Here is a 144179-nt window from a genome sequence, read left to right on the forward strand (position 1 = left end):
CCTCTGGGGACTTCCCACCCTATTTAGAAGCCTCTGCAAAATCCCCACCCCACTTCCATAGCCTCCTGGTATAATATGGTCTCTAACTACTCCTGGCCTCATTTCCTGCCAGGCTTTCATCTGCAACACTGAAAGGAGGTTACAGATACGGACTCCAGAGCAATCCTGCCGCTCATGGGCTGTGTGGTATTAGGCAAGTTGCTTAAAGTCTCTGTACTTTAGTTTTCTCTGAGCTCTTGTGGGATGAAAAGAGCCCTAAGAACAGCCTCCAACCCATGACCAATCTACGCACAGGTCAATGGTTTAAAATAACTTGGTGTCTTGAACAATTAAATTTTTAAAAGGGAGTGCCAAAATTATTAAGGAGAGAAAATGTTCTTGTGGGTTTTTACAATCAAGTGTTAAAAACAAATTTTTATGAGGTCTTTCATTGTGTGCACAGTGGAATCTCCCTTTGCTCTTTCATTCCAGAAAAAAAAAAAAACCAAACATTAAAATCTCATTAATGTTGATAGTGTTGTATTGATTTATAGCTTGTTTCATTTTTAAATAAATAATATCCTCTTAAAAACTCACTTTTTATTTATCAGTCCCTGACTTCAAATCCATTTCACAGGGGAAAAGAGTCTTAGACATGCAAAGGCAGTGAGCTGACTCACTCATAGCCCTGAAGGGAACAGAGAACAGCCAAGAGCTTCTGGAAGTGCATGTGGGCAGGCAGGTGAGAGCCCTGGTTGGTGCATCTGGACTGCCAGCGAGACTATAAATCGCCCTGTGTCAGTCTGCGCTGCCCACTTGAGCTTCCCCAAGGCCTATAGGTATCTGGGATCTTGCTCTAACATATCTGCTTAAAAAAAAAAGGAATAAAAAAGAAAAAAAAGACGTTCTTTATTCTGGTAGAAGCAATTTTTTATTTTTTGGCATAATGCCTTCCCCTTACAATTCTGATGAGCTGATATTTTTTGTGAATGGAAGAAAGGTAAGTTCATGACATGATTAACATGAATTTTCATATACCAGGGATAAAATCAAGGCTTTTCCCCCCCCTGTGTGATGCCATTCATTTAATATTTCCTTAACTTCTGTCTTCTTCTGTTTGAAGTCATATAGTGGTATAAACTTGGGTCAGTAGTTGAAATGGTGCCCAATTATTAAAACATGGGGCTTCTATTTGCTTTTTGTTTTTCCTCTGCCTTTCCTCACAGCTTAGCCTCTCTGTTTCACTGGGAGACACAGAGAACTAGTGGCAGAAGTAGGGAAATAATAGCCCTGGTTTTAGGAAATCTTCTCTGCCTAACCAATTTAATGACTTTCTGTGGCCATGAGTTATTTGAGTCAATTTTGGAATCTGTGTATTCGTTCCCTATCTGAGTCCTTTTCAGGTAAGTTGGGGTCAAAATATCTTCAGGTATATCGGAAAATTCAGGCATCAGAAAATGCACTATATCTTCAAAATGTTGGCTCCAAGTAGTAAAGGATTTCTTTATTATGTTTCTCTTCTAAAGCCACCCACATCAAAAATGTGCCCTCAGAGCAATGGCTAGAATTGCCATAACATGTCGATATTATCTTCCTAATCTCCCTTCTCCAATTTCACAATGTAGGTAATAGAGAAGAACGCTGATCCTGAAGTCAATCTGCTGTTTTACGTGAGGAAAGTTCATATCCTTGTGTTTCCCTGTAATCCATCTGAATTGGGTAGTAAGATGTGAACATGGTAAGAACTATCAAGAAAGTCACCTGAATTTGTTCTAGATAATGACCTTATGTTCCATTGGCAGAGTTTAGTCGGAGTTCAGAGAATGAATCTATCAATTTGTGCTTTGTTTGATGCATTTTTTTTTTACCTGAGCAAAACCAAAAGAAGCATCCAAAGAACCATGACTGTGCTCACTTGGGAAATAACTTATGACTTTGGAGCCCAGTGGTCATTCTGATGCTTGTTTCATATTCAGGAATATTATTGATGTAAATGTGTCTAGCCAAATTTCTGGCCAGCTAAATATTCATAGGTGCATGTCACAGGCAAGAGTGTTCCACAAGACATATTACTGACTGCTCCTATGCCCTTGGGTCATCCCTATCAGAGAAAACAAGTATTATTAATGTATTTCAAAATCCCAAAGTATAGTTAATGCCCTTCAAGCTTTCCATCTCTGCTCTTAACTCCACATTCCTCTGAGACCTTCAGTAGACCTTCAGTATTCAAGGAGAATTCCTTGGATTTGGGTGCAACTATAAAGGGCTGGTACTTAGGACCAGTTGTGGCCATGGTTATACAAATTTATATATGAGCCCAAATTGCATTGAACTATGCACGCATGTACCTGAGTGTGTGTATAAGAGGTGAGCTCAGGATAAGTTCTGCACTCTAGTTACCAACACTGTGCCAATGTCAAATTGCTGGTACTGATTTGTACTATAACTATGTGAGTATCATCAGTTGGGTCAATTGGGGGAAGCTGGGTGATGAATATACAGGGCTGTCAGTACTACTTTGCAAACTTCCTGTGCAACTATAATTATTTAAAATAATAACTTAAAAATATATACTCATTGAGCACATACGAAGCTCCAGGAACGGTGTTAGGCTCTAGCCAATGATGAACAAGTCGATATTATCCTCTTTCTCTGTCTTTTTTGCCCCCAACATACATATCTGAAGACTATTTCAATACTCCCTGTTCTCACCATGACACTTAGCTAAAAAATAGACTGTATCTCACCCTTGTTTTCTCTCAGACTCCATATCTCTCTACTTAATACCTTGTCGTCTGGTTTCCTACCCATCATTTACCACTCTGCCCACTACTGCCTCCTAAGGTCATTATTCCACTTACATTCCAGGTGGGCAAATCCTCCCTCTCCACTCCTGCCATTTCCCATCTAACTCCTTCAAAATCATACTAGAAATCAGGACCTATCACTCCCTTTTTATATTATTTCTAAGTACCAATCACACTCCCCCCTGCTTTTTCTGGCATTTTTTTTTAGAGAGAGGTAAGAGAGAGAGCGAGAGAGAATTTTTATTTTTTAATAGTATTTTTTTATTGGTTATTCAAAACATTACAAAGATTGCAGAATCACATCGGTTAAACATCCACATTTTTACATAATGCCATATTAGTAACTGTTGTATTCTGCTACCTTTCCTATCCTCTACTATCCCCCCTCCCCTCCCCTCCCATCTTCTCTCTCTACCCCATCTACTGTAATTCATTTCTCTCCTTATTTTTTGCCATTCCCCTCACAACCTCTTATATGTAATTTTGTATAGCAATGAGGGTCTCCTAACATTTCCATGCAATTTCCCTTTTCTCTCCCTTTCCCTCCCACCTCATGACTCTGTTTAGTGTTAATCTTTTCCTCCTGCTCTTCCTTCCTGCTCTGTTCTTAGTTGCTCTCATTATATCAAAGAAGACATTTGGCATTTGTTTTTTAGGGATTGGCTAGCTTCACTTAGCATAATCTGCTCTAATGCCATCCATTTCCCTGCAAATTCCATGATTTTGTCTTTTTTTATTGCTGTGTAGTACACCATTGTGTATAAATGCCACATTTTTTTATCCATTCATCTATTGAGGGGCATCTGGGTTGGTTCCACAGTCTAGCTATTGTGAATTGTGCTGCTATGAACATCGATGTGGCAGTATCCCTGTAGTGTGCTCTTTTAAGGTCTTCAGGGAATAGTCCGAGAAGGGCAATAGCAGGGTCAAATGGTGGTTCCATTCCCAGCTTTCCCAGGAATCTCCAAACTGCTTTCCAAATTGGCCGCACCAATTTGCAGTCCCACCAGCAATGTACAAGTGTACCCTTTTCTCCACATCCTCGCCAGCACTTGTTGTTGTTTGACTTCATAGTGGCTGCCAATCTTACTGGAGTGAGATGGTATCTTAGGGTGGTTTTGATTTGCATTTCTCTGACTGCTAGAGATGGTGAGCATTTTTTCATGTACTTGTTGATTGATTGTATATCCTCCTCTGAGAAGTGTCTGTTCAGGTCCTTGGCCCATTTGTTGATTGGGTTATTTGTTTTCTTATTGTCTAATTTTTTGAGTTCTTTGTATACTCTGGATATTAGGGCTCTATCTGAAGTGTGAGGAGTAAAGATTTGTTCCCAGGATGTAGGCTCCCTAATTACCTCTCTTATTGTTTCCTTGCTGAGAAAAAACTTTTTAGTTTAAGTAAGTCCCATTTGTTGATTCTTGTTATTAACTCTTGTGCTATGGGTGTCCTATTAAGGAATTTGGAGCCCAACCCCACAATATGTAGATCAGAGCCAACTTTTTCTTCTATCAGATGCAGAGTCTCTGATTTGATATCAAGCTCCTTGATCCATTTTGAGTTAAATTTTGTGCATGGTGAGAGAAAGGGATTCAGTTTCATTTTGTTGCATATGGATTTCCAGTTTTCCCAACACCATTTGTTGAAGATGCTATCCTTCCTCCATTGCATGCTTTTAGCCCCTTTATCAAATATAAGATAGTTGTAACTTTGTGGATTAGTCTCTGTGTCCTCTATTCTATACCATTGGTCCACCCGCCTGTTTTGGTACCAGTACCATGCTGTTTTTGTTACTATTGGTTTGTAGTACAGTTTGACCTCTGGTATCGCTATACCGCCTGATTCACACTTCCTGCTTAGAATTGCTTTTGCTATTCTGGGTCTTTTATTTTTCCATATGAATTTCATGATTGCTTTATCTATTTCTACAAGAAATGCCGTTGGGATTTTGATTGGCATTGCATTAAACCTATAGAGAACTTTTGGTAATATCGCCATTTTGATGATGTTAGTTCTGCCTATCCATGAACAGGGTATATTTTTCCATCTTCTAAGATCTTCTTCTACTTCTCTCTTTAGGGTTCTGTAGTTTTCATTGTATAAATCTTTCATGTCTTTTGTTAGGTTGATTCCCAAGTATTTTATTTTTTTTGAGGATATTGTGAATGGAGTGTTTTTCCTCATTTCCGTTTCAGAAGTTTTGTCGCTGATATACAGAAATGCCTTTGATTTATGCGTGTTGATTTTATATCCTGCCACTTTGCTGAATTCATTTATTAGTTCTAGTAGTTTCTTTGTAGACCCTTTTGGGTCTTCTAGGTATAGAATCATGTTGTCCGCAAATAGTGATAATTTAAGTTCTTCTTTTCCTATTTTTATGCCTTTAATTTCTTTCGTCTGTCTAATTGCTCTGGCCAGTGTTTCAAGAACTATATTGAATAGAAGTGGTGATAGAGGGCATCCCTGTCTTGTTCCAGATTTTAGAGGGAATGCCTTCAATTTTTCTCCATTCAGAATGATGCTATCCTGAGGCTTAGCATAGATAGCTTTTACAATGTTGAGGTAAGTTCCTGTTATCCCTAGTTTTTCTAATGTTTTGAACATAAAGGGATGCTTACTTTGTTGAATGCTTTCTCTGCGTCTATCAAGATGATCATATGGTTCTTATCTTTAAGTCTATTGATGTGGTGAATAACATTTATTGATTTCCGTATATTGAACGATACTTGCATCCCAGGGATGAATCCGACTTGATCATGGTGCACAATTTTTTTGATGTGTTTTTGTATTCGATTCGCCAGAATTTTATTGAGGATTTTTGCATCTAGGTTCATTAGAGATATTGGTCTGTAGTTTTCTTTCTTTGAGGTGTCTTTGCCTGGTTTTGGGATCAGGGTGATGTTGGCCTCATAGAATGAATTTGGAAGAGCTCCCTCTTTTTCTATTTCCTGAAATAACTTGAAAAGTATTGGTATTAATTCTTCTTTAAAGGTTTTGTAAAACTCCGCTGTATACCCATCCAGTCCTGGGCTTTTCTTGGTTGGTAGTCTTTTGATTGCTTCTTCAATTTCATCCATTGATATTGGTCTGTTCAAATTGTGTGTATCCTCCTGACTCAGTCTGGGCAAATCATATGACTTAAGGAATTTATCGATGTCTTCACTATCTTCTATTTTATTGGAATATAGGTTTTCAAAATAATTTCTAATTGTCTTCTCTATTTCTGTATCATCTGTAGTGATATTGCCTTTTCATCCTGTATGTTAGTAATTTGAGTTCTCTCTCTTCTTCTCTTCATTAGCATGGCTAAAGGTCTGTCGATCTTATTTATTTTTTCGAAGAACCAACTTTTAGTTTTGTTAATTTTTTCAATAGTTTCTTTTGTTTCAATTTCATTGATTTCTGCTCTGATTTTAATTATTTCTTGCCTTCTGCTACATTTTCTGTTCTTTTGCTCTTCCTTTTCTAGGGCTTTGAGATGAAGTGTGAGCTCATTTATTTGTTGGTCTTTTCTTTTTTTGAGGAATGACCTCCAGGCAATGAATTTCCCTCTTAAAACTGCTTTCATTGTGTCCCATAGATTCCGATATGTTGTGTCTGTATTTTCATTAATCTCTAAGAATTTTTTGATTTCCTCCTTTATGTCTTCTGTAACTATTGACCATTCAGTAACATATTGTTCATTTTCCATGTGATGTAGGATTTTTCCTTCCTTCTTTTATCATTGATTTCCAGTTTCATTCCATTATGATCAGATAAAATGCATGGTATTATCTCCACCCCTTTATATTTACTGAGGGTTGCCCTATGGCATAATATGTGGTCTATTTTTGAGAAGGATCCAAGTGCTGCTGAGAAAAAAGTATATCCACTTGATGATGGTTGATATATTCTATATATGTCAGTTAAGTCTAGTTTATTGATTGTGGTATTGATTTCTATAGTTTCTTTATTCAACCTTTGTTTGGAGGATCTGTCCAATGGTGAGAGAGGTGTGTTGAAGTCACCCATAATTATTGTGTTGTGGTCTATTTGATTCTTGAACTTGAGGAGAATTTGTTTTATGAATGTTGCAGCACCATTATTTGGTGCATAAATATTGATAATTGTTATGTCTTGTTGGTGAATGGTTCCTTTTAACAGTATATAATGTCCTTCCTTGTCCTTTTTGATTAACTTGGTCTTGAAGTCGATTTTATTCGATATGAGTATGGCCACCCCTGCTTGCTTACGAGGACCGTGTGCATGGTATATTTTTCCCATCCTTTCACCTTCAGCCTGTGTATATCTTTTCCAATCAGATGTGTCTCCTGGAGGCAGCATATTGTTGGATTTGTTTTTTTAATCCATGATACCAGCCTATGTCGCTTTATTGGAGAGTTTAAGCCATTAACATTTAGAGTTACTATTGATATATGGTTTGTACTTCCAGCCATGTTTGATTATTTATCCTTTTTTAAAAATTTAGTTTGTTTCTCCATGATTATCTTTCACCCCGCCCTCTGACTTTACCGAGGCACTTCCCACTGATGGTTTTGGTTATTGTTTTTCATTTCTTCCTCGTGTAGTGTTTTGCTCAAGATGCTTTGCAATGCTGGTTTTCTGGCTGCAAATTCTTTTAACTTTTGTTTATCATTAAAGATTTTTATTTTGTTGTCATACCTGAAGCTTAATTTTGCTGGATACAGAATTCTTGGTTGGCATCCATTGTCTTTCAGTGTTTGAAATACATTGTTCCAGGACCTTCTTGCTTTCAGTGTCTGTGATGAAAAATCCGTTGTTAACCTTATTGGTTTACCCATGAATGTAATCTGTCTCCTTTCTCTTGTAGCTTTTAATATTTTCTCTTTGTTCTGTATATTGGATATCTTCATAACAATGTGTCTTGCTGTTGGTCTACTGTGATTTTGTATGCATCTACAATTTGTATATCCGTTTCCTTTTTTATTTCTGGAAAGGTTTCTGTAATTATTTCATTCAGCAGGTTACTCATTCCCTTGGTTTGAATCTCTATACCTTCCTCTATCCCGATGACTCTTAGGTTAGGTTTTTTTATGTTATCCCATATCTCTTGGATGTTTTTCTCGTGATTATTTTTACCTGCCTTTCTGAGTTGGCTAGACTCTTTTCAAGATGATATATTATGTCTTCATTTTCTGACGTTCTGGCTTCTACTTGCTCCAATCTGTTAGTGATACTCTCGATTGAGTTTTTAATTTGGTTTATAGTTTCCTTCATTTCTAGAATTATTGTTTCATTTTTTTTATAATGTCTGTCTCCTGATAAAGATGCTTAACTTCTTCTTTTATCTGTTTATGTAATTCATTCTCAATGTGTTCTTTCACTGTTTGAATTTGCTGTCTCATATCCTCTTTAAGGTTCCATTCCATCTGTCTAAGGTGTTCCTTGAGTTCTTTATATGACCATTTTTCTGATGACTCTAGGTCCTCCTGAATATTTAGGCTGTCCTGCATTGTTTGTACTCCTTTTCTTCCTTGCTTTTTCATGGTGCTCATGTTACTCCTTGTTCTGTTTGGCTGCTGAGTTACTGTTTACTCCTATAAATTTAATTGATGCTTGGGAGGAAAGGTGTTAGAAGGGAAGGGAAGAAGTCACTAAAGAGAATGAGAGTAAGCAGGTAGAATTCAAGGAAGGGGGAATAAGAAAATTGAAAAGAAATGAAAAGACAAAAGAAGAAAAAAATAGGAAATAAAAAAAGAAAAAAAGTTTTTTAAAAAAATAATAATAAAAAAATAAAAATTAGAAGTAAAAAATTTTAAAAAATTAAACAAAAAAATAAAAAAAAACAAGAAAGAAAAATGAAAATGAAACCCCCCCCCAAAAAAACCTAATAAATGCAGTCTTAGAGTTTGATTAACTTCTCTTCCAGTAGGTGGCGCTGTGCCCACCAGGCCAAGCTTCTCCTGTCAATAAGCGGGAACCAATCACTGTGCAGCAGCTCCTCCTCCTCCCAGACTGGGCGAGTCTCCAATCCTGAGTGCCTAGGTCCTCCTCTTGTGTCTAGTCACTTCCCCACTTTTCCTCTAGCCAGACCCCTCTCACCGGTGATGCTCACCACAATACTGGCTGCACGCCAGGTCTGCTGCTCCCGGGAGCCCTGTTTTCATGAATGACTGGGCACACTTTCCCTGTTTGCCATTCCCTCAGACCCTAAGTTTGTAGAGCTTGGGGCTGAGAACCCTCAGCGAATCTTGCTTGCCCTCCGGTAGCCACGCCCCCGGTAGCTGGTGCAAGAGACCTCAGTTGTCAGCTCTGGTGGGAGCGGTAGCCGGGAGTTCCACTCTGCGGGTCCCGTGCCACTTCTGATTCCCTTGGTCTGGCTATCATGCTCATGGGAGAGCTGGGAGGGGCCCTTACGGGAGAGCTGGGAGGGGCCCTTAAGGTTTCCCCGATGTGTGGAGAGGGAAGTCTAGGGAATTACACACCTGTAGCCGCAGGTTTCAATGAAGTTATCTCCTCCACCGCAGTCTGATGACGTCAGTTCTCTGCCATGGTGGTATCTCTTGCAAATGGTGACAGTTCGTTTCCTTTTGCCGGGTGACCAATGCAACAGGTGGGTCCTGACTGTCTCTCCCAAGCCCCGTTTAAATCCTGTGGCCACTGCTTATGAAGGCTCGGTTGGCATTTACCTCCATAGGAACAGAAGGGCTGACCAGTTGTTTCAGCGGGATGGATTTGTGCTGAGTCACAGCTGTTTGTCTGCGGGGAGCAGGCGAACGGGAGCTTGAATTCAGCCAATCCAGGCTCAGTGTGTTCTGAGATGCCCAGACTGTTCGTCCCAGATCCACATCAGCTCAGCATTGCCTAGTGATCCTGAGCAAACAGCATTAAGACTGTTTACGACTCCCTATGCCCGCACAGCTGAAGAGATCAGAGACTTGATCTCTCAGCGCCCTCCGCCATGTTGGATCTCCTACAGAGAGAATTTTTAATATTTATTTATTTTTTAGTTTTCGGCAGACACAACATCTTTGTTTGTATGTGGTGCTGAGGATTGAACCCAGGCCGCATGCATGCCAGGAGAGCGCGCTACCGCTTGAGCCACATCCCCAGCCCTCTCTGGCATCTTAAAATAAAGAAATAGATCTATATTAGGAGAAAACTGAAAATTCACAAATTTCCAAGCAAACATTGCCAGAACTAGCCCTAGGAAAAATCACCCCCAGCGCCCCCACCTGCTTTTCCTCAGCACCTGCCTCTGTTCATTCCTTGATGGTGCCTAATATAAATAAGCACTTCTGGGCAAGTAAGAATTGCCTGGTACCACCAGATCCCAACTTTACAATTAGAGTGAACAGTTCTGTACAGTTCTGTAATGGGGTCAGAGGTGTTATAAAACTTACTTGTTCCTCAAGTGGGTTGTTATGATGAATGGCTACTCTAGAAATGAATATTTGTGAATAACCACAGATTCTTCTGCCAGTATCATCCTACTTGTCTTTCACAGGACTCCTGTAGTCCTTCCAAAACTGTACCTACGTCTGGGAGTGAGTGTGTGTGTGTGTGTGTGTGTGTGTGTGTGTGTATAATTTTTTCCTTTAAATCATGTCATCCATATTGCAAAAACTTTAGGATCCCATAAAACCCTAATATACTAGTGACTCAAGCCTTAGCTTAGGAGTCATCCCCAGAGTAGAACACAGTCACACAAAGAGCAAACTTTGGAGGCATCTGCACCTCCCTTCCACTGTCCCATTCCCTCCCTGTCCAAGATCAGAGGATCTTTCAGAGGCCCACAACTTCCCATTGACACACCCTAAAACCCCCACCGCCCCACCCAGACCTGCCAGTGGATCCTGTATCCCTGCTCGTTCAGCACCTTCCAGCCTGGTTTTAAGCAACCTGCAGAACAAGATGATGCACCCCAGGCTGAATGGCCCACAGCTACTTGGGGCAAGAAGGGTGCAGCACATTAGAGTTGTTTAATCTCCCATGAAATCCTGACTCTAGAATCAAACTGATGACTTCGGGGGAGAGGGGTCCTAGACTCACCGCCAAACATGTTTCCTTCACCCACCCCTCACCAGAGCCCTGATATTGCTTGCAGTTCTGAAAACACTTCTTAATTTTATTCAGCTGATTTTATCAAGTGCCGGGTATTCTAAAGTAAGCTAAAAAACTGTGGGCTGCACAGAGGAAGTGGGGTGAGCCCCATGTCATGGCGCACAGGGAGGGGCATGCACCCTGGGCTTGGGGCGGGAAGGAAAGGACCAGGCAGTTTCAAGGCAAATAGAACTTGGAACCAAGGGCATTCCAGTCAGTGGCCAGAGCATAGAGTGCTTGCAAGGAACAGAAGGGAGTCCTGATGGCTGCAAAGACCTGGAGGTGGGGGTGGGAGGCTATGGTGGCAAATGAAGGAGAAATAAGGAATGAGGTCCTTGAAGCAAAGGACCAGGCCTGGCTGATGTCATTGTCACAGAGTGCATGAGAGTTACAGACCACCAAACATACTAAGCCAAATTGAGAGGGAATAAAAGGTTCTTTAATGAACATGCCAGGCAAGCAGCTGGGAGCAGGCTAACGCCCCAAAGAACTCCCAGCACCTGAATTTTGGAAGTACAGAGTTTACAAAGACAAAAACCATAAGAAAAATTGAGGCACATGTAGGTCAGAAAGACCCTGTTGAGACAGATAATTTTGATCATATGAGAGAATTGTTTTGATTATACATTTTAGAGTCATTTTGTTATACATCAGGGCCATAGTCAGGGATGCGGGAAGGCCCTATTGTACTGTCAACATAGATACAGCTGTCAGGAGGCTGCAAAGAAAATATTTTAAGCAAGCATTCAATGGAGTTAGGTCAGAACAAAATGGCATTACTTTGGTTCTTTTGCATTTCAGTCACAATCCCTGTGCACGCCACCTGCCCACTTAGTGTTGGGGTAACTTTGGGATATATTGTTGGGCTATGAATAGGGCACCAAAAAAGCTCTTCAATGTAAAGGAACAAACAATAACTGACCTAAGTCAGTTTGACTGAAGTTGCTGTGTTAGGCATATAAAAAAATATAGCACACCCAGTTAAATTTGAATCTGAGTGCGTAAGACATGCTAAATATTCCTATCATTTATCTAAAAGTTAAACTTAACTGAAGGTCCTGTGCTCTGTCTGGCAACCCTACCTGATGATGAGTGCTAAGATGACTCTACAAGAATATGGAAGGAATTGTCAGGAACTCCTAGTGAGGGTGGAGGGAGGGGCCGTCAAACCAGCTACTGGGCATCCAGAGGACAAAACTGCTGATGGAATCAATTTTTCACTTTCCACTCAGGGCAATTTTAAAATGCATATCACAGACTGTTTTTACGTTCTGAGGAAGTGAAAAGTGACCCTCGTCTCTGAGCCAGATAGCACTTGATTCTTTATTTGGAAATTTCAGGAATTTCCAAAAGCAGAAACAGAGGATTTTCTTGCCTTTCATGCCCCATTCAATGGAGCACTTCAACTAAGGTATGAGCCACTTACTTTCAGCCCTCTGCCTGGAAGTGGAAAGCCTGGCTTGGCAACCCTAAGATGGCTTAGCTGGCTCAGATGGGGACTAAAGAACAAAGCAGAAAGTGTGCAGCCTGTCTGGGCTGCTGCAAAGAACTTCCCCTTACTCCACCACTAGGGTTATCCTGACCCTGCATTACCTCTCCTGGGTAGCAATTTCCAAGATGAAAATGAGCCTTAGCCTCCACCCAAGCCAATTATAAATTTCACCATGAAATCCTTTTTAAACTTCATCCAGAAAATGTCCCAAGCAAATTCCAATAGATTCTTGGATGCAATTCCACTAGAACCTAAAGTAGGGGATTTGCATATATTATTTGTGAAAATATGCAGATGTCTTATAGGAAGAAGATATACAGTGATGGTTGATATTATTGACTCAACTAATCCCATAAGAAAGTAAAAGCATTACATTGCTGTACCTGAGAAAGTTAAACCTCATGGGGTTGGGGGTGGATTTTTCTAAGTTCTGCACACAAACTCCTTCCATCACTCTGTAGCAATAACACTACAATAACACTACATTGTCCAGTTCTGGACTTTTTACTGTGGACTTTTTCACAACTCATTTAGATGCAAACTCTGACCCAACAAATGTGAGGCTCAAGCAATCTTTGGGTATCCTACTTGTGTGAATATCCATATAGGTCACTGTAGAAGTATCCATGTTTGATCACAAGGCGCTTCTCTAGGCCCACTGGGAAAATCTGAAAATTTTTATATCTGGAAATTCATCTGGACCCGAGGTTTTCAGTTAAGGCAGTGTGGGTCTTGGGATTTCTTCTCACCTTTTGTCAACGAGCTCATTTATAAGCAAAAAGATCATACATAAGCAGGAAACTGGCCAATTTGTTACAAGAGTCATGGAAACATGTTGCTTGTTATCAGTCTCCAAAGGAGAGAAATGTGAAAACCAAAGCAGCCAGGGACCCCCTTTTCCTTAACTCCCTTCCCCCAGTCCGTCTCACAGGTACAAAATATGGCTGTGGGGGAGGAGGCTGTGGCGCCTGCACGGTGATGGTGTCCAGATACAACCCCAAGACCAAGAAGATCCAGTATCCTTTGTATTGGCCTGGCTCAGCTCTGGCCTCTGGCAGGGTGTGGAGCCTCTCACTTTCACTGTGGCCATGAGCCCCTCCCATCTTCTTCCAGGAATCTAGCATAGTCATGTTGCCTCCAGATCTTTCCCACAGATGTTCTTTCTGGCAGAATGTATTGGCCCATGTGCCAGTCGCTCAGGGCTCTGCTCTCTATTGCTGCAAAAACACTTGCTTTGTTTTTGAATAGGAAATTTCAGAGTGTGTATCAGGCAAGAATGGTTAATGGAAAGAAGTGATAGTCTTGCTGGAAGATGTAGGTCAACTCAATGAGAAGAGTTGTTTGCTCAGAAGTGCTGAACGACTCCTCAAATAATGCCATGCAATTGAACCAACATTACCTTGACCTAGAAATGAAATCTGTGCTCTGATTGAATGTAGAGGTGAAGAGTTGTCTAGCATGATTGCCAAGTTTTTGCCTTAGGAAACTTTGCAGGGGACATTTACAAATTAGAAAACTTGGAAAGGGGTAAATTTAGCTAAAGACACATTGCATTTAGGGTAATTATGGGACACTTCAGAGGGACTGTCCAGCAGAACTCTAAATTGTTCTGTTATTTAAAGAAGAGTTCTCATTTAGAGCTTATAACTTAATGTTATATCATCAATACTAACAATAACAATGCTAATAAAAATAACAGTTATTGACTGCTTATTGCACACAGGCACTATTCAGAGTAGCTTACATATAGGATCATATTAAATTCCCCAAACAACTTTGAGATAGACATTAAATTCACTCACATTTTGAAAACAGGAAACCGAGGCAAATAACTTTCTCAAGGTTTCATGGGTCAGTGAGTAGCAAAGGCATGTTTTCATCCTACATCATGTAAAAGGCAGGGGAACTACAGGAGAGAGTAGAAGTGTGAGACACTGTAGGACAATAGAAAGGAAACTGGGCAAAGAAAGAAGCCCCCACAAAGGAGACCAAAAGAGTCTCCAAAGTTGAAGGAAGACTATCAAATGGAGAAGGTTCCAAGAAGATAGCGGTGATCACTATTGTGAAACCCTAACCCTAACCTCAAACCCTAACGCTGTCTCTAACTCGGGAACACTAGATTGCTGCCAGGGCAAGGTTGGCAGAAGGATAGAGCCAGAAGGTAAAATCCAGTTGCCACAGGCATGATTGGAAGGCAAGGAATGGTGGAGAGATTTTGAAGAAACTTGAGCAAGAAAGGGAAAAACGATGGGTCAATGCTAGAGAGAGATGTGAGTTTGAGTGTTTTGTTTTTTGTTTTATCACGGCCAACACTTGATTTTATTTCTTAATGCAAAAGAATGTAGGGAAATGAGACCCTAGAAAGAAAGTGGATAGTAAAACAATAGAGGACAGGGAAAGTCCATGAGAGGTCAAGAGTAAATGGGATCCAGAGCACAGGGGAGGAGGAGGATTGGTAGTTTCTCACCTACCAATCCTTGAATGGAGGTGAGAATGATGCAGATCAGAGGAGCAGTCTCAGCCAGCAGGTGAAGAGAGCTCATGCCTCTATTCCCTAGCTGAGGCTCCAGGATAAGACTGAGGAGAGCAGTGAACACTGGAAGTGTCACAGAGAGAAATGGGAGAGGAAGAGAAGGCTAAGAGGAAGCAAATCTTAGGCCCGAAGAAACTGGAGAACATAAAAACCAAAAATGGTTCTGTTGCCCAATGTGCCTGAGGTCTGCCCTAGCCCTGTACATCAAGCTCTCTTCCCGGGTCCCTCACTGGTCAGCTGAGTGACTTCCACACAGCTTTGATGATTCTCAGGGAGGGTGGAACCAAGAGCGGAACTTGGTTTTTGTTCAGAAGAATGGCAGTCATACCCTCAGCCTGGGTAGAAGAATCATCCCCTGAAAAAGGAACACTCCCCACACCTGAAAAGATGATGGGACTTAGCCTGAGTGGGACTCAACAAGCTAAATTTAGCTAATGATGTCTGGATCCCATTCCCAACCAATGAGATGAGACTCCAGTGCTCACCGCACCTACCACGCCATTAAAATAGACACTAGTGTGGGACAGGTGGCCAAGACAAGGGCAGGATACAGTGCCTTTCAAACTCAGCCACACATTAAAGTCATCTGAGGAGTGTTAAACGTCACTAGTTGATCTGATTTAATTTAATACACCAAGAGTATCTGTATTTTGTAAAACTTCTTATGGTGGAGAATCACTTGGCTAAACTTCCCCATGGTAGTTCTCAGAAATCAACATATTAATTTCTGAATTCCTTTCCCTAGAACGAGAAAAAAATAAAATAGAACTGGAGAATGGAAGTCTCTGAGAAGTACTTGAAAGCCTTTACTTTCTTTTCCTTTCCTCTCTAGCATTCTACCAGCTATATGTAGGTCCTTTCTTGACATATCCAGGAGTGCATGTCCCTATAGCTAGTCTGCTCTGTGTTCCCAGGGAAATAAAATACTGTGACTCTTCCTGGACTGAATTGTCATCCCCCAAATGTCACCCACTCCTGCAATTCCAGTGTGTTCTCTTTACATCATTCCATTGCAGCCATTATCCCGTGACAGCATGCCTGGTGCCCATCTGCTCTCTGTACGGGGCCGCTGTCACCACTGTGGAAGGTGTAGGAAGCATCAAAAGCAGGATTCATCCCGTGCAGGTAAGAGCACAATGATTGGGACCAGCTGATGGTATGGGAATCCCCCACCCCAGTCTAGTGACCTCCCATTTGGTCACCAACTTTGACATCCTTTGAGCTTTTAAATTCTTATTTTGTGACATTCAGTGCTTCATTTGCTAGTGCTCTTTTCAGGGATCTTTTAAAAATTCTTTCATTGATTGTAATAGATCTTAACCCCAAGAAACTTTCTCAGCCCCATCTTTGCCCTAAACCAAAAGAAAAGTCCAGTCTGAAAAGAGAAGAAAATGAAAGAAGAAACCAGAGATTTATAAAAGTAATAGTTTTCCCCTCACTTTTTAGATAAACTGAACTCTAATAGGGAGCCCAACCATATATAAGAATACTGCACAAATGCTTTCCAAACATCTGACAAATAACAGTACACCATGCCACAATAAAACAAAACTAAAATAACAAGGTATTGACTAAAATTCAGAGGACTATCTAAAGATATGGCAATGTTAGTTTTATATACTAGAAGAGGAACTTCTGCCCGGGATGAGTTTTAAAAGCACTATGTAGAAAAAAGAAATTATAAAAGCGTATCTTCCCCTGAGATTCCTTCTCTTGGAAGGCTGTGCTTGGAACTCCCAAGCTTGGCCGACAGCTCCTTACCTTTGATGGACACTTGCTAATAATGCATGTCTTTCAGCCATAAACTTAATGGCTTTGTGTTCTGTTTAAGATCTTGTACCATGCTTGGCTCATCACCTTAATTATGCAAACACTTTCTGCTATACTTGTTGGATTTCTTTCTCTGAAGTTCTTGATAGTACAAAGGTGGGATTTGTTCAGCAATGCCCCGGAGCAGGCTTGTACTGACTTGTGAGCATGAATTGTCAGTATGCAGGAATTTCACAAGTCAGTCTTAAAACATACCTATTAATAAATCAAACTATATACACTCACAATTACCTAATTCATAAAATAATATGGATTATGGAGGTGGAAGTAGTTAGACTATGAAAATTGGCAGAAAATATAAATCAGGGCTTGTTTTCCCCCAGAGAGCCAGTTTTTAAACATTTACAAGCACATTTACAACCGGATTTATATGCCACATCTGAAATAAATTGCCTTTAGCAATAAATTTAACACAGCCATATTGTCTTCTAGCATTAGAACAATGTCTGTCCTTTAAGTTGAGCCACAGATGAAGCGTTTGGCTTTCATTTCAAGAGGCGCACTCTTTGAAAAAAATATTTGTTTGAAAACATTTACATCACACTCAAGCCGGCCCATTGAGCAGCCGTTGAGAGGTGCACAGGACAGATGCACGGTCCTGTCTCCCATTTATGTCATCATGGCATAGGGTCTTTGAAAGGAGCAAAGTAAATTGTCATTTCTCTTTTTCTGTTATTCTGTTGTATTTGAGCGTAAATGGTTAAATTGTGTAAATTAAGTACATGAATAGTACAACACTACTAAACAACACTGTACAATTTTCAAAACATTTATATAGATAATGTCCTTAAATTCATCCAAAATTCTGAAATATAGTTGGAGAAGAGGATGCAAATTATTTGCTCATATTCAACTATTTATAATGATCCTGTAAAATAGATATCATTATCTTCATTTTATAGATGAAGAAGTCAAGTAAATCAGCCAAACTCACACAACAAAGGAGGTGCCAGAGGGACCAAAACTCACATGAAAATGACACCAAAGCACGTTAGTTGTTCTTCTAAGCCACACTTCCTGTTTCACAGGCTCCAAATAGCAAAGTGTCTTAATTAACTTGCTACTAGGCTTTTCTTGAGGGCAAAAATAATACGCATCTGATTTTAAGAAATAAAGTGTTTTCCTTTCAGGGGTTATTTTTTACCCTGCAGTTATTTCTGGGAAGTGGAATCTACAACTTCTGTTGCTGATTGGGGCACAAAGGTAGGGAAACAAGAGGTCTAAAGCATAAATGATGGGTGTACCATTGCTTCCCAGGAAAGACTTGCCAAGTGTCATGGTACACAGTGTGGATTCTGCAGCCCAGGAATGGTGATGTCTATCTACACGCTGCTCAGGAACCACCCAGAGCCAACACCTAAGCAGATAATGGAAGCACTTGGAGGTGAGTCATCTTGGTCCTGTGTAGGCAGGAGTCAGAGTAAAAAGTGCTCAGGAAGCTAGACACAGAGATCCTGGCTCATGGGAGAAATAGTGGTGCAGCTTTGTGGTTCCAGGCTCCTGGCTTCCTTAGTACCTGTCCTGACTGAAGTATTTCTAGAAAGGGCTGTCTTTGTTTGGCAGCAATGATGCCAGGAATGGGCATGCTGCTGGATTCCTGACTAATACTTTTCTTTTGGTGGAGCCATTTGTCACTCTGCAAAGGCACACAGATGGGCTCTTTCTAACACTATCTTTTCTAAATGTAGAAATTCAGGTAAGCTGGAAGAACAAGATTGTGCTGTTTCCTTTTTAATTAATCTGTCTGAATAGTTCATTAACATCACTTACTAAAATTAATTTTGCAAAAAGGAAAAACTTTTTAGATACGTTGTATCTTTATGCCCTAGTTGGTTCATTATAATACGATAATCAAGGAGATCATAAAAACAATTAGTTATCAAACAAACTTAGCAATTCGCTCTCCTGAGGCAAAAGAGCCATCAAATTTAAATGAACAAAAACAATTATCTACCTGAAAAAGTTATGTTGACAAATGCAGTGTTCTTTATTTTAAATTTTATTGAGAAGAAATTCACTTGTCATAAAATTCACCTATTAAAGTGTACAATTCAGTGTTTTTAGTCTGTTCAGAGTTGAATAATCATCCCCACAGTTTTAGAAAATATTCATCACCCAGAAAAGAAATGCCACAACTACTTAGTAATCAGTACCCCCCACCCATTCTCTCCCTCCCAACCTCCTACCATGGCAATTACTTATCTACTTTATTTATTTATTTATTTATTTATTTATTTATTTATTTATTCATTCATTCATTCATTCATCCATTTATTCTAATCAGTTATACATGACAGTAAAAAGTTCTTCAATTCATTGTACACAAATGGAGCAGAATTTTTCACTTCTCTGGTTGTATGTGAAGTAGAGTCACACCATTCGTGCAACCATACATGTACCTAGGGTAATGATGTCCATCTCATTCCACTGTCTTTCTTACCCCTCCCTTTCCCCCCTCCCTTTTACCTCATCCAAAGTTCCTCCACTTATCCCATGCACCCCCCCCCCATATGGATTAGCATCCACTTATCAGAGAAAACATTCAGTCCCTGGTTTTGTGAGATGGACTTATTTCATTTAGCATGATATTTTCCAACTCCATCCATTTACTTGAAAATGCCATAATTTTATTCTCTTTTAATGCTGAGTAATTTTCCATTGTATGTATGTACCACAGTTTCTTTATCCATTCATCTATTGAAGGGCATCTATGTTGGCTCCACAATTTAGCTATTGTGATGTGGCAGTGTCCCTGTAATATGCTGTTTTTAAGTCCTTTGGGAATAAACTGAGGAGTGGAATAGCTGGATCAAATGGTAGTTCCATTCCAGGTTTTCTAAGGAGTCTCCATACTGCTTTCCATTTTGGTTGCACCAATTTGCAGTCCCACCAGCAGTGTACGAGTTGTCCTCCCACATCCTCACCAACAGTTATTGTTGCTTATATTCTTGATAACTGCTATTTGGACTGGAGTGAGATGAAATCTTAGAGTAGTTTTGATTTGCTTTTCTCTTTTATTACTAGAGATGTTGAACATTTTTTAATATATTTGTTGATGGAACAAATGCAGTTTTCTATAACAACACTAATTTCATGGTGACTGGTCACTAATTCTTAGAAGAAAGCTATTAAGGTAAATTTCTAGGTATTATAGGAAAGTTCTTTGTTCTTTTCTATAAACAGACCTGGACAGAAACTGAGTTTTATGATGAAAAGATGCAGAATACAACTAAATAGACGTTAAATTTAAATGTTATAGGAAGTGGCATATTAGTATTCCCTAATATTTTCCCTTATCACTTAACAACAACTTTTTCGGTTTATAGTTAAACACTATTAAAACATGGGTCGATAATTTCAATTATAACCTGAATGGATTGAGCAATTGATAATTTTTGCTCAGTGAAATGATGAGCAACTAATGAGGTATCAAGAACTTTGAGAAGCATAGGTCTTGTGATTTGCCCTTTTTGTCAGTTTATTTGATTATGAGGCAATCTTACAGAGACAAATTATATCTTTCATGATTCTGTGCCTGTGATTAACATAGAAACCACCAAGAAAGAGATGGTACTGTCAAGTTTGGCTAAGTGGATGAGGCAGACAACTTTGTTCTAGGTGTAGATAACTTGACGGGTATATTTATGCTCTCTGTAGATAACTTGAAGGGTATATTTTTGCTCTCTGTAGATAACTTGAAGAGTATATTTATTTGCTCTCTTTCTATAATTATAAATATTAGTCATACTGATAACCTTTGTGGGTCTTTTTTTTTTTTTTTAATGTGTGGTGCTGGGGTTCAAACCCAGAGCCTTGTGCATGCAAGGCAAGCACTCTACCAAATGAGTGATATCTCCAGCCCTCATGGTCATATTCTAAGAAAAAAACAATAAAACAGGGGCTGGGGATATAGTGCAGTTGGTAGAAAGCCTGCCTTATATGCAACAAGCCCTAGGTTCAATCCCCAGCACCGCCCCCCACACACACACAAAGAAAGAAAAATATAAAATAATATAAAATAAAGTTCAAATAAATGTAATTAGTATAGGCTTATAACTTCTAAAATGGGCAACCAACTTAAAAATCGCTGCTTAATTTAATCTAGGCTTTTCCTTTCAAGACTAAAGGAATAACATTTTTTTTTAATTTTCATCTTTTTTTTTCTTCTTAGAATTAGAAAAATGTCTGTAATGGGCAGTTATCTTTTCTTCAGCAGTCTTTAATAAAGTCTATGGAGTTAACACTGATTATGTAACCATGAACAAAATGAAACAAAAAGCCCTGATACTGGCTCACCCCAGCCTTTACTGCTAGCTTACAGCTTATCAGAGAGAAGGTGTCCATGGCCTTCCCACTACTTGTGTTTCATACCACATAGTTATGTTCTAGAAATTTCAGCTTCTTCCTTCTACTCTAAGGAATTCTAAATTCACATCCTTCCATGTTTTTTTCTTCTTTAGCAAAAAGAAAGAGACTATGGAATCTGCAGCCATTCAGCTTCTCCTAAAAAGAAAGGAGGGAACCCACAGCCCATCTTCCCTCGTGACTCACTGGAAGCACACTTTTCTTCTAGGAGTTTTAACTTGCCCGATCCACATATACACACTCCCTCTGAAATTGTTAAACTATAATTGAACATAATAATTTGAAACATACTTTTAGTATAAAAATAATACATTCTATTGTGAAAGGGTCCCCAAATTTAAAGAAATAGAAAAACTCACCAATAATTCTGCCACCAATAGCACCACCCAGACCAAGACATTAACACATGAGCCTTTGGGGACACTTATCCAGACTATAGCAGTCCCAATTCCTCTTCTCCTGGGAGACTGCAGGAGAAAGGTATGATGAAGGGACACATAGATGATATGGAGATGCAGATATACAACTTAGGATAGGGGCAGGAAATAAAGCAGAAAGGATTGAGAAAAACTTTGGAGATTTCTGTGGTATTTCAGGAAGAAAATGTAACCACAAAATCTATTTTTTGAAGAACATCTCCAAGGGAAACATTTTTTTTCTAAAAAATCTTGTTGGCTTTAGGGAGCAAAAAAAAAAAAAAGAATCTCAATTCTAATACAACTATTCCACTGAAAACATGAAGTACAGATATGCAATGTATTTCTATATTATTTTCTAAAACTTTACCCCTTGTTAATCAGGTAATTTGTGCCGATGTACTGGATACCGACCAATTATAGAAAGTGGGAAAACTTTCTGTGTGGTGAGTTAAAAAAAAAAAAAAGACTACCCATTCTGTTACATTAATGATCTTTTGCATAAAATAATGTATTGCATTCACTAATCTCTAAAATAACTCTAAGTTGCCTTTTCTAACCACTGAAAGTTGTTAAATACCTACAGCTTGTTTTTTCTTTTTAATAAATGGTTAGCATCTCTCTTGTTTTTATCCTTAAATTGGTCATTTTCCTGAGGAGGACAGAATTTAGTTCATGACTTCAAGAAATGTGTGGTCTACTAAAAAAAATAAAGCATGGAACAATAAAACCATAATTGAAAAGCAAGATATTAAAAACTCAACATATCCAATATATGCATATAAATTTTGAAGGAACATGAACTTAAGAGAATTAATAAATGGGAAGAGGAGAGACAGAGGAGAGAAGGGGAGTTTTGAGCTAGGTCCTAAAGGAAATGCTAGAAATGAAGGCTAGAGAGAGGTCTAGGAAAATTCCAAGTAAGAAAATGGATGGAAGTAGGAAAAAAAGAGATGTCTAAAATTCAGGTAAGAATGACTAAATGATGAGACTAAAGTATTAAAAATTTATAAGATCCTGTTTGGGGCTAAAGAATATAGATGTAAAGCTGATTACCAATGTGTAGTCATTGTTCTCAAGCCAGAAATAACACAATGAGAACAGAATTTTGGAAGAAAAATTCTTGGCACTTGCTTATAGATAAGCCTGGGGAGCCATGTTGGGAGTGAAGGCATGGACTAGTGCCATATCCCACACAGGAGAGAATGACGACCCAGACCAATGTGGCAAATGTGGATACAAGAAAATCACTTTTAAGAGGATTTCCAGAATCAGCCACCAGATGGTAAAGAGCAAGGAACCCAGGTCACCTTCCAAGTCAAGAAACAGGAACCACAGGAGACAAAGGAAGCTGGGGAAAAAAATGATTTAGCGTATGGGGGAGCAGGTAGTTTTGAAATATCTTGTTTTCAGAAAGTTGAATGCCAGGAGAAGATGTATTTTGAAACAATTTCAGTAGGGGTGTTTTTCCAGAACCCATTTTTATAGTAAAAATTAATTTTTATATAATTTTTGGCTAAAAACAATTCAAGGTACATAAGTTCATGCCAAATACTATAAAATATTTAAAAGATATATTTTAATGCCAGTACTGAAAATTTTCAAGTTCTACATACTACTGGCTATTTTATTTTAATTCCTGGGTTGGATATTATTTATGTGGAACCATATGAGTGGGCAATATACTACCATTTTTTACCTTCAAAACCAGCAGTTTCTTTGTCTGATTCAACCTCTTACAGTGTGATTATTTTTCTGGTGACAAAAAAAAAATCTGTACAAAGATAGAGACAAAATTATATATTTAGACTCTCTCTCACACTGGGTCCCCACATTCAGTTACTTATAGTTAGTTCCTTTACTGGGTACAGCATTGACACAAAATCCAAATCCCTTCTTAATTCTGTAGAAATGATCTTGCAAGTAAGATATACCAGCTGCTACTTTGGCTGTAGTTCTATGTCAGGCACTGTATGAAACTTTTCTAATACTTAAATCTATCAAATCTTTTGGGGATGGGTTTTATAATCCGAATTTAACCCTGCTAATATGTGTTAAAGCAGACACTAGACCCAGTTTGCCTTGACTTATTTTTTTTAATATTTTTTAGTTATACATGGACGAAGTATCTTTGTTTTGTTTATTTACTTTTATGTGGTGCTGAGGATTGAACCCAGTGCCTCACACATGGGAGGCAAGCACTCTACCACTGAACCACATCCTAGCTGCCTCCCCTTGACTTATGTATGAAGAACATCTCTAGATTGCCACAAATCCTTTGCCAGTGTTTACACATTGAAAAGGGAAAGCAGGAATGATAAGTCTGATTGTTGTAGTAACTAATAAATGAATTCTGACCCCAAACTCTGCATTTCTGTATGAAATGTCCTAAAAATTAACGGTAAATGCTTTTCATATGCTTGCGTCATCTCAATAATTCAAAATGATCCCAATAAACTAATAATAAGCTCAGGCTTTATTTATATTGATATTTAGAAAGTTTTCATTAAAGATATATGCTGTATCACCATTAAGATGACAAAAAGCAATCTGTTGGGTTGGTTACTACAGTGTAACTACACTTCATATATCTCAGTTCCAATAGAAGCCTCTGCTGGCTGACTCCACCTGCCTCTCACACCTTTGCCATCCCCAGATATTGGAATGACACTGTTTACAGGACTCCATCCTGACTCCGTCCCGTTCACTCCCTATTATTTTATTTAATTGTTCAGTGAAGAGATAGCAGGTTACCCAACCTGCCAGATGCTAAAATAGGTAACTAAAGAACTAACTAATGAATTTGACTTCAACTGCATTACCTCCTAAGGAATCCAGTGTTTGTCAGCTGAAAGGATCCGGAAAATGTTGCATGGATCAAGATGAGCAGGCTCTTGAAAACAGACAAGAAAAAGTAAGTATCTGGCTTTTCCACTTCAGTTGAGATTGGCTGAAAAACATCCATATAAACCCAAAGGAGTTCTCTGTTAGTGTGGGTAAGTAAAATGCAAAATAAGTGAATTGGGGTCATCAAAAGCCTCAAAGAGCTCCAAAAATTAGGAGGTTCATGACTCGCACAAGGCTTGTCGCACAGGCTGCTTCCCTTCCCAAGCATCAAGGCTTTCTGTGCTTAGTCTGAGTTTAGCAACCATCCCCATTCCCGTCACTAAGAGGGACTGAAGAGCAGCGCCCCCTCATGCTCCAGCCAGAAAAAAATACCTGCAAATGATTTCTGGGACCCAGAACAGAAACCTGAAACCCAATTTCTGACACCAGAGGAAGAAAACCAGAGTCGAGTAAGCAAGCTGGGAAATCACCCAGTGCTCTTGAGAGAGTGGGGAGAACTCCACTGAGGGATGCCCTGTGGTTCTGGCACCTCATTCTGTGTCAGGACATGTCAGAGGAAGAGGCCCTGACTCTGAAGTCTCACACTTAAATCTTCCTGCACCTTTCTCAGTAACTCCGTGTTTTGTTTTGTTTCATTGAGATATGTACCAAACTGTATGATGAAGATGAATTCCAGCCATTGGACCCATCCCAGGAACCTATATTCCCTCCTGAACTGATAGTAAGATACTTTACTTCTATTGTTTCATAACATGATATGGTATCTGCCTTTTTGTATTACACTATGAAATTACTAAGCTTTAACATTAAAAGTGGGAAGTGTGCCCAAGATAATGGAGCAAAAACCCATTTTTAGGGACTTTATTCAGATAAGTGGACCAGACAGCTTGGAAGAGTGGTGCTGCCAGGATCAGCTGCCAGGATGCATTGGTTGAATCCCATCAACTGAAGAGCCGCAGGCCAGAGTACAGTGACTCACCCAAGGTCATTGGTACTCTGTGAGATATCTTAAAGGTCATTTGTAAAACCAGTGAAGTAAGAATCCAATGATGGGCTGGGGATATGGCTCAAGCGGTAGCGTGCTCGCCTGGCATGCATGCGACCCCGGTTCGATCCTCAGCACCACATACCAACAAAGATGTTGTGTCCGCCGAAAACTAAAAAATAAATAGTAAAAAATTTAAAAAAAAAAAAAGAATCCAATGACACTTAGAATAGCAGAATCACACTATTCTTACATTTAGTTTCTGTAATTTCAACTCAGGGTGGGAAAGAGAAAGGGAAAATAACGTATATAGTGCAGTGTGTCTGCCACTCTCTTCTGTGCCTGGAGAGAACACAAGAGAGGTGATTCCACTGGCTTCAGAAGGTCTCGGTCCCCACACACCTCTCAGAATGTGAGAACTTGGGCATCCTGAGTACAAATCTAGAAATAAAAATTACATGCATAGTGTAGCTGTCTGTACGCACATATCTAAATATAGACATAGAGACAGTTGTTCAAAAAACCCATTTATGCAATTCCTGCTGAGTGATTTAAGGGATGCTTTTCAAGGATAATTTTGTCTATAAACAATTCTTGTCCAGCAGAAAATCTCATCCCCAAAGATGAGTCTCCTCTGAGTCACTGTTGGGCAGAACTAGAGCAGGAAGCCTGGCATCTTAGTTCCAGGCCAAGGCACCTTCACTACATTGTGCTATTTCCTCTTCGCACACTCACTTCACAAATACAAATAGAGTTTAGGCCACTCTCCATGATGATTCTTTAGCAGTGCCATATGGATCTTATCAACAGATGACTCATTGGCGATCCCTAGAAGCTGGGTCTCTCCAGAAAGCTAAAATGCAGCCCACCTGGACACCCAGAGCTGTGGATACACTCGTGGCTTGTGTTCAAGAGCCCTGCTTGAAAGTGTGTTACATTTGCTTCTCTGCAGAGAATGGCAGAAGATCCAAATAAGAGGAGATTGACATTCCAAGGGGAGAGGACTACCTGGATCACCCCTGTAACCCTGGACGACCTTCTGGAGCTGAAAGCCAATTTCCCGAAAGCCCCACTTGTCATGGGGAACACTACAGTGGGTTAGTGTTTGCTTCCCTGTTCTTTAGAGTGGTTAGCCTAAACTCTGTGTCTCTTCTGAAACTCCTTGTAAGTGCAATTCATTTTTGTTAATGATACTCATGATCCTTTAGAATGATTTGTTGCTTTCTTTTGAATATAAGTTACGAGCGTCACAATTTTCATTCTGGCTTATCAGTAACTGACATGTATTAGCATCCATTTTCTTCTTTTTCTGATTGCTTGAAATGCTATTCCCCCTAAGGACCCGCCATTAAGTTCAAAGATGAATTCCATCCAGTTTTTATATCTCCACTTGGGCTTCCAGAACTACACTTTGTGACCACCACAGATGATGGTAAGTAACTTCTTTCACAAATAAAATATAATTGTTGGCTATTGGGCTGTTGGGAAGCAACCACAAGTGCTGAGTGATTTTGAGATTTCACAGAATAACTCACCTCACTTATTTATTCAGATATTTACTGAGCATCTTCCCTGTGTCTTTTATGAGCATTTTCAAATGGATTTACTCAGCTGCATCACTGAGTTCTACATCATCATAGGAACTATAATAGCAGAAAGATGTCACATACCTCACCAAGTATTTAGGGATTGACCAAACAAGAAACTGAAGACATGTGCTGTCCAGTAGGAAAGGTTCTTGTCACACATTACTCTCTGATTCATAAATTTTCTCAAGGTTCATTCCATATATACATACACAAACATATGCACACACACATACACATATATCTTGACCACAAGAAATGTAACTATGAACAACAAATTTGTTTGAAATGTAACTATGAACAACAATTTTTTTTTATCTTCACATGCTTTACAACAACCCTGAGAGATAGATAGACATAGCAGGCAGCCATGGTATCTCTATTACCCTACAGAAGGTATAGAATCAAAGGGCTTAAGTAACTTCATCAATATCACACAGCTAGCATATCCAGGTCAAGGCTCCAACCCAGGTCTTGTTGCTCCACCTAATGCACTAAAGAAGGCAATCTGAAAAACACATCCCACCATCCACTACCCAGACTAAGCACTGGAATGATAATGACTGTAGAAACTAAAAATCCTATAAAGCAAGGTTCTCCCCAGTGAGGAAACAGAAATCAAATAGACAATTTCTTGATAGCCCCTCTGACCTGCCAGTCTGAAGTCAGTCTGTCTGTTCACTTTTTAACCAACCTGTTGGAAAGTCTATATCAATGGACTCACAGGGAGAGATCGGGCAAGGGAGGCCAGCCATGTAGAGCAGAAGGTTGGGAGAAGGTGTGGGAAGTATTTGGTTAGGGTGTGGTGAGGAGGTGGGGAGGAGGTAGAGCCTGTGGGACCCAAATCAGTGTTTGGGTCTTCACTGTTGTCCCTTTTCTTCACTGTTGTCCCTCCGGGAGCAATAGGCACTGTTTCGCTAACCATCCATCTAGTAAATTTTAATACCGCCCATAAAATGTATATCTTTTTTATGTGCAGTGTGTGTTTTGGTGCTTTATACATAAAAAGAGTTTCGCACTCCTTTGGGAGCAATATTGCCCCCATTGAGGATACATGGACTAGATGACATCACTACTTAAACCATACCCTGTAAGCATACCTGCAAATAAAATTGACCCAAGATATGGCAGTTGTCTATTCTTTTTTATCTTTTTGATCTGAGAACAATAAGAAGAGATAACTGAAGAAGGACAAATGGGCAATTGACATTTTTCAGGTTAATTTTTATTTAGGCTTTGTAAGCTTAAAAACAAAACAAAAAATCCTTATGAGACCTTGACTAAGATTTCCATATTTGAGCAATTTATTTAGGAAAAGTAAATGAAGTACTGAATTTCAGTTATTCGTGCTTGATATGTGCTAAAGTCTATGGCACACATGACTGAGAAAAGGAGTTTGGTGTTCAGTATTTGAGAGTAAAGCAGATTGCCAGAAATATTTTTAATTATTGTATTTGTTGGTTGTTGTTCTGAGTGAATATGGAAAGCGAAGACAGATTGAAGAGACTGGTTTCATGCAGTCCTATCTTGTTAAAGTTCAGTTAAGCTTATATTCCACTATCTTATTTTTAGGGGTGACAATAGGTGCAGGATACAGCCTGGCCCAGTTGAATGATGCCTTACAAATTATTGTTTCGGAGCAACCAAAGGAGAAGACTAAGACATTTCGCGCCCTCCTGAAGCAACTGAGGACACTTGCAGGAGCCCAGATTAGAAACATGGCTGTACGTTCTCTATTAGATAAAATAAGTCACAGTTCTGGACAGACATACAGTTCTGCTCATTTTAACCAGTGTTATCCTGAAGAGGAATCCTAAGTCAATGTTGAACATGTCTCCTCAATATGAGAGTGGGGATGGGTGGAGGTGTTCAAAGTAAGAGAACTGTGATATAACAAGATTATGATACAAGAGTCAGAAGATTCCCAGATTCTAGTCCCAATTACCTGTGATGATGTATGATCCTGGAGAAGCTATTTGATCTCTTTAAACCACTGTCTCTTTATTTTTGAAATTAAGGTCCAACCCAATGGACTGTCTCTAAGGTACTGTTCAGCTCTAACAGTCTATGAAATATGCCTCCAAGATGCTCTTTTATGGCTGGTTCTCCTCTTAGATCTTTGTATTAAGGTCAGTTTCTAAATGTGTCTCCCACATGTGCATTCATGGATTCCCCCAGTTGGCTAGCTTACTGGGGTTTCCTAGTTATTTAATATTTGAGAAAAAAAAATCAAAGGGAGATCAGTAGAGTAGAAGAAGGGGATCCAGGAGAGTGAGGAGGAGAGGAAAAGGGGAAATACTGGGAAATTATATTGACCAAATTATATTGTATCATGCACATGTACAAATATATAACAACAAATTCTACCATTATGTACAACTGTAACGTACCAATAAAAATACAGTGGGGGGGAAAAACTTAAGAAAAATTGGCTCAGACTACTCCCCATTCCACACATGGTGGGTAGATTAGCAGGATTTGGTGGGCTCATGGGTCACTGTATTTCTCCTGTTTGTCTCTGGCTCTTTGGCTGATCCTCCAAATCTGCCCTTCATTTTCACCTTCTGCATCTTATGTCCCTTTTCTAAATGGCATTGCTCCTCTCAATTTCAACTTGATCCCATAAGTCTTCAGAGAGCCCTTGTTTGAGTCAATGTGGAATAGCCTTTACTGAAGGTTCAAGGTGACAGAGAAGCATTCTATTTCACAGCAGCAAGACAGGCTCCATATCTCAGTTTTTCAATTTGCTCAGGCCACAGTCTCTCCACCCTCCTCATGTTGTCTGACACTTTTTCTACCCTTTGGCCAAACCTTCCCTTCCCGCTAACCTGCTTTCACCAGCTCCCAAATTCCCATTCATTTCCCTTTGTTTCTATCTTCATAGGTAAACACGCCTATCAAGGAATGTTTCCAAAGACAAATGCATATTTGAGTCAGTCCTTGAGGAAATCATTCCTCCTTGTTGCACATGGAAGAGGAATATTTTCTCAGGATGGGGTCAAGAGTGGGGATCTTGTATGATATGTTGTCTGAATCTACTTAGCTGCTTCCAAATTCACAGATCTTTCTGTGACACAAAGAAGAGAATTAAAAACTTAACACAAGGCCTCTGTATAGAGAATTCATTATTTGACAAACAACTAAGTACATCTTTTCAAATGCCATCCTTTTTTATTTAGACTTTAGGAGGACATGTGGCAAGCCAGCCTCATTTTTCTGACCTAAATCCCATTTTAGCAGCAGGAAATGCAACCATCAACCTGATATCTAAAGGTAAGAGGCCAAGCTTCAGGTATTCTACTTTAGACTTACCACTGTTTGTTTTGTAGCTTCTGCTGTAATTATTAGCTGGGGACCCAAGAATATTTAATTTCACTTCATAAGGCTATGTTTACATTGCTTCATCACACACCTTCAAAGGGTGAAACTTTGATCAGTTAGTCTGCTCTCCAGAGTTCCTTTATCTTACAAACTGGATACTTTTATTGCACCTGACAATTTTTCTTAAATATTTGACCAATTTGTGAGCAGTTAAAATTACAGTATCAAAGTAGTTGAAGAAAAATACTAATTAGCAGTCTCTCCATGGCATATTTCAATCCAGAGTTTCATAAAAATGGCAGTTTTTCTTATAAGAATTTCATTTTAAACTAAATGAAGTTTGTGGGACATCTTACCCATTACTTCTGTCCTTATTCAGATACTTTGAGCTTTTGGGAGGATTTTAAGTTTCAGGAAATAAAAACAAACTCATATTATTCATAGGGATACTGGTGTATGAGATTCTTCTCTGATTAAAATTATTTTTTTAAAGGTGACTCAAGAGAGTATGATAAACTAAGAGAACTGTGTGTGTGTGTGTGTGTGTGTGTGTGTGTGTGTACACATATATGCAAATAATCAAAGAGAAAGTGATATATCAGGAATCCCACCTCTGCCGGAAGTCCTACCTCTAGTACTATGGAAAGGTCCATTCAATCTTTCCCAACCTCAATTTTACCATTTGTGAAATATAAACATTGCAGATTGTTTCCAAATAACTTTAAAGTTCCTTAAGGCCAAAATTTGTGAGTGGTGTATAAATGTGCTGTAAGAACAGAAAAGACTCCTCAGCTTATCAGGTCCATCCCTGTCATTGTGCAGATGGGACCCCAAAACTGCCATGACTTGCTTCAGCAAGCCAGGTTGGGAGCTGGAACTAGACCCCTGTGTTCTGGCTCCCAGCCTACACGCTGTCTTTCCCACAGATACATCACATCCACCACTTGCCATGGGTTCTGCAGTGAAAAAGTTCAACCTAATCAAGGCCATTTTCTCTAACAGAAGGAGAACGACAGATTCCATTAAATGGCCCTTTCCTGGAGAGAGTACCAGAGGCCAACCTGAAATCTGAAGAGGTTGTGTTGTCCATTTTCATCCCCTACTCTACACAGGTGAGGGTCCTGGAACTGCTGTTCTGCCCCACAGAAGCCCTGCTGGCCCTGTGCAGAAAGCCTGAGCTGCAAACAGGCTTCCAGGGGAAATGGCCCCCTATTCAGAACCAGCTGCTTCAGGGAGACTTTGGGCCTCTCACAGGGGGAGGCCAATTCCCAGATGGTCATTTGATTTTCTTTCATAGAAGGGTCACATTATAACTTTCATGGATCCTCAGCCCTTTATTCTTCATGACTCCCTTCTTCCATAAATATATATATATTTATGTTTGCATAAAAGCAAATATAACCCTGGCTGCATTCAGTACTCTATACACATTATTATTATTATTATTATTATTATTATTATTATTATATTCATTTCTTTCTTTTGATTTAAAAGAAATTAAGAGTGAAACATTTCTGTGGGCTTGATGTATATTACTCTGCCAAAGTTCAAGATAGCCTTTACACGAACTAAATATGTTTTTACTCTTGTTAATTTTATTTTGTAGTTTTCTTATAAATGGTCTAAAGATTTCTTGTTAATGTTTTGCAGAGGTACTGCTTTAAGAACACGTAACCTGGGTTAATTTAAGATAATAAATTATCACCTATAGGATAGAGAGATAGACATTAAAGCCCAGTACTCTGGTGATATTGATTTGCTGGATATTTAAGATTAAGATTTAAAATTAAAGTTAAATTAAAAGGGCCAAAAAACCCAAAAGAGCTCCTGATAGTATCCTGGTCCCTATCTCTGGTTCTAAGGGTACATCGGCCCTGCAAAAGCAAAATCTTTTATGTGAGTAGAATTTTTTATTTCAGATGAATGTGCATCTTAGCCAAGATTGAGTACATAGTCAACATTAGCTAGAGGAAGCTTCTAACAAAGTGAAAGTTATTTCAGGTGTTTCAGAGTCAATCAACATTTATTAACCAAATCATTTGATAAGATTCTTTACCTACCGACTATGTATTACAGCATGGTATACAAACTGGAAGATACGACAAGAGTTAAAAGGCATGGGGTCCTGTCCTCAGAGTCTCTAAATCTAACAGGAAGGGCTTGAAAGGTAGGGTAGGAGAAGGGGGACCAATTGCCTGGGTCAGGAAATGACAGGCAACTAGAGTAGTTTTTTGGGGGGGACAGCTGGTGACAGAGAGACTCTTGCCCTGAAAAGGGAGAGAAGGCAGTCAGGGTCAGAATAAAAGATGATAGCCCTGAATCCATGGGGTGGCCAATCTGGGCAGGAGAACCACGTGGAGCTGGGAGGTAGGGAACAGGGCAGCTGGACAGCCTGCGAGATGAGGCAGGGAAGGAAGCCAAGGTCCATCACTGAGCATCTCAGCTGCTACAAGGACTTATGTGTTTTAGCAGGTGGCCACCTTTGAAGGCCTAAAGCAAGGTAAAATTTGAATAAAAGAAATATTTTAAGAATATTGATCCAGTAGAAGAAATGAGCATAATAGTGGTTGGAGGAGGACTGAGGGCAGAAGGAGTAGTGAGGAGGCCAAGGCAGTGGCACCTTTTCTCCTGACCGTCCCCCCATCCCAACAGCAGCCCCCCGTTACAGCTGATCCAACCCAACTTCTTGTTTTAAAGAAAATTAGGGGGGGTTGTGGCTCAAGTGGTAGAGCGCTTGCCTAGTACCTGCAAGACACTGGGTTCGATCCTCAGCACCAATTAAAAATAAAAAAATAATAAAGATATAAAGAAAATTAGAATGCAAACAGTTTAAGTCACTTACTTACCCAGGCCACAGGTGGCGATCCAGAGTTGAAAGAAATAGAGCCCAGGGGATGAGCAGGGACTCTGGAGCCAGACAGCTAGGGAACCCCAGCTCTGCCACTTACTGTGTCTCTTTGTGCAAGTAGATCAGTGGAAATAAGCACTAACCCTTTCTCTATCTCCAGTGGCACTTTGTGTCGGGGCTCCGGCTGGCCCAACGGCAAGAGAATGCCTTTGCCATTGTCAATGCCGGGATGAGCGTGAAGTTTGAAGACAACACAAACTTAGTCCGGGAGCTCCAGATGTTCTTTGGAAGTGTTGGCCCCACCGTGCTCTCTGCAAGCCAAACCTGCAGACGGCTTGTCGGGAGGTATGTCATGGCGTGTCTAGGACATGGAATGTGGGCCATTCTGTTTGGAATGTTTTAATAAAAAAATGTACTTGGGAAATTTTTTTTTCTGGTTTCAAACATACATATAGTCCCCTAAAAAAAAAATTAAGCACCGCAGAATTGGATGAAGAAAGTACAAGCCACCCCAAAGCCAGGCCTTTGAGATAAAATGATTCTTTTATTGCAAGTTTCTGAAGTAAAGTTTATGCACAAATCACATGGTTTGAGTAGATGGTACCTCTAAGGAATCAACTGTAAAATAAGTAAATAGCTCTAATACTGGGACTTAAGACATCTGAAAATATTCTTACTCCACTTAAAGAACATGAAATATATTTTTAAAAAGTCACATTGTCTTTTTCTTGTAACTCTCATGACCTCTAGCATTTGGAGAGTAAGTTCTAAAAATTCTTCCAACTTGCAGTTTTACCATAAATTTAACCCATCATCAAAATTTAACCTTCCTTGCCGAAAACTAGCAATTAATGCCAGGTTTTTCAGATATGAAAACAAATCCATGCTTCCAAAACAACTCTGTACAAATTTTCGTTCGTGAAATTTTTCCAACTCTCTGCAATCATTAGGTCATTCATATGTTTATGCAGTGTACTGTGTGTATCAGACACTGATCTAGTTCCTACAGACACAGCAGAACACAAGACAGAGCTGCAGGTCTCAGGAAGCTTTGGTTTTAGTAGTGTTTTGGTTGTTTGTTTTGTTTTTGTTTTTCACTTGAGCTATTTGAGGTAAATCAATATTTCCAACTCATTTTATTAAAAAAATAATAAAGGAGAATTCAGTAAGGAAACTTTGGGAGCCCCTGCTTTAGGTGCTAAAAAAAAAGCTAATGAAATATTTTGAGAATCTTTTGTTCAGACTTCATAGATGATTACAGATGCCTGGAGTTATAGCTCCATGGTGGAGCAGTTGCCTAGCACATGTGAGCCCAGATTCAATCCCCTGTACCTCCCCAACTCACTCTCTCTCTCTCTCTCACACACACACATACACACACACACATACATACACACACACACAAAAACCAAAATGGTTACAGGTTGCACATCATCTTTCCTTGCCCTATCAGTTTAGTATCTATTTGTCTTAGTACACTTTCTATTGCTATAACAAAATACCTGAAACTGGTTGATTTATAAAGGAAAGAGGTTTATTTTGGTGCATGGTTCTGGAGGCTGGAAGTCCAAGAGCATGACACCCACAAAGGCTTCTTTCCATTCCAACTTACAGCAAAAAGTTGAAGAGCAAGCAAGTAGGTGTTGGCTGAAGAGACAACACAGTGGCATACTTGCATTTTAGCAGCATGCTGTTATAGTGACTAATCTAGTCTCTCAACTGCATTAATCTCTCTTAAAGATTTAAATCACCTCTTCCAGCACCACCACAATAGCAATCAAATCTCAACATGAGTTTCAGAGATGATAAATCGTAGCACTGTCTTTGCCCCTTCTGTGAAACGTTTGCATTCTTACTGATAGACAGTGGGATGACGAGATGCTGAGTGACGCGTGCCAGTGGGTCCTGGATGAGATCCACATTCCTGCGGCAGCTGAGGGTGGCATGGTGGCATACCGGCGAACACTCATCATCAGCTTACTCTTCAAATTCTACCTCAAAGTGCGGCAAGGGCTGAACAAAATGGTAAATGATTTCTCTGTGTCTCTGGTTCCTTGTCATTCTGAGCATGGGTCTGCACAGGAAGACTTTCCCTGCCTGGTTTGGATAATACACTGAGCATACCTGGCATGGTGCCCTCCATGGTGCTTCCTAGCCTCCAGCCCTGCTTCTGTGCCTGGAGTGGTTTCTCCTCCCCTTTCCTCTCCTGTAACCCCAGGCTCTGAAGGGGGCAGCCTTGTTAGTCTATTTGCCCTATGATCCATGTGACAAGTGCTAAAACGTAATAAGAGGTTAACTAACCATGGTGAAAAGTCTTCAGTAAGTAAATTATACCTTTTCTGCCGCAGTCTGGCTGGGCACAGAATCACGAGCCACTCACAGCCTTGTAGATTCAAACAGCAATTCTTTATTCCCGAACTCACACCGGCCCTCTACAAACACGGTCTGGGGAAATCCATGTTCTGCCGCAAAATTCACGTACTCCACCAGGCTTTGAATCCCAAATACTTTCTGAATTCCACGAGAACTCAACAGGAACTCAGGCAGCAGGATATGCCCTATTCCCAGCAGGAATAACCTTAAACCTGGAACCGCCCTAAACCCAGATTGTTCTAAACCTGGAACGCCCTAAACCCAGATTGTTCTAAACCTGAAACACCCTAAACCCAAGGAGCAGGATACTCCCTAAACCCTGATCCGCCCTAATCCAGTAGGATCCTCCTTAAACCCAGATCCACCCTGGTCCTTGAGCAGGGTCACCTTTCTCAAACATACATGCAATGTCACTTCAAATGTCCATTTCCACAAGTCCTTCCTCTAAGCAACATGGGGTACGCTGGCAAGGAAATTTCGATGCGTCATTCCTACTTGGCAATGGCTCTCAGCACTTTTCCTTGTTTGAAACAAATTTGCATAAAAATAATTCTTTAATACTTAGAAAATATGAGTTAATGTAATCCTAGCTATTTGGGAGGCTGAGGCAGGAGGATCACAAGTTCAAGGCCAGTCTGGGCAACTTAGCAAGACCCATTTACAAAATAAACATGAAAAAATGTCTGAGAATGTAGCTCACTGGTAGAGCAACACTGGCTTTAATCCCCAGTGCTGCAAAGGAAGGAGGTAGGGAAGGAAGGAGGGAAGGAAGGAAGGAAGGAAGGGAGGGAGGGAGGGAGGGAGGAAGGGAGATGTGAGTAAAGCAATAAGGAAGAAAAAAATGATTTGTGACCCCCATCATCCTTATTCAACCACTATTAATATTTTAGTGCACATCCTTCTAAACCCTTCTTCATGGATGTGTGTATGTGTATGCATATTAATAACTGTTCAATAGACGTTGCTTGTTGAGACCCATCTGTGAACTATATATACATGAGGATCTTTTCAGCACGGTAGCCAGTGAATGGGAAAGCCTGGTATTGGGAACTTCCCGTGGCAATCTCACAGGGTAAGATCGCCCACAAACATGTGAACTCCCCCTGAGCTCTGCTCAGGAAGGTCCCATGTAGGACCAGAGATGGGGTGACCTGCTGTAGTCACACAGCCTCTCAGAGATGGGTGTGACCTGCCAATATGCCAGTCAACCTTTGACTGCCAGACATCACGAAGCAAGACACCACCTCTGAAACTTTATCCCTGCCTTTGATGTACCCCCTTAAATAAACCACAGGAGCCATTTTCTAATTGTCCAGCTCCAGCTCCTGTGTGGCTGAACCTATCAGGTGGTCCATCCTTTAAAACCGTGATTGTGATTCTGCCTTTTGTTTTTTACTAATTATTTCATACTTTAAGTTCTTCAGAGGCTTATCCCTCTGAGCAGGCAAAAGGACCCTGGCAAGGTGCTAGCCACTCCTCGATAGTTGCTTACTTATTTTACTTAGTAATATGAATATCTTTCAATGTCATTAAATATTTCTCAGTGGCATTGTGACTGAATGGTTGCATGAATATTTATGGATGACTGTACAGTTATTTGATCCATACCTTATTTTTAAACGTTTAAATTGCTTCAAGTTTTCTGTTAACTAGTTTTTTCTTACTCAACCTCGTTTAAAATAACTTCCACAGCAGTGTTTCTTCTACTAAATATTATTGATATATCTTATTATTATACACAATTATATACAATTATATATTCTATTATGTATTATGTAGCATATTATATATACAAATATATGTATAATTTATTAAATATGTTTTATTTTATCTATATTCATTATTATATATTGTCATATATTGCACACTTTTACATATTCTATCACTATAGAAGAATTCAAAATAGAGAGGGGCAAAATTTTTTTAAATCAACTGTAATCCAATAATCTACTATTACTATTAACATTTTAGAATATACACTTTGATATTTTTCAATTTCTTTTTACTAAATTGGAAGCATATTATACATAAATTCTGTAGCATTTTTTTTACTTAACTATATTCCCTGAAGTATATTTCTTCATCATCATAAAAACACTCCTACAAAACCATTTTTTTATGATTACAGAATATTGCATCCTGCTGTCACAGTGACTAATCCAGTCTTTGTGTTAAGCCGTTTTCCTATTGTTTGATATTTAATTTAATTCCATTTTCTTCACTATCATAAATAATCTAAAATTGAACATTCTTGTAAATTAAGCACTGCTTGTTCCTCAGTTGCTTCTTGGAGATACAAGTTGAGAAGATTGGCCTGGATTTGAAAGCACAGCCTCCATTTAGAAGTGCACATATTTGCACTCATCCATGATGACTTTGTCCAGTCTGACAGGTGGCTTACACCTGTAAGACCAGCATCTTGGGAGCTGAAGCAGGGGGACTGCAAGTTCAAGGCCAGCTTCAGGAAGTTAGTGATAGCCTGTCTCAAAAGTTTTTTAAAAATTAATTAATTTAATTAAATTTTAAAAAGAAAAGAGAGAGACCTTGTCAAGAAGGGAAGTCTTGGCTCTTGGAAACAACCTCAATTTTCTGTGTGCACAAGTGGATGCAGTAGTTATTCTCCAAACCTCGCCCACTAGCTTAGAGAACTCTAGGCTCAGGGCTTTCTGCCAACAGAGCTGCAACCTAAGATCTCAGAGAATCCACTAGATAACCCCATTTTTCCATGTTTTTCAATGTTAATCATTTATATAGCAAAATTAAATGTGAAATAATATTTTCAGGATCCCCAGAAGTTTCCGGATATCCCAGAAAAGTTCTTGAGTGCTTTAGAAGATTTCCCCATAGAAACACCACAAGGAATACAGATGTTCCAGGTGGGTGGGTAAAGTTTTTATTAATCTATGTATGTGTTTGGGATACATATGCCCGTTATATATTTATTACTAGTAGAGTCTACAAAAGCCACCTAATGTCACCCACACACAAATTGCTTGGTTGGCTACTGTGCTTTCATTCAGGGCTACTCAAATAATTCTATTCTGAATTTTTTTTCTCCATTATTTTCAGTTTTGTTGCCTAAATATTTCCCCCTTTATTTGACCAGTGTCCATCCATCCTTTAAAACCTGACTCAACATTTACTGCCGCTAGAAAGCCTTCTTGCTTCATGACAACCACCCTGAATCTCCCAGGAACTTAGATATTTTTGTTACGCTTTATCAATTGTGTAAATTATTCTTTATTGCCATATGAAATAGACCGCCTTATTTTAATGTGTGTTTGTGTGTGTTCTGATGCCTCAATGAGATTGTAAGAATCCTTGAAGACAGGAATGATGTCTTCTTTTGGGGGGGGGCAGGAATGGGGATTTTAATCAGAATATATCCCTTACTATAAAACTCATGGATACTAATTAACCTGATTCACAGATATGAATATCTAATTACCTATAGTTTTCATTTGTTTGTTTGTTCACTTGTGAGTAAGCTAGATAAATCAAATCCAATTTTCAGGATATGAGAGAACTTCCAGTATAAATTTTACTTGCTTTGTTCATTAACAGTGTGTGGATCCCCACCAATCCCCACAAGATCCAGTTGGCCACCCAGTCATGCACCAATCGGCCATTAAACATGCCACAGGGGAAGCCATATTTTGTGATGACATGCCCCGCCTTGACCAGGAACTCTTCCTTGCTGTAGTCACCAGCACCAGAGCTCATGCAAAGATCATGTAAGGAAACAAAAGATGTTCCCATATGTTACTAAAATGCATTCACAGTTTCACATTCAAATTGAGAGGCTATTGCATATTTAAGTCAACTTAGAATACTCATTTCTTCTTCTGGATAGGAAAAAGTCTTTTTTTTTTCTCCAGAGATGCCCACTGGCATTTGTTAACACCAGCCAAAAGTCCCTATTTACAGCTACACTGTTCATGACATTGAAGTGCTTAGGACCAGTTGAGAAAAGTCATTTTTAAGCATAGTTATTAAAGAATCTATGACCAAGAGTTAGAACACCTGCTAGATAGTAATATTTTTCAACATAGACTATTAGTCCATGATTTAGTTATGAAGTCCACACATATTTTTTCTACTTGAGAAATCGTTTATATTGTGCCATGAACTTACTTCTGCATCTTTAATATCTACCATCATGTTTTCCCTGCTAGATCAATTGATACTTCAGAAGCCCTGTCACTTCCAGGTGTGGCTGATGTAATCACAGCAGAGGATGTTCCAGGGGATAATAACCATCACGGAGAGATTTTTTATGCACAGAATGAGGTGTGTGATTTGTGCATGGTTTATGATTTAACACTTTGCTGGAGAGACCAAAATGATTATCAGTTGCCAGTGTAACATCCACAGATTTACATGCACACCACAAAAACTGGAAACCAAGGACTCCTCCACCTCTGTGATTCTCCACTTCTCTCTTAAATCAGGGGTCCCTTTGAGATTCTGATCAGAAGTCATCAGTCTTCTTAAGGAAGGTCTCTGAGTAACTGTGAAAGAGAAGCAATAAGTAACAGAGACATTAGATTAGGTAGAGGGGAGTGAAGGGAGGAGAGAGGGTATGGGGTTAGGAAGGATAGTAGAGTGAAGCAGACATTATTACCCTATGTACATATATAACTATATGACCAGTGGGATTCTACATGATGTACAACCAAAAGAATGAGAAATTATACTCCATCTATGTATGATGTATGAAATGAATTCTAATGTCATGTGCAACTAATTAGAACAAATTTAAGAAAGAAAAGACATTGAAAGAAAGCAGAATTTCAGGTTGACCAGATCACTGTGTGTGCTGCAGGAATGACGAGGAGTGGGAAGACAGCAGAAGGCAGATCATGAAAGTCAAGAGAGTTAAGTTCTGCAACCAATTTTTGTGTCCCCTTAAGTCCCAGTGGAGCCACTGGTTTAAATTTTATTCTCATAGGTAGAAAATAGTTTTCTTTTGGGCCACAAAATCCAGCAGATGAATGTTAAAATGTGGGAATGATCATTCCTTTCTGATGAGTCTTTGCCCTTAGCTAATCAGCAGCATGTGGCTTTCCTGCAGGTCATTTGTGTGGGTCAGATCGTCTGCACCGTGGCTGCCGATACCTATGCTCATGCCAAAGAGGCAGCTAAAAAAGTGAAGATCACTTACGAAGACATAGAACCAAGGATTATCACAATAGAGGTAGTCTGACCACTTTGCATCTTGTAGCATGATTAGGGCAGTATACTTTGGGACAGAATTCAGTTATGGAGTCATAAAATAGTATAAGCTGGGCTCCATCTATATACTTTGTTCAGTGCTATCCTAGAGAAAGGCTCTAGTAATCAGCACCTCAAGAAAGAATCCCAAGAGCTTTCCTGTCCAAACACCTTCTTCCCCACAAGTACTTCTGCAGCCAAGACAGCAGTGAAACTAACTTCCTATGCCCATTTCTCCTGTGGCCTCTCACCAAAGCCTGCCTGAGAATACAGATCAGCAACACCAGAGTATTGCCCTCAAGACCCCCCAAACAAAGCTAGTCAATGGGAAAATCTAGAGCTCTGAGGAACTCATAAACATTGTAACATTTGTTATATTACAACTGCTGGGTCCTCTGTTTCTCTGCCCACTGTTCTTAAGCACAAACTCAGAAGACAAACTACTTGGATCCATAATCTGATTCTGCCATTTAACAGCTTCTCAATAGAATGAAAACTTTGGCAAGTTACTTAAACTCCACAGACTTTGGTTTCTCATCTGTAAAATAGGAATTTTTTATTTTATTTATTTATTTATTTATTTTTATTTTTTGGTACTGGGGATTGAACTCAGGGGCACTCGACCTCTGGGCCACTTCCCAAGCCCTATTTTGTCTCACTGAGTTGCTTAGTGCCTTGCCATTGCTGAGGCTGGTTTTGAACTTGTGATCTTCTTGCCTCAGCCTCCCAAGTCACTGGGATTACAGGCATGTGCCACAAAGCCTGGAAAAATAGGAATATTTATGAGGTTTAAATGAAAGAATCCAAGTAAACTACTTAGACTAGCACCTGGGGATGCAGTCAATAAATGTTGGCTATCATTTTTGGTTTTATTGTTATTAATGAGAGCAAAGATGTGCTGTTTTGTTTTGTATCTCTAGTGCCTACCAGTGTTAAACCCACAGTTGGTGCTCAATAAATGTGTGTTGAGTGATAGTGGGATGGAAGGATAGATGAGCAGGTAGATGCCTAATCAGGTTGAACATCTTCATTGATTTTCCCATTCTTCCCAACAGTTATCAAATTCAAATTTTTCCAATGATCCTATAACTACCACTTATTTCTGCTCCTTTCTTCTCATTCTCACTTTCACTCCATCCTCCAGCACCATCCTCACCACCTTATTGTCTGAATAACCACTTAGAGAGGCTCTTGTCTACAGTTCAGCCCCTCTCCCAACACATTAACATTTCCGAGCCCCCAAGTTCAGCAGTTTACCTTTCCTATTCAGCACAGTTCCCTTACATAAGATCTAACTCCTCAATGTAGAGTCAAGGTCTTTCCTACACCATCCTCAATCACCTTTCCACACTCATCTTCCACTGTTTATTGATAGAAAACCTGCAGCCTAACCAGTCTGTCCTTGTCCTCATTTTGGTCCCTCACCTGATCTCAACCTTAAACTGTTATTTTATGATGAGCCTTTAACTTCAAATGATTGTGGATCTGATTCAGGTAGCCAATACAAGGCCGTTCCTGAGCATTCCACCCACCCCAGCCTCCTCCTCCTTAAACTCTTTTTACTCTATCATGAGCCCCTCTTACCCCAGAGTTGGCACCTTAAAACCAAATGCCTCAGATAATCACTCAGCAATCTAAAGGTGGGGTCATGGCTAATAGAGCTTTGTATCCTTAGCTCTTCTCCAAGTCCTTGAAAAAAATTAGTGAGTCACCTCTGGATGCCTGTAATTCACTTTAATCCAATTTTCACTGACTCTTCACACTGTTTTAGCTCCAATTGTCTCTGTTTGTAAAGATCTATCTGAGGGGCTAGGGTTGTGGCTCAGCGGTAGAGCACTCGCCTAGCACGTGCAAGGCACTGGTTCAATCCTTAGCACCACGTAAAAATAAATAATAAAATAAAGGTACTGTGTCAAACTACAACTAAAAATATATATTTAAAAAAAAAGATCTATCTGATAGAATAGAAGCATGGAATTCTGACGGGGGACAAATAGTTTATTAGGATGCAAATTAAAAAATTGTTTTGGTTTGTTTGTTTCTCCACTGCAGCAAGCCCTAGAGCACAATTCTTTTCTTTTTTCTGAGAAAAAAATTGAGCAAGGAGATGTAGAGCATGCCTTTAAGTATGTTGACCAAATCATTGAAGGTAAGTACAATAGTCTAGAGCCAGAAAATAGAAACTTCTAACGTCAAAGACTAATTTCAGTCATCTGGTTTGAGAAAAGCTGAAACTCTAAGGCAGGGCTTTTCTATCCTATTGTGGTTGTTGAACAACAATTTAAAATGCACGATGAGTTTAAAGCTTGATGAATTTTTACATATGTAGAAACCTATGCAAACACCACCCCATCAAGATACAGAACATTTCCCGTACCCCAGAATTCTTCCTACATCCTGTCTTGTAGCCCTCGAAAGTATTATTCTAACTTTTATCACTGTAGATTCATTTTATCTGTTTTGAACTTCACATATATGGAATCTTTTAATATAATCTTTTGATGTGCTTATTTTTTTTATTTAACATTTTATATGGAAGAGTCTACCATGTTATTGTATGGATCTGTAGTTCTGTTTTCATTTTTCAGTAGTTACAACATTAGACAAATAGTCCACAATTTATTTACCCATTCTGCTATTGACAGACATTTGAGTTTTTATCAGTTTGGGACCATTATGAATAAAGTTTTTATAAACACTATTATACTTGTTTTTTAATGAACATAAGCACTTACTTCTAATGGAATATACCAGGACTTAAATGTTGAGTAATAGCATATTTGTATGTTTAGCTTTAGTAGTTAATGCCAAATATTTTTAAATGACAATGAAAGTCATACCAATTTTATTCCTATTAGCAATTAAGAAAATTCCATTGTTATTGCCAGGCTTTGCAGCTTTATCTAATCAGTTAGATGGGTACTGGTATCTTGTTATGGTTTTAGTTGGATCTATTTAATTGACTAATGATGTTGAACTGTTTTCATATGTGTATGGGATCTTTTTATAATTCTTTTTGTTGAACTATCTATTCTAGTCTTTTGCCTATTTTTCCTTAATTTTTTAAATCCAAAAGTAAAAATTAATTATAATTAATAATACATTTATATCACATTACTATAATTATGTAATTATTAATGTAATTGATAATATAATAAATAATCTGTTTACTTACTGGTTTACAGATTTTAACATGTTTTTTTTTTTTTTTTGGTACCAGGAATTGACTCATGGCCACTCAACCACTGAGCCTCATCCCCAGGCCTGTTTTGTATTTTATTTAGAGACAGGATCTCACTGAGTTGCTTAGTACCTGCCTCACTTTTGCTGAGGCTGGCTTTGAACTTTCCATCCTCTTGCCTCAGCCTCCAGAGCCACAGGGATTACAGGCGTGTGCCACTGTGCCCAGCTCATTTTTATATTTTTTGGTACAAATTAATTCTTTGTTGGTCAATTATATTCTTCCAGTCTGTGAATTATCTTTTCACTTTCTTTATGCTGATTTTTTATGATTAAAATGAAATCCATTCTTTAATACACAGTGCCAAATTAACTACATGTCCATATGAAACAAAAGGAATCTCGAATCCTTATACCATATAGAAAAATTAATTTGAGACAGATCATAGACCTAAATGTAAAAGCTGAAACAATCAAGCTTCTAGGAAAAACATAAGAAAACTTCTTCATGACCTTGGAACAGGCAAAATTTCTCAACAGACACAAAAGCAAGCAATAACTATAAAGAAAAGTCACCTAAATTGAATTTCATCATAAAGAATTTGCTGGAATTTTGTCTGAGATTGCATTATAACATGTATTAATTTAACATAATTGAAATACTAATAATAAGTCTCATGACCCATGAACATAGTAGACCTTGCCTTTTATTTAGGTTTTCTTTCTCTCAGTAATTTTTACAGTTTTCACTATAGATATCTTGCACATCCTTCTTAATATTTATTCCCAGTATTTAGTGCCTTGTGATGCTATGATAAGTGATATTTGATTTTCAATACTTCTATCTAGTATGTGAAAACAATGTTTGTGTATTGATTGGCTACCTAGCAATTTTATTAAATTCATTTGCTCCTTTAATAGTCTTAGAGAATTTCTTGAATTTTCTATGTATTTAATCTGTGACTGTTTTCTATCTTTTTCAATCTTGATACTATTGTTTGTTTTGACCTGGTGCACTAAGATCTCATTAGTGTGATTTTAAAAATATCAATACCTGAATCACACCCTAGACCAATGATATCAGAATCTTGGAGTATAGAGTCAGAGCATAGATATATTTTTAAAACTCACCATGAGATTCTAATGTATGGCCAAGACTAGTATTCACAACTGTCATTTTGAAGAAAATTGCTGTGTGTCTTTGGTCAGAGAAAACAGCACAGGGTCTCTGACCTACTTCTAAATAATTGAAATGGCAAGTGCTATAAATGTTTATCTTTTATTAAAACCTGGTACAGACTAGAAATCGTGTTTTGCAACATCATTCTATTTAAGCAGAAACTGCAAACTACCTCTCAATTATATAAACAATCCTTTACTTCAGAAGAGGACACAACTGGTAAGCTGGTGAGAGATGCTCAGGAATCTGACAGTATCCACTAACTATGCCAAAGGTCCAATACTCCTCAAGGATTCTGTTTTTTAAAATAAAATGAAATTTTCACAAAGGCTATAAGTTTGAGGTGAAAGTTATTCACCACCACTCCCCCAATAGTCACATCAACTAACATTCCTCAGGTACTTACTGTGTCAATACCATGCTAAGCATTTTATATGTACAACATTATTTAATCCTTATAACCTTAAGAAATCAGTATTTTTACCAAACCTATCTTAAGTAACTAAGCATTTACTACGTACTATTTGAAATGTGAAGGAAATAATTTTGAGAAGGAACATAGCCATAGCTTCATTTTAAAGGTTAAGAAACTGAGGTTTATAAAAGTTAAATCCCTGGCTCAGGTCTCCTATCCAGTTAGCTGTAGGACAAGGAATAGAGCCTGGTTCTGGCTGGCCCAAAGGCCTTGCTTGTTGGGCACCATGCTAGATTGTCTTTTCATTTTTATTCTCACTCAAAGGGCAGATGATTGACAAGGTGCCATTTGGAATTGCTGCCATTTGGGATTTGGGCAATTGTGGGATTTCAAAATGTTGGAACGAGGTAGGAAATTTGAAACATGAAGAGAAGAAATGACTAAGAGTCACAGAGAGTGCCAACATGAAGAAGTGTAGTAGCTAAGAGCATGCACCCTGGCTGGAGTTGGGTGACCCAGGTGTGAATCCCAGTTCTTGTGACTTTGGACGGTTTCCTTAACCTTTCTATGTCCCGGCTTCTCAATCTGTAAGATGTAGATAATAATACATGTTTCATGGATTTGAGGGTGGATTTGAGGATTAAATGAATTAAATGAATTAATCATCTATGAAGTGCTAAGCCTTAGAAAAATACCTGGTATACTACAACACTATGTAATATTAAGTAAACACATTTGAGTTTAAAATAATACCCTGATAGCATTAGGATTATTTTGAGCTGAGGGCAATTGAGAAATAGCAGGAACAGAAAAAAAAAAAAAAGCCACTTTTTTCCAACTGAGCTGCATTTCCTATTAACTCCAAAAGCAGGGTATATGTTTCCTTTTGAGAAGATGTTCCCCTCCCCCCTCACACGGGGAAGGGCAAAACAAATTGCGACAGTGAGCTGCTTTACGCTTTGAATATAGCCCTTGCTGCTCTGCCACTGCAACTTATTTTTTAAATGAACATGTTTCTTTCTCTTCCTTTCTCCTTGCTCCGCCCTAATCTCAGGGGAAACAGGATTACCTTTCTTCCTCATTTTAAGCAGATTTATCTGTCCTTGAGCACACACCCACCATAGGAACAAAGTAATCCAGACTTTGGGGATGGCATAAGATGATCTCAGAAATGACTCCCAAATTAACAAGTGAATTACAACTCCAATAGAGAACAAGTGGAATGTAGCCTTTGTATCACCTCTTTAAAAGCCCCCTGCTCCTGCTGATGGGCAGAATCATAGCCTTTGGAAAAGGTGTTCCCTATGATTCTCCTTTGCTACCAAAATAATAAAACTTCTTTTTCCTTTTTCTCAAAACCGTGTCCTCCTTACTGGAATTGGCATCAGGAACAAGGAGTACAACAGTATCACAAAAAGTGTTTTAACCAAATGATATAAGTACAGCTCTCCATAAGATAAAGCAACTTGGTCTTTATAAACAAAATGCCACCAATAGTGCCCATGTTGGTACCTGTGACTTAACATTGTCCTGTGTTCATGCTTTACAGGTGAGGTCCATGTGGAAGGACAGGAACATTTTTACATGGAAACACAAACGATCCTGGCTATACCAAAAGCAGAAGACAAAGAGATGGTGTTACACCTTGGAACACAGTTCCCAACACATGTGCAGGTAATAGGCTGTTTTTGGAAATGAGACTCCAAATGACCTCTCATTCTTGTGCCTTGAACTATGTGCATCCCTGACACTGGTTGAAATCCAGTGAGAATAAAATGGAATAAATAACTTTCAACATGATTTGGAAATTTTGCTACCTTCCAAAACATAGGACAAGGTTCATCTTTCCCTCTTAAGAATTGATAGTGTAAAACTTAATCTCAGGGAGGTCAAATCCTTAGTACTGTATGTTAATTTTCCTTTGTATGTCACTGGTATTGCTATTCTATATAAATGTTCTACTATATCGGTGGTATGTGGGTAAAGCAATTGCATTTCCAAGACATTTTCAGCCTGACACAGTAGCAAGGAAATTCCAGTCCTGTGCTGTGGCTTGAGATATAAAGCAGTGTTGTACCCAGAGAAGTGAAAAAAAAAAGTCCTGATATTCCCACGTTTCAAAAATGGAGTTGCTCCATAACACTGTCAGGTACAAGGGGATACTTTAAAAATAGTGACAAGTGTCACTGGGAGGGAATCCTGACACCTTGAGGACCTGAAGGAGTGGCTCCATGGGAAGAAGAAGTTACCAGTTGCTATTCAGGCAAAATGAAAGGCTGAAGTCACTGGCTCTGAGCAGGGATATGGCTGTGACCTCCACAGTTGCAAGTTTTGAAGTGGATGGAGGAGGGGTGAGGGATATGAGTTTTACCTCTAAGCAGCCTTGCGATCTCTTGAAAGTTGCTGGGAATCAATATTCTTTTCTGTAAATTGAGGGAGGTAATAAGATCCCTGAGGTCCCTTTTTGCCAGAGGTTTGGGTTCTGGGATTCCAGGGATAAGGTGCATGTGTCCAGATCACCATTGCCACCCACCACCAACACCATCAGTTCCACACAGCAGGTATCTTCCAAGGGTTACTAAAAAACTTAGGGCAGCATCAAAAGCAGTTCCAGCAAAGCATTTGAGTGGACATTTCTGCAAAGAAGAAATATGAATGACTAATGATCACATGATAAGATACTCTGAATCATCAGCCACGAGAGAAAGGCAAATCAAAGCCACAATGAGATACCACTCCACACCCACTAACATGGCTATAATCTAAAAGAGAGATAATAACAAGTGTTGACAAAGATGTAGGGAAACTGGAACCTCCATAAATTGCTAATGAGCATGAAAAATGGTGTAGCCACTGTGAAAAACACTTAGGCAGTTTCTTTGGATGTTAAAGATGAAATGACCATATAAACCAGCAACTCCACAACTATCTACCCAACTATCTACCTTTGTCCACACAAAGGTTTAAACATAGATGTTCATAGCAGCATTACTCATAAGAGCCAAAATTAGAAACAACCCAATATCTATCAACTCATAAATAGATAAAATCTGATATATCCATACAATGGAATAATATTTAACCATAAAAAGCAATGAAAAACTCCTACATGATGCAACATGGGTGATCCTTGAAAAAACATTATGCAAAGTGAAAGAAGACAGTCACAAAAGGCCACACATTGTACAATTCTATTTATATAGAATGTCCAAAATGGGCAAATCTATAGAAATGGAATATAGATTTGTGGTTACCTAGGCTGGGAGGTTGGCAAGAGATGAATTCTGACTGCTTAGTGAATACAAGGTTTCTTTGGAGATGCTTAAAATGTTCTCAAATCAGACTATGATGATGGTTAACAACTTTGTAAATATAAATATATGTGGAAGTACTGATTTTTTTTTTACTGGACAGAGAGGAAAGATATGGATAAGAAAGTAAACTATTAAATGGCACTTTACTTATGAGGCCTTGGGGACTTACCTCTTATAGGAATATGTGGCTGCAGCACTCAATGTCCCAAGAAGTAGAATCGCCTGCCACATGAAAAGAGCTGGAGGAGCATTTGGAGGGAAAGTGACCAAGCCCGCTCTTCTGGGAGCCATTAGTGCTGTGGCTGCCAATAAGTAAGTGACAGTGATCACTGTGTCATGTCAGCAGTCTGAGTGGCATGGATGGCAGTGATTCCTTCCAACCTTTCATCTCAGCCTTCAACTCAACTGAAATTGGCTGTGTGGAAGGAAGGTCAAAACCTCAGTCCTACAAGAGACACATCTTGTCATGGAATAAACCATGGGCTCTGCTGCTGCCTGCAGATGTTCACGCAGCCTCTGCCTCCTCCTGTTGGAATAACCAGACACTGGAGTAGCCACAACTTGTGAACCTTGTAACTACAAGAGTTCACTAAGATACACTCAGGACAAACTTATCTTATCCCAGTCTACCACTACAAAAAAAAAAAAAAAAAGAGTTCTTGGAACTTTCCAACAATAGAAAAGGCTGTCCTTTAAGTAGCAGGTTTATAGGAGTTGGAAACATTCCATAAGAAACCAGAGTCCTTGATACACACTTTATGAAAAGGAAGTCTGCAAGGGAGGTTGAGCTTGACAGAGTGCTGAATCTCAAATTTTCAGCCTTAACAGCCCACCTACAGCAATGTGTTAATGCCCTCTTAATATCACAAGTGAAATGCATAATAATAAAACCTATTTAAACACATAATTTCAAAATGATCATACAACTCTTTAATGTAAATATTAACAAGAAATAAAGGTGGAATCATTTATAACCAAATAATATATCACTGCAAGATGTAAATATTCAGAAATGACTAAACCAGAATTATATATATATATATATATATTAATTTTAATGTTCTTACAGTTTGCAAAATGTTGTTAAAGGCATATTACTACCCCCTTTGAAAACCATTAAGCTGCCAGGTACTATGGCATACATCTGTAAGCCCAGTTACTTGGGAGATTAAGGCAGGAGGATCACAAGTTTGAAGCCATCCTGAGCAACTTAGATCCTGTGTCAAAATAAAATTTAAAAAGGGATGGGCATGTATGTCTGTGGTAGAGCAGTTGCTGAGCACGTGCAAGCACCTGGGTTCAATACCATAACAGGAAGAAAAATAAAACCCCACTAAGCTAAATTACTTCAAGTCTCCTTCCCCATCTCTATGCTTACACAACTTTGTGAAGCCCCCTGCATATTAACAGAGTCATTTCCCATAGGACTGGCTGCCCAATCAGATTCATCCTAGAGCGAGGTGATGATATGCTGATAACCGCTGGCCGCCATCCACTTCTTGGAAAATACAAAGTGAGTGAGAGCCTTCAGATTTAACAAGCCACTAAGACCTTATATTAACCAATCAATAGTAAAGACAGTTGCTCAATTCCTGCCTCTTAAAAAGGATATTTGGATGCTGCCTAAAGCTAGTCAGAACTTTCTGTCTGGATCAGATTCAACTTGAGCTCTCCCTGAGTGTTCCTCCTGTGTCTGTCATATCTAACCACGCGTATAAGCTAGGTAAGGTGGATGACTGTGATCAGATGTGTTTGTGTACAGCAGAGTTAGGTTGCCAAGAAGCGTAATTGAGAAAATTGTCTTGCTATCACTCTGCAGATCGGATTCATGAACAATGGTGTGATCAAAGCTGTTGATGTCAAATATTACATCAATGGTGGATGCACTCCTGATGAGTCTGAGATGGTGAGAAACAAGCTTTTCCATAGCTTTTCAGTGGGGCTATATGTGCCATGCTTTATTGCATGAATATTCGTTTTATGAATTAGATAAATTCTTAAATGGTTCGTGTTAAAAATAAAATTTAGAGAAATGGTTTTGAATATTGGATAGAAGTAAAGTTTTTTTTTCCTTTAATCCAGGTTCAGGAGTTCATTGTGCTGAAATCTGAAAATGCATATGACATTCCTAATTTCCGATGCCGGGGCAGAGTTTGCAAAACAAATTTGCCATCCAACACTGCCTTTCGAGGATTTGGCTTCCCTCAGGCCACGGTGGTAGTAGAAGCTTACATAAATGCTGTAGCATCTCAATGTAACTTACTTCCAGAAGAGGTAAACGGTCAGAACCCCCCTAATAAAACGCTGGCTTCATTGGGTCAAATGTATCTTGCGCACCTACACATAGCATTATGTCAGCCTCTGTGTGGTTTCTCAAAACTGAAGCATATCTATGTATCAGTTAGCTTTTGCTCTTGTAGTAAGTCAACCACAAAACCAAGTGGTTTAAAATAATTAGCATGTTTTTCATGAATCTGTAGGTCAACTGGGGAGCACTTCTGGTCTGGGCCAGCTCAACTGGAGCTCTATTGATCTCAGATGGCTTCACTAACTTGTCTGGTGGCAATCTGGTGGGTTTATCTGGGAATGCCTCACCTGGGAAGGCTGGAAAGTGCTACATAGTAGTAGGCTGTGGTAGGCTAGCCCATATTAATTCTCATGATAGTATTCCCAGAGTTCCCAAGAGCAGCAAGAACGTGGTGTGCCCCAATATGCCAATACTTTTCAAGTCTCAGTGTGCCTTACTATGTATTATCCCATTGACCAAAGCAAGTCACAAAACCAATCCCAGAGTCAGTGTGAAACTACCCCAGGGCAGAAATAGAGTAGAAAGATTATAGCCATTTGTGCAAACACTTAATCACAGTCAAGACTTTTAGGAGCTAATTTGAGAATAATTAGGACACAAGGCAATGTTATATAGGAGTAAAAGGACTTTGAGCCAGAATTTGAACTTATCACTAACAAACTTGTGACAAGACTAATAATAATGTCTAGTGTTTCTCAGGATCGTCATGAAGTTAATTGAGATAAACACACTTAGACAAACACTCATGCCTGGAGCATGTAAAGTGTTCGATAGTATTTTCTGTTTTGCGTTAATTTCAATTTTATACCCATCATTTGCATTTGCATATTTATATCCACGTATTTAATTGTTTCTTTTTTTATTTTTTATTTTTTTGTTTCTTTTTTTCTTTCTTTCTTTTTTTTATTATTAGTTGTTCAAAACATTACGTAGTTCTTGACATATCATATTTCATACATTTGATTCAAGTGGGTTATGAACTCCCATTTTTCCCCCATATACAGATTGCAGAATCACATCGATTTCTTTTTTTTAGAAATATTTTCTCTGTATCAGACATATAACAAAAATGCTGTTATATATAGAACAAGCATTCATCCTTAAAATCCATTTTACTTTATCATCTTTCAGGTTAAAGAAATAAACCTGTATAAGAGAACTAGCAAAACAGCCTACAAGCAGACATTTAACCCTGAGCCCTTGCGAAAATGCTGGAAAGAATGTCTGGAGAAATCTTCATTCTATGCTAGGAAACAAGCTGCAGAGGAATTTAACCAAAAAAATTACTGGAAGAAGAGAGGGCTTTCCGTTGTCCCCATGAAGTATACCATTGGAATCCCCGTAGCTTACTACACTCAGGTGAGGTCAGGAGAGATGTCCTCCTGAAAGCCCTGTTCCAAATGACTGGCCTCTGGAAAAGGCAATCATGTGCAACAAGGGGTTGTCCCTGCTGGGGTCAGAGAAGAAACTGGGGCAGTTTCCTTTAGCAGGAGATAGAGTAGGCTTAAGCAAGGATGGGGACTATAGGTATTAGGGCAGACCTAGCAGGACATTGCATGAGGACCTCAATCAACAATACAGTCTAGCTCAGGGGCTCCTGGTTTTAGTAGCAGGGTCCCAAACATGAATATTGAGTAGGGAGTCAAATTTCAAGTCTGTGAGAAAAAGAAACCTTCCTAGTTTCTTGGAGAGCAGTAGGGTCATTTGAAGGCAGAGCTTCCAAAAGTATAAGAATAGACAGCTGCTCAACTCACAGAGAAACTTGAAGTTTTCTATTGTGAGGCTCAGGGACTATTGGGCTTTCTTTTTAAGTTTAACCATAATCAATTTTTCATGGGGTTCAATTTCTGATTCTGTTCTTTTATTTTTGTGTATATTCCCATTAATTTCTGAAATGCCCCATAACCAAACTTTTGCAAAGAAAAGCATACAGGCCCCCTTCATGGTGTGAGTGAATTATACAAATTATGTTGAAGTGTTATCCTAAAATGTCTGCAGATGGTGTGCTGACTCACAGTCCCACCTCTTGTCTCTAATATGCTCCATCAATTAAAGTAATCCTACTTGATGCTTACATAGTCATCATCACTAAATATAACACGCTTTCTGGAGGCACATGATAATACTCATGCGTGGTCATCCATTACTCTTGTTAGAGTGTCAGGAATATAAAACACAGTTTAAACATTCCTGTAGATAACTTAATGATCCAAAAAGTCTGGATCATATCCAGGAGATGGAAGAGATGAATTAGTTGGTATTTTAATGCTTTGTGGCAGGGACATAGGCATCCATATAAAGGTAGGGTCCCGATGAGGTAAGTGCAAGATCCTGGGCCATATGCTAGAGTGCAATGGAGATTGAGCTCAAGAAAAATTCTGTGTTTGCAGAACCACTCTACGTGGCCCAGCCTCCTCCCTCCTATGGTCTGGCCCTGGAACATGCAAATTCTATGAATTCTTCATTTGGAATAACCAACTTTTTATGTCCTCAGCTAAACTGACTGTGAAATTTGTCAATATCAGTTTCCAAACTGTATTACAATGATCTTCACCAGGCAGCTGCTTTGGTCCACATCTATCTAGATGGCTCTGTCCTGCTGATTCATGGTGGCTGTGAACTAGGACAAGGTCTGAACACCAAAATGATCCAGGTGAGACAAGTGCTCATGTTCTCTCTTGTAGGAGAGCTTATCACCTTACAGACTAAGATCAAACATTACATGCACAAGTCAATTTTAATACTCATCCTAACCTCAGGAACATAAAAATGCAGTAGAGTGAGGAAAATAGATGTTGGAATTGAGAAAAATATAATATTCTTCCTGCATATGAGAGAACTATGAATTTTCTGAAAAATGTAGCTCCAGTTTCAAATATAAAATACCGTAAGGCTTCATGGCAACTGCTCAGAACAATAATGTGTGTCCCAGAATGATCACTCTGCCATGTGGCTTCCATAAAACTGGTATAAAAAGAAGCACAGCAAGACTGGTTGGTTGGCCATATATCTCCAAAAAGGAGTGTATCATCGGTGGTGCCATTTAACTGTTGTCATCTCGGCAGGACAGCCAGCCAGGGTTTTATACTCAGTTCTAAAAAGAATGCAAAGTTTTCTCACTTAGAAGTGGGCATAAAGCCAATGAAATAATTTCTCTTTTGCCCCTGGCAGGTGGCTAGTCGAGAACTGAACATCCCCCCATCATACATACACCTGTCTGAAACCAGCACCATCACAGTGCCCAATGCTGTCTTCACAGCTGGGTCCATGGGGACAGACATCAACGGAAAGGCCGTACAGGTGATTCTTTGTTCATCTCTCAGTCACCCAAGGTCTGCATTGGGATACCTTGTCCTTCTTTATGGAAGATGAAACTGAGGTCAAGAGAGTTCAAGTTCTAGGTCACTGGGCTAATTGTGATGGAGCAGAGATTCCCAGCCAAGTTTTCTAAAGCTCGATTTGGTGCTTCAGCTGCACTAGGCTCTTTTATAATTCATATTCTTCTTTATGTGCAAACCTGCCCCTTTAGCAGCCTCCCTCTGTCTCAGATAAAACAATCTCCCCCTTCTCTCACCCCAGCACACCAGAGCAATGCAGTGCAGTCCTGCCTTGCTCCCTTGGAGAGCTTGGGCCTGGAAATTAACCTCCCTAAGAATCCATTTTCTTTTGTGCATCACTGGAGATTCAGATATTACCCATCTCATAGAAGTTTGTGGAAAGAAATCTTATAAAAATCCATCACATAACCTTCCTTCCCACCCCTAACCTCTAGAAAACTATCAATTGGTCACTAGTCACCAACAGAGACCATCTACACAACATGACAAACACCTGGTTGAAAAGGGAAACTTTTTACTTGACAAATGTGCCCCTATATCATGTGGACCAGGTCTTCCCAAAGCCAACTCCTTGGATAGTGGTCCTATGAAATGCTCAGTGAAAATATAAAAGCTCTACAATCACAGAGTTTGAGAAATGTTGCACTCCACGTCCCACTTCATGTAAATATTGTCAGACCACCTTTGAGACAAAATTAAGTTCTTCCTCTGTAGTTCAAAAATGTAGGAAAACTATATTGAGCAGAAGTACCACCACACACTGGCCACCACCATCTGACTTGGTCAGCAACCTGTCCAGTATATTCAGAGGGTGCTCTTTGGTACGAAAGCCATTTGCTTGCCCTTCAGACTTTCTGCAGTTCAAGATTTCCATGGTGGGCTGACTGTGCAGAGCTTTCAAAGCCCACGAAGACCCACTGCTTTCAATAGTTCTAGATTCTTCACCAACTAATAACCACATGAGACTTTCAAAGGAAATGTAACAAAAGCTGAGGTTCTGCTAACTGTAAAGGCATTGATGGTTCCACACTTTATATACAGAGAATGTCACTTGGCTAGGTAGGACTCAAGAAGATGAAGTCATTCATTTCATAATCCCCAAATTCTAAAAATCCAAAGTCTTTTATATGGGAGTCTAGGAGATGGCCATTAAAAAATGCTTGTAGAAAAATCCTGAATAATTTTAATGTAAGAGCAACAGTAGACAGCTTAGGTAAATGAATAAGCATTTGTATACTTATGTTTATAGAAATAGAGAATGACTAACTATTAAACACCTCAAAGCAAAGAATGCAACAAGTGGAGAAAAGTAATTCTATTTTAAATTTCCATTAATTTCTAGTTATCCTTAAAATAAAATGGTTAAATACAGGAAAGTGCATTAATTAGAAAACAAACAAACAAACCTAGCCCAGCAAGCATCTCTGCTGAATTGGCCTCTCACCAGAAGACTTGTCTTCAGAAGTAAGTACTAGTCTTCAGGCCCCCAAGCTCCAGGAATCCTTATCAAGCTCTATGAGTGACTTTGGAGTCCCTCTTGCTAGGCTTGAGGTGATTTAGGGGAAAGTTATCACCAGCTAGCCAGGCTGGCGACCTATGCTGGGTTCACAAAATCTAGCTACATCAATAACTGAGAAAATGGCAAAGAAAACACACAAGCACACAGAAATGCCTTTTCAAAATCCAGGATGGCTCTCAACCTTAGGGGTCTATTGGAAAGAGAGAGCTTGCACCTTATGTGTTCATAACAATGTTAATTTCACTAAATTAATAATTGTTCATGAAATAATTTAAAAAAAGAAGTTCAGAGTCACAAAAGAATGGCAAAGGTTCACTGCAATATCTCACTAAATTAAAGGGTGAACTTACCTTAGGAGATGCGTGAACTCTAAAGTCACTCAGAGGAGTTTAGTGGTCAGGGTGTTGCCGAGGAGACCTGCTGAGCTGAAGCCACCACCACGTGGCTCTATAGCAGCAGGGAAGATTTCAAGCAAGTTTTAACAGGCAGAGGTTTCAAGAGAGAGTGAGGTAAGGACACACCATATAGGCACTTCCAGAGAGAACAATATAACTCTTATAGATCTAAGTTTTTAAAGGATTTGGGTCCCTTTGTTCTTCACTAAATTTCTCATACCTCCCCCCCCCCACATGGTTTATTACCCCTTTGCATAACCCTCAGCATTTTTTCTTTGTGAGGATAGCAATGACCTGGTCACAGGGGAGAGTCATGAAGACCTGGTCACAAGAGATAAGGTCTTGAAGCAATAGTTCCCTTAATGGGTTATAATTAACTATGTCTGAAGGAGTTTTGATGAGCCAGTACCATTTTCCTGATGCTTATCTGCTTTGATAAAGTTTTATGTTATCCTCAGTCCCGTGACTTGTGGACTTTCCTTGATGACTATGTCTGATGTTCATCCTGTAAGTTACTGCCCTTTAGTGTCCCCCCTCTACCCACCTGCTCATAACTAAACTACCCACCTAACAAGAGCGAGATAATGGGAAGGAGATCTGATATTTGGAAAGATATGGGGACTCTAGGACTTAGGTTGCCTTGTATGTGGCTGTCTCTTGGAAGGCATCCATTTGTAATGAGGTCAATGATTGAAAACTGAATGGATCAACAAAGACAAATCTATGAAAACAGTAATCTCCCCAATGCATGAGAAGCTATAGACCATTTTCCAAAGAGAGGATGATAGAAAAGTAGGAACAGAAGCCAAGAGGAGGGTGTTCTGAGGCTGACATGAGTAAGAGTAGAGATACAAATGGACTCACATTTGAATTAAACGTGGAAGCCAAGCTGGGATCCACTAACTCCCAGGGATCTAGTATAATCTTAGAAGTCCAAGAAATTACCTCAATAATTTCTGTTTTCATTTCAATAAAAATCTTTTAAAAATTAAAATAAACATTCCAAGTATGAGCGGAATACTTGCATTGATGATTGTATTTGCCCACATTTGGGACCAAAACTACTTTGGGTCAAGGCAACAACAACAACAAAAACAAACAAGCAAACAAAAAAAACAGCAGAGATGGACTTCATAAATGAACGATGTTTTCCTGCCCAGTATAAAGTAGATGATGACAGGGAATAAAATGCAAGGGAAAATCTCATTGCCATTTGAGTAAGAAGAGTGGAGAGAAAACTGATTCTTTACACTAGCAGAGTTGGCATGTTGGACTTAAAAGCACCTGCGCCTTAGCAGACAATACTTCCACACTCCAAGCAGCAATTTAACTTCCAAAACACAGCATCATCTCTCAATTGAATTAATGTTGTTATTTTGAACTTTATTAGTATATGTATTGGTGTGCATGATCTGTCATTTTGGTTTTGCTTTATAGTTACAGAAAAAAACTAACTCTAAGGAGACTCTGCTTAGCTCTGTGTTAACATATATATAAACATTGTAATAAAAATAAGTCAACACTGTAGAAGCTATAAGAAGATCTTTTTCCTTTGAAAAGATTCAACACATTTCTTTCTCAAGCTTAAGAAATCCTCCTATAAGAGTAAGGAAGATACTTAAAAAAAAATGGCAGGCTCCATCAAAAGTGATTTAAATAACCAACAGTTTGCTATTCCCTCTGCCTTTTATTTCTGATACCATTTCAAACATTTATTTCTAGAATGCCTGCCAGAGTCTCATGGCCCGTCTTCAGCCCATCATCAGAAAAAACCCTAAAGGAAAATGGGAAGAATGGGTGAGTGTTCCTTTTATTATCCCAGCCAGGAAGAGGCAAGGACATCCACATGGGAATGAGTCATAGATGTGTGGGCTGACAGGTAGCAACCATTCAAGAATACTGATGTATTAGCATTTACTTCTACCTTACAAAGCAGGTAAAAGAGATACCCATGTTCATTGCCACCTGGTTCTATTTCAGAGCCTAATATCTTATAGAACACAATAGCAGCATGAGATCAGAAGTCAAACCCCAGGGGTGTTGCCCATGTGCCATAGCTATGGCAGCAGGGCCAGGGTCTCAGGCTTTGGTGTTCTCACCTGTGCAATGGAGAAAACAGCAATGCTAAGATCAAAGGATTGCTCTATTTTTAATAGTTGTTACTACAATTACCATTATTAATATTGTTGCCTGCCCCTATCCAGTTGCAGGGAAGATGACATAATCTTATAGTAAGACAGTCAAAATAGTGCAAGGTGAAAATCCAAATATATATCCTATGTGCATACCTAAATACATAACTACATAAAAATGTAGTCTACCCCTCTCCCTAATTTGTGAAAAATAGTAAAATTTTTACACTGTGCAGCCCAATTTGGATAATACCAGAACACAGCTGTCTGCTATTTTTCCCTAGCAAGTTGTGACCCATAGCTCACACTCAGTCTTGAGTCTCACTACAGATAAATGTAGGTACAGAGCCCCATGTAAACAAGAGACAAGCCCAGAGTGGATGGGTGTTGTAAATTACTTTCCCTAAACTTATACTTTCTTTTTAACTAATCTCTTTCAGATTGCACAAGCTTTTGAAGAATCCATCAGTCTCTCAGCAACTGGATATTTCAAGTAAAGGACATTATTACTTTGGCTAATATTATACTTGGGCAGGGGTGATGTGGTGTGGGTGTTAATCCTGTAGTCAAGGGATCTCTGGAGATGGGGAAGGAGATGAAGGTTTGGACCAGGAGCAGGGGAACAATCCAGAGCCTCCTTGGGGAAGGGCAGACACCAGTCCATCTTCTCCTGAATCTTCAGCAATTCTCTTATGGCCCTGATCACAGTCCCCTCACAAGAGAAGGGGAAGCAGACCTCCAGCCACAGAATGGGGCACAGGGTCTGCAGCCTTCTGCCCTGCAGTCTATAGGACCCCACACAGCCAGGTAACCAGATCACTAGTTAAGAAAGTACCTTAAGTACCTTTTTTAAAAAATTCCATTCCTGATTTCTTTTCTCAGAGGCTACCAGACAAATATGGACTGGGAGAAGGAGGAAGGTGATGCATTTCCATATTTTGTTTATGGAGCATCCTGTTCTGAGGTTGAAATTGACTGTCTGACTGGGGCTCATAAGGTAAAAAGCAACATTTATATGTGCCATCTTTATAGGGTCAACACAAAAAGTAATATGTTTCCTATACTGTAAATAATAACTAACTTGATCCTCCAGGTGGAAGAAATAGGGACAGATATATAACTTAGTTTTTTAAAGATCTACTTTAAATAACTTATACTGTCCATTATATCTTTTCTCTTGGTGTAGCTCCTTAGAACTGACATCTTCATGGATGCTGCTTTCAGTATAAACCCAGCCCTGGATATTGGACAGGTAAGTACCTTCCCCACAGAGACTTTTAGTCAATCCTATTTAAGAGGAATTCATACAGAATACAATTCTCCAGAATCATCCAAACCTTGTTCATACCTCATGCAAATATTCTGCAACATATATTATTATTACACACACCATGCACACTTGCATACACGTACAGATAGATAAAATACTGTAAGAAAATTCAAGAAAAAGTTAACAATAGATGTCTGCATTTCAGGAATATATATGATTTATTTTGCTTTGTAAGTCTCCATGCTTTCTAATTTTTCCTCAATGAATATTAAGTTTATAATTAAAACATTATACAGGTCCATAGTAATTAAGTTACGTTAGTGCTTACATTAATACTGAATTTAAACATTGCATGATTTGGGGAAATAAAATAGAAAAATTTTTAAACACAGTTTTTCCCCTTTGCTGAATTTAATTCTGATTCATATATCACAAATAAATAAAATTAACTCACCCAAATCTTTTAAACTTGGAGTTAAAACTTTTCCAATTTTTGTGGAAGCTTTGTTTTTTCCAAGTTTGTTTCTCAAAGTGGGGCCAACAGACCAAAGCATCAGCCCACATCAAACCTGCTCACCAGCTCCCAGGTGAGGCCAAGGTGACTGGTCCCTAGTGTGCACCTTAGTAGCAATTTGGAGACTGAATATCTTGGCATCCAACCCCGAGAATTTTGTGGAGCTTTCATCTGCCAGTCTCATTCTACCATCCTAAATCCTAAGGAACTAGTTTGCCTAGCTTGACCAATGGACTTTATAAGGAATTATTTTGTTGACTCATCAGTGTTTCTCAAACTGTGGTCCTCAGTCTCTCTATACCCAAAGCAACTATAATGTTTCTGGCCCACTTCAGGTTGAGTCATGCTCATCATAACTTTGGTAGTCTAGGAATTGAAATTTGCACACAAAGTGGAACTTAAATTTGTAAAGTTTGAGAACTACAGCTAGTCCCAGGCCCTGGTCCACCTCTCCTTTTTTTTCTTCCTACTCCCAGCTAATTCCTGCCTCTTTATTGCTTTTGTAAAGGAAAATGGGAGATGCTGTAATTAGGAAAAATTCTACATTTTCCCATCAGAAAAGGAAAGAAAAACAGAAGTCTAGACTGAATCCTTTGAGCTTTTATTTTTTCCTTTAGAGACACTGTCATTTCCTAAAGTAGCATTTAAATGTGCTTACCTCATTCTAAAATTTGAAGTTTCGGTAAAAACTCAAGCTGTAATTCTCCTTCAAGTTTTATAACCTCTAGACAGGAATTTCCTTTGAAAAAACCTTTATCTCAGAGCATAATAACTTATAAATAAAGCAACATGACTTCCAACCCACCATGTTTAACATTGATCTCATTTATGAAGGGAAGCAAAGAATCCAGATATTAATATCTACTACAGTGTCCTGGCTCCATTTATTCTAGTTCATGCTCCTTTTATGGTAGCTTCTTTTCTATCTAATCCACAGACATTTATTGAGAACTCTATGTACCAGGCACTGTGCTGAGAATAGAATAGAAGTAGACCCGGCCTCAGTATGCTTAAAAGTGAGGGGGAGGTGAATAACAAGTATTCAAGGTGCAGTGAGCCTGGGAGATGCACCTAGAGGTGGAGGAATATCCTGAGAGTGGTCATTTTCACCTGGAACTTAAAGGGTGAGGAGGAGTGAATAGGGGTTTGCCAGGTAGACAAGTTGAAGTGGTCAGGTGTGAAGAGAATCAGGAGAAGCTGCATTTACAAAGACTTGGAGGTGGGAAAGAACTGGGTGGGTTTGAGAAACTACCTGGAACTTGGGCAAGTGTTAGGTCACGTAGGGTACCTGAGGATGAGGCCAGGCAAGGTGGAGGCACCTTTCTGAGGACCCTTTGTAAAGTCCATTGCAATACGTTCAAGAAAGGCTCACTGTGGTGGGGAACTCGACTTCCTTTCATACTGGAATATTTTTTCAACCAATATCACCCAAATCTCATGTATGAAATTTCTGACTGTAGGTTGAGGGAGCATTTATCCAGGGCATGGGATTTTATACCATAGAGGAGCTGAAATATTCGCCAGAAGGTGTGCTTCATTCTCGGGGTCCGGATGACTACAAAATCCCCACTGTCACTGAGATACCAGAAGAATTTTATGTCACTTTTGTGCATTCCCAAAACCCCATTGCCATCTACTCATCCAAGGTAAGAACTTGAGACCTCTGTGTTGACCAGGTCCACCATAACCAAATGCCACAGGCTGGGTGGCTAAAACAACAAATTGACTTTCTCACGCTTCTGGAATCTGGACGGTTGAGATTGGGATGTTGGCAGGGTTGGTTTCTTCTGCATCCTCTCTACTCAGCTTGTAAATAGCTTTTCTCCTCCTTCCTATTTCTTCACATTGCGTTCCCTCTATGCCCATCTGGGTCCTAGTTTTCCTGTCTTATAGGGACACCTTTCGACTAGAGCCCATCCCAAATGACCTCATTTAATCATCTCTTTAAAGACCCTATCTGCAAAAAAACAGTCACATTCTGAGCAACTGGGGATGAGAACTGTTTTAGTCAGCTTTTTCATTGCTGTAACTAAGAGATCTGACCAGAACAATTTTAAAGGTAGAAATTTTATTTAGGGCTCACAATTTCAGAGGTCTTAATCCATAGAAGGCAACTCCATTCCACGGGGCTCAAGGTGAGACAGAACATCATGGCAGAAGAGTGTGACGGAGGGAAACAGCTCACATGATGATCAGGAAGCAAAGAGAAACTCCACTAGCCTGATACAAATATATAGCCACGAGCCATGGCCCAATTGCTCCTGAAACCACATCCTACCACTTCAGGTACCACTCAGTCAGGGGATTAACTCACTGATTAGGTTAATTGTATTTAATTGTAATTGTCTTACAACCCAAACATTTCTCCTCTGAACCTTCATTCTTGCATTGTGTGAGCTTTTGGAGGACACCTCACATCCAAATCATAACAAGGACTTCAACATATGAATTTGAGGAAAGATAAATTCAACCCCTTGAAAAACCTCCTCTTAAAAGAACTTTTGAAAGGATTCCCAGAACTGTTTTGATTTGGTTGTTCCTTTGAATTGCAAATCCCCCAAAAAGAAAACAAGCTCTCTCAGAGTAATGCTCAACATCTTCAGAATCCTGAGTCCTCTTCATTCTTGAGATATGAAAGAAATCTAAATCAAATAAGAAATGTCAAGGAGAGCAGAACGTCTTGGTTCCTTAGGCTAAGTGCCACCAGAAGATAAACTGACCTTGCAGGCAAATTACATCAGCCCAGATGTAATATGAGCTTTTCTTTTGCTCAAGATCTAGCCACCTTGCTACCAGACCTCCTCATTATCGCAGAGGACCCTCTCTCACTGGCCCCACTTCTCCCTCCATATTTTCCTGAGAGTAACCTGGTTTTTCAAAACCAAAGCGTGGAAAAACGGTTGTCTACTCCCATTCCTCCACCAAGATCCTGAGACCAGACTACCCTAAGGAAAGAAAGAAGAAATATCAGTACAAAAAGCTTTGGTGAATCATTCAAAATATAATGTCAATTCACATTCATCTAACACACACCAAGAAAGCCCACGTGAAAAGGAGCAACCGTGTCACTGTCCCCAAGCCCATCTACAAAGATTGTGGTCATTTTGTTTTGGCTTTGAGTTAAAACATGATGACCCAGAGGAAGGATTAGAGAATCCTAGAGCGCAACCAGGGACTTTGGTCTTCAGGACTTTACCTGGGAAGGAGAACAGGAGATTTTAACTGCTAGATATCCTGGTGTCCTGGAACATTTTCATCAGCTACTCTCAAGAGCACCCACACACAAAGAATTGCTGTGGGGGAGTTCAACCCAATAATCCAGATGCACTCTACTCTAGGGGGCGATAAAGCCAGAAAGGGAGAACATGCATGCATGGCCCGGGTGTGTGTGTGTGTGTGTGTGTGTGTGTGTACACAAATTAGTCCTAAAAGAACTGTACATTTCTAACTGCCAGTTGTACCTCCCTCAGGGATTGGGTGAGGCCGGAATGTTCTTGGGGTCCTCTGTATTGTTTGCCATATATGATGCAGTGACTGCTGCCCGCAGAGAGAGGGGGCTGAGCAAGACCTTTGCCATAAGTAGCCCAGCAACTCCTGAATTGATTCGGATGACTTGTGTGGATCAATTTACTGACATGGTAAGGGAGGTTCCTGTAGGAATTGCTCCTTACAAGGGTTTTCAGGTCCTTGGTTTGGATTTGATAATGATGACAAAATTAATTTTTTTTAAATTACTTCCATAAGCTTCCAATATACTTCAAAGCAATTGCAAAGTGAGCAAATCTCTTCAAATAAAGATTGAATTATTTCAGACCCAAAAGATAAACACACTGAGCCAGTGCTAACAGAAGATGGATGTGGTAGGTTGCATCTTTAAACACTATCAAAATGCAGTTGGTGTGGCATTTTGATTAATTCAGTAACCAAATTATATTTACTAGATATCAGATCTGGTCTATTACACAGAATGTATTTGTCAAGTAAACTAAGAAAAATAATTTAAATGAAAAATATCAGGTCCCTGGACACAACTTGATTTGCCTTATAATGACACAGTAATAAAACACAATTTCATTTGCCATTTGCTAAAAATATATCTCAAATTATCATCAGAAAGCATTTCTCTATTGCACTGCTTACTGCAGCATGAGTCTATCATATAAAATTAGATTGAACATCATGCTTTAGAAATTACAGGGATTTTGAATAAGATGCATCTTATCCCAAACATAAGTCTTGGAGGATAAGGAGGTTTATGATTCAAGAATTGAAACAAATATGAAAATTTCATAATTTTGATAAGGATAAAATAGACATTGATTTTCCCCTTTTAAAAAATACATTACTTTTAAATTATAACATTTCTCCATGTAATAAAACTATATTAACAACTATCTTCCTTCTTTTGATTTTTTTAGGTTCCCAGAGATGACCCTTCAACATTTACACCTTGGTCCATCCATGTGTCTTAATCTTGTGTTTTCAAGAAAATGAAATAATATGTGATTAATCTTTTTAAAAAAGTCTCAAATCAAAGCAAAATAAAGCTTCACTTCTGATTGTCAAAGATAATTTTGGCATTTTAAAAATATTATCTGTGGCTTAGGTACCTGCATGATTATGTTTTAGGATGCAAATTTTCACCAAAAGTATAATGAAACTCAGAAATATAAATTCTAATTTTAGTTTTTATTATCCTAAATATCTATATCACCATGATTTTAAAACATGGTAGAGTTTTCATTAACCTGGAACAACCCAAGAGAGACTACTCATGCTTTATTCTTCAGAAATCTGCTCAAAGCAGATTTAAATCTGTAAAATCATCCACACCAAAAACTATCAGGACTGGATTCCCCCAATGTCTCCTAAAAATAGCCAGCTCACATGATAAAAAACCCTGGTTTACAGTGCTTACCAATTCCCATGGTATAAATATTCCCACAATGGCAAATTCCAAGCCACCACTTTAGGAATCTAAATGTGGAGTTGGAAAGGAATGCTCATAATCAGCTCTTGTGAGTAGCTAAGGGCTGTCTCCAACACTGCATGTCCACCACAGTCCCAAGGCTCCTGTCAGTTCCATGTGATCTATTTAGAAGGGGCTTTAGGAGGAAGAAGCTACCCTGGTTTGGATGCAGTTTGTCACCAATGTTTCATGTGCTGGAAACTTAGTCCCCAGTGTGGTGGTGTTGAGGTGGTAGAACCTTTAAAAGAAAGGGCCTAGCAGAAGGTTATTGGGTCAAGACCACCAGTGTGAAGGGATTAATGCTGACCTCAAGGAATGGATTGGGTCTCATAGCAGTGGATGAGTTCCCACAAGAGCAGGTTCCTAAGAAACTGAGCTTTGCCCCTCTTCACTTCTTGATTCCTCTCTGGCCATGTGATCCTTTGCACAAGCTACCAGTATGTAATGCCATCTGCCATGTTCTGAAACAGCGGAGACCTTCACAAGATGCAATCATCCAGAACTGTGAGCCAAAATAAAAACCTCTTTTCTTTATAAAGAACCCAGCCTTGGGTATTTTTTATTGCAACAAAATACTAAGACTAAGGCACCATTCAAAGCCTCCAACTGGTCTGTACCCACCATAAGCCATGTACATGGTACTGTATCTTCCTACCTGGAAGGTCACACTGAGTAAAAGAAAATGATCTCAAATCACTCTTGAGTCCCTTGTTTTAGATTAGTGTCTGAAAGGTGAAATCAGGACCGCTTTCCTTTTGCCATCAAAGGGGCACAAAGTCCTCAAGAGTCTTTTTTTTTATTATTTCCTAGCTATTTTACATTGCATTTTCCTGCAGAAATGCAGTCTCATGCCAGTTATGGATTTTTAGTTTACTATGAGGTTTGAAAACACAAATAAACTAAATCACTTCTCAGGGATCTGTGCAATAAGTATTAAAGCTCTGCATTTATTCAAGCTCTGTATACATTAACTTATTAATGTAATTTTGCAGTGGGAGAGTAAGTGTGTAGCAATTGCTTATATGTGTGTGAGATCAAATCAGAAGAAGAAAGGGCTGATAGTAGAAATAAAGGGGGTTTTTTGTTTTTGTTTTTTTTAAGAGAGAGAGGAGAGAGAGAGAGAGAATTTTAATATTTATTTTTTTTCTTTTTTTTATTGGTTGTTCACAACATTACAAAGCTCTTGACATATCATATTTCATACATTAGATTGAAGTGGGTTATGAATCCCCAATTTTACCCCAAATGCAGATTGCAGAATCACATCGGTTACACATCCATAATTTTACATAATGCCCTATTAGTAATTGTTGTATTCTGCTACCTTTCCTATCCCGTACTATCCCCCCTCCCCTCCCCTCCCATCTTCTCTCTCTACCCCATCTACTGTAATTCATTTCTCTCCTTGTTTATTTTCCCATTCCCCTCACAACCTCTTATATGTAATTTTGTATAGCAATGAGGGTCTCCCTTCATTTCCATGCAATTTCCCTTTTCTCTCCCTTTCCCTCCCATCTCATGTCTCTGTTTAATGTTAATCTTTTCTTCTTGCTCTTCCTTCCTGCTCTGTTCATAGTTGCTCTCATTATATCAAAGAAGACATTTGGTATTTGTTTTTTAGGGATTGGCTAGCTTCACTAAGCATAATCTGCTCTAGTGCCATCCATTTCCCTGCAAATTCTATGATTTTGTCATTTTTTATTGCTGCATAGTACTCCATTGTGTATAGATGCCACATTTTTTTTATCCATTCATCTATTGAAGGGCATCTGGGTTGGTTCCACAGTCTAGCTATTGTGAATTATGCAAACTCTTAATGCTTATTACTTGTAGAAACTTATCATTCCTACTGCTTCATTTTGGAGCCAGTAAAATTTTGTCAAAAGAGAAATTCTGTGTATCACTTGCTACATATACAGTTTTTCTCTTTTCATATCCATGGGCCCAAGGATGTCTTACTTCTCCTGGACAAAAGTTCACAATTAAACAGTTTTGTTTCACCTTATGGAAACCAGGAAAATGGAGTTGAGTGAATAGTGGTAAGGATGGATTTGATTTCAGTTTAGCACCTCGAACCTGCAGATGCTCAGATTTGGGAAATGGTCAAGAAGAAGGCTGGAGCAGGGCTCCATAGAGATCTCTGTTGTTTCTTTTAAGGAAAAATCTTAAATCCTCTGCACTTGATATGTTCAGTGATGTAAATCGGCCAATATTCTTTACATTACCAGTACATATAGAATTGCAGGTTGAGTTCTCCAGACACTGAGAAAGAGTTTGGGAAGCAGGACTTTTCCTAGAAATTGACACCCAGTAAATAAAAGTTGAAAATGCAGAATTCGGCACAGGAAGAGGTTGAATTGCAATGCCTTCCCCCAAAACACCATGAACCCAGCAGGGAGCTCTGGAGCAGGTAGTGCTTCACTGAGTTGCAGACTGCAATGTACCTCCACATCACTCACTGGCAGGGCTCCCTCAGGAAGGGTACAACCTTGAGGAAGGAGGCTCTCAACCTTCAGGAGCTGGAGGCCCAGGCTGACCCCACTCCCCAGCTGGGCCCAAGTGCTTCCTTCAGGGATCTGGTTGGCTCACCTCCACATCTACCACCCAGACCTATCAGTTATTCTTCCTGATTTGCCAGTTTATTGCTTACATGGGTATAAGTAGCAAATCACATTTACACATTGGATGAAGTACTTTTATAGAAAAGATTAATTTTGCATTCAAAGAAATGCACAATACATATGAATATGTAACATTTTTCTATTTCAGGTCAGTACTTGCCCAAGAAATTCCATGTCCTAAATTTACTATATTCTTTCCTTACTCATTCAAAACTATTCTATTAAATTCATTACAGCACACTGTGTAGGCTGCTGTTATTTATTACAAATAAAACTACATAGCAAGTAGTTCTTCTTGAGATTCATCATCTGAAATTGACACTAATTAAAAAATTGACTCTGTCCGTATAAAAGAGTGACCAAGTGGAAATGTTAAAGATGATGACTATCTGCAGAGCTCTACACACCCAAGCCCTGAGTTAAAAAAGATGGCCTGAAATCAGCATTGTAAGAAAACAAAAATTTATTCTAAAAGATCGTAGGAATACCCAAGGGTACTTCCAATGTTAATAGATGTTTAATATCAAATATTTCTCAAAAATTATAGTCGGGGCTGGGGATGTGGCTCAAGCGGTAGCGCGCTCGCCTGGCATGCGTGCGACCCGGGTTCGATCCTCAGCACCACATACAAACAAAGATGTTGTGTCCACCAATAACTAACTAACTAAATAAATAAATAAATATTAAAATTCCATCTTTATCTCTCTCTCTCTTTAAAAAAATTTATAGTCAAAGAACTTTGGTCATCAGCCAATCATTTGATTCACTTGCTAAGGAATATGCTATGACACTTCCTGCTTGCCATGTATTAAATTCATATACACAGTAGACTATATTTTTAGGTTCTTCTTTGGTTTAATTGGTCTAGTTATCTGTCCTTATACTAATACTATATTAATGAATACCATACCAAGTGCTCCCTTGATCTTCTTGTTTTTCAAATTCATCTTATCTATTTGGTCTCATACCCCCCCAAAAAAAATCATTTTATCCAATTACCTCTAAAAACTTAGGTATGTAGAATTCTAATTAGAATTGTATGGAATTTAAATATTAACTTTAAGAGAATAGCCGTGTGTGTGTGTGTGTGTGTGTGTGTGTGTGTATGTGTGGTGCTAGGGATTGAACCCAGGGCCTTGTGCATGTGAGGCAAGCACTCAACAAACTGAGCTATATTCCCAGCCCAAGAATTGCCTTTTTATATTAATTTTTCATTAAAGAAAATTTTATCTTTCCATTTATGTAGATTTTGTCTCGTGAGTAGATCCTATAATTTTTTGGAAGAGGAGAACTAAATTTGTTTTTACATGATCTATGTTTTGGAGCTATAAATTTTCCAATACTTATGTTATAACCATTCACTAGATTGTTTCTTTCTCCACCAATGTTTATATGAATTTATATGTTATTTCACTTTTTCATTATTTTGTTTTATCCATTGCAACCTCCAAGGATATGTTACACAATAAGAGAAAAAAGGAACTTTATCATTCCCACTTGACTTTCTACAATTTATATTGTACCTTCCCAATTAACCTGCTCTTATCTGTTTAGACTTCCTCTTCTCCTCACTTTTTCTGCTAATCTCAAATTTTAATCAGAACAGAATTGGTTTTTTGCTTTGCCTTTAAGGATAGTATTATTTATTGGTTTTTCTAAGTAATCTGATTTCATTAGTTTCTTCCTCTTCTCTGTGATTTGGAGTTTTTCTTGAGAATGGCTTCTAAATTTTATCCAGTAATTTAACATAATCTATTTATTTGACCACAGTTCTCCTTCTCCGTTTTTAATGTAATATACCAAGCCAGATTTAATAATTCTGATATTTAACTTATAGTTCTGATATTGAATCACTCTTGTGTCCCAGAAATAATTTTTTACTGAATATATTATCCCTTGATATATTTCTGGATCTGATTTTCTAGTATTTTACTTAAAATATAAGTGGGATTCTTCTATAGTGTTTTCTAATATCTTGAGTTGTATTAAAATTATTAAGTTTGTAAGATGAATTAGGCAGAATTTCCCTTTATATATACCAGGGAGAGTTTAAATACCCTTGTCATTATCTTAATGATTGATTATACAAAATTCATCTATAAATCATTTGTTCCTGCTTCTTTGTTGAACAATAGGATTTAAATCTTTCATCCTGCTCTTCATGACTTCTTATTCTGCTGTCTTGCTCTGTACAGAGATATATTTCCTGCACTTTGTTTTCTAGGTCACTAATTTGGATTTCAACCATCATCATCTCATCTACTGAATTGTTTTTTGGCTGGTCTAGTTTACTCCAGAAAGTGTTTCGGGGACTGCAGTTTAATGTTCTTTTTAAAATTCAGATTGACAGTTGTCTCCTCCCACAGTTCTCTTGTGCTAGGTGTGTGTCCCACCTATTTTGACTGATCCTCCCTCTGCTCTTGGACCTGTATTAGTTTCCCAGGGCTGCTCTAACAACTTGTATAACTTAACACCGCAGAAATGTATTCTCTCCCAGGCTTAGAAGCCTGGAATCAAGGTATCAAGCTTCTTTTAAAGGCTCTAGGAAAGAAACTTTGTGTATCTTCCTGGCTTGTGGTAGTTGCCAGCAATCCTTGCCACATTGTGGACTGCAGACACATCACTCCAATCTCTGCCTCCATCTCACCATCTTCCCTCCCTGTGTATCCATCTGTCTCCAAATCTCCATCTCTCTCATGACAGGTCTTTGGATTCAGGGGTCACCCCAATCAAGTATAACTTCATCTTAACTTGATGATATCAATAAAGACCCAATTACCAAATAAGATCGCATTGAGAACACAAGGCTCTCTAAAAGGCCCATTAAGTTTGTTTTCATCTGTCAGCTCACTGGGCTTCAGCTTAGATTAGAGTACCCTAGGAACCACAACCACAGGCTATAGAACAAAAAATGCTCCTAATCCATCCTCACCCTCAGCAGGGTAGAAGCAAGAAGGCTGCCAGGGCCTTGTGAGGCAAATAGAGGAAGGCCCCTAGCCTTGGGACTCGCCCACTCCTCACACTCATCTAATCTCAGGGACAAGAAGGGTTCAGGCACCGCTTTTGGCACTACTGACCTACTTACACCAATGTCAAGATTTCTCTCCATGTTTCACCCCCATCCAAGGACCAAGCTCTCTCCAAATTCACTGTTCTCAGGCTGCTGATCTCCAGGCACTCCCTCAGCCTATGGGGAAGAATCCTCTCCCACAGAGCACAGAGCCTCACTGGCACCTAACTTCCCATAGACTCAGTAGAGGTAGAAAGGTTGGAACCTGGCAGGGCAAAGAAGGGATCTCATGGTCAGAAGAGTGGAGAGGGAAAGGCCTGGAATATGGGTATTTAATGATCAATCCAAACCCTCAAGGTCCTAAAAAGTGCTCACTGTCTGCTTGCCTTTGTTCCATTTTGTATTTCAAATAACTCAACAAAGAAGTCCGCACCCAGTGACACCAAAGACTACTACCAGTACTTTTCCATTTATATTAGTGAGCAGAATGTGTTACTTCTTCCCCCACCCCCCAGTAAGAAGGCCTGTTTGAATTGGAGGGGAGGGTAAGTGTCATTTCCAATATTAATTCTTTTATTAGCTAACAGGGATCTTTGATGTAAATCATAAGTCGTTATTTATAACAAACATCTCAGCACCTGTTAACATATGCAGAGTTTCTCTTGCCCACTGGAATAATCCATTTAAAAGTGAAAAAACTTGTTCTTCCTTCTTCATTAAAGGAAAAAAGAAAGAAAGAAACAAAGTGATTGCTTTTTGCCACTGTCTTGAGTAAAATCTGAGAGTCAGAGGACTTGGCAGAAACTGCAGCTCACCCTCCTGCTTTGTTCACTCTGAAGTGGATGTTTTCAAAACTAAGATCCCCAGAGCCCTGGGGGTTTCTTAAGGGAAAGAAAGCCAGAGGACTTGAGACCTCACTCCCCATCTCCTCAGCTAGAACAGCAACCTTTTTGTTTTATCTGTTTACACTTCACAAGATTTCACTCAAACAAAGGTTTCCTGGCCCAAGCAAGTTTGAAAAACATTTTTTCGAAGGCAATGCAGGATCAGTTTTCAGTTTCCCAGCAATTAATGCAATTGGTTCCCTAATCCAAAGTACTTTATATAACCTAAATCTAATACCATTATCCAACCTTAGTACTCCAAAACTGTTTTTCTACTCTAAATGCTTGTATTTTATGTCGATGATGAGAGATATTTTCCTATGGCTGCTTTGGGAACACCATGGTTCATGCTTTCTCACCTCTGGCAGCACCCAGCTCCCGTCAACGGTGACTATGGGCCCTTTGTGTGTACAAGTTGCCCTCTTTTAGAGGGAAGCATGAAGTGGTGAACAGATTGGGGACCCTTAAAAACAGCCTCTGTGGGGTTGAGGGCATTCAGACGAATACCCTCAAACTAATGCCCTTCAATGGAAGTGACCGCATCCTGTGTCACCACGTGCTCCTTTCTCTCTCTCCCCATCCTGCTTCCCTTCTAGGATCAATTCTTTTTTTTTTTTTGTTTTTAAAATCTGTATTTTTTTTTAATTATTTTATTGTTGGTTGTTCAAAACATTACATAGTTCTTATTATACCATATTTCACAGATTGATTCAAGTGGGTTATGAACTCCCATTTTTACCCCGTATACAGATTGCTGTGTCACATCAGTTACATTTCCATTGATTTACAAATTGCTTTTCTAGTGACTGATGTATTCTGCTGTCTATCCCATTCTCCACTGTCCCCTCACCCCTCCCCTCCCCTCCCCTCCCCTACTCTCTCTCCATCCCCTCTACTATAAATCGTTTCTTCCACTTATATAATTTTTCTCCTACTCCTCCTTTCCTCTTATATGTAATTGTGTATAACCCTGAGGCTCACCTTCCAGTTCCATGCAATTTCCCTTAACTCTCACTTTCCCTCCCGCCTATCATCCCTGTTTAATGTTATTCTTCTTCTCCAGCTCTTCGTCTCTACCCTGTCCTTGGTTACTCCCCTTATATCAAAGAAGACATTTGACATTTGTTTTTTAAGGATTGGCTAGCTTCACTTAGCATAATCTGCTCTAATGCCATCCATTTCCCTCCAAATTCTATGATTTTGTCATTTCTTATTGCAGAGTAATACTCCATTGTGTATAAATGCCACATTTTTTTAATCCATTCATCTATTGAAGGGCTTCTAGGTTGGTTCCACAATCTTGCTATCGTGAATTGTGCTGCTATGAACATCGATATAGCAGTGTCCCTGTAGCATGCTCTTGTTAGGTCTTTAGGGAATAGACCGAGGAGGGGAATAGCTGGGTCAAATGGTGGTTCCATTCCCAACTTTCCAAGAAATCTCCATACTGCTTTCCAAATTGGCTGCACCATTTTGCAGTCCCACCAACAATGAACAAGTGTACCCATTTCCCCGCATCCTCGCCAGCACTTGTTGTTGTTGGATTTCTTAATGGCTGCCAATCTTACTGGAGTGAGATGGTATCTTAGGGTGGTTTTGATTTGCATTTCTCTGACTGCTAGAGATGGTGAGCATTTTTTCATGTACTTGTTGATTGATTGTATGTCCTCCTCTGAGAAGTGTCTGTTCAGGTCCTTGGCCCATTTGTTGATTGGGTTATTTGTTATCTTATTGTCTAATTTTTTGAGTTCTTTGTATACTCTGGATATTAGGGCTCTATCTGAAGTGTGTGGGGTAAAGATTTGTTCCCAGGATGTAGGCTCCCTGTTTATCTCTCTTATTGTTTCTTTTGTTGAGAGAAAACTTCTTAGTTTGAGTAAGTCCCATTTGTTGATTCTGGTTGTTAACTCTTGCGCTATGGGTGTCCTATTGAGGAATTTGGGGCCTGACCCCACAGTATGTAGATCATAGCCGACTTTTTCTTCTATCAGACGCCGTGTCTCTGATTTAATATCGAGCTCCTTGATCCATTTTGAGTTAACTTTTGTGCATGGCGAGAGAAAGGGATTCAGTTTCATTTTGATGCAAATGGATTTCCAGTTTTCCCAGCACCATTTGTTGAAGATGCTATCCTTCCTCCATTGCATGCTTTTAGCCCCTTTATCAAATATAAGATAGTTGTAGTTTTGCGGATTGGTTACTGTGTCTTCTATTCTGTACCATTGGTCCACTCGCCTGTTTTGGTACAAGTACCATGCTGTTTTTGTTACTATTGCTCTGTAGTATAGTTTGAAGTCTGGTATCGCTATGGATCAATTCTTTAAAAAAAAAAAAAAACACTTAAAACTATCAGAATTCTTTTTTTTTTTTTTTTTTTTTTTAGAGAGAGAGAGAGAATTTCAATATTTATTTTTCAGTTTTCGGCGGACACACATCTTTCTTTGTATGTGGTGCTGAGGATCGAACCTGGGCCGCACGCATGCCAGGCGAGCGCGCTACCGCTTGAGCCACATCCCCAGCCCTCTAGGATCAATTCTCAGGAATTAACTCTTGTTCATTTTTCAGGCCTAAATGTGCCTTTCTCGGAGGGCTTGCCTGGTCCTTATCTCCAAAACAAGGCTAGTTTCTCTATTTTGTGTTTCCTCAAAGGCTTAAATGTTGAATTGCCTGCTATTGTCTTGTGAAACCCTTCAGAGAAAGGAAATGGGTGGATCTGCTGTCCTCTGTACCTCTTAGCAAAGTCTGGTGCAAGGCAGATACACAATGTCTAGCAAATTAGTACATCACTAATTTCTCCTTCTTTTAAAGTATCTTGGGTCATCAGTCAAGTACTTATTCACCCCTGCAATGAATATGTTATCATTCACCCTGGCCACTGTGGGGGATACAAGTAGCTATTGTATACACTAAGGTTCTAAGTAGAGAAACACCAAGTTAAAATGGAAAGACAATTAGAAAAGTAGTTTGGCTAGAGTATGATTTTTGTTGTTGTTGTGTTTTGCTTTGATTTATTTGGGTTTTATGTGTGTATGTGTAGTTGTTTTGGTTTTTGCTTTGTTTTGCAGAGCAAGAGCATCTGAGGCCAGAAACAGGGACAAACTGTAGAGGACTTAGGTCTGAGTTTGGACCTTATATTCCAAGCCACAGAGAACTACTGGGGGGTTTTTGAGCAGGGGGAACATGATCAAAAAGGCTAACTCAAAGGTCTTGACTCACTCACACCCTGATCTACAACTTCTCATGAACCTATTTATTGTTAATTTATTCAGCCACTTCTTAATACATGTGAAACATACACTTGTGTCCACAGGTACACTAGGCCTGGTATGCCTGAGGACCTGGCATTAGAATTGTAAAGAAATTTGAAAGCTTCAGCTCATTTGATTAGGAGTGTTTTCTGGAACACCTCTGTGGTGGGAAAGATGCTGAAACCCCACCCGGACCAACTGAGAAAGAGATCTTCCCCATTAGCCCTGGCAGAGGGATGCCAGATGTCTGTGGTTTCTGGCCTGACACGCTGCCATGTAGTGAGTGTTCTTAGCATAAAGGGATTGCTCTAATGAGGGTTCCATGACCTCATGAAGGAAGTGTGGGGAAGAGAGGTCTTGCCACCTCTCCTGAGCATCTACTTGCTTCACTAACCTGCAATGCCAAGTCCTGGGCATGACTTCAGCTGAAAGAACAAGGACTGCTGGATTTTATCTGTGACAGCTCACTGGAGATGTTCAGAGAGGTCAGCCTGCTATGTTCTTCTGATCAAGGGTCTCTATGTATACTTAGAGGTATTTCAACCCAGGAGATCTTGGTTTTGGTTTCTGCTTTACCTCTTACTCCTGCGTGACCCTGAGGTGACCACTCTGGTCCATGGTCCTTAGTTTATTCATGTACAGTGGCTGACTAGATCACTGTTTTCCAGCAGAATGATCATAAGGGTGAGGAGAAGGAGTGCAGAGGGGCTGGGTGGATGCAGCACCCCACACCTCCCCTTCAACTAGGGCGCAGGCTGGACTTGTTCATAGGTTTTCCTCTGAGGGGACATTTCCCAGGGTAGAATAAGAAACAAGTTGAGCAAGTGTGAGGTCTCAGGAAACCCACCCCACACTCTGAGAAGAATGAAATCCATCCAGGATATGTTCTTAAGCCAGAGGTGACATTGCAGAGGGAGGTTGGGCCTAGATTATTGTTTTTCACATTGATGGTTTTCAAACTAATGCCTTCAAACTTCAGAAAAAGCTAGAAAAGTTGTGGGCTGTGTGCCGAACCAGCTTCGAAGCCAGGATTAGTAGGAGTGAGGCACAGGATTAGAGGCCAAGCCCTCAACATAAAAAACCCCAAAGCAAGGAAGTCTCCACCTCCTGCCCTCCCCTCTGAGGCTCCAGCCTGCCTGCTTCCATGCAGGGAGAGATGCCAGTTGCTGGTGCTAAATCCTTTCCACTCACTTCTGTGGCTGGTGCCAGAGAGCACTCCCCATAGAACTGTGAGCGGAGCATTGGCAGGTGCCATGCCTTGCCCATCGAGATCGGATGCGTTGGTTTTCTTCGTGAACGGGAGGAAGGTGAGTGTTGGGTGTTACTCCCCGGCTTGCAGAGGTCAGCCTGCTACAGGGCCTGATTCCGCCTGTTCCCCTCTCAGTCAGGGCTTGGCTCTAGCAGCTCCGTGGGCTCTGCCATTTACTGCATGACCTTACACAGGGAGCTTTGCCTCCCTGAGTCCTCACTTGTGGAATCTGTTTCCTGGGGCTTTTGTAAAGATGAAAAGAGAGCCACTCCCTTCATTGCCTAGGATCCCACAAAGTGCTTATATAAATGAGTCTGAGACCTAAAGGACTTTCTCCAATAACACATCTTCATCTTCAGACTCAGGAGGATAAGAAATGGAGCTTGCTTTATCTTTCTATTTACCAACTTCATTTTTCAGTTGATCCCCCTTTAAACAGAATCCATCAAAGTGTAATCTCCATCAGTTTAGTGTCCCCCCTCTCTCCCTGGGTATAGCCGAGTTCCAGGGGGAACCTATGTGACAAGGGCAGGGTCTCCTGGTTGCCACTTTTCCCTAACATCCTCCCCTCCTGTCCTCACAATCCATCCACACAGACCACTACCTGCCCTCAGTGCCCTCTGCCAGGCCCTGTCATGAGTCTGTATCTCTCGAGGGCACACAGCTTCTCTCGGGCCTTGACCCCTCTCCTCCGGGGCCTCTCTGACCTCCAATGCCACATTCCTCACTGGGGTTTGGTGTGTCTCCCCCACCTACACACACACCTCTGGGCTTGGCCCAAGAAAGGAAATAGAACATGGAGCCCCTAACATCTCATCGCTTGCCTAAGAACCCTCTCTCCTGTATCAAATCTTCCCAACCAGCAACCACCCTGTACTTCCAAAACAATCCACAAGCTGAGCCCTACCTGCTTTGCCACTGGCCTTGGCTTTGGAGACTCAAAAGAAAGCCAGGGGAGGCTCCTTCCTCCTCATGCTGTTCTGTGTCCTTTCAGAGTAAAGTAGCTGCAGTCAGAACAGAGAATAAGTCTAGGGTTAGAGGTGGTGGGGGTGAGAGTGTTAGATGATAAAAAATAGGATCCCACCACATTCTCAATAAGTGTTTTAAAGGAATTAGGGTGGTATAAGGGCAGGCAGAAGGGGACGTCTTCCCTTGGATAGGTGCCCCTGGAATCCAGAAAGCAGCTGAATTTTAATATCTCAACTTGGAAGCACCTTTCTATAGTTCCTTATTCTTTGAGGTTTAAAAAAGTATATGTCTTCCTTTTGGGAAAAAAGGAAGAATCTAACACTGACGCCCACTGGATCTTCTCTTTCTCTATACAACAGAATGGCTGTTTTCTGTACACCCTAAGACAAAGTCAAAAGGAATATTCCAAGATACACAAGTGGGAAAGAGGCACCAAAAAGGGCCCTCATGACTTCTGAGTGCGAACACTTCCACTTCCCAAGGGGAGGGATAGAGGAAGTCTAATGTCCCACCGGAATCACCCTGGGCTCTGAGCAAGGTGTCAAGGCTCACTGTGGGGCCACTCTGCTGTTGAGTACAGTAGGTTGAATTGAAAGATTCCACTAAGGTAGATAGCGGAGCAAAGGTAAAGAATACAAGTCCAGGGACATTTGTAGACAGAAGTGGATTCCAGTTTTTATCATGAAGATCAGAACTGCCATGCTTTGTGAGGCTCCTGCCCCTAAATGTGCATGAAAGTTGTCTGCTCTCAGAGCACCAAAAAAAAAAAATGCATGTCTAATATTATAGCCCAAGCCCTAAATCAAACAGACTTTAACAGACAATCCACTGGGTCACAGATTCACCCCCATAATAATCTCTCTTCTGTTTTAACACAGGTAGCAGAAAGGAATGCAGACCTAAAAGTGACTCTGCTGACCTTCCTACAAAAGAACTGAACCCTTTTTAGCTAAGTCCTGGCTGTGACTGTTCCTTAAAAATTTAGCCATGTGACCATGGGAACTGATCACTTCCTCCATCCAGTTGGCCCTTGGCCCTTGCTATTTGTTTTTGGCCATGGTTGGATCTCAGGTGAAGGAGGCTAGTTTGGAGAGGAAGAATTTTCCCAGAGGTGCTTATATTTAATAGCATGCAATAGAAATTAAGTTCTTCATTTCCTCACGAAATAGTCCCTGGAGGGCTTTGCAGGTCCCCAGCAGAGTGTCATGTAATAGAAGCTCCTGTTACCTGCCCCTTCATGAAACCAAATTCTCCAGAATCAGTGAGACAGTGTCAGAGGAAAAGATTTTCTTTCCCTATACCTGCTTTCTGACATCAGACTCCTCCAGCCCCATTTTATATTCTGGAATCTAGATCTTCATAATGGCCAACATATTTTAATGGGCAAATCTAATGGATCTCTTGGAGCTGCCAGAAAAATAAAAATAAATAGAGAAATTTCAAATTGATGAAATTGGCCTCTACAATTTTGTTTATAAGCTCACAAGCTCACATGGTTTATAATTAGTTGTCAATATTTCAAAATTAGGGAATTCCATGTTTTCAAACAAAACTCAAGACTTTAAGCTTCTCATTGTGACTGGGAAACTGGCCAGTCCTGCGTGTCAATAGTCTTGCTTAGAGCTCAGTAGGGACTGTTCCCTTTGAGTTCAGGCTCTCCAGTCGCACCCTTGCCACTGTATTTATTTGTGTGACATCTCTGGTTAAGCATTTGAGGCCATGTTTTAACTCAGATGAATAAGCCCTATCATTAGGAAAAAATAGATAATAACAATAAAGAGTCAGTGATTCTGAAGTGTTTTTAGCCAGTCTAGTCGATTACATCCAGTTCCATAAAGTGTGTGAAACAGATCACAGGGAAAAGGATGAATGAGGCTCGACCTAAATTCAGGAGCAGACCTGGACCAATCCAGGGATGCTCAAGGAAAAAATAAAAAACTAAAGACAGGAGTTTCCTCTGAAGATTCCTTGTTTTTAAATACAAGCTACTGTGCAAAACTCATAATACATGTACTAAAAATAAAGTTCTTCTCCTCCAATTATATGATTGGAGCCCAGAGGAAGACATATAAGAATACCCTATAATGAAATAGGATTTTTCAAAGTTTTTACATCATTATCCCATGATATGCTTGTGATAAACCTGTGACAATAAAGTAGATATTATGCCTCCTTCTGTGTAAATTAGAAAATAGGCAAGGAAAAATTAAGTATGGCCCATGTCACATAGCTAATAAGGTACGGAGTGGCCTTTAATAAGACCTGGAAGTAAGAGGATGACTTCACAGACCTGCAGCTCACCCCACAAAGACCCTACGGAAGCAGTTAGCTATGGCTAGATGCAAAATGTTCCCCTTGGCAACTTTTCCTTGATCACCCTGACCTCCAGTAGGCCTCACAGGAACCAAATACGCCTGTGGAAGAGGAAGCTGTGGAGCCTGCACGGTGATGGTGTCTAAGCACGATCCAGTATCCAAGAAGAAAAGGTACCCACCAGACACTCAGAAGCCAGAGGAGGACTTTGTTTATCTGCCTGGCTTGTGTTCTAATCTCGCAACTAAGAAAGATTTTTGGATTCTTATCTCAGACCCCTTTGAGAAATCCCATAAATGCTGGGAGGCGTCTACTCAGATAATGCAAAGATGATTAATTTTACATATAATTTCGGGAAGATCATAAACCTCCCAAGGCTCATCTACATGCCCTAGGTTAAAAAATCCCAACTTAGGCCAACAACATATTTAACAGGTGAGGAAATTGAGACTCAAAAAAATTAAGTGACTTGTTCTGGGTAGAACAAGTAGTAGCCTGTAGAACAAGAACTTGAGCCCAGGAAGCCTAAAGCTAATTCTCTCTACTTTTGGGATGCCCCAACCCTGTAGAACAGGCATCTGGGCCACACTGTAGAACTTGTACTTTTTCCAAATCCCATTGGCCCAAGACATTAAGAGATGGTTTAGAACATAGGTCATTCAATATCATTTAAATTAACAAGCAAAAAAATACCTAAATGTGTAGCTGTGGGTAAAAGACCCATATCTTTTGCTTGCCTTTGCTTTCTATGAGGTCAGTGTCTCAATGGATATCTGTTGAAGTTCAATCACTCTCCTAGAGACCTTAGTCCATTCCTGTTGTTCCCAGGTGAGTCCATTCTAGGCCTAGGAAGTTTTTCTGAAGTTCAGAATGCCCATCTCCACCTTAAGGATCCTCAATCCTTGCAGATAGCTCAGAGGCAAAGAGAGGACTGACTCTAACTGCTGCTTGCTGTCACCTCTCCAGTTCCCCAGCCTGTCAGAGCTGATTGATGGGCTTTGGAGGTCTTCTGCTGCCCTTCTGGCTCCAGTGTTCCCCATGAGGCAGGACTGTGTTACTCCTCCTGGTTTTTTTCTTGTGTTTCTCATACAAAGACACTTCTCCATCACTGCATGCCTGGTGCCCATGTGCTCTCTGTATGGAACCGCTGTCACCACCGAGGAAGGCATTGGAAGCATCAAAACCAGGTTTCACCCTGTGCAGGTAAATATGAATCTCAATTTTCACACTTTTTATCTTTATTGCTTTACCAAATGTTTCTTGACTGTACTGATTCTAGATTACGATCAAGTAAGTAGAAGGTTGGGATGTGCATTGATCAAGGTAACAACATCTGTCCCTTGATTTAAAAGAAAACTGGAAATACATCCATGTTCTATTAGATGGTTATCCTTCTTGTTACTTTTTCTACCCGAATGATAAGCAGGATCATCAAAACACCAATTAATGACTATTGGACTATGATCTAGAATAGATACTACACACTGGCTATTATTTGTAGAATAAATACCTCTGTAGATAAGAGGATAAAACTCAATATTGTTCCATGTGACACAGAGGTCTCAGGAGTACAATCAGAATTGGGGATGAGTAGGGTCTAAAAATAGCTTTGCTAGATTAGGAGTACAATCATTTTTCCAAATCCTAACCTGAAACCAGAACAAAGAGTTTGGATCCAAGAGTAATGGCATGCATTGGCAGAGAACGCATCAGTTCCTCTTTAGTGTCCTAGAGGTTTGGGGAGTCACAAGACCAAATCAACTAAGTCCTTCAAGGCAGAAGGAGCCCCAAGAATCTCTGAGTTTAACCACATGAGAATCATTTCCAAGATAAGCAAAGATAAAGAATCCAAAAGAGTCTGTTAGAATCTATAGATTAGGCAAGATGCTCACATCAGGTCATAAACCCCAATCCTAGGATTACACTATATCCTGAGATCTAGAACAGGACTTCCCAGGTTTATTGTTCCTAAACATCACCTGGGAGGTTGTTCAAGATGCAGATCCTGGGTCAAGAGGTTGGGAGCAGGGACCCCGAGTTCTGCACTTCCTACCAGCTCCCAGGGGAAACCAATACTGTTGGACCACAAACCACCCTTTAATTAACAAGGATCTTAGACACAGACCAAAATACTTAAAAGTGGAATTTCATTTGGGCCAACACAGAAGAATTCAAAGAAGAAAGCAAAATGAGATTGACAGTAGATAGTATTCAAATTAATCAAGAAGAGGTAGCCTCCTGGTCACCCTCCTTGATGGGGTGTTCAAGAAAACTATTTTTGAAATTTATGTACACTCATTATAATTATTGATGCTTGAAGAGTTCTTCTCTGGGAGTTGAAGGTGCACAGTATCTCAACTTGAAGGATTGAGCACATGACCTTGAGAAGTGCCTATAATGATAGTCTATGGCTTCTGAATCACTTTCTCCTAGAGCATCCTAGGAAAAGGGACACAGAGACCCTGACAAAGAGGCTAGGGTACATTTACTCAGAGGGAGGATTCCACCTCTCTTACCTTAATTAATTAAGTTAATTGCAGCAGGAAAGTATGGCTGTACCCATGCTATGTCCTTCCAGGAAAGAATTTACAAGAGCCATGGCACCCAGTGTGGATTCTGCACTCCTGGGATGGTGATATCTATGTATGCACTGCTCAGAAATCACCTGCACCCCTCAGAGGAGCAGCTCATGGAGGCCCTGCGAGGTAGGTCTGACACAGGAAAAAACCACCAGCTACCCCAGCCAGGTGGAAAATTTTCTTCAGGCTACTATATGTCACCCTCCACATTATTCCTGCCTTACTAATATCTCCACATAGGTCATTTCTAAAGTAGCTACAATCCACCCAAGAGCAGAGAAAGATGCTAAGCAGTTCCCTTCTTATCACAGTATATACATGGTATGTTCTGCAAAGCACTGATGCACAGCATATGGACCACACCACTTATCTGTCCAGTGATTTGTGTGGCTGCCTTCATTAAGGGCCTGTGTTAGTACTGGGGCTGCCCTAACAAAGCACCACAAACAGGTTGGCTGTAAGGAGGACCATTCCTTGCCTCTTCCTAGCTTCTTGTCTTTGACAACAGCCCCTGGCATTTTTTTGGCTTATAGATGAATCACTTCAATCTGTGACTCCATCTTCACATGGCCTTTTCCTGTGCCAGTACATCCAAATCCGTACCACCACCCCCGATGCTTTTTTTTTTTTAACAAGGACACCATTCCATAGGGTCTGTCATAATCAAGTATAACCTCATTTTAACTCAATTACATCTACAGAGATCCTATTCAAAATGAGGTCTTAGCCACAGATTTTAGGGGTTATATCTTCAACACATCTTTTTAGAGACACAATTCAACCCTCAACATAACTCTTACAAATTGAGAGAATCCTTTAAAATTTTCAATGGGTGTAACTTAATAAAAAGGAGTTCATCAATATGTCCTTTTTATGGGATCAGTTAACTTCATCTTCAGGTGTCAACACTCTTTAAACAAGTCATCTTTTATATTGAGATTTTTTAGAATATTTTTTTTTTACTTTTAGGTGGACATAATATCTTTATTTTTATGTAGTGCTGAGGATTGAACTCAGGTTCTCATGCACCACTGAGTCCTAGCCACAGCCCCTAGACACACAGATTCTTAAATTGACCCTCAAGCAAGCACATGCCTGTATTCAGCCAGCTGCTGATGAAATTCCTCCTCTCTCCTATCCTCTCTTTTCTCTCTGCTCCAATGCAGAATATCAGTTTAAGTCATGTAGACTCCCTACCTTCTCTGGGTCCCTCTCCTACTCTAGTCCTTCAGCAGATTCTCAGTTTAAAGCATGGCCAAGCCCAATCTCCCTCATCAGGCATTCAGAGAAGACTGGCAACTGGTCCCATTACCTAAGGCTTCCTCCTCCTCCATGTGACTTCCTTTAGGCCTTTCTCCTCTCTGCCTCTGCACATTTTCTCTTCTGCACCTTGCTCGTGTTGCTCTAAGAACTCAGACTGCTCCATACCAGTCCAGAGCTTGCTCATCTTTCAAGCCTGAGCTTCTTAGCAAGGTATCCCCAGATGAGCTCTAGTCCACACTGACACTCCCACTCCCTATATCCTTGGAAACCTGAGGTTTGCAAGCTTTACCATGCAATAGAATAAACTGCAAACCTCTTAAATGCATATTCCTGGGCCCACCCCCAAGACATTCTGATTCTAGAGAATCTGAGCAGAGCCAGGGATCTGTATTTTTAACAAAAAACAGCCTTCAGGAAATTCTGCTGCATGACCTTAAAGTCCCAGAGGAGACCAATGACAAACTGCCCGAGGCATGATACTTTTCTCACCTTGTGCCTTGGGAATCTTTTATAGTTTCTGTTGTAGGATCACGAATATCCTACAATCTGAAATATAGTTGTTGTCAATAAATACACAATGGGGATGAAGGTGGAGCTCAGTGGTAGAGTACTCACCTGGGCCCTGGGTTCAATCCTCAGCATCAGCAAAAAAAAAAAAAAAAGTAAAAGTAAATAAATAAGATTCCAACATGGCAGCGGGCGCAGAGAGATCAAGTCTCTGACCTCTTCAGCTGTGCAGGCATAGGGAGTCGTAAACAACCTAAATCTGTTTGCTCAGGATCACTAGGCAATGCTGAGCTGACGTGGATCTGGGGCGAACAGTCTGGGCCTCTAAGAACACACACTGAGCCCGATCAGCTGAATTCAAGCTCCCGTTCGCCTGCTTCCCGCAGACAAACAGCTGTGACTCAGCACTAATCCATCCGGCTGAAACAACTGGTCAGCCCTTCTCATCCTACGGAGGTAAATGCCTACCGAGCCTTCATAGGTAGTGGCCACAGGATTTAAACGGGGCTTGGGAGAGACAGTCAGGACCCACCCGTTGCATTGGTCACCCGGCAAAAGGAAACGAACTGTCGCCATTTGCAAGAGATACCACCATGGCAGAGAACTGACGTCATCAGACTGCGGCGGAGGAGATAACTTCATTGAAACCTACAGGTGTGTAATTCCCTAGACTTCCCTCTCCACACATCGGGAAACCTTAAGGGCCCATCCCAGCTCTCCCGTAAGGGCCCCTCCCAGCTCTCCCGTGAGCGCGATAGCCAGACCGAGGGAATCAGAGGTGGCTCGGGACCCGTGCCGCGGAACTACCGACTACCGCTCCCACCAGTGCTGACAGCTGAGGTCTCTTGCACCAGCTACCGGGGGTGTGGCTACCGGAGGGCAAGTAAAATTCGCTGAGGATTCTCAGCCCCAAGCTCTACAAACTTAGGGTCTGAGGGAATGGCAAACTGGAAGAGTGTGCCCAGTCGTTCATGAAAACAGGGCTCCCGGGAGCAGCAGACCTGACGTGTAGCCAGTATCGTGGTGAGCGGCACCCTTGAGAGGGGCCTGGCTAGAGGAAAAGTGGGAAGTGACTAGACACAAGAGGAGGCCCTAGGCACTCAGGACTGGAGACTCGCCCAGTCTGGGAGGAGGAGCTGCTGCACAGTGATTGGTTCCCGCGTATTGACAGGAGAAGCTTGGCCTGGTGGGCACAGCGCCACCTACTGGAAGAGAAGTTAATCAAACTCTAAGACTGCATTTATTAGTTTTGTTTTTCTTTTTTTTCTTTCATCTCTTATTTTTGATTTGGGTTTTTCATTTTCTTTTTTCTTTCTTGTTGTTTTCTAAATTTTTTTTACAATTTTTTTTAAATATTTTTTTCTTCTAATTTTAATTTTAATTTTGTTTTTTTTTTAAATTTTTTTTCTTCTTTTTTTATTTCCTATTTTTTTATTCTTTTGTCTTTTCATTTCTTTTCAATTATCTTATCCCCCCTTCCTTGAATTCTACCTGCTTACTCTCATTCTCTTTAGTGACTTCTTCCCTTCCCTTCTAATACCTTTCCTCCCAAGCATCTAATAAATTTATAGGAGTAAACAGTAACTCAGCAGTCAAATAGAACAAGAAGCAACATGAGAAGCTTCAAAAAGCAAGGAAGAAAAGGAGTACAAACAATGCAGGACAGCCTAAATATTCAGGAGGACCTAGAGTCATCAGAAAAATGGTCATATAAAGAACTCAAGGAACACCTTAGACAGATGGAATGGAACCTTAAAGAGGATACAAGACAGCAAATTCAAGTAGTGAAAGAACACATTCAGAATGAATTACATAAACAGATAAAAGAAGAAGTTAAGCATCTTTATCAGGAGATACAGATTATAAAAAAATAATCAAACAATAATTCTAGAAATGAAGGAAACGATAAACCAAATTAAAAACTCAATTGAGAGTATCACTAACAGAGTGGAGCAAGTAGAAGCCAGAACGTCAGATAATGAGGACAAAATATATCATCTTGAAAAGAGTCTAGCCAACTCAGAAAGGCTGGTAAAAAATCACGAGAAAAACATCCAAGAGTTATGGGATAACATAAAAAAACCAAACTTACGAGTCATCGGGATAGAAGAAGGTACAGAGATTCAAACCAAGGGAATGAGTAACTTGCTAAATGAAATAATTACAGAAAACTTTCCAGAAATAAAAAAGGAAACAGATATACAAATTAAAGATGCATACAGGACACCGAGCACACAAAATCACAGTAGACCAACGCCAGACACGTTGTTATGAAGATATCCAATATACAGAACAAAGAGAAAATATTAAAAGCTACAAGAGAAAGGAGACAGATTACATTCAGGGATAAACCAATAAGGTTAACAATAGATTTTTCATCACAGACACTGAAAGCAAGAAGGGCATGGAACAATGAATTTCAAACACTGAAAGACAATGGATGCCAACCAAGAATTCTGTATCCAGCAAAATTAAGCTTCAGGTATGACAACGAAATAAAAATATTTCATGATAAACAAAAGTTAAAAGAATTTGCAGCCAGAAAACCAGCATTGCAAAGCATTTTGAGCAAAACACTACACGAGGAAGAAATGAAAAACAATAACCAAAACCATCAGTAGGAAGTACCTCGGTAAAGACAGAGGGCGAGGGGAAAGATAATCATGGAGAAACAAACTAATTTTTTTTTTTAAAAAGGATAAATAATCAAACATGGATGGAAGTACAAACCATATATCAATAGTAACTCTGAATGTTAATGGTTTAAACTCTCCAATAAAGCGACATAGGCTGGTATCATGGATTAAAAAAACAAATCCAACAATATGCTGCCTCCAGGAGACACATCTGATTGGAAAAGACATACACAGGCTGAAGGTGAAAGGATGGGAAAAAATATACCATGCACATGGTCCTCGTAAGCAAGCAGGGGTGGCCATACTCATATTTAATAAAATCGACTTCAAGACTAAGTTAATCAAAAGGGATAAAGAAGGACATTATATACTGTTAAAAGGAACCATTCACCAACAAGACAAAACAATTATCAATATTTATGCACCAAATAATGGTGCTGCGACATTCATAAAACAAATTCTCCTCAAGTTCAAGAATCAAATAGACCACAACACAATAATTATGGGTGACTTCAACACACCTCTCTCACCATTGGACAGATCCTCCAAACAAAAGTTGAATAAACTATAGAACTCAATATCACAATCAATAACCTAGACTTAACGGACATATATAGAATATATCAACCATCATCAAATGGATATACTTTTTTCTCAGCAGCACATGGATCCTTCTCAAAAATAGACCATATATTATGCCATAGGGCAACCCTCAGTAAATATAAAGGGGTGGAGATAATACCTTGCATTTTATATGATCATAATGAAATGAAACTGGAAATCAATGATAAAAAAAGGAAGGAAAAATCCTACTTCACATGGAAAATGAACAATATGTTACTGAATGATCAATGGGTTACAGAAGACATAAAGGAGGAAATCAAAAAATTCTTAGAGATAAATGAAAATACAGACACAACATATCGGAATCTATGGGACACAATAAAAGCAGTTTTAAGAGGGAAATTCATCGCCTGGTGGTCATTCCTCAAAAAAAGAAAAAACCAACAAATAAATGAGCTCACACTTCATCTCAAAGCCCTAGAAAAGGAAGAGCAAAACAACAGCAAATGTAGCAGAAGGCAAGAAATAATTAAAATCAGAGCGAAAATCAATGAAATTGAAACAAAAGAAACTATTGAAAAAATTAACAAAACTAAAAGTTGGTTCTTCGAAAAAATAAATAAGATCGACAGACCTTTAGCCATGCTAACGAAGAGAAGAAGAGAGAGAACTCAAATTACTAACATACGGGATGAAAAAGGCAATATCACAACAGATGCTACAGAAATACAGAAGACAATTAGAAATTATTTTGAAAACCTATATTCCAATAAAATAGAAGATAGTGAAGACATCGATAAATTCCTTAAGTCATATGATTTGCCCAGACTGAGTCAGGAGGATACACACAATTTGAACAGACCAATATCAATGGATGAAATTGAAGAAGCCATCAAAAGACTACCAACCAAGAAAAGCCCAGGACTGGATGGGTATACAGCGGAGTTTTACAAAACCTTTAAAGAAGAATTAATACCAATACTTTTCAAGTTATTTCAGGAAATAGAAAAAGAGGGAGCTCTTCCAAATTCATTCTATGAGGCCAACATCACCCTGATCCCAAAACCAGGCAAAGACACCTCAAAGAAAGAAAACTACAGACCAATATCTCTAATGAACCTAGATGCAAAAATCCTCAATAAAATTCTGGCGAATCGAATACAAAAACACATCAAAAAAATTGTGCACCATGATCAAGTCGGATTCATCCCTGGGATGCAAGGATGGTTCAATATACGGAAATTAATAAATGTTATTCACCACATCAATAGACTTAAAGATAAGAACCATATGATCATCTCGATAGACGCAGAGAAAGCATTCGACAAAGTACAGCATCCCTTTATGTTCAAAACATTAGAAAAACTAGGGATAACAGGAACTTACCTTGACATTGTGAAAGCTATCTATGCTAAGCCTCAGGCTAGCATCATTCTGAATAGACAAAAGTTAAAGGCATTCCCTCTAAAATCTGGAACAAGACAGGGATGCCCTCTATCACCACTTCTATTCAATATAGTTCTCGAAACACTGGCCAGAGCAATTAGACAGACAAAAGAAATTAAAGGCATAAAAATAGGAAAAGAAGAACTTAAATTATCACTATTTGCAGATGACATGATTCTATACCTAGAAGACCCAAAAGGGTCTACAAAGAAACTACTAGGACTAATAAATGAATTCAGCAAAGTGGCAGGATATAAAATCAACACGCATAAATCAAAGGCATTTCTGTATATCAGCGACAAAACTTCTGAAACAGAAATGAGGAAAAACACTCCATTCACAATATACTCAAAAAAATTAAAATACTTGGGAATCAACCTAACAAAAGAGGTGAAAGATTTATACAATGAAAACTATAGAACCCTAAAGAGAGAAGTAGAAGAAGATCTTAGAAGATGGAAAAATATACCCTGTTCATGGATAGGCAGAACTAACATCATCAAAATGGCGATATTACCAAAAGTTCTCTATAGGTTTAATGCAATGCCAATCAAAATCCCAACGGCATTTCTTGTAGAAATAGATAAAGCAATCATGAAATTCATATGGAAAAATAAAAGACCCAGAATAGCAAAAGCAATTCTAAGCAGGAAGTGTGAATCAGGCGGTATAGCGATACCAGATTTCAAACTATATTACAGAGCAATAGTGACAAAAACAGCATGGTACTGGTACCAAAACAGGCGGGTAGACCAATGGTATAGAATAGAGGTCACAGAGACTCATCCACAAAGTTACAACTATCTTATATTTGATAAAGGGGCTAAAAGCATGCAATGGAGGAAGGATAGCATCTTCAACAAATGGTGTTGGGAAAACTGGAAATCCATATGCAACAAAATGAAACTGAATCCCTTTCTCTCGCCATGCACAAAACTTAACTCAAAATGGATCAAGGAGCTTGATATCAAATCAGAGACTCTGCGTCTGATAGAAGAAAAAGTTGGCTCCGATCTACATATTGTGGGGTCGGGCTCCAAATTCCTTAATAGGACACCCATAGCACAAGAGTTAATAACAAGAATCAACAAATGGGACTTACTTAAACTAAAAAGTTTTTTCTCAGCAAGAGAAACAATAAGAGAGGTAAATAGGGAGCCTACATCCTGGGAACAAATTTTTACTCCTCACACTTCAGATAGAGCCCTAATATCCAGAGTATACAAAGAACTCAAAATATTAGACAATAAGATAACAAATAACCCAATCAACAAATGGGCCAAGGACCTGAACAGACACTTCTCAGAGGAGGATATACAATCAATCAACATGTACATGAAAAAATGCTCACCATCTCTAGCAGTCAGAGAAATGCAAATCAAAACCACCCTAAGATACCATCTCACTCCAGTAAGATTGGCAGCCACTATGAAGTCAAACAACAACAAGTGCTGGCGAGGATGTGGAGAAAAGGGTACACTTGTACATTGCTGGTGGGACTGCAAATTGGTGCGGCCAATTTGGAAAGCAGTTTGGAGATTCCTGGGAAAGCTGGGAATGGAACCACCATTTGACCCTGCTATTGCCCTTCTCAGACTATTCCCTGAAGACCTTAAAAGAGCATGCTACAGGGATACTGCCACATTGATGTTCATAGCAGCACAATTCACAATAGCTAGACTGTGGAACCAACCCAGATGCCCTTCAATAGATGAATGGATAAAAAAAAATGTGGCATCTATACACAATGGAGTACTATGCAGCAATAAAAATGACAAAATCATAGAATTTGCGGGGAAATGGATGGCACTAGAGCAGATTATGCTTAGTGAAGCTAGCCAATCCCTAAAAACAAATACCAAATGTCTTCTTTGATATAATGAGAGCAACTATGAACAGAGCAGGGAGGAAGAGCAGGAAGAAAAGATTAACATTAAACAGAGACATGAGATGGGAGGGAAAGGGAGAGAAAAGGGAAATTGCATGGAAATGGAAGGAGACCCTCATTGCTATACAAAATTACATATAAGAGGTTGTGAGGGGAATGGGAAAATAAACAAGGAGAGAAATGAATTACAGTAGATGGGGTAGAGAGAGAAGATGGGAGGGGAGGGGAGGGGGGATAGTAGGGGATAGGAAAGGTAGCAGAATACAACAATTACTAATAGGGCATTATGTAAAATTGTGGATGTGTAACCGACGTGATTCTGCAATCTGCATTTGGGGTAAAATTGGGGGTTCATAACCCACTTCAATCTAATGTATGAAATATGATATGTCAAGAGCTTCGTAATGTTGTGAACAACCAATAAAAAAAATAAAAAAGTAAGTCAAGTTTTCCCTATTTGCTGATGAGATGACATAATGTTATATAGAGAAACACTCAAATTCTCCACCAGAAAGCTGTTAATACTGATATAAAGACATTCAGTAAAGCTGGAGGAGACAAAATGAACATAAAAAATTCAGTTGCACTTATATGTACCAGCAACAAACTAGCTAAAAAAGAGATATTACAAAAAGCAATCCCATTTATAATAGTCACAAAAATTAAATGCTAATGAACACAATTGACCAAGGTTGTGAAATATTTCTGGAATTAAACTGTAAAATAACAATCAAAGAAAATAAAGAGCATATCAAAAATGGAAAGACACCTCATGTTCATAGAATGTAAAAATAAATATTTCTAAAATCCCCATACAACTTAAAATGACCTGCAAATTCGATGCAAGCATTATCAAAACACTGTTGATAAGATACAAAATAAAAATCTTAAAACTTATATGGAATTTCAAAAAATCCTGAGTAGTCAGAGCAATCCTGATCAAAAAGAAAAAAAAAATAAAGAAAAATAAATAAATAAATAAGTATCTAGAGCTATTTAAAATTTCACTAGAAGCCAGTAAATATAAGTCCTCCTGACAGTCATGCTTCTCCTCCAATTAGGTAATCTCTGCCGCTGCACTGGGTATTGGTCAATTCTTGAGAGTGGCAAGACCTTCTACATGATGAGTAGGTGAATCTAGGGACACCCTACAGAGCAAGAATGACAGGCATGCAGGAATTACTTTTCCCAGACCATCTCAAAAGTCAATAAGGGAGATAAAGTAAGTGAGCTCCAACTGACTCACTGCAGTTTAAGCTATTTCCTGGGGATTGGGTGAGTTCTGTTCCACCTTTGATGTTGTCCAAAATCACAGACAGAAGTCAAATGATCTAACCAGACATCCAGATGTTTTTTTATCAGTTAAGTAAAGTATCTAGATAGGACAAGCAAGAGGGCCTCAGGAAACCCAAGTAGACACACAAGGGAATAAAGTTTGCTGTGGTGAGGTAAGGTTTGTTCCAGAATCTAACCAGCTGGGAAGATATGAACAGATTTTTAAAAAAAGTTGAATAAGTAGAGCAGAATCCAAAATTCACTCCAAGTGCAACAGCACAGGGAGCTTCCTCTACAAAATGGGGGAACTTCAATGGACTGTTGTGAAAATCAGGTGAGTCTTTCTTGGCACTGAGTAAGAGTTTAAGAAATAGCTACTACTGTTGTTGATAATGTTGTTGACACTATGAACTAGCATTTGACAGGGGTACCAGACAGGTGCATCTGATGACCCTCTACTGAGGGTAAAATGGATATGGGCAACAAAGTCCTTAGATCCAAGCAAAGATGACCCCACAGTTTAGAAGGCCCCCCTCTGATCTTTCTCCAGCTATTCTCAGGAGTCAATGGGGCCAAGTGACTTGCCTACCTGGAGTCTTCGCCCCTTTTCTAGATCATTCTCCATGTATGGTTTTTGACTCCACTTTTAGACCAATATAAGCCCCTTTCCTGATATGCTCATCTACACCCTGCACCCTAGGTCAAAGGGAGTGGACAGAACTTGGAGACTCTGGTGGGAGTGTTCACATGGGTGAGGCCCCTCATAGTGGAGAACAGAGCCAGGGCTGAAAGAGAAAGGGAGCAGGCTATAGGCTGAGGCCACCATTTGTATTCTTTCCTCAACTCCACAAATAATAGAGGTAAGCCTAGAAGTGGACAAGCAAGTATGTCCAGCTAACCACAAAGTTAGGCAGATATTCCATGTCCGTGTGTCCCAGACTTCTATTGCCACATTGGAGAAGCCAAAGTTAACAAGCCAAGAAGTAAACTGAATAGCCATGAACCCAACAAATTTCTGGTGTAAATGGAAAAGTTCTTGTGAAATACAAAGAAAGAAAGCTAGAAGAAAGCCCTTTCCCTATGGATGTGGTGTTATTCATCTTTCCAGGCAAACTGATTCTGGGGATAAGGTGAAATGTGGTCAGACACTGCACCCTACAGCCAACACATCCCATGGGACTTTAATGGGCGACAGCAACCCAGCCCCAGAAGGGTTGTAAAATGTTGATATCTCCTAGGCCAAGGGAACATGGGCTTCTTTCCATTATTGTTGACTCAAGGTCCATCCTGGCAGCTCTCAGAGATTTCAGTAGAAAAGGAAGCTTTCTACTTTCTTGGCCCAGCTATTTCAGTTTCTTGAACACAATTAGTAAGATGCGGCTTCAGACAGTTGGGCAGAGTTAGAGAACTGCTGAAGTGTATGGGAAAGGGTATTTTAATAGACACTTAGGAGAAATTATCTGAGGAAGAATATAGTAGAGGTAAGTTTGGAGGAAACAAAAATGAAAGAGATTCAAATGAAAACCTGCTTAAAAATTCATTATCAACTCATTCCCAGTCAACCCATGCATAGCCCAAATGTCTGGGAGATCTGATTTCTTCTTTTGCTTCTTTCAAATTTTTCTTAATTACCTCATATGAAATATGATTATAATAAACAATGTGTTGAATCTTGTATAGAGTATATTGCTATTGTCCCAAAAAACATTTTATAAATTAATTTTACTGCTAAGAATTAATCTTAAAAATTCATAGATATACACAAGCTATACAAAAATGTTCATATACTATGTAGTGTGTAAATATGTAATATATAAATGTAGTATGATCCCAAATATATTTTATGTCAAATATCATTAATGACATAAAATAGAATAGGGTGATGATAGTCTCTTTTATACTTTGGTATATTCTGTGTCATTTTATATTAGTATATATCTTTTATATACTATATATATATATACACATATATATATATATATATATGTTCTATATATATATATGTTCTATATATATATCATCTTATATAAATAGAGAAATACAGCCAAAGAAGAAAGGCCTTATGATTATCCATGTTCCAACAGAAACTACCAGCAGTGTTAAAAAGTGAAAATCGACAAATCCTTCAGGACACATATATACTTACCTATTTTTTAAAAAGTGTTTAATATAAGGCATCCTCCTTCTTAGGGGTCAGCTGACTGTCAGCAGAAAGGAACAGGAAAATGCTGCGTGAATCAGAGAGAAAACCACTCCTCCTCACTTGACAGGAAAAGTGATGTGAATGTCTTTGTTAGTTTGGGTCTCTGGCTGTGAGTATTGCCTGGTCCAGTTTTGAAACTGGACTTGCTAGTTTCAATGGTCACTCTCTGCTTTACTTAGAACTGTCCTAAGTGTATGCTCAAATATGGCACTTTGCATTTGGAAGTGGGTAAAATGACTATCTGAAGCAAAGACCCCTATTTTCCCCTCAAAGCCTAAAGGCTAGAACAAAATCTACTTGCACAACATAAAAAACATCCACCCCTCCTGAGGGTGGATCATCAGGTGGGAATGGATTTTGGAAGCTGCCCCAGCTCACACGGAGTCCGTACTCTGTCACTGCGCCTCCTCCTCTTCAAAGAGGGCACAGCAACCTCAGGAAGTCTGAGAGCCCTCCAAAGTCACATGGCAAGTTAATGGCCCCCATCCCTAGGACATCCAGCCCTAAACATTCCAGCCTCTGAGTATCAAGAGATACTCATTTCCAAAAAGGAGACACTGCCAAGTTCTCAAAGAAATTACTTGGAGAAGTTAAAATGCAGGATAAAATAGAGAACTGGCTCCTGTTATACAAGAAAACCTGAGAGTCCAGAGCAAGTCTTAGCCAACACTGTGCCTATTATCCCCTCCTCCATCTCTGCCCTTCAAACCTACCTTTTCTCCATGTTTGCCTCTGTCACTTATTGGTCTAAAGAAAGTGTGCAATGGAACAGAGGATGTTTCCCAATGGATGTGGGCTGCATCCCCCATGACTGCTACCCAGAGGATCAGTACCTTGGTGCACTTAATACTTTCTAAAGTCAATCTCAATTTCTTGAGAATTCAATTTGGGCAATGATTGGTCTCTAGGGGCCACCTGATTTACATTAACCAAACTTAAAAGAATATGATATTTAACCTGGAATGTGCTCCAATATGTTCATAAAGAAACATATGATTATTAAGTGGTTCTTGGGATCAGCGAACCACAAGTCCTTTTTCTGCAGGAAATCTTATATAGGAAATCAAATTATATTGCAAAGGCTGTGTGCCAAGCAAGGACACAGAGCAGTTTCACCATCTTAACAGGTACTGTTCTGAAAGACCCCTGTTCCATGGAGGTGGCCATTCTACTTGGCCAGGTGTCTGCCCTGCAACTCTGACTCCTCTTTAACCTCTGTTAACATCTTCTGTTTGGGCAAGTCTTGGCCTAGAACCTGTTTAGGGGAACTCTTCATTTCTCAGCCTTGAATCATTATGCTTATCTGACATTTTCATTCTCAGGCATACTCTCATTTCTAAGTTTTAGAGATACACCCCATCATCGCCTGCCAAGTACTGCTCATATTTAATCTAACATAAAAACTAGTCATTCTGATGTTGGCCCATAATGCCTCAATCTGTGGCCCTACAAAGAACCTTTATAAGGAAAATTTTCCTTCTGGAAGCTGGGAAGACCTCAGAGACATAAAAAAAGGGCACAGGGTTTGGACAAATGTCAGACCATTTCACCTAATCATCACAATTACCCTTCAAAATAAGCATTACTTCCCCCTTAATCTTTAGAAAGGTTAAGTACCTTCCAATGGAAAGGTCAGAGAGCGGAGCTGAGAGTCAACTAGACCTGTTTGCATCCCACATCTAAGTACCCTCCCCATGGCATCTGCTGCCACCCCTGCATCCCAAGGTTCTCTCCCAATTTTCCTTACTTCTTTAGGAATGTTTTCTGGCAACAAGTGTTTTCCAAAGCTAAAACAGCTCTGAATCAGGCAGGATGATAGTTCAGGAGATGGTTCACTATGCTTTGGTTTCCTTAAGTATAAAATCGAGATGATCATTGACTTCCTTTATACAATTATCATGAGAATTGAATAAATTATTAATAGATGTAAAAACACTTGGTTGGGGGTGTATCTCAGTGGTAAAGCACTTGCCCAGCATGCATGATGCCCTGGGTTCAATCCCCAGAACAGGGAGGAAAAAAAGCACTCAATAAATATTAACTATTATTACGAAAGTCAGGCTCCATGAGTGAGTGTATGTGCATGCTAAATACAGGACTTCTCAGAGCTTTTAGCATTTTGAATCCTGATTTGGCCGGGGGAAAGACAGTGGTTAACACAATGTAGAGGACTTATTTAATGTCTAATAGTTTTTCATACAATGTCTTAGCATTTCCCAGAGTACTTTTTGGAGCAGTTCATAGACTACTCTTTCCTCTAATATCATGCTACTGGAAAATCTGTATCTCTCTTACAAGATTCTTATTTAAGTTATTTAGTTTTAACCATTTCCCTGTATAAGAAGAGTAGGTGAATTAGTATTAGTTAATTTTGCCTAATTCCTGTAAAGAACTACAGCATTGTTGCCAATTGAGTGGGGCTGACAGGGCCATCTGCTTCTTCCTTCTAAAAAGATTTGCACAGAGTTATTTGCTAAAGAGGAGTTCCAGCCGTTGGACCCAACCCAGGAGCTCATATTTCCCCCAGAACTCTTGGTAAGATGAGTTGGGTGTTTTATGTGCTTGTTTAAATATAACCAGTTATGAACTCAGTTTTATAAATCCACCCATTTCCTTCCCATGACACTGTCAAATTGTGGAAGTGGTTGATAGGATGGAGATGCCTGTTCCCTCCCCAGCTCACCACCCCTGAGCCACCCCCTGAATGTACCCTGAAGCCCCATCTGAGGTTTCGTTAAAAAAAGATTTCACCATTGATTTCATCATTGTTATCTGGAATTTACCCCTGTCAACCATCCAGGTGATAAAGTATTATAAGATCCTGCTTGGTTTTTCTGGCCACTCCAGTGTATTGGCCCCCAAAAGCACCCCTATTCCTTACCCTCCCCTTTGTCAGAATCACAGTCTTCATTCCCAAGTATTTTGTGTCTCGTTCTGTAAAACACCTTTTTCTGAAGGTGTTCATTCATTCATTCAAAAATGTTTGTCCAACAAGCCAGCACTGTTCTAGGTACTGACATGAAGCAGGAAACCAACCTAACAAAAAGCCCCGCCCAAGAGAGCTTGCAGTCTGGTAAGAAATAAGCAAAACAATAGATGCCGGGTTTCTGTTCTCTGGACTAAAAGGCTCAGGGGTCACTCTAGTTAAACTGGGCTAACTGGGCTGCACAAAATAACCACACAAGAGACACAAATACCTTTTTCTTTGGGGTTGCTGTGACAGCTCCTCTGACCTTAAGGGTCCACAGAAAGAGAGAGAGAGAAAGAGAGAGAGAGATCCCAGGCGCTGACCCCTTTTATTGAGGAGAAGCTATTCAAATGAGGCAAGGGGTCAGGTTTCAGGGGGCTGAGTCTATCTTCATGATGTCCACTGTCAGCAGGTTGACTGACACCTAGGTAGGCCACACCCAAGGGCACAGTAAGAGGAGGGGACACACACAAGGCACTTCCATGGAAGATTCTATCCTAAACAGGGCAAGGAGTTATATTACAAAGGAACAGGTGAGCATAGCTTCACCCATGGGGCTGTAGCAAGACACACCCATTTCTGTGACTGAGCGCTTCAGCATCCAGCTGGGGAGTGTAACTCAGTCACCCATAAGGTTGGCCTCCCACAAATAGATAAGAAATACAATGTGTCAACCAGTGAGAAGTGTGAAGAAGAAAAATTAAATAAAACAGAAGAGAAGACTAGGATGCAGGTAGTTGCCAGAGAAGAGTTCTCTGAGAAGGTACCACAGGAAGAAAGTCTGGGAAGAAGTGAGGGAGCCAAAGATGTGCAAAGATGTACAAAGATGTGCGGGGCAAGAGCCATCCAGGCTGTGGGAACAGCAAGTACAAAGTTCCCAAGGGTGAGAGAACAGCTTGTCAAGGGACACAGTGGAGGCTGGCAGGGCTGAGCCAAGTAAGAGGCAGCCTCTGCTGGACTGAATGCCACTCAGCTTTTACTCTGCAAAAGACAAGGAGCTATTAGGAAGGCCTGACAGAGGAGGGACATGCCCCTGCAGATGTAGCAATGGGATCATCCCAGCTGCTGTGCTGAGAGTAGTCTGCAAAGGGCCCACCCCGAATGTCTTTCTGAGGGGTGGTGGCTGGGACAGGCTGCCAGAGTAGGCAGTGAAAAATGAGTGGATTCGGGATCATTTTGCAAGAAAAGCTAACCAGCTTATTGATGAATGTGATGTGGGTGTGGGAGACAGAGGTGGCAAAGCCAAGAGCTTTGGACAGCTGAGAGAATACAGCAATTTACAGAGAGAGTACAGCAATTTAGAGCAAAGGGGAAAAACTTTAGAGAAAGGGGTCACTTTTCCTTTTGGGGTTCCTTATCAGGGGCTTGGAAAGGGATTGGCTGGCAGGAGCTCTGCTTGAGACAGGTTAAATTTGAGAGGTCTGTTACATTAGTGCTCATTCAGATTGAGTTTGTATTTCAGAGGAAAAGTCCAGGATGAAGATGTTAATTTAGGAGCATTATTGTAGTTGTGATTTTTAAGAACATGAGACTAAATTATGCTAAATTAATCCACTCTGAATGGATAACAGGTACCAGCTTATTTTGTCACTTGTCTCCCCTCCCCCCCCCCAAAGAAAACTAATTTCAGGAATTTGGGTATTAGCCAATAGGTGTAGTGAGCATCTTTCTGGGCAAGTGGAGCCCAGAACCCCCCAAATCTTTCTATTCCACCTGGATCCTTGTTATAACCCAGGAGGACTGGTATGCACACAAACACACACAGTTGCATTTGCCCTTAGAGGATGGCTGAGAACCCAGAAAAGGGAACCCTGACCTTCTATGGACAGCGAGTTACCTGGATCTCCGGGACCCTCCAGGATCTCCTGGAGCTGAAAGCGAAACACCCAGAAGCCCCTCTGGTCCTGGGCAATACCTCACTGAGTGAGTGGCTGCAGTGGGTCTCATCCACCATTGGGACTGAGCTGAACCTGCTGGTCTATTTCTCTGTTCTTACTGCATGTTTTAGGAATAAAAAAAATCTCATTCTGTATAATAAAACCAATGGTCTCCAAAGTTGGAGGTACACATACCCTGATAGTATGCAAGGTTACTCCATGAGGGAGGGTGTAAGAATTAGCAGGGCTTTTAAAAAATCATTTAATTTATCTATCCTTTTTTGTAACACCTTTTATTAAGCCTACCTTCAAATAATATTATTTCATTTCATTTACAATATAAGAACCTTACGGCAATATATTTTCAATTCCTCCCCCATCAACCTTTGTGCTATTATTGCATTATATTTTTAGTTTTTTAATTTTAATCTATTTTTAATGGGTGCAATACAGTTATACATAAAATTGAAACCCGGTATGATATGTTCTTACCTGCACATGACATAGTTTGGTTAATTTCCATTCTGCGGTTCCTCCCCTCTCCCATCCCTTCTCCCTCCCCCTCATCCCCCTTCCTCCATTCCACTGTTCTCCCTTCTGTTTTCAGATCCCCCTTTTTAAAAACAATTTTTTTTAGTTGTCAATGGACCTTTATTTTATTTATTTATACGTGGTGCTAAGAATGGAACCCAGTGCCTCACACATGCTGGGCAAGTGCTCTACCACGGAGCCACCACCCAGCCCCAGATCCCCCCTTTTTTGTTCCTTACTTCTCTCTACCTTCTGTGTGTGAAAGAAGACATTCAACCTTGACACTCTGAGTCTGGTTTATTTCACTCAGCATGATGTTCTCCAGTTCCATCCGTTGACCAGCCAATGACATAATTTCATTCTTCTTTATGCCTGAGTAAAACTCCATTGTGTATATATAACACCTCTTCTTTATCCAATCTTGCTTTGTTTTTTTAAAATATTGAGTAGATATCATACAATTTTATAAAAATATTCATGAATATATTAACAATACAATGCACACCCAGGGACCACCCACACCCATCTTTAAGATTTTGAATTTACCAAGAACTTGAAGGCTCCCATGTGCCAAACCACATTCCCTTCCTTTCCTTCCCTTCTTGAAGACAATCCTTTGTCTATATTACATGTTGGTCAATATTTTCCTTGTTTTTATGATTTTACCATGCATATTTGAATCTGTAAACAATGTCATTTAGTTTTGCATATTTCCAAACTTCATACCAATAGTCCAGCACTCTTATTCTTTTGCAATTTGCTTTATTCATTCAATGTTCTTGACCTAAAATTCACCCCTATTGTTGCATGTAGCTGTGCTGTATTCTATTGTATGAACATGGAACAATTGCCCCTCCATTCTATTACTGAAGGACATCTGTTGAAATAGTTCCAGCTGTTTTCCAATTTGTGCTATTACAAATATTCTCATTTATGTCTCCTGATACCTATGTACAAGAGTGTTATGTCCTATTTTGATATAAATGTAGTGAGTATCTAGATAAACAAATGCATATATTGGGAGAGCATCTATAAATTTACTTGGCAAGGAAGCATGGTCATTGCCTTCACTTCTATGCTCATTTATTGTCAATTTTTAAAATTCATATCTTTTGTGAGACTATTTCAATGCAAAGAAATAGATAGTTTTTTCTTTCCTGCCTCTAAAATACATTCACCCCTCAGGACCTGCAATTAAATCTCAAGGCCACTTCCACCCAATTCTCCTTTCTCCTGCTAGAATTTCTGAGCTGAGTGTAGTGATGAAAACAAGTCACGTTGTTCTTGGTAGATGTCAATGAAACGGTTCCTAAGCTTACTAAGCTTACAACTGCCAAGTAATTCAGAGCCTCCTCATCAGGTTGTATTGTCTGGCCTATTTCTACCTCTTTGTTTTTGTACTGTGATAGGATAACTCCATCATGGCACTTCACTGTCAAAAGCTTTGCAGGGAATATGAGGTATCTGAATGTCATTCAAGACCTTGCTCTCACTACAGGAGTCTTACCTACAAAATTCCATGGTGTCTCAGAGACAAAAAAATTTACAGGTCACTTTGATGGAGGTAGTAAGAAAAAACAGATGGAAAGGGGGTGAATGCAGGGGGAAAATCGGAAAAAGATTGTCTGGCACTCTCATGCTACCCATTTTGAGAGAACAGTGGCAAAAGACCAAGTGGGACAAAGAAAATTCTATAGGCAAGCACCCCTAGTCACTTACTACACCCCTAAGGGCACACTAGTGTGGCACGCTCTATTAGGGGAGGAAGTAGGAAGAAAGCATACAAGATTCACATTCAAGATGCACAACAAAGCCTTTAGCACAAAAAACATTATTTTACACTTTTCTTCATCCTCCGGAACTCCTAGTCCTGTGCATGTACATAAATGCTCAGTCAATAGCTGATAAATGAATTAATGGAAAATATAAATGCATGAGTGGGTCAGGAACTTGAATGTAAATAGAATGCAGTAGAATGATGACCTTCTTAACTTGGGCAACAGGAAGGTTGACAGAGAGGGAAGCTTTAATTAGGAATGACTCTAGCTCGTCCTGTGTTGGTGGGACCAGTCGTGAGCAGGGGAGGGGGCCACCACAGCTGAATCACTGCTATCCAGGAATCCGCTCTCTCTGGTCTCTCTGATCTCTGGACCAGAAAGCCTGTTCTTCCTTGGCCTGACCCCATCCATTTCCAAAAGAAAGGACCCCTTCTTGGGTTTTGCCCAGCTTCAGTCTTTGGACAATTCAGGTAACATTACTGGTGTGAGCAGAAGGAAAGGAATGAAAGAATGAGTGAACCGGGGGTATAGACAGTAAGTCTAAGCAGAAGGTTAAGGCAGGAGGCCCTGGATCATCTAGGAATTATTTAGCTCTACTGCTTTCAAACTTCTCTTTAACACTGTGACCCTATACTCAAGTCTTAAATAATATAAGTAAATGAAATAGGCCACTCTGCTTAAAGAAAGGGGAAGACTTTCCCCTATCCCTTCCTATCTCAAAGTCCCTCAAATCTGTCCCAAGAGGGCCTCTCAAATAACAACTCAAAATCCTCAGTATAATCCAAATCCTTAATTTTATAGATGGAGAAAGAGATGCAAAAAAGAAAGTGGACTTGCCCAAGGTCCCCAGATTGTCTGTGGTCCCCAGATTATCTCTCCCAATCTACCCCACAACCTGTTCAATGGCCATTTATTTTGACTGCTCAGTTTGGTCTTAGGTTGAAGTTGAGCCAGTCTGAAATCTAAGACAACAAAGAGCATGAGTGTCCTCTAGTGGCGTCGAGGAACATTTCTAGGAAGAATGAAAGATATTCTGGAGTAAACTGGAGCCAGATGTGCTCCCACCAGCACCCCTCAGGAAATAAATTTATGTTACTGTTGTTATTTTAACTTAAATATTTATTCAATTTTTTTATTTTATCTATATACAAGACACCTCTGGCTCAGTGTCCTTTTCTTCCCCCTGAAAATCTTTCATCTAGTAAGTGCTCCAAGAAACCACTGCACAGGCCCATGGACTCTGAGATGGGTGGAGTTCAAGTGAAGCCCCCTTTCTGAGAATCAAAGTCTAAGCCCTTTTCAACTCCATTGGAATGCAAGCTAGGTTGTGTGACTGGAGAGGAAGTCAACTATAAACACAACTATAGAGAACAGGAGAGCATCTCCCACAGTGAGGCGGCCATGTCGGCAGTGGACCCAGACAAGCAAAAGCCCCAAAATGGATGATTTGGCCTCAAACTGAGCTTGAAATCTTTTTAGGATTCTGAAGATAGGACAGACAGCTGGCCTTTCACTTCCTCCTGAGGCTGGACTGCCAATTTCTACTTATGTCAAAATAGAGGTGGTGATGCTGGTCTGCATGAAGCCTCGGACCTTAAGGACCACTAACAAAACTTTTTGCATGTTTTTTCCTTACTAATAAAGCTCAAGACTTCTCTTTGGGGAGAAGGAATTATATGACTGGAAGCAAACATAGTTTTCCTGAAATCCTGCAAAGATAAGGCCAGGGTTTTTGCAGAAGTTAAAAATCAACCCCCACAGAACTGTGGTGACAAGGAGGCACAGACCATCACTGATGGGTCTGGGTGGGAACAGATCCATGAGACCGCCTTTCATGAGATGCAGAAGCAGGAAGAGGGCAGAGACTCCAGGCTGAGACATTCCAGGGAGGAGGGATAATTTAGTTACTTTTAAGCAAGAATCACTTAGAATAAGGATATTAAGAAGCAGCTGGTGGTCTCCCTAATTGATTGAATTAGCTCAGATTAGTGAGGCAATAGGGGTGCTGTGGGTAGATGTTAGCAGAGGTGGAGGAAGGATCATGCTCAGAACATTTTTAATATTGGTAAAACAGAGCTATGTGGAAGGTTGAGATGTACTCAAAGATTAACCAAGAAAAAAAAAATCTAAGCCCAACCTGAAACCTGACAAAAACAGATTAATACTTCCCAATCCTGCCAGTGATGATGTCAACCCCACCAGTGATGTCTAGATGTGAGTGTTTCATGCTGCAAATCCCAGGGGAGTGAAGGATTCATTTTTAAAAGTTTGGCTAAGTCATCTCCTGAAGTGACCACTTCACTTTTTGTTGTTGTCATTATATATACCAGATTTTCCTTATTTCCTTAATATTGGTATGCTATCGTTATATATAGTAGGATATTTTTTGTTGAATATTCGTATATGCATATAATGAGCCTTGATTTGAGCCCCTTATCCCAAATGAAGAGAAACCCTGCAGTTTGGAACTAATATCCTACCAATCCTCATAAGTACTGTGGCAACAGTTATCAAATGTTGAATTACTTCCTGGACAGTTAGCAAGTAGCCCGTTCAGTTCTCTTGGATGCTGTCCCATTGCTTCCCTGTCCCCTCCCCAGGGAGCCCCACCTTCTCCACACCCAACACCACCCAACCTAAAGCCTAGGGCAGCTGTTTGCTTAAGCTGTGTTCATGGGGCCTGGCTGGTGCCCCTCACAGAGCTCATTATCAAAGATTTTGAGCATCAGGTACCTGTAGAGGGACAAAATCTGAATTCAAAGCATCATTGATTTTAGACAATGACCTTGGGAATTGAATGTCATCGAGCCAGGCCCATTTTGCCTGCCCCCCCCCACACACACACACAATGCCAATCACTATATAATGAGTTTTTCAAAAGACTTAGATCTTACTCACAAGGCGAACAAGCATGAAGGTTTCTCGAGTTTCAATTCATCTCCCTGAGGATAGGTTTAAGGATATATCGAGATAAAGAAGCAGGGTGATTTAAGGTGTGGGGAGAGGTGATTGGAGGTGAAGTGATCAGTGGTCCCCACGTGCATAGTCAAACCTCACGGTTCCTGGTGAGCTGTGTGTTCAGAAAATGGCAGCATTAGCATGATCTGAGGGTGGAGCTTCCAGCCTTCTGAGATTAACAGGTCACTTGCTGGTCACCTACATAGACCCATGTGAAGCTTTTGTGCTTTCAACAAAAGCAGACTGAAGGACCTGGACCAAACAAGGGACAAAGGAGGGCACTGCGAGGGGATACCTGGCATCCAGAGGTGGGGGAGGGTCAGTGGTGAACCAGGACCCATTTGAGGAGCCCAGGCTAAGAAGAATAAAGGGGGTGGGGGTCTGGGAAGTGCCAGGATACCACAGCACAAGGGGAACAGAGGGGAGGCACAGGAGGGGGCCAGAAAAAGAGGCCTGAAATCAAGGGACCTGGATAGGGTCCTCGAGAAGGGTGGCCAGGGGCTCAAGCAAGAAGCCAGGCCCAGGAATGGAGAGCCAAGTGCAAACACCTGGGCCTGGGTGCATGAAAAGAGATAGGGATGGCAAGGGGAGGGAGGGGGAATGGGGAGCAGGTGGCACAGGGGGAGGAAGGCTCAAGGCCCAGGTCCACTGCAGAGTGTCAGGATTCAGGAGCAGGGCCCAGGCTGAGGGAGGCCAAAGGGCCCAGGTAAGGGGCAGGGCCATGTTTTCCTGAAGGAAGCCCACAGAGCCAAGAGGCCAGGTCCTGTCCCCTGGCCTGGGTGACCATCCTGGGAAGGGGATCAGGAAAGTGGGTCTGGCAGGGTCAGGGATGAGGGCACAGCCTGAGGGACCTGTGGACGGGTGTGGGTGGGGTGGGGGCCAGAACCCCAGCAAGGAGCCCAGGTTATGGACCTAGAGGAGGGCCCAGTCCAGGGGAGAGCAGGGAAGGGTGGGGCCAGGAAGGCGGGGCTGCACTAGGGTACTGCAGTACAGGGAAGCCAAGGGGAGCAGGGAAGCTGCCCCAGGAAGGGGCCCACAATCAAAGCCCAGAGATGCAGGGAACAAAAAGGGCCACCAGAGGCTCAAGTGAGGAGCTAGGGAGGGGGGCTCAGGACAATGGAGAAGAACTTGGGAGGGAAGGCAGGTGATCCGGTAGGGGGGTGGCAGGCTCCAGGATGAGAGCCACTGCCAGGTATCAGGGTTCCAGGTGCAGGACCAAGGGCCCAGGTGAGAGGCAGGGCTCTGTTTCCTATAAGGCGTTTTGGCCCAGATGAGAATCCAGGGCCAGGGACCTGGCAAAGGGGGCCAGGAGGAGGGGATGGGAGGGCTCGGCTTGGGGTTGCGGTGGGTGCGGAGAGGGGTGAGAGCCAGGACTCAAGCAAGGAGCCCAGGCAAGGGGCCAACCCGATCTAGGACGATGAGGGACCCAAGGAGCAGGGACACGACAAACGTGGTCAGGGACCCAGGTGAGGATTCAGGCGTGGGGACTGGAGCCCAAAGGGTCAGGGTTGGGAGGGCTGGGTTGGGGTAGGTGCAGCATGCAGAGCCAGAGAGCAAGGGAGGGGATCTCCAAGGCCAAGTCCGGCACCCACGTCCACTGCCAGGTATCAGGGTTTTGGCATCAAAGGGGGCCCAGGTGAGGGGCAGGGCTGTGTTTCCCATAGGGAGCCTTCAAGACGCAGAATCCAGCCAATTCCACTCCTCTGCCCCAGTGAGTAGATCCTCAGAGAGGAACAGGGACCAAAGGAGGGGCAAAGGAGGGCACTGTGTGGGGATACCTGTGTCCTGGAGCAGGGGCGGGGATGGCTGTGTGGGTGGGGAGCTAGGACCCATTAGAGAAGCCCAGGCTAGGGAGCAGCAGGGGGAGAGGAGGGTCCAGGCAGTGCCAGGATACCACAGCACAAGGCGAACTGAGGGAAGGCATAGAAGGGGGCCTGAGCAAGGGACCTAAAATCAAGGGACATAGACAGGGACAGGGTCCTCGAGAAGGGTGGCCAGGGGCTCAAGCAAGGAGCCAGGCCCAGGAATGCAGAGCCAACTGCCAGGGACCCTGCAGGGCTTGGGAGGGGAGGGAGTGGAGAGAGGGGAGCCAGTGGCTCAGGGGGAGGAAGGCTCAAGACCCAGGTCCACTGCAGGGTGTCAGAGTTTGGGAGCAGGGCCTGAGCTGAAGGAGGACAAAGGGCCCAGGCTAGGGGCAGGGCTATGTTTTCCCAAAGGGAGTCTGCAGGGCCAAGAGGCCAGGTCCACTCCCCTGGCCCAGGTGAGCATCCTGGGAAAGAGATCAGGAAAGGGGGCCTGGCAGGGGCAGGGCCTAAAGGAGGGCCAAAGGAGGGCACAGCATGAAGGGCCAGAGGATGGTGCTGGTGGCGTGGGGGCCAGGAACCCAGAAAGGAGCCCAGGAGGAGGGTCCATGCCAAGGGAGAGCAGGGAAGGGCAGGGTCGGGCAGGCAGGAGGCACCAGTGGACTGCAGTGCAGAAAACCAAGGGGAGCAGGGAAGCAGCCTTAGCAAGGGGCCCACAGTCAAGGTGAAGGACAAGCCGAGCAACAAGGGCCACCAGAGGCTCAAGAGAGGAGCCAGGCCAGGGAATGGAGAGCCAAGGGTGAGGGCTTGGGAAGGGGGCTTGGGATGGGGGCTCAGGACAGTGTTCAAGACTTGGCAGGGAAGGCAGGGGATCCAGCAGGGGGCAGTCAGGCTCCAGGCCCAGGGCCACCTCCAGGTTTCAGGGGTCCTGGTGCAGGATGAAGTACCCAAGGAAAGCAAGGGGCCCAGGCGAGGGGCAGGGCTCTGTTTCCCATAAGGTGGCCTGGCTCAGATGAGAGTCCAGGACCAGGGACCTGGCAAAAAAGGCCTGGCAAGGGAAGGGGGACAGGAGGAGGGCAACGGGAGGGCACGGCAGGGGGTCCAGGTGGGTGCGCAGAGGGGTGAGAGCCAGGACCCAAGCCAGGCACCCAATCAAGGGACCCACCCAACCAATGATGATTAGGGACCAAGGAGCAGGAGACCTGTGAACACCAGAGGAAAGACAAAAGGAAGGGGAGGAAGGGGCTGCACGAGGACCAGGAGACAGAGGGAAGTGCAAGGGGCACATAGGGCAGTCCATTGGCAGGACCAAGCAAGGATCCCCAGGTCAGACCCAACATGAAGAGACTCCATGCTATGCCAAGGGACATGAAGAACGCAGTCAGGGGCTCAGGCAAGCACCCAGGCCTAGAGAATGGAGCACAAAGGGTCAGCATTAGGGATGGCTGGGTTAGGGTAGGGGCAGCATGCAAGGCAAGAGGGCAGGGGAGGGAAGGGAGGGCATCGCTCAGTGCTGGGTTGGAGCAAGTCCCCTGTTAAATGCCAAGCCTCAAAGTTCGGGCTGTGAAGGGGACTCAGGTGAGTGGCAGGGCTGTGTTTCCCATAAGGAGGCTTTAGGGTGCACAGGCCAGCCAATTCCACTCTTCTGCCTGAGGTGAGTAGATCCTCAGAGAGGGAAATGGAGCAAAGGAGGGGCCAAAGAGGGTATTGTGAGGGGATACCTGGTGTGCAGATGTGGGGGTGGGTGGGCTGTAGGACCCATTCCAGCAGCACAGGGTAGGGAGAAGCAGGGGGAGCGGAGGGTCCCGGCAGTGCCAGGATACCACAGCTTGAGGGGAACAGGGGGGAGGCACAGGAGGGGGCCGGCAAAAGGTGACTGAAACCAAGGGAAAGGGACTGGGTTCTTGAGAAGGGCGGCCAGGGGCTCAAGCAAGGAGCAGGGCCCAGTAATGGAGAGCCAAGTGCTAGCACCTGGGCCTGGGTGAATGAAAAGGGATATGGATGGGGGGAGTGAGGGAAGAAAGGGGAGCAGGTGGCACAGGGGGAGGAGGCCCAGGTGCACTACAGGGTGTCAGGGTTCCAGAGCAGGGTCCAGGCTAAGGCAGGCCAAAGGGCCCAGGCAAGGGGCAGGGCTATGTTTTCCCAAAGGGAGCCCACAGGGCCAAGAGGCCAGGTCAAGTCCTCTGGCCCTAGTGAGCATCCTGGGAAGGGGATCAGGAAAGCGGGCCTGGCAGAGACAGAAAGGACAGGTGGGCCAAAGGAGGGCATAGCCTAAAGGGCTGCAGGAAGGGGTGTGGGGCGGGGGCCAGGACCCCAGCAAGGAGACCAGGCAGCGGACCTAGAGGAGGGCCCAAAGCCAGGGGAGAGCAGGGAAGGGCGAGGCCCGGAAGGCGAGGCTGCACTAGGGTACTGCAGTACAGGGAAGCCAAGGGGAGCATGGATGAGACCCTAGCGAGAGGCCCTCAGACACAGCCCAGAAAAGCATGGAGCAAGAAGGGTCACCAGAGGCTCAAGCAAGGAGCCAGGCCAGGGAATGGAGAGCCAAAGGCCATGGCTTAGACAGGGGGCTCAGGACAGTGGACAAGACTTGAGAGGGAAGGCAGGGGGTCCAGCAGGGGGCAGTCAGGCTCCAGGCCCAGAGCCATCTCCAGGTTTCTGTGTTCCTGGTGCAGGAGGAAGCACCCAGGGAGAGCAAGGGGCCCAAGCGAGGGGCAGGGCTCTGTTTCCCATAAGGCGCTCTGGCTCAGATGGAGAATCCAGGGCCAGGGACTTGGCAAAGGAGGCCTGGCAAGGTAAGGGGCCAGGAGGAGGGCAACGGGAGGACACAGCGGGGGCTCGGGGTGGGTGCTCAGAGGGGCTAGATAGAGTCAGGACCCAAGCCAGGCGCCCAGGCAAGGGACCCACCGGACTCATTGTGATGAGGGACCCAAGGAGCAGAGATCCAAGAGCGCCAGTAGAAATTGCAAGGGGAAAGGGAGAGAGGGGCTGCACAAGGACCAGGAGACAGAGGGAGACACAAGGGGCCCTGAGGGGAGCTCACTAGGGAGCCCAAGCAAGAGGCCCTCTGCTGGTAGCAGGCCCACCCTGGCCCCTGGGGACTCAACCCCAGTTCTTTGTTCTGCATGTCAATGCGGCCAGCTGTGACGCAGACTTGCGGTTTCTTGTTTATCTGCCTCGAGCATAGTGTCTCTCGGGAACATCTTGACCTGTTCGAGCCTCCTGATAGGGAACGTAACCCAAGGACGCAGTGATTACTCTTCCCTCCTCGCTTTTGAGTAGTTTCCCGCAGCTGTTACAAAAGATATATAGGGGAACAAATTTGGCAATAAAGTGCACACACGCCTCCTCCTGGATGAAGAACCTTGGTGTCCTGTGTTTCTTAATCCCGCCGTTCCTCGCCGGACTCGGCTCCTGTCAGGTGGACGGGCAGCCCTCCTGGTCAGACCCAACACAAAGCGACTCCACACCATGCCAAGCCTCACGAGGTACCCAGTCAGGGGCTCAGGCTAGAGGCCAGGCCTGGGGACTAGAGCACAAAGGCACAGGGTTAGGGAGGGCTAGAATGGGGTTACAACAGCATGCAAGGCGAGAGGGCAGGGGAGGCAAGGGAGGGGATTGCTCAGGGGTAAGTCAGCACATACTTCAAGTCCACTGCCATGTGTCAAGGTTCGGGCATAGATGGGGACCCAGAAGAGGGGCAGGGCTGTTTCCTATAGGGAGTATTCAGGGCACAGAGGCCAGCCCATTACACTCCTCTGTCTCAGGTGAGTAGATCCTCAGAGAGGGACTTGAACCAAAGGAGGGCCAAAAGAGGGCACTGTGAGGGGATACCTGGCGTGAGGAGTTAGGGGAGGGGTGCTCGGTGGAAAGCCAGGACCCATTTGATGAGCCCAGGCTAGAGAGAAGCAGGGGAAGTGGAGGGTCCCAGCAGTGCCAGAATACCACAGCACAAGGGGAACAAAGGGGGGGGGGAAGGAGGGGGCCAGGAAAAGAAGCCTAAAATCAAGAGACAGTGACAGGGTCCATGAGAAGTGCTGTCAGGGGCTCTAGCAAGAAGCCAGGGCCAGGAATGGAGAGCCAACTGCGAGTGCTGGGGCATGGTGTTTGTAAAGGGACAGGTCTTGGGAGAAGAGGGAGGAGAGAAAAGGGAGTGGGTCGCACAGAGGGAGGAGGGCTCAAGGCCCAGGTCCACTGTGGGATGTCAGGGTTCGGGAGCATGTCCCAGGCTGAGGGAGGCCAAAGGGCCCAGGCAAGGGGTAGGGCTATGTTTTCCCAAGGGAGCCCACAGGGCCAAAAGAACAGGTCCAGTTTCCTGGCCCCAGTGAGCATCCTGGGAAGGAGATGGAAAAATGGGCCTGGCGGGGACAGAAATAATAGTAGGGCCTAAGGAAGGCACAGCCTGAAGGGCAGGAAAATGGGTATGGGTGGGGTGGGGGCCAGGATCTCAGAAAGGAGCCCAGGTTAAGGACCTAAATGAGTAAGGGAGGGCAGGGAAGGCGGGGCAGCACCAGGGTATTGCAGTACAGGGAATCCAAGGGGAGTAGGGAAGCAGCCTGAAGAGGGGCCCAAAGTCAAGCCCAGGGACTCACTGAGTAATAAGGGCTACCAGAGGCTCAATTGAGGAGCCAGGCCAGGGAATAAAAAGCCAAGAGCCAGGATTGGGGCAGGAGGCTCATGAAGGTGGACAAGGCTGGGGAGGGAAGGTAGGGGATTTGGCAGGGTGGAGCTAGGCTTCAGTCCCAGGGCCACTGCCAGGTGTCAGGGTTCCTGGTGCAGCAACAAGGGACCAGGGAGAGCCAGGGTCCCAGGTAAGGGGCAGAGCTCTGTTTCCCATAAGGCGCCCTGGCCCAGATGAGAATCCAGAACCAGGGACTTGGAAAATGGGGCCTGGAAAGGGAAGGGGGCCAGCAGGAGGGCCACGGGAAAGCACGGCTGGGGGTTGCTGTGGTGCCAAGAGGGGCTAGAGCCAGGAGCCAAGTCAGGAGCTCAGGCAAGGTACTGTCCAGTGACCGACCGAGGATGAGGGACCCAAGGAGCAGGAGACCTGAGAGCACCAGGGGAAAGGGCAAGGGGGAGGGGAGAAAGGGGCTTTGGGTGGACCAGGAGTCAGAGGCGCAAGGGGCACCGAGGGGAGCGCACTAGGGGGTCCAAGCAAGCGGTCCCCAGGTCAGACCCGACAGGAAGAGACTCCACACCTTGCCACGAGACACAAGGAACCCAGTCAGGGGCTCAGGATAGCGGCCAGGCCTGGGGACTGGAGCCCAAAGGCTCAGGGTTAGCTGATAATCAGTCACTTGAATTTTCCCCCTTTTTGAATTGCCTGTTTATTTTCTTTGCCCGAGTTTTTATTGTGGTATTTGTCTTCTTTTTTTAAAGGTCTTTAAGAACTCTTTATACATTAATGATACCATGTATTTGCCACAAATATTGAAGATTTTATTCCCTCATATTGTTGCCATATTTTTCAAAATAAAACTATTTCTTCCATCCTACATTTTTTCCTTGCTTTCTTTATCTTGCCTTGCTAATAATCTTTTTAATATTTTTTGATCAATATGCATCTGTTCTCGTAATTGTGATTGATGTATTGTATTGCAAATTAGTATTCAATTTATCAGCTCTTGCAAGGAAGTGGCTAACACACTGGCAGCTGCAGGAGCAATTGCTTCTGCAATAGTGATAGCAATAACAGTGGCTATGAGAGTAGCAAGAAAACATTTGTGACTATGTAATATTCTTCATCATTGGGTATAGATACGACATTATGCTAAGGACAGGTAAGATGACCTGGAATCCATCCATGAGTTCATTGTTTTAAAATTATGGTTGCAGTAATATTTAAAGTGATATTATGGGTAGAATAACAAGGGGCTTAATTTCCTTGAAGGGTAACTTTACAGGGCCGTGGTTCACAGTGAAATAATCATCTTCTCATTTAAGGCAAGCATCTACATGTTTTCTCAATGGAGGGCCAGATAATAAATATTGTTGGCTTTGTGGGCCATATGATCTCTGTCACAATTATTGAATTCTGCTATTAAGGCATGAAAGTAGCCACAGTCAATATGTAAATGAATGGATGTGGCTGGGATCCAATAAATTTTGATTTGCAAAATATGGCCCATGAGAAGACATTTGTTGACTTCTAGCTTTTTTTTCTTTTTCTTCTTCTCCTTTTTAAATTATTATTATTATTATCATCATCACCATCATTATTGGGAAATCCTGTATGGCTCATGCCCCTGAAAATTTCAAACAACGATGGGGATGGGGTCACCATTTTTGAGGGCTGCCTCTGACTTGAGGATGAAGTGGGTGAAACCACTTTGTCATCTCCCTCACCATCAAACCATTGTGCATTGGTCTGGTGGTTAGAGGCACAGGAGAAAGGAGACCACCTGTGTTCAAAGCCCAGCCATGACAAAAACCAGCTGTGTGTCCTTGGATCAGTTGCTTTACATTTCCATGCCTCAGTTTTCTCCTGTGCACAACAGGGGATGGTGATGACATCCTACCTTGGAGGCTGTGGTGAGGATTAAATGAATTAAGACAGAGAATGCAGAAGTGGGCCTGGCACATGTGGTACTTGGTACAGGAAACCTGCGACTGTGACCTGAGCATCTTCCAAAGATAGGGCCTACACCTGGTGAAAGGTGTTTCACAAATCATTGCTCGGCCCCTCAGAATTTGACATGAGTGTGGAGTGTTGTAACCCTGTTCTCCAGACTAGGAAAGGAGACCTGAACAGGAAGGATTATGGGGGTGCCCTGCAATGGCAGAACAGAATATAGTGATGGTTTTATTTTTAAACCACTTGTCCTCAAGTAGGTGGAATTTTGCAAACCCTCTGTCCACCAAAAGGACTCATGGCAATGTTTGAAGACATTTCGTGTTGTCACAACTTGGAGGAACATGAAAGCTTTGCTACTTGGCCACAACGGGTAGAGCCTTGGTACACTGCTCAGGCATCCTCCCATGCACAGGACAACCCCATCCTATGAAGGATGCTTCCAGCCATCACAACAGCAATGCTAAGGTGGAGAAGCCCTGTTATAAATACACTGCTTCATCAGGATTTCCTCAGATAAGGGCCCCAGTGTAAGTTGATAATTTAGGAGTGCTTCTAAGAAGCATGGGTATCAGGGAGGTCAAGTGAGACAGGGTAGTAAAGATCAAGAATAGAGGGATATTACCAAGTGCTAGGAGCCACAACCAAATAATATGATGCATGGCACTTTTGGTTGTAAGGTGACGCCAGCTAGCCATTGAGATGATATGATTATGTTAAGATTTACATTCATATGGAAATTGGACTCCTGCTGTTCACCTTGGCCTGCTATGGGACTCATGTTACGGGACTCCTGGAGAGTTCCCTTTGGTTGGGGAAGGATAGTAGGAGGGAATTCCGGGGGAGGTCCTGGGCCCCGGTTCCGGTAGACGCGACCGCGTGGGTGGACCGGCTTGCTTGCCGGACATGTACGTGGTATTGGCGGCATTTTCAAAAATAAAGTTTTGTTCCTGCTTGAGTGGCTCGTGATTCTGTGCCCAGCCAGACTACGGCAATTGGTGGCCCAGACGGGGAATGCCTGAAGCTTAGAGGTAAGTAAAATTGCTCGCCCCTGAGGGAAGGCGACAGAATGGGTGACCATTTCAAAAAACAATGTGTAATGTGTTCTTGTTTTGATTCATTTTGTTTTTATTTCAAGCTCCCTAGCCCTAGAATTTTCTCAGGCGAACTGGGAAAAATGGTTGGCTCAAGGTTTGAAGTTATTCGGCCCTGAGAAAGAGAAAATTGATACAACCATTCTCTGCTCCGTTTTTGTTTCATTCTGTTTCAGCTTTGTTTTATCCTATCTTATTGGGTTATGCTACCTTTATAGTAGATTAGAATCTAGTAAAAAACAAACCGAAAGACTGTTAAGTAAATTGTTAGAGATCCAGACTATGGTAGAAAGAACGTTAGGTCAAGCAAAAGAGAAGGTCTCTCAAGCTAGTCAGACAGAGGAAAATTTAAAGAAAGAAAGCTTAGAGGAAAAACAGCCATCAGGTGGAGAATTACAACAGGAGGCTGCTACTAACTCCGTTCTATCACCAGAGGGCGTAATTCAACCAACAGCTCCGTCTATAGCTGAGCGGCCCTCAACTCCCGTAGTTGATGGACGGAATTCTGAGGCAGGACCCCAAAGATTAGCATGCCCTGTACTTGAGCAGGAAGGAGGGCAACGAATTCACCATGCTTTAGATTTCAAAACAGTAAAGCAATTAAAGGAGGCTGTAACAATCTATGGCCCTCAAGCACCCTTTACGATTAGTATGGTCAAATCTGTTACCAACTTGGACATGACACCAGCAGATTGGGCTAACGTGTCGATTTGTGCTAAATGGAGGACAATATTTGTTATGGAAGGTTGCCAATGAGGAATTTTGCATGGAGACAGCTAGGCGAAATGCAGAAGCCGGTTACCCGCAAAGAAATCTAGATATGTTATTAGGAAAGGGACCTTATGAGGGTCAAAGACAACAAATTGAATATGATCCTGGCGTATATGCACAAATTGCTGTAGATGCAGTTAGGGCATGGAAAACTTTACAGGGGCATGGAGATTTACAAGGTCAATTATCTAAGGTAATACAAGGAACTAATGAACCTTACGCTGAATTTGTAGATAGGCTTATTCAGACAGCTTCTAGAATATTTGGAAATACAGAACAGGCAATGCCATTTATAAAACAACTGGCTTATGACCAAGCAAATCATTGCTGCAGAGAGGTCATTAGACCATGGAGACATGAAGATTTAAACATATATATTAAATTATGTAGAGACATTAATGAACAAGGGCAAGTCTTAGCAGCAGTACAACAGGCTTTAGATGCCAGGACAAAAACATGCTATAATTGTAATCAAACAGGACATTTTAAAAGGAGTTGCCCCATAGGAGGAGGGTTTAACAAAGCTAGGTATCAAAGGAATAGAATACCGGGTATTTGCCCACGATGCCATAGAGGGAGACATTGGGCTAATGAATGCCGTTCTCAAACCACCATAGAGGGTATTCCATTATCAAAAAACGGACAAGGACCAAGTGTTTACCCACGATATCGTGGAGAAAGGTATCAGGCTCCATTGCCAAAAAACGGACTAGAGGGCCCAATGCCCCAGGGCCCAAAACCACAAATATACGGGGCAATGGAGGAACCCAGCAGCACCATCAAGGTAGTGCCCAGGATGCATTATCCATTAAATCCCTCATCAGACAAACTAGAGGGAGCACAGGGCTGGACATCTGCGTCTCTGCCAGAGCAGTACTAACTCCAGAGATGGGAGTTCAAATCATTCCCACAGGAGTAAAAGGACCTCTTCCCCAGGGAACAGTAGGCTTATTATTGGGATGCAGTTCTTCTACACTAAAAGGACTTATGATAAGTCCTGGGGTAATTGATCCCGATTATGAGGGTGAAATAAAAATTATAGCTAGTTCTCCAAGAGGTATATCAGTAATTTCACCAGGAGATAGAATAGCACAGTTATTAATAATACCCAGCCTGCATGATAAATTCTCCAGTTGTAATGTAGAAAGAGGTTCCAAGGGATTAGGCTCCACAGGTGTAGATTGGGCTATGCTGTCTTTAAATTTAGATTCTCGCCCAATGCTAAAATTAAATATTCAAGGACATGACTTTAATGGGCTGCTGGACACAGGTGCTGACCTCAGCATCATATCTCATCAAGAATGGCCAAAACATTGGCCATTACAACAAGCCACTCAAACGCTTCGAGGCCTAGGAGTGGCAACAAATCCCCATAGAAGTGCTATGGTATTAGATTGGAGGGATCCTGAAGGATGTGAAGGAACTATACAGCCCTATGTATTGGATCATCTTCCCGTAAATTTATGGGGACGAGATGTCCTAGATCAATTAGGATTGACATTAACAAATAACATCAATCCTAACGCGCCCACTACTAGGGCTAGACAAGGCTTTAGGAAAGAAAAAAGATTAAGAGAACAAGAACAAGGTATGACAGCACCAATTCAAATAGATCAAGAAATAAATAGACATGGATTGGGTTTTCAGAAAGGGCCACTGAGACAATCAAAATTACTTGGAAATCAGAAAGACCAGTGTGGGTTCCTCAGTGGCCCCTGACTAAAGAAAAGATACAAATAGCCCATGACTTGGTCAGACAACAATTAGCGGAAGGACATATACAACCTTCCGTATCCCCCCATAATACTCCCATTTTTGTCATTAAAAAGAAATCTGGTAAATGGAGATTATTACAAGATTTAAGAGCCATTAATAATGAGATGGTTATTATGGGACCTGCTCAATCAGGGATTCCCCAATTGTCTGCTTTACCAAAAACCTGGTATGTTTTAGCTATAGATATTAAAGATTGTTTCTTTTCAATTCCAATTCATCCCGAGGATAGTCCACATTTTGCATTTACTATCCCTGCACTGAATCATGAAGGTCCTGATCAGAGATATGAATGGAAAGTACTCCCTCAAGGGATGGCTAACAGCCCAACTATGTGTTAAATTTATGTTAATAAAGCAATCCAGCCACTTAGAAATCAAAATCCTGAACTACAAATATTTCACTATATGGATGATGTGTTATTGGCACATAAAGATAAAAACACATTGCTAGAATGTTATGCCACACTTACAAACTTATTAAAAAATTATAATCTAGAGATAGCAATAGATAAAGTACAATTAAATCTTCCAATTAATTATTTAGGAGTTCTATTATCCTCAACCATGGTCCGTCCACCGAAAATTCAAATACGAGTAGATCAACTCAAATCACTTAATGACTTTCAAAAGTTATTGGGAGACATAAATTGGATAAGGCCTTATCTAGGCATACCAACAGGAGAGTTGGGACCTTTATTTGATATTCTAAAAGGTCCATCAGATCCAAATTCACCCCGCATGTTAACGCCTGAAGCAAGAAAAGCATTAAAAATCATTGAGACATATATGGAAAATATGCATTTGGATAGAATTGATATAAGTTTGCCTTTATTATTTATTGTACTACCAACAAAAAATATTTCTACAGGAGTATTTTGGCAAGAAGGTCCATTATTGTGGATACATTTATCTTATTCTCCTAACACTATTCTTACTAGATATCCTGAGGCTGTAGGACAATTAATACTCAAAGGAATAAAAGCAGCAAAGGGAGTGTTTGGGATTTCTCCCAATAAAATTATTACTCCATATACTATGGATCAAATTGATGAGTTAGCTAATGAGTTAAATACTTGGGCAATAATCATGTGTAAATCTAGTGTTTCATTTGATAATCACTTACCATCTAATCCTTTGTTGTCTTTTTGGTCTAAGCATCCTGTAGTTTTTCCAAAAATGACAAGAAAAACTCCTATCATAAATGCTCCAAATATATTCACTGATGGGTCAAACAATGGTACAGCAGCACTAGTTACTCCTGATCAAACTTTTACATTTTTAGTACCCAAACAATCAGCTCAAAAGGTAGAGCTTAATGCAGTATTACAAGCTTTTGTGATGTTTAAAGATTCTGTATTTAATTTATTTTCTGATAGTCAGTATGTAGTTAATGCTATAGTATCCCTTGAAGATGCTGGTAGGATTTCACCTTCTTCTACTGTTTTCTCTTTGTTTTCCGCTATACAAAGTCTAATCTGGGACAGAAAAGATCCATTCTTTATAGGACATATCAGGGCACATACAGGATTGCCTGGAGCCCTTAGTATGGGCAATGAACTAGCAGATAAATCTACACATGACATACATATTTTCTCCACAATAGAAGAAGCTATAAATTTTCATAAAAGGTTCCATGTCAATGCTAATACTTTACAAAAGCGTTTTAAAATAACTAAAGAACAAGCCAGACATATAATAAAACAATGTCAAAATTGTGTGACATTTTTACCACAAGTTAATCTTGGAGTCAATCCTAGAGGACTGATACCTAACCATATTTGGCAGATGGACGTCACACACTTGCCAGAATTTGGAAAATTAAAATATTTGCATGTTACAGTTGATACTTCTTCCAGGTTTTTGATGGGCTCCCTTCGTGCCGGAGAAAAAACTAAAGATGTTATAGCTCATTGCTTACAAAATTTTGCCACTGTGGGCGTTCCAAAACAGTTAAAAACGGACAATGGTCCTGGTTATACTTCTACCTCTTTTAAACAATTTTGCTCATCATTTGGCATTACTCACATAACAGGAATTCCATACAATCCACAAGGACAAGGCATAGTTGAAAGAGCTCATCAAACTATTAAAATGTACTTATTAAAACAAAAGGAGGGAACTGGAAAGGGGTATATATCCCCCAAAGATAAACTTAAAATAACCCTTTTTACTCTAAACTTTTTAAATTTGAATTCATCAGGGCTTAGTGCTGCGGAAAGACATTTGTACCCAAAAAATGCACATAAGCCTAAGGTACTTTGGAAGGATATTCTAACAGGACAATGGAAAGGTCTGGACCCAGTGATAGTCTGGAGTCGGGGCTCTGTCTGTGTTTTTCCACAGGAGGAACAGCAGCCGATTTGGATTCCAGAGAGATTAACCAAAACAATTTCTACAGAAAAGGAAGATGATTTGACTCAAATCCATAACAGCTGATATCCAGAGCTCCAGCTTGGCTATTCTTACATCTGCGACAGTGATCAACCAGGATGCTTTTTTCAATATCTATTTTATTATTGCTTTTTCCCACATCATAAAGTTCCATTTTATTTTTGAGCTCATACAGACATAAATTAATGTTTTTCTGATCAGTTTTATTTTTTGACTATGGAGTTTTTAAACATTGCAATGGAGATTTCACCTAGGTAAATCTACAAGGCCTTTACTATTGTCTTATATGTTGTATGTTACGTGTGCACATTTCTGTTTTGTGTTGTATGTCTGTATGTGCGTATGTCCATATATCATATATGAGGAGCGCTCATAAAAATATGGATCCCAAATTTTTTTTTATTATTCACGTGATTTTAATGGTTTAATTTAATTTGGGTAAACAGCTGTTGAAGACTGTTTTAATATGTGTACAAATAAGCAGGTTAACAGATCTGTTTGTTTACTTTCACCTTTCCTTTTCATTATATTTAATAATTCTGTTCAGGATAATGTAAATTGTTCTAAAAATTGTTTTCTTAATACCTGTTGAAATGTTACATTTTTTTCTTTTCTTAACATCATTGTCAATCCCTATTTTCATCCCAGTGCCGGTGAAGACAAAGATGAAACCAAACTACAACTTCTTCAATAATTATCACAACAAACTGTATAAACTGATGCATCAATGAATAATAACTCAACAAGTAATGCTCAATCACTGAGTCGATTTATTTTGGGAGGAAATGGACATATTGATAGATTCCTCCGCTTTGAACTGCTTACAAAACTTGCCTGGACTATGTATCACTTGTATGCATTGTGCTCTATTTGTTGATACAGCGAACTATGGTAGTGCTGGCGTATCTTTGCTGATGAGTCACCAGTGATGCAATTTTTCCTAAAGAGCCGTCTATTGACTTGATGTCGTGGCATTTCTGTATCCTCCTCCCTTCTACTAGTGATGGTCTAATTTTGGGGGCCAACTGAGGTGAGGCAAAGAACCTCACCCCCCCCACCGGCACCAAGGCCAAATTTGGGGGCCAACAGAGGTGAGGCAAAGAACCTCACCCCCCCACTGGTGCATAGGCCTATCCACAGGTATGGCTATATACTGGACTGGTAGTCAGTGACGGGTTGCAGTGGTATCAACCTAAGACAGGAGGCTGACGCCTAGAGGTCAGTTTTCCGATGACGGGTAAGAACCATATGTTGAATTGGACATACCTAACAGGCACGGTCCCTAGCCACATTGCCTGTTGCTTAATTAAACAGAAGGGGGCAGATGCTAGGAGCCACAACCAAATAATATGATGCATGGCACTTTTGGTTGTAAGGTGACGCCAGCTAGCCATTGAGATGATATGATTATGTTAAGATTTACATTCATATGGAAATTGGACTCCTGCTGTTCACCTTGGCCTGCTATGGGACTCATGTTATGGGACTCCTGGAGAGTTCCCTTTGGTTGGGGAAGGATAGTAGGAGGGAATTCCGGGGGAGGTCCTGGGCCCCGGTTCCGATAGACGCGACCTCGTGGGTGGACCGGCTTGCTTGCCAGACGTGTACGTGGTATTGGCAGCATTTTCAAAAATAAAGTTTTGTTCCTGCTTGAGTGGCTCGTGATTCTGTGCCCAGCCAGACTGCGGCAACCAAGCATGTTTCCATGAGGGGAAACTGTGCCTAATCTTCTTGGGGAACCCCTGAGGGGCTGTGCAAAGCATGCACATTTCAGACCTTGCTCACCTGAGGTGCGAGGGAGCTGGGTATTTATACATCAACACTGTCAGCCATAGGCTGAGGGATGCTCCAGGGAGATGCTGATTTCCTGACACTTCCAACATGCCTCACTGATGGGAAGAAGGAGCCTGGTGGCCAGAAAATCTTTCAGGTAAAGGTTTTTCTCTGAGGTGGGGAGCTGCAATTGAAAAACATGCCCAGAATGGAAAGTGCCAAGGACTGTGGGTTTTCACAACTGGCCTGTTCTGGTCACACTGATTCCCAACAGGTAAACATGAGCATCTAGCATCCAGCCTTGCTTTCAGCAAGAGCAAGCAAATTATTTGTTGGATGAAAATCTGCAGGAAGCATTTCCTGGAAAGAGCTCCAGGGGATTTGGCCTTCACTGATTAGCAGGCTCACCTATGGGGTATGTCAATCTTAGGGTGGGAACCTAGGTTTGGGGAAATGGAACAGAAGCCAGCTCCACATCCTGGGGAACTTTATTCTCACAAATGGAGCTTTTTCAACACTGGGGCAAAACAGTCTTGGTATGGAGCCAGGGCTACTTGAGAGACCTGTTACCATGGGGAAACTGGGTGGGCTCAAAGCCTGATGCCCATCAGCAATGGACATGCTAATGGCTCTGTAACGCCTGGGTGAGGTGGGCACACAAGGTGTTGATCCTAATGCGCCATAAAAGAACATCATGAGCAAAAATACAGTCTAACCCAAGAGACATAATATCTGACCCCCAAGCCTGCTCCATGAGAGCAGGTGGTGCTTGGCCATGAATGAAAGCCAGGAAAGTAAGGGGCCTGGCTCTATGACCTACCCTTGTCAGAGAGGACATCTGTCTGGTTTCCAAAGAGCATCTCACTGCTCAGTGCATGGTCACTTACCCAAATGGAGGTGCAGGGTCACAGTCCATCAAATGGAATCAACATGGCTGCAGAGGGTTAAACAAATGAGTTTAACAGAAAGAAGTTGGAACTCAATACTGGTATAACAGCCACCTTGAGAGTGCCACCTAAGTACCAGGCCCCCTTCTGTGTTGCTTTTCAAAGATTTATTCATTGCATTCATACAGCACTCCCAAGATTATGATGAGCTGCCATTGGTGGAACATCTCTTCACAGCAGTCACCATGCAGACCATGTGGCATCTACATCCATGATTCTATATTGATGAATCTAAATTGAAGATTTGACTTTGATGAATTTATATCAATGCATGGTTATCAATAAATCCATATCAATGAAATGAGATATTGAAGAATTGATATCAATTAATCTACACCAATGAGTATATATCAATGAATCAATATCACTGAATGTGTAATGAAGTATCATATCAATGAATCAATATTAATGAATTTATATTGATTTATCAATATCCATGAATGAATCTATATCAATGAAATGATATCAATGAATCTCCATCAGGGAATCTATATCACTGAATCAATACTGATGAATCTGTGTCAATGATATTGGTATTAAAACATCAATATCAAATGTTATATGATGAATTGTTATGAATGAATCATTATCAATTCATTGATCTCAAAGAGTATTGGGCTGGGGTTGTAGCTCAGAGGAAGACCACTTGCCTAGCATGTGTCAAGCACTGGGTTCGATTCTCAGCACCATATACAAATAAATAAAATAAAGGTTCATCAACAACTAAACAAAAAATATTTTTTAAAAAGAGTATTGATAAATCGACATCAATGTATCTATATCAATCAATATATTGATGAATCTAAACTAATACATCAATATTGGTGTATTTATATCTCTAAAATATATTAATTTATATCAATGAATCTATATATACCAATTGATATCAATCAATCTACATTGATGAATTGATATGATGAAATCTTATTGATGAATCAAAATCAATGAAAAGATCTCACTGAATCTACATTAATTTGTCTATATTGATGAAACAATATTAAGAAATTATATTATGCTGATGAATCTATATAAAATATTATATGATAAATTGATATCAATGAAACTCTATTGAATAATAGATCTCAAAGAATATATCTTGATAAATTAATACCAATCAATACTGATGAATCAATATCAATGCATCTACTTCAATGAATCTATATCCATGAACCAACAACAATGTACTTATTTCTTTTTTAATACTTTTTTTTAGTTGTACATGGACACAATACCTTTATTTTATTTATTCATTTTTATGGGGTGCTGAGGATCGAACCCAGTTCCTCACACGTGCTAGGCAACCAGGGCTTAAAGGACCTGGAAGAAGAGTCTGCAGGGGTCATTTCTGATCAGGGCTTAAAGGACCTGAAGTTGGGACACTATTCCTAGAAAACTGTATAATGTAATTGGATCCATCAATTCCCACCCTGTCCCACTTCTACCTGCATTCCATGATAATTCTAGTGCAAGTTCTCTTCTAGCACTGAAAGTTGAACTCATGTTCTTTCTTGACATTTCCATTTATTTTTGAGTTGGTTATATTACACAGTTAAGTTTTTCAGAAACAATAATTATTACTTTGTTCCATCCTTTGACTTGTGTTTTTATTTTTTTATTTTTATTTTTATTTATTTATTTTTTTTTGGTCAGACAAAATGGTGCATGTCGATAATCCCAGGAGTCCAGAAGGCAAAGAGAGGAGAATCACAAGTTCAAATCCAGACTCAGCAATTTAGCAAGGCCCTAAGCAATTTATCAAGACTCTATCTCTAAATAAAATATTAAAAGTATTGAGGATGTGGCTCAGTGTTTAAGTTCCCTTGGGTTCAATTCTTAATACAAAAAAAAAAAGAGAAAGTTTTCTTTAAATTAATTATATTTTTGTTTCTTTTTCTCACCTTACTTTATGTAAGTTTATTTACCAAATATTAGATTTTATGCTCCTTTCTTTCTTTTAGATTCTAATTAGGTTTTATATTCAGTTAGGGACTTGTTTAGCATCTCTATTTTCCAGAGCTCAAAAATCTCTATATTCTTTTATTCACATTGACCTGTTATCTGTCTTGGAATTTTTTATTAAATATGTTTGCCTAAGTTTATAGCATGAAATATAATTATAATTGTCATTTTTTTTCCTCTTGTTAATTTTTGATTTTCAAATGCATTTTGTTTCTTTTTATTCTGCTTTGTTTTATTCAACATGTTTATATCATTGCTGTGTCACTCATTACAAACTTTTATTAAATTTCCAGTTTCCATTTTCATACTACTATATTTTGAATATAGGTAAATTCTCTATGAAACCCTGTGATTTTTATTTTGGTATAGCAGGATAAAGAAAGAACCCTCTCTTTCAACAGTTCCCCTGGAAATTTCCACCTCCTAATCCATGAAACCTATGAATATGTGACCTTGAATGGTAAAAGAGACTTTACAGATGAGATGAAGTCATGAATTTTATGATCTATACCTAGATCATCTGGGTACAGCCAAGGCCATCACAATGTCCTTTATGAAAGGCAGCTAAGGAGGTACAATCAGAGTGGACCTGTAACCATGGAAGCAGATATTAGACTAATGCCTGAAGAAGAACAAGAACAACAGCTAAGTATTGCAGCAGCTTTGAAACCTGTTGTGGGAGGGGGGATGAAAGCTTTTCAAGTTGAGACACCAGATAGGAGCAGCCCTCCTCAAACCTCGATTTTAGGCCTCAAGTCCCATACTGGACTTTTGACCTCAGGACTAGAAGATGATATGTTTATATTTTAAGTGATAAAATTTTGGTAAATTTCTATGAAAGCAGTAGGAAACTGATACAATTAGAATAACCATTTCCTATGGATCTGGGGGTGTATGGACAGATGAGATATCCTTAGACTCACACCCACATTTTAACATACCTGTCACCTAGGTTTCTAAAGATTGTACTTATGAGATACAGCCTTTACTTTTCTAACATGGTGCTAAGCCTGACCCTCTTGTGTATTGCCATATTCACACCACCGGGGAGATTGAGCAATTCAGTGTCCAAGAGATACAAAGGATTTACTTTGTTTAATTCATGTCACTTTTATTTTTGTTATCAAGTGCAAAGTATGAAAGTTCAAGTTAATCATAGGGTTTCCACTATATAAAATGTATCACGTTAGCTGATGAGCTTTATCAATGCTGTAGCCCTATGAATACTGGCTGGGTTCTTGAACTGTGTGATGTCATCAATAGGTCACAATACATTGTTGAGGCCTTAGTGATAGCTGATCTCATAACAACCCTGATATTTTGTTGGGCTCTGCTTAGTACAGAGATTTGGTGAACACATAGCATCACTCCATTTTTTTTTCCTTCAGGTATGGATTTCATTCTTAGTCATCATCAGCTAAATTTTGGAGAATTGAACTACTGAGAGAAATTTACCAAAGAGTTGGACCATGAAAAGAAGGCAAAAGAGGTAATATCTGGAAAGATACTCATTCCCCAATCTGCTAATAAGTCAAGGGTTATGTGTTGGCATATTCTCCGGACCTATGATAATCAGGAACTGCCTTCAAAAAAGGAGAAAGAGCATTTTTAGTCAGTAGAAAAGGAGGAGATGAGAGAGGTATTTAAAAAGCAAGAAAAGTGACAGAAGAAAAAAAGGAGAAAGCAGTATTATTCTACTGCCTGTGGATCTGGGGGTGTATGAGATTATCCTGAAGGCAAATGTTTTTGATAGTAAAGAAAACATTCAATGATCCAGTTTTTTGTTTGGGGCTTTGGATCCTGGTCACCTACACAAGTCAGAGTTTATCTGTCAATGTTCTTTCGTTAGACTCTAATTAAACTGAGGGAAATTAATATCATATATATTTTAATAGTAATTTTTCCTTTTAGTGAAGATGAAAGTGGCTCACATGAATGAGGAAAATCCTGAGAGAAATTTAAACAATTTAAAACTGGCCATGCAGGGATGTATATGAAATTCTATAAACTTTATATACTCAGGAGTAAAAACTGTTTTGTTTCAGACTCTAAGATAGAAACCTGGAGAACCTATGTGAAATGTAAAGAAAAAAAGGGACAAACACACAAACATTGCTTAGCTATGATGGATAAATTGAGATAAGATTTGGCTTTTTAAGGGAAATGAGATAATGGTGGTAAATATACAGATTAAGTTTAAACAGATCACACTTATGTGATAGTATTATTCTTCAGTGGTGGGAGGAGACAGATTGGAGCCAACCCCAGAATACAAAATTGTAGCTCATATTTCTGAAAACAATCTGATATTTCCTGCAAAAACTTCTGAGGATGATCTGATATTTTCAATGATATTTTGGACTTGTGTGTTTCCTAATGGTCACTTGGAGAGGAATGGAGAGCAAAGCTGTCTTTGGCACCTTCAGTAAAATTAATATGTATTCAAGATGCCCAAGATGCTACTGAGTATAAACTGAGACATGCCAAGAACATATACCTATTCACATCCATGTGGATACAAACACATAAAACACGTAAGTAGGCCAGGAAAAAGATAAATATTTATATCTACCATAATTGACTACCTATTATGTACCTAGTGAGATTATTTGTATCTAGAAATGTACACAATGACTTCATAGCAGCAACGGAGACAATAGTCACTATCATGAGGAATCTCTGAAGTCAAAATTTAGAACACAGAAGCAGGTAGAAATGATATGTCTTTTTCCATGGTTTAATTCACAATTCATAGACTGGAATGGAAGGAAACTTTATCATCATGAGCATTGAGCTATGTTGGATACCTTGAGTTAAAACATCCCAGGAAGCTAGAAAAAAAAATAGCATGAAAACAATGGAATTTTGGTATCATATTGCTGACAGTGGCACATGTTACTTCCACTCATTTTCAGTTTTAGAAAGCTTAATCATATGATCATTACTAACAACAAGGCAGCTTGATAAATATAATAGAGTAGTATGCCCAGGATGAAAGAACATATCTGGCAGTCTCTGTTCCATTCACAAATGACATATTATGCTAATAAAATCATCTGAGCATACATTGACACTGCAAGGAAAGCAAGGAACTGGGAGACAGGTGATCGAGAAATGAAAGACAGAGATCAGGCAGAGATACACACAGAGTTTATTTGTCAGAGCTGTCAAAGTCCATCTGTTCACCGAGGGTGAGAGGCAACACAGGCTTGGGGTTAGAGACTTTTATGGGTGTGGCTTAGGGGTTAGAGCCAGGTGGGTCCTAATGTGGGCAGTTAAGGATGGGATTGGAATGAGGGAGTGGTGAGCCTTTCTCAAAAAGGCCTTTGGGTGGAAAGTGAAAATGTTTCTTAAGATGGCAGCTGTCACTTGAAATGACCATATAGATGCTAAACAAGGACCTTACATTCCCCCCATTTTTGTTTGTTATTGGGCCCCTTAAGAAAGAGGGTCATAGATCAACCTTTTGTAGCTTCTTCCTGGCTAGAAGGGGTGGCATCTGGACCCTTGTTAGGGGTGAAGGGTTTCATTGAGGCAATGGTGATGGTCAGGAGGTGCCGGATGATGCTGACTCTGGACAGCCCAATTTTGGTTTTTTTTCTCTTTTTTTTATTGGTTGTTCAAAACATTACAAAGCTCTTGACATATCATATTTTATACATTAGATTCAAGTGGGTTATGAACTCCCATTTTTACCCCAAATACAGATTGCAGAATCACATCGGTTACACATCACATTTTTACATACTGCCATATTAGTGACTATTGTATTCTGCTACCTTTCCTATCCTCAACTATCCCCCCTCCCGTCCCCTCCCATCTTCTCTCTCTACCCCATCTACTGTAATTCATTTCTCTCCTTGTTTATTTTCCCATTCCCCTCACAACATCTTATATGTAATTTTGTATAACAATGAGGGTCTCCTTCCATTTCCATGCAATATCCCTTTTCTCTCCCTTTCCCTCCCACCTCATGTCTCTGTTAATGTTAATCTTTTCCTCCTGCTCTTCCTCCCTGCTCTGTTCTTAGTTGCTCTCATTATATCAAAGAAGACATTTGGCATTTGTTTTTTAGGGATTGGCTAGCTTCACTTAACATAATCTGTTCCAGTGCCATCCATTTCCCTGCAAATTCCATGATTTTGTCATTTTTCAGTGCTGCATAATACTCCATGGTGTATAAATGCCACCTTTTTTTTTATCCATTCATCTATTGAAGGGCATCTGGGTTGGTTCCACAGTCTAGCTATTGTGAATTATGCTGCTATGAACATCGATGTGGCAGTATCCCTGTAGTATGCTCTTTTAAGGTCTTCAGGGAATAGTCCGAGAAGGGCAATTGCAGGGTCAAATGGTGGTTCCATTCCCAGCTTTCCCAGGAATCTCCATACTGCTTTCCAAATTGGCCGCACCAATTTGCAGTCCCACCAGCAATGTACAAGAGTACCCTTTTCCCCACATCCTCGCCAGCACTTGTTGTTGTTTGACTTCATAGTGGCTGCCAATCTTACTGGAGTGAGATGGTATCTTAGGGTAGTTTTGATTTGCATTTCTCTGACTGCTAGAGATAGTGAGCATTTTTTCATGTACTTGTTAATTGATTGTAAAGATACCCCAATTTTGGAGAGAGGTTAAAAGTCCTGTAACAGAAGCTGGTTCATGGTTTGGTTAGAGACCCTTTGAATATGGTCTTGAATAAATCTAATGACACAGGGGCCAGGCATTAGTAAAAGACCTATGACAAGGAGAGAGGTCAGGAAGGAAGAGCCCACTGGAGAAGGGAGTTACTTAGCTGCCATCCTTCAGTTCCAATGGCAGTGGGAAGCTTTGAGGCCTGAAAGAGATCGGAGATAAAGGGGGCATTAGTAATTGAAGTTCCCTTGGTGATAAGGAATCTGTGCTCCTTCCATATAGCAACTTGGGAGAGAAGTATGTGGAAAGCGGACTTAGAGTGAGTGTAAACAATAAGGGAGGCTCCCTTTGCCAAAGTGAAGGCTCTCAACAAGTTCAGCCTGCTGATTGGATGTATTTTTTGGGAGGGGAGCTGCTTCCACAACAAACCAAGGTTAGAGAGACTGCCGCACAGCCTGCCAAATGAACTCCCTCCTGAAGGAAGGAGGAGCCATCTGGGAACCCTGTGTATGTTGCCTGGAGCAAGAGGTCTTCCTGTATGAGGGAGAAATGTGCAAGGAACTCCTCCAGAGTTTCAATGCATGAATGGGTAAGAGGAGAAGAGGTGGAAGAGCCCTGAGGAGCAGGGAGGAGAGTAGCAGGGTTTAAAGGTGAACACACACGTGTGGAAAGTAAGACTAGGATCTTCCACTAGGGAAACCTGTAGAGATAAAAGGCAACTGGGGGGTGAGGAATGTAAGCCCTTATAGATGAGCAGTTCCTTTAGGTGATGGGGAACCAGGATTGTGAGTGAGGCCCCAGAGTTTCTTTGACTTGTTTAATGAGTAGAGAGGCTGTGGTCAAGGTTGGTAAGCCAGGGTAAAGTTAAACACTTTTTTTTTCCTCAGACCTCCGATTGAGCCTACTGAGTCTGTCCTTTGTATTTCAATGTTAGCTTTAGTGTGGCCTTGGCCAGGGATATTGTTGCCTAGGGCTTTACAATGTAAGAGAATTCTAGGTCCTTTGTTTGTCTAGAAATAGGGTCTCTGGAGGAATCTAGAGTTTTAGTGGCAGGTAGAAGCTGGGGAGGGGAGCAAGAGGAGCAAAGGGAAGGCTCTGAATGGAGAAAGGAGAAAGCCTGCACATAAAGGATTTTCTTCCATTTTTCTGAATGGTAGCAAAAGTTGTGAAGATTGGAAGGTTGAATTGGTCAGGAGCCAAATGGAGTGGGGCTAAGTGGGCAAGAAAGTAGCCATGAATCAGATGGGATTTGGGAGTTCCCCATGGCAAGCTGGAGTCTGAGACTGAGAGAGGGAGTCACCTGCTACTTCCCTAGTCCTGGGCTTTGCCTGTAGAGAGTCTTGGTTGCCTGGCCAGGGCTTTCATGAGCTCTGCTGAGGAGCTGAGAACCAAGACCAAAGAGTGAACTCGCCAAGAGGAAGGTGAAAGGCGAGTGACTCACCTGAGGTGGAGATTCAACCAAGAGATTTTATTGGGGGGCTGCCTGAAGGGGAAGAAAAGGAGAGGCAGAGAGAAAGAGAAAGAGAGCAGAGGAAGAGAGCCGAGAGAAAAAGAGTAGAGAGAAGATAGAAAGAAGAGGAAGAGGACAGAGAGCAAAGGAAGAAGGCAGAGTGTGAGCTTGCTACCTTCGGCTTAAGAAGGGTTGCACAAGCGACGTGGTGGGTGCTGATTGGCAGGGTGACTCAGGAACTGTGAGCTGACACTTGGTCCTGCAGGGATTGGTCAAGAAAACTTTTGAATTTGCTGCTTTTCAGCTTGGCACCCTTCGGAGAGGAGAGGAAGGGGTAAGGGATTCCGTGATGTTCTGTGATGTTCTCGTGAGACAGAAACTTAACTTCAGTGGGGAGTCTCCCACATACACAACAGAAGAGATGGGCTAGAACCTGGGTGCTGGGCCAAGAGCTAAGTTCTAGAGAGGAGACTTGTACCCAAATGAGGCCAAGTGTGGATGAAGAAAAACAGTGCTAGGTGAATGGAAGAAGGTGTGTGGTAATTGTCCTGGGCCCTCAGGCCAGGATTCCAAAGCAGCTCAAATCCCCAGAGGGGAGAGCAAGACTGATGGGAGAATGTGATCAAGGCTACTCTGCAAAAAGTTTTGAGATGAATGTGAACAGGCTCATGGTGTGAGGCAATAGAAGGACTTGAAATATCCCAGACAGAAGGGGCCACCTCAGAAAGGGATAATGGGAAGGCACTGGCAGACGGAACAGGAGATGGTCCTAAGGTAAGGGTGAGGATCAGGGGAGCGGCAGGCAAGTCTGGATGGAAGTAAATATGAGGGGAGAAGGAAAGCATAGCTTTCAACTTTGTAAGGATGTCCCTATCCATAAGGGGAACAGGGCACTGTGGAATGACCAAAAGGCATGGGTGAAAACTAGAGAGCCAAAGGCACAAACAAAGCTAGATGTTTGCAAGGACTGGTATGGTTTGCCCTCTACCTGAACAATAGAGGTCGTAGAATGAGTGGAAGGCCCTCACAACTCCTTGAAAACTGAATATGTAGCCCTGTGTCTAAGAGAAAGGAGACAGGCCTACCTGAAATATCCAGAGTTACTCTGGGTTCCCACAGAATGATGGCAATGGTCAGGTGATGAGGACTTGGGCCTTGTCAGTCCTCTGTAGCCAGTCCTAAGAGTTGGAAAGGGGAACCAGTAGGGCTGGATGGCCGGGGCCTCTATGGGCCTGGGGATAGTCAATGGCCCAGTGTCCCTTTTGATGGCATTTAGGACAAAGGCCTGGAGGCTTGCAAGGCTTAGGACAAGTATGAGCCCAGTGACCTATCTGATCACATTTAAAACAGGGTCTGGGCCATCCCAAGGGACCCTTCCATGGGCCAGAGGAACCAGAGACAGATGCTGAGGTCGGATGGATGGCTTGAGGGAGCACCTGATATTTTTGCTTCCAGGCCTTCTCATCTCTCCTGTTATACACATTAAAGGTCACTCTGAGAACCTTATCTTGGGGAGTTTAGGGGCCCCCCTCTTGAGGCACCTTAGTTTGGCCTTAATATTGGGGACACTTTGGGAGAAAAAGTAGGTCATTAGTAGTTGTCTCCCATCTGGAGTCTCAGAGGCCAGATAATTATATTGAAATAAAGCCTTCATCAGGCGACCTAAAAATGCTGAAGTGTTTTCATTTTTATCTTGGATGACTTCCTGGAGATTTTCATAATTGATAGCCTTATGGGCTTGCTGAGGGCCATTGCCAAGTAGGAATGACGCATCGAAATTTCCTTGCCAGCGTACCCCATGTTGCTTAGAGGAAGGACTCGTGGAAATGGACTTGCCTTGGACATTCGCTGTGACATTGCATGTATGTTTGAGAAAGGTGACCCTGCTCAAGGACCAGGGTGGATCCAGGTTTAGGGTGTATCCTGCAGGTTTTAGGAAGTATCACGCTCCTTGGGTTTAGGGCGTTCCCGGTTTAGGACAATTTGGGTTTAGGGCGTTCCCAGTTTAGAACAATCTGGGTTTAGGGCAGTTCCAGGTTTAAGGTTATTCCTGCTGGGAATAGGGCGTATCCTGCTGCCTGAGTTCCTGTTGAGTTCTCGTGGGATTCAGAAAGTTTTTGGGATTCAAAGCCTGGTGGAGTACGTGAATTTGGGCCCAGAACTTGGATTTCCCCAGAACATGTGTAGAGGCTTGTGTGAGTTCGGGAATAAAGAATTGCTGTTTGAATCTACAAAGCTGTGAGTGGCTCGTGATCTTGTGCCCAGCCAGACTGCGGCATGGGCTGCCTTTCTAAATCCTGCCATGAGGCAAGTAATGAATTGGTTTTTTACTAGTTACTTCTCCAGGCAAATTATAATCCCAGTTGGGGTTTCAATCAGGGATGGCTTCAGGGAGGTCTCATGTTCCCCATCAGCATAATTTCTAGCTTGCTCCTTGGGCAGGAGGGTGTTAGACAAGATCATAAGGCATATATATGGTGGAACTTGAAGTATAGGACCTGAGATACTCTTTTAACTGTGGAAGATCTGACAAAGAGAAAGGAACATGAACCCAGATTACACCATTGATTCCAGCCACCTTGAGAGGGACACAGAGATATGGGTGGGACAGCGGCAGCCTGTGAGCATGGGGCAGGAGAAGAGAAGGGCAAGAGGGGTCAAGGGGACAGTTGCTGTGGCAGCTTCATTAGAAAGAAAGGGGAGGTGAGACCTAAGAGGACTTGTGTGGGAGAGCAAGAGTTGCAGAAGAGGACTTAGAAGAGAGGAGAAGATGTGAACATATGACATCTCTTTCCATTTTCCTGAATGCTCACAATAGTTGAAAAGATCCCTGGTAATACTGGGATCTAGAGTGTCGTTGAACAGCCATTCACAGTTGTTATCCAAAGGATATTGAGGCCAGGTCTCATTGCACAAATGGATAAGTTTGGCGGGGGATTAGGTCCAGGATATGAGAGAGACCCAGTTAGCCAGGAGGAAGCCTAGAGGATGAGAGGGGATGAATAAGGATCCACCCATGGTGAGGTGTAGAAGGTGAGGATAGAGGTGGGGCATGCCCCAGTCTCTAGTATCACCCAGTCCAGAGGATGGTTATGCTCAGGGGGTTTTCACCTGTTAGGTAAGCATTGGGGGCAGAAGCCTGTAGAGGCACTTGGGCACCCAGCCAGGACTACGTAGGGGCAGAGCCATAGGGGGCAGAAGTCCACTAGATATTAGTCATGGTTCTTTCCCAAGCAGATATTAGAGAGCAAACAAAGGCAAATAAGGTCCCAAATATGGGGGACACACACCCTTCAATATGTCCACAGCCTTAACTCCACTGCATTTAAAGCAAACTTTGCATTGGCAGTTTGGCCTTAGACCTTAGGCCAGGCTATGATATCTGTTTCCTCCTGTGATCAAAGTCCCACAACTAATAAGCAGCTCGGCATCCTGAAGGATGAACTCGGTCTCAACTCAAAGCCAAAATACCTCCATCAGACCATAAGACTCTGGCAACTTTCCATAGTTCTCTTCATACTTGAAAAATAATGATATTTTTAAATATCAGCATTTATGATGCATGTACATATAGTATTACATATTAAAACACAAAGATAACCTTTTCATACATCTGAGTCATCTCAGGGCTCCCATTCCAAAATCCAGAGAATCAGAGTTCAGTTTACATCATTGGCAAACACCAGCTAGAATTCATCTCAACCCCCCTTTAAACATAAAAATATAGATTGATCCTGATATAATTTGGTTTCAAAAGAGTTTATCAATTATAGAACAATGGAGACATTTCACATCAATAAGTGAAATAATACTGGGATTTGTAATTTTCATATAGAGATGAAATTGTGAACATCTCTACTTCATACCCAAAAGTAATATAATCCATAAATAAGGACCTAAATATGAAAATTTAAATTTTAATACAATACAGAATATCTATGACATTGCAATCAGACAGAATTTCTCTTTTTTTTTTTTTTTTTTTTTTTGTACTGGGGAGTGAATCCAGAGCCCTCAACCACTGAGCCACATCCCCAGCCTTTTTTTGTATTTTATTTAGAGACAGGGTCTCACTAAGTTGAACAGGGCCTTGTTAAATTGCTGAGGCTACCTTTGAACTCTCTATTCCCCTGCCTCAGCCTCTTGAGCTGATGGGATTACAGACATGCACCACCACGCCCAGCCAGACAAAATTTCCTAAACAAATTCAGACATTATAAAGTAGATGTCATTGAAAAAATTGATGTATTTAACCTTATTGAACTGTCTACATCTGTTGATCAAATACAAGAGATAAGTTAAAACTGGCATTCTTGGAGAAAGCATAGTAAGTAACAAAAGACAAATAACACAATATATAATAATATATATATATATATATATATATATATATATATATATAAAATTCTAAAGTTTGCAGATTTAAGAAGAAAGATTTCGACTTTGTTGAGCTTAATTTATTAAAGGTTACTAAAATGTTTGTAATAAATATTTTAAGTCAAAAAAGAGGAAATTAGCCGGGCACAGTGGTGCACATCTATAATCCCAGCAGCTCAGGAGGCTGAGGCAGGAGGCCATGAGCTCAAAGCCAGCCTCAGAAAAGTGAGGTGCTAAGCAATTCAGTGAGACCTTATCTCTAAATAAAATGCAAAACAGGGCTGGGATGTGGCTCAATGGTGGAGTGCCCCTGAGTTCAATTCCTAGTATCAAAAATAAATAAATAAACAAATAAGAAATGAAAACAATAACCTTGTCACCAGGTTACTTTCTCTGGGCCACCAGCCAAATCTCTTGCAACTCAACATTACCCATGAGGGCACCATTGTGGTGGCCCTGGATAGGCATAAGGAGATCAAGTGGGCAAATCCAGAAACTGGAAGAGAGAGAAAGGAGACCCTGAGGCACAGGGCAATTTCTCAGGTCTTACTAAGCTCTGAGTTTTAGCCCAAAGCCAACCCAGTCCTCCTCCTTCCCATCAGGTTTTTCTAGTTTCTTCTTGCTATTTCTTCTCTCCCTAGCACCTCTTTGACAGCCATATCCTTTGAAATTCCCAGGTACACTTCACCAGTCCAGCTAGGGGTGTATCCAGATTTTGTGGAGGAGGAAGTTCATGTAATTGGGGAAGGTTAGAGAAACCTATTTTTAAAAGACTGAAAAACATTAAGTGTGCAAGTTACAAGAACACATGGCTAGGGGCTTTCTCAGAAGCTCTGAGGATTCATTAACTTTATTAGACTGATTAGTTATATAATGAACTTTCCTCCTAGTGCATCTTCTATTACACTACCTGAATGTTTATTTCCCATCCATGGTCAGAGCCCTACATGCTTGCATTGGAAGGATGAAGGAAATGATGGTGAGGAAGAAGGCAACTATTTTAAGATCCCTCATAACTTTGTTTCAGTTGGAAACTGTCATCAGGCTGAGCGACAATAACCCCACTTAGAAAATCCACATTCCTGGTGGGCTTCACCTGCTTCACACTGCCTCTGGCCTCCCGGTGCTTTGACGTTAGCTTCCCACTAGGTGGCATCAGAGGGTCGCAAACCCCGGACTGCTTTTGCCGGGAAAGCGCGAAGCACGCCCAAAGGAGTCCTTTCTCTTTTCCTTTAGCTACTGCAGGGTGCTGCTGAAGCCTCCTTGGGCCCCTGTGGGGGGAAAACCCGGTTGCACCAGGCATCAGAGTGGAGAAAACAGCTTAAAGAGCTGCTCTTAGAAAGGAGACGGGTGCAGGGGCAAAGCCCGCGCTGCTGCCCAGGTTTACACCTGAAGACCCAGGGCCCCAGGCAGTCAGCACAGGCGCCCACACTGAACAGTCTCTTCATCTCCTGGGGCCGCTGTATCCGAAAGGCGGGTTTCATCTTCTCTGGGATGGTACACCTGTGGCTGTGGTCTGGCTCCCCACTTACCTGAGGCCTTCTGCTCCTTTACTAGAGCCGCCCACCTGCTTACCCAACACCTGTACTGCCACCCACGTGTCCAGGAGGAGCCTCTCCCGCATGGGCCAGAGGAAATGAACTCCACCAGGTTCCAAGATACCAATAGCAGTTTCTCAGCTGAAGCTGCTAGAACTCATGGAATCTGTGGAAGCCTTTGGATTCACCCTTGAAAAACAAGGTGACAGCATCATCACTATTGCGGGCAAGAAGCAGATGCCAGAGTGCAGGGTCTGCTTCTCTCCAGCATATGCAGACAAATGGCAGAGCTCAAGTCACTGGTATATGAGCCAGTGGTAAATCTATATAATAACACAACCCTGTAGTAAGTGTTGGATTCAGGCTGCTGTGCTAGCATTCAGTTTTTCACTGAATCATAATTGAATGTGGGAACTTTCTTGCATATGCTGACCCTCAGTGGGAAGAAATCTGCAATCCTAGTGTATCAAGTGAGAAAATGTGCTCACAGGAGTTAATTAAAATGTATCCAAAACACTACAACTCTCACCCCAACCAATGTCTTAAGTTTTGAACTTTCTGGGGCTTTGGCGTTGTTTTTTCTTGTTCTTCAGTTTCCCAAATGATTCTGATGCTAGGAAGGGTTGAGAACACCGCTCTAGGGAAATGTAATGAGTTCTGAATCTCTTTACTCCCACCATGTTTTCCAACTTTCTATTTTTCTACCATTGTTTCCTGTGTTCCTTTTCCCAGAAGTTCCCACAACTCTCCTACAAGGTTAGCTTCTCTTCCTATGTTCTCATACCATCCAGGTTAGAGACAAGCCTTGAGTCAATACAATAGCAGTCCCTGGCTGCCTCCCCCACCTCAGCCCCACACATCCTCAGTAGGCTTAATTAAGTTCCCCCACCCCAATACACACACACTATTAAGATGGCCAAGGACTGGGAGAATGGTGCTGATCACAGCTCCCAACTTGATCTTGCATCTCAGCTCACTCCCCTCTCTGCTTTTTGATAAAGAATAAAAAACTGCTGCAGCTGAGTTCCATCACTAGGACCACAGCCCTAATGACCTCATTTAACTCCAGTGCCTCACCTCATTCCTAGCTTCCTTCCATACCCTGATTTTTATGTTAGAAATGAGGTAATGAATGTGGAGCCAGGTAGGATAATATATAACAAGAGCCTGTGGATATAACATCATCCTCTGATGCCAATGCAGCCAACAGAAAAAAGGACTCCAAAGGAGATCCTGATCCCTTACAAGAAATAAAAATTTCAAGGGATGGTGGTAGGTGAGAGAGTAAGCAACCTGAGGGCAGAACTCTGTGTGGAGTGGTCCACTTTTTCTTAGTAATTATCACAGTGCTGTTAAGTGATTTGTTGGTGTGTATGAATGGATGAATACAGACAATCCTGATAAGAGAACTAATCCTCTAATTGCTGCCCCTCAGCTATTTGAAAAGCACATGGTAGAAAATGCATGCTGAACATTTTGGTTTTCGTTCGTTTGTGTCATAAACTTGCAGATATAAATAAAGCTGTGAGTTATAGAAATTCCTTGGTCTGAAGTGAAAATAACAGATGTGAATTATGTAAAAGACATTTATACAGATGGGCTCAATGGCACACAGGCCTGTAATCCCAGCTGCTGGAAGGAGTGAAGCAGGAGAATGGCAAGTTCTAGGTCAGCCTGGGAGACATAGGCCTTGCCTCAATATTAAAAGGGAGTAGGGAACACGATGTGTAACTCAGTGGTAGAGCACCACATTCCCCGTTAGGACAAGTACCATACAACAAACAAACAAAAACCTGACATTCATTCATATTAAAAATTTTTATTTTCACACAAGGATCTATCTGCCTCCAGATTCAAATTTTAAATCTGACCAAGAAGCAAAGGATTCCAATTTAAGTATGAATATCATGGACAGTTGGTCCCATAATAATTCCCAATGATAAAAAGGTAACTGCTCTCATATGGAGAAAGGAGAGAACGGGTCAACAGGGAGAAAAAGGAAGAGGGTCCCCTGCAGAAACTTCCAGTTGGCTGTGCGCCTAGAGGCAGGGAGGAAGCCTGCCCTCAGGTCGCAGGCAGGCCCTGTGCAGCGGTGGTTGCAAGAGGTGGTCCTAGGGCTCTGCCCAAGCCACATAGTTGTGGTGGTTGAGCTGGGACCACAGATTTCCCTGACTGCCCCTGGGCTGGGGCAGGAGGAGCACAGCTTTCCTAGATCTTAGATGCGGTCCTGGTCTTCCGCAGCCTCCGGAACTGCGAACATGGTCGCCTCTTTGTACTTCAGGCACAGTCGCCTGAGATTACTTTGTCTCCAGGAGAGGCAACGCTGTCTTCAGTTGGCCCCAGTCTAAAGGGAAGTTGGGTAGCTACTGAGCAGGGGGCTGCACTGTGGCTTGCAGAATCGTTCTGGGCGGAGCAGCGAAGATGCCATCTGCTTTAGAGGTACTGAGCGAGGTTCCCCTCACCTCTCACCCTTGGAAAATCATTTTCGAACTCCCAGGACCCAATTTGCAGAGTGCTCCTCAAACTCTAATTCGAAAAGGAATCACCAACCCATACTTTAAAAAGAGATTCTGATTCAGTAGGTGGAAGTGCAGTTCTAACCAGCCCACAGAAAGGGGCCACACCATGAGTACTAGTAGACTAAAAACCACAGCCAACACAACCTGGGCCTACAGGGCAGAGCCTTTTCTGTTTTCTTTTCACAAACCAGACCCTGCTGTTGGCTGCTGCAGCACACCAGCCATCACTGTAGAAAAGGGAAGAGAAGATCTTTGCTTGGTGAGATATGAAGAGCTGTGATTTCTATGTGCTGTTAGGCAGGGAAGTATAAACAAATCTCTGCGCTCTTGATTATCCTTTGGATCAGTCAGAAACGCTTGTTATCGGTATCCTGGTGCTCCAACATCCGTCCTTTCAAATGTTTGGATATACTTGGGGGTTTTGATGGTGTTGGGAAATAAAGTTTTATTTTAGGCAGTGAAAACTCACTTCTCAGTAACATCATTTTAATTTCAGTGGACTTTAGTGATTAAGATACCCTTTATGATTCATCACTGTCTCCTACTTTATCTATGGCTTTAAATATTTTTCTCTATTTTCTAAAACACCTTTTCATAAAACTAGAACAGTAATTAGCAATGGGAGATCAAGAGTCTTTGTCTTTTCACATCTAATGGCAGGAAAAGAGTAGAGTCCATTTATCCAAATGCATTCAAGAAAAAAGGAAAAGGTTTATTGCTTTGCTAGCAAAGGAGAAACATAGGGGACTCCTGTCCCAAAGGCTGTGAATCCTGCCCATCAGCAGGAACAGGAGGTTTTATAGAGGTGATTCAGAGAAAATGAGATTAGGAAGGAGAAGATCAGGGAAAAGAAGGTTAGGGAAGATCAGGGAGGAAAAAAAAAAGCTTGTAAGTTTCAAAGCCCCAAGGGATATAGTCAAAGCATCAAATGAACCCCTGTTACATTTCCCCACTGTCAATTTCTAGCCTCCATTTCTATGGAAAGTGGGCAATGACATCTCTAAGCTACTTTCTGCTGAAAGGGGGCAAAGTTGGAGGAAGTAACCCAAAGTCCTTGTCCTGTATTTGGTGGGGCACAGACAGTTAAGGGCATTCAGCATCAGAACAGTCCAGAGCTCCACAGTGGCAAAGGGCAGGTGACTGGACAGGGCATACATAGAGCAGGGATGCAGCCACCTTGGATCCTCAGCATGGAAGTAAGTCCATTCTTGAGAGGGGCTCTTTTGTCGTGTTCCAACCTCTGCCTTTCATGATGGCCCTCTAGTTTTCTCACTCTAAATAAAACAAGATAAATGGGGAAATCTCAATTTTCCATAACAAATTATGTACTTTCAATGATAGGTATGGTGTGAACTCACTTAAGGGATTCTGAAAGATAGGGATAGGATTGTAGCCAGGGCCCAAGGAAGAAGTTAGTGCTGGTAACAGATAAGTTGAGAATGGGAAGGCAAAAGTCAGGGCTTAACCTGAAGGCAAATGGACAAAAAAGGGGCGTATGTTTTCCCATTCACTGAGTGTTTTGCTCTCCTACTTAACAACTAACTGAATAAATTCATGAAATGACTACTGTTTTTTTTTTCTTTTTTTGAAGAGGGGATAAAATGTCATTGAAAAATATTCCCTCACAATCCATAAAACCAATTAAGATAAATATCATTATGTAATTATAGACCAAATAATGTTGATTTAATTTGAAAAACGTCTTAAATATCTAGAAAAGGGGAGGCACAGAAAGGATAGTGTCCCTGCACCAAGGCATAGTCCAGGCTCAAGATCTGGGAACCACTCCACCTTGTGCCTTTCCAACTCAAACGAGGAAGGTGTGAATCTGCAGGGCTCCTGTGTGGAGATGGCAGCACAGGACAGTGGATCAGAAACAGAAATGGGTTTCAGAGACCAAGAAAGCAGGAGCAGGCAGTGGGAATGCCCCTGAGGGGCACATATGGCCTCCCACAGGTTCTTCTTCCCTTCTGTTCTTTTGCATCTACTAATCTACTGGGACAAGGACCTCATCTGCAGCAGCTTGAGGCTGCCAAGACCAGACAGGTGCTTAGAAAGAAGTCTCCAATCCTATCCACGAGGAAGTCATTTCTTGCCTTTAAGAATTCTGCTCAGAGTACGGAGATTCCTAGGAAAGCTGGGAATGGAACCACCATTTGACCCTGCAATTGCCCTTCTCGGACTATTCCCTGAAGACCTTAAAAGAGCATACTACAGGGATACTGCCACATCGATGTTCATAGCAGCACAATTCACAATAGCTAGACTGTGGAACCAACCCAGATGCCCTTCAATAGATGAATGGATAAAAAAATGTGGCATTTATACACCATGGAGTATTACGCAGCACTAAAAAATGACAAAATCATGGAATTTGCAGGGAAATGGATGGCACTAGAGCAGATTATGCTTAGTGAAGCTAGCCAATCCCTAAAAAACAAATACCAAATGTCTTCTTTGATATAATGAGAGCAACTATGAACAGAGCAGGGAGGAAGAGCAAGAAGAAAAGATTAACATTAAACAGAGACATGAGATGGGAGGGAAAGGGAGAGAAAAGGGAAATTGCATGGAAATGAAGGGAGACCCTCATTGCTATACAAAATTACATATAAGAGGTTGTGAGGGGAATGGGAAAATAAACAAGGAGAGAAATGAATTACAGTAGATGGGGTAGAGAGAGAAGATGGGAGGGGAGGGGAGGGGGGATAGTAGGGGATAGGAAAGGTAGCAGAATACAACAGTTACTAATAGGGCATTATGTAAAATTGTGGATGTGTAACCGATGTGATTCTGCAATCTGCATTTGGGGTAAAATGGGGGTTCATAACCCATTTCAATCTAATGTATGAAATATGATATATCAAGAGCCTTGTAATGTTGTGAACAACCAATAAAAAAAAATAAGAGTGCTTCTGAAAATAAATAGATAAATAAATTTAAAAATACTAAATAATAAAAAAAAAAAGAATTCTGCTCAGCAGCCCTAGTAAACTAGATTGGGTTCTGGTCTCCTCCAGGCTTTCCAAGCTGGGGAATTATTCCCCAACCTTGTTCTCTTTCTAGGTGGAGCTCTAGGGTTGCTGAATTCTGTGCCTGCTCCTAAAGGAGAGAAAAAAAATGGATTTTATTCATCTTTGCATATGTAATGTTTTTTTTAAAAAAGAAAGAGAGAGAGAGAGAGAGAGAGAGAGAGAACTTTAATATTTATTTTTTAGTTCTCGGCGGACACAACATCTTTGTTGGTATGTGGTGCTGAGGATCGAACCCGGGCCGCACGCATGCCAGGCGAACGCGCTACCGCTTGAGCCACATCCCCAGCCCCATATGTAATGCTTTCAAAATTGATTTACTTATTGGCACATATTAAACTGTACATATTGGGGAGGGATTCATGTTATATTTCCATATAGAGATATGGAGTGTATTGGTCACATCCATCCAATTTTCTTCCATCTTCTCTTGACCCCTTCCCAGTCCCTAATAAGCCCTATTCTACATTAAAGTAATTTTTTTAAAAAGTTTCCACATTTGAGAGGGAACATGCCATACTTACAACTATTTTCATAATACCTGGCAAAAGGTAAGCACTCTGTATATGCTTAAATTAATACTAATGCAGAGTTTATGACATTGAAAGTAAAAGGATTATTAAACACAGTAGACTATAGTCCTGTAAGATACTAAATATATGTACTTCTGACAATTTTTTTTTTGAGAGAGAGAGAGAGAGAGAGAGAGAGAGAGAGAGAGAATTTCAATATTTATTTTTCAGTTTTTGGTGGACACAACATCTTTGTTTGTATGTGGTGCTGAGGATTGAACCCGGGCCACATGCATGCCAGGCAGCGCGGCTACCACTTGAGCCACATCCCCAGCCCCTACTTCTGACAATTTTAAAGTGAATCTGATAGCCAGGCAACAGTGGGCCATGCATGTAATCCCATCCACTCAGGAGACTGAGATGGAAGAATTTCAAGTTCTAGGACAACCTGAGAAATTTAGTAAGATCCTGTCTCAAAAAGAAAATAAATATAAAGTGGATCTGGTACAAGAATGTGAAAAATCCTCTTACATTGGGGAGATGTTTAAGGGGCCACAGTTATGCATTTGTCCTTCATTGGGGTTATGTTTTTAGCATAATAGTACCAATCACGTAAGAATAAATATAACTTTAAAAGGGTTATTAGTGGGGCTGGAGATGTGGCTCAAGCGGTAGCGCGCTCGCCTGGCATGCGTGCGGCCCGGGTTCGATCCTCAGCACCACATACCAACAAAGATGTTGTATCCACCAAAAAAACTAAAAAGTAAATAAAATCTCTCTCTCTCTCTCTCTCTCTCTCTCTCTCTCTCTCTCTCTCTCTCTTAAAAAAAAAGGGTTATTAGTTGTATTATGTCTCAGGAACTGTCACTTTATTTAAATTTCCTTTTACCTTCTTCAGTACTGGGAATTGAAGCTGGATCACTTTGCTGAGGGCCATTACCAAGTAGAAATGACGCATCGAAATTGCCTTGCCAGCGTACCCCATGTTAATTTCGCTGTTGACCTTGCATGTGTGTTTGAGAAAGGTGACCCTGCTCAACGACCAGGGTGGATCCAGGATTAGGGTGTATCCTGCAGTTTGAGGAAATATAGTATCCCGGTCCTTGGGTTTAGGGCGTTCCCAGTTTAAGACCTTGGGTTTTAGGGAAGTTCATGTTGAGGATTATTGCTGCTGGAAATAGGGCGTTCCTGCTACCTGAGCTCCCTTGGAGTTCTCGTGAGATTCAGAGAGCATTTTGGGAAAAAAGCCTCGTGGAGTAGGTGAATTGGGTGGCAGCAGAACTGGGATTGCCCCAGAACGTGTGTGGAGGCCGGTGTGAGTTTGGGAATAAAGAAATGCTGTTTGAATCTACAAAGCTGTGTGGTGGCTCGTGATTCTGTGCCCAGCTAAGACTGCGGCATTTGGTGGCCCGTACGCGGAGCATCTGAAACTTGGAGGTAAGTGAAATTCCTCGCCCCTGAGGGAAGGCAAGAGAATGGGTGACTATTTTAAAAAGCAATGTGTTCTTGTTTTGATTTATTTCGTTTTTGTTTCAAGCTGCCTGTCCCTAGAAATTTCTCAGGCAAACTGGGAAAAATGGATGGCTCAAGGTTTGAAGTTTGTCAGCCCAGAGAAAGAGAAAATTGATACAGCAAATTTTTATTCAGTTTTTGTTTCATTCAGTTGCGGTTTTGTTTTGTGTTATCTTATTGGGTTGCGTTATCTTTATAGAAGATTAGAAATTAGTAAAAAAGAAACTGAAAAGGTGTTAAGTAAATTGTTAGAGATTCAGACCATGGAGAAAGGCATTTTTGATCAAGCAAAAGAGAAGATCTCTCGAGCTAGTCAGAGAGAGGAAGAAAATTTAAAGGAAAAGGGGTTATTAGGAAAAAGGCCACAACAAGAGGCTGTTACTAACTCCGTTTTATTACCAGAGGGTGTAATTCAACCAACAGCCCCACCGATGGAAACAGCTGAGTGGCCCTCAAACCCCGTAGTTGATAAGTGGGATCCTGAGACAGGACCTCAAAGATTAGCATGCCCTGTACTTGAACAGGTAGGAGGGCAGCGAATTCACCGTGCTTTAGATTTTAAAACAGTGAAGCAGTTAAAGGAGGCTGTAACAACCTACGGTCCCCAAGCTCCCTTCACGGTAAGCATGGTCGAATCCATTACTAACTTGGACATGACGCCAGCAGATTGGGCTAGCATGTGTAAATCTGTGCTAAATGGAGGACAATATTTGTTATGGAAAGTTGCCAATGAGGAATTTTGCACGGAGACAGCTAGGCGAAATGCAGCAGCCGGTTACCCTCAAAGAAATCTAGATATGCTTTTAGGAAAAGGACCTTATGAGGGTCAACGGCAACAAATTGAATATGATCCTGCTATATATGCACAAATTGCTGCAGACGCACTTAGGGCATGGAAGACTTTACAAGGACATGGAGATTCACAAGGTCAGCTATCTAAGGTAATACAGAGACCTAATGAACCTTACGCTGACTTTGTAGATAGGCTTATTCAAACAGCCGCCAAAATTTTTGGGAATACAGATCAAGCAATGCCTTTAATAAAACAACTTGCTTATGACCAACCGAATCGTTGCTGCAGAGAGGTTATTAGACCATGGAGACATGAAGACTTAAATACATATATTAAACTATGTAGAGATATTAATGAACAAGGGCAAGTCTTGGCAGCTGCAGTACAACAGGCTTTAGATGCCAGGCCAGAAACATGCTATAATTGCGAACAAACAGGACATTTTAAAAGGAGTTGCCCTGTAAGAGGAGGTTTTAACAAAACTAGAAATCAAAGGAATAGAATACCGGGTATTTGCCCACGATGCCGTAGAGGGAGACATTGGGCTAATGAATGCCGTTCTCAAACCACCATAGAAGGTACTCCATTATCAAAAAATGGACAAGGATCAGGTATTTACCCACGATATCGTGGAGAAAGGCATCAGGCTTCATTGCCAAAAAACGGAGTGAGGGGCCCAATGCTCCGGGGCCCAAAACCACAAATATACGGGGCAGTGGAGGAACCCAGCAACACCATCAGGGTGGTGCCCAGGACACATTGTCCATTAAATCCCT

The 144179-nt window shown here is 41.1% G+C and overlaps 1 protein-coding gene across 1 annotated transcript; it reads left to right on the forward strand.

Annotated features, from left to right (window-relative positions):
• Positions 1–925: 925 nt before the first annotated feature.
• LOC308630786 (aldehyde oxidase 4-like) lies at positions 926–64694 on the forward strand (the record flags this gene model as incomplete). Its single annotated transcript, XM_081261428.1, has 35 exons — positions 926–979; positions 1605–1680; positions 13259–13355; positions 15889–15997; positions 17960–18086; positions 21868–21929; positions 24314–24397; positions 24971–25051; positions 26268–26412; positions 26655–26747; positions 28474–28625; positions 30081–30174; positions 31225–31334; positions 33231–33415; positions 34933–35095; positions 38227–38319; positions 39008–39177; positions 39619–39733; positions 40518–40640; positions 42710–42806; positions 46982–47106; positions 48925–49058; positions 50172–50259; positions 50566–50652; positions 50829–51020; positions 52186–52413; positions 53612–53707; positions 54226–54354; positions 58029–58103; positions 58879–58931; positions 59321–59435; positions 59625–59690; positions 61683–61868; positions 63693–63860; positions 64641–64694. 35 exons carry the CDS (start codon positions 926–928, stop codon positions 64692–64694), a joined length of 4026 nt encoding a protein of 1341 aa, XP_081117554.1.
• Between the last annotated feature and the right edge of the window lie 79485 nt (positions 64695–144179).

Source organism: Spermophilus citellus, assembly GCF_964194105.1.
Source record: "Spermophilus citellus genome assembly, chromosome: 11".
Classification (NCBI taxonomy): Eukaryota; Metazoa; Chordata; class Mammalia; order Rodentia; family Sciuridae; genus Spermophilus; species Spermophilus citellus.